The sequence below is a fragment of the Megalops cyprinoides genome, chromosome 3 (genome assembly GCF_013368585.1).
Source record: "Megalops cyprinoides isolate fMegCyp1 chromosome 3, fMegCyp1.pri, whole genome shotgun sequence".
In the NCBI taxonomy this organism is placed as follows: domain Eukaryota; kingdom Metazoa; phylum Chordata; class Actinopteri; order Elopiformes; family Megalopidae; genus Megalops; species Megalops cyprinoides.
In genome coordinates this window covers 29048380-29171364 of record NC_050585.1, presented here as the reverse complement: position 1 = coordinate 29171364, position 122985 = coordinate 29048380, and the positions used below count along the sequence as shown (strand labels likewise).

The following is a 122985-nucleotide window of genomic DNA, read 5'->3' as shown; positions in this document are numbered from 1 at the left end:
ACAATATATACTCTATATACTTTTACACACACCAAACAGGTTAAAAGGCAAAACAGTTCATAAGAGAATGTTCAGTAATATGCTATATAATTTTGCATACACTGCTGCCACATTGATTTTTCTCAACGATACACACAAAATTTCCACTACATCCAAAATTTCATTTGTCATTTAGCCTATGTTTGCAACACTATACAGTTAACTAAGCACAGCAATATGCAGTTTCCCTAAAATAACCAACTATCGTTAGTTTTGAGCCTAATTTACAATGACAATAAAAGTTCATGCAGTGATTCACTGATCACTAAATCATCAGTGTGGCATATGCCATTCACTGACTCCACCGTTTCAGTCAATACATGTACCATAAATATCAGTGAATCTGAGCAGTATCTGTGTAGCTATTAAAAAAAGCAACTACTTTATCTTGAGTAGAAAGGAGGACCTCAAAGGGTGGCATGCTACTGTACAACTGAGCATGTGACTTTGAAGCGAGTGTTTCAAAGAGAACTTATCCAACATGAATCTGGCTGCAGTGACAGGCAAGCCCTACGCTGGCCTGCGCAGTTTTGCGGAGGGCAACTGAGGCTGACAGTCTGCAGTGCTAACAAGAAACACAGAATGAGCCTCAAGGTAAACACCTCACAATTTCCAGCTTGTATGCTCGTGGAATTGAGATGTGGTAGAACCTCAGGCCCCAGGCCTCAAATTGGCAAGGATGCTTTCTGCAGTGAAGTTGGAAATACTAAACTTGACGAGGCCCAGATAGAGCAAGCGTAATATCAGGTGTCTCAAGAGTCAAAAGGCGGCATCTGTACCTCCAACTTGTATGCACTTTGCTGGATGCTGCTGCTTATTTGCAGCTGAAGGCTGGATAAAATAGCAGGCACCTCCTGTGAGTCACAGCTGAGAGAAACTGAAAATCCATGTCTCAGAGTGACAGTTCACCAAGCAGGAACGTAAAGCCATAAATCACTGGATCAACACAGGAATGGAAGACAGATTGTTGCCACACACAAACAAAGACACACACCCACATCCAATGGACTGAATGAGATATGGTGAGATAATTTAATAAAGACGTGTGTGCTGTGAATTTAAACATATGCAGAGCATCAAATATCAACACTGACGTTCAAATAACAAGTAATTCAGAAGCCCTATGGTTAAATGCCCTGTAAATGTTAAAACTCATGTTTGTTCTTGATGGAACCTATTCACTATTTTTTGTCTATCTGTCTGACTTGTTTTCAAACATTATTGCTTCAGTGAACTCACACTTCATGAGCTAAATTTCAACTGTGCCAGCTGTACTTCTGTCTGTTGCTAACATGCTGTGAAGCCTGCAAATATTTTCAGTAGGCCTTGCAAGAAATTTCCAAAATATGCTTAATTTGATCCCAAACAAGACATAAGAATGCTTCGCTTCATTAAAAATGTACCAGTGGCAGCATAAGTTTGCAGACCTTGAAGGACTGAAATGACATTACATTGCATAATCAGGGCTCAAAATGCCATCCGCAGAGCTGCAAAGTTTGGACCAATCTGACCGGGTGCAGATAAATATTCCATTGATGTGTGTTGATGTGTGATGTATACGCAAGATACATTTGAGCCTTGTCAAGAGACCAGCGCTTTTAAAATGATTGTATGTTTTTTTCATGTGTAGTGGAAGTAGTGTTTTCAGAAACAAGAAATAAGCACTTGGCAAAGACCCACTTCATTACCACAATATATTTACTTAAGTAACAAAAATGTAGTTTTTAATAATGGCCACTTTTTTATTTTTCTCTTTTCACCAAACTTTGGAGGTCGCCAGTTATATATTTACTATAAGCTCTGCTGTGTGATATTTCAGTTTTTTAGCTGATGTTATATAATACGTTATTTTTTCATTTAACTATGTAACATAAATCATTCTGAATTGAAATAAATTACTGACTTTGTAATTAAATGCAAATAAGACTTTCTAACAGAAAATATTTCAGTGCAGACAAAATCTCTGGTAAGTTCAGTTTTGGAGTGATATGCATCCAAGCAGACAGATGTAAAAACAAAACAAAACACTACTTTTAGCCCAAGCATGCACTCAATTTATTTTCAGCCTTTGCATCTGATTGTCAATGGATTACATGCCTTTATATGGTCCCTTTCATCCAAAGACCTCAAAAGTGTTTCACATTGAGGGCACAAAACTACCAACAGAAGCTGACAGCAGACTGTTTGTAATAGGAAGCACTGCACACAGTGTCACAGTGATCTTTCACACCAGCATGGCTAATTAGTATGGTTGCTATCACTATCAGTCATTTCTTTTCATTTACTTTAAACCCACATTCATACCTGGTTAGTTTAACAAGTACAGGTAACGATCCTATATATGCCAAAGTTTTGGATAACTTCAGATCCATTTCTCTCTAGAACAGGCTCAATCATCTTGTACCCAGAAACCACAAAACTACTGCTACTACTGCCCTTGATAAAGTCTTAAAAGTTAAGAAATGTTTCTAGCTAATTCAAAGAGAAGTCAATTTAGACTTTTAATAAGGCCTTTTAATAAGTAAATCAATTTTACCAGCAGGATGTCTCCTGTTCTGTTTTTATTACACAGATGGTACATGTTGAAATTACCTCACAGAGGAGGGAAAGGGCTTGGAAAAGAGCAAGAAAGTAGTAATATTCCTTGTCTGTACTGGTGTCACTGTAACCCGCAAAGTTGCTTGCATACATTAGGTGCCTCCACAAAACAGCCAGACCTCACATATCTGGATCTGGCAGACAAGGACATTTTTCAAGTTGAGTTTTAAAGCCAACCTGCTAGTCTGCACCACATTTTAAAGTTCAAAATGACAGTTGTTAATTAGGCTGTTTGTCGGCATTGGTATAACAGTGATTAAACAGACATGGCACTGAAGGTATTATTAATTTAATGCCTATTTATTTTTACAAAATGTACAATACATTACATCATTACATCACAAATTAAGGCATTTCATCTCACTTTTATTTCCAACAGCCACTCACATATAGTCATAGTACACTTCTGTGGACTTTCCATTCCTTTGAGATTTCTTGTTCAATTTTAAAGCATGATTTCGGAGCTGATTTAATCAGTATTTTGTGTAATGATATGGGATATGTTTTGTCTCATCCCATATCAATATGTATTAATGACTTGGTGAAAGCTGGGGCAATTCTGAAGAACTTCAATTTTGAGGATGACTTCCCTTAATAACATATTAGAAACCATGTAAAACTCCAAGATTTTAGGGAGGATTAGGCTACATGAACCTACAATCTGAAACCATGACTGTATTTGTATTTGTATTTGTATGTTTGGATTTAATCCCAACCTGATTAAATGGAAATCAGCAAAGAAGTCTGTGAGGGGAAGATACAAAACATCACTTTCACAGCATTTCACAGGATTTCATTACACAAATGATAAAGTATAACATCTTCTCTACCTATTCAAATGAAAACAAAAATCTGTCTTCCAAGCAACCTTAAAATTAAGTGTTATCTACTGTATTCCCATATACATACACACACACATATATATATATATATATATATATATAGATGTTTTACATATTTAAAAAATGCCTCTCCCACAAACTTCCACATACTTAAAATATTCTCTTAGACAGGAATATTCTCACAGACAAGAAAGTAAACTGAGAAAATTAATACACATTCAAGTGAGAACTGCTGTATACAGTACATGGACCACAGTTGTCTATGTATGTGTCAGTTTGGATTAAACAATGAAACACAAAATCTGATCATGAAGTACTACTAATGGGCTTTCTGGCTCTGACATTTCAGGGATACCTTCACATTGGGTAATGAAATGAATGGATATGCACTTTGAGGAAACCAAGAACTATATGCTAATTGCTCCAAAACTGAAAGGACACTTTTATAATGACAGAAGGGCATCTTGATTCTATAAGTGATTGTTAGATCTTAATATCAGAGTTTTCCACTGTTACAGTATACAACAGTGATCCAGTGTGTACTAATGTTTATTCTATAGTTCCTGTTCTGGTCTATTTTGGACCATCATCCCTTCTGCAGGAATTCTGGCATTATTTCTCCAGATGGGTAATTTGAAGTCAGGACTGTAATCAGATCCTGTGTGCACATGACTCAGCTCCTCAATCAAACGCTCCCAAATCAATGAATAAAAGAGGCTGATGAGAACAACTGATGAACATCTCCATCCTGCCACAATACCATTATCCTGGGTCATTGAACCTTTGCTTTTTTTTCCCCCTGCCTTTTCCCTGCACACAGAAGAACATGCGCGTCTTCTGCCTTCAGTTTCCAAGTTGACAGATGCTCCCAACCTTTCCTGTGGTCCGCTGAGGGGCAAAGAGGGAGCTCTGCGGTACACTCAGTCCATTCCAAAACAGAATTGAAGCTTTAAGAGTTTAAACCGAGGTGGTCCCGCTACGGAGACGGTGAAAAGGTGAGGATCATCCAGCCAATGACAAAATAAAATAGGAAGACTGGATACACCACCAGGGCCTTGCGATTTGGAGGCTGGCTATCTGCCAAGAATGCTGTAGAAGCTGGAGGAGAGAGACACAGACAGTGTTACCTGAACTGCATTAGAATGTTCACTCAAAGTGTTACCATGATAATAATGTAATGGGACTTCAAAGCATTTGAAAGCTGGTTATATTGCAAAGACTATTTTTTTTTTTTTTTTACAGAATCTGTATTTTGCATTGACCTCTACATTTATGAAGAACGGGATGGCAGCAGAACAGCATGAAAAGTAAACCACGTTCCGTTTCATTATTGTGCAACATCTCCACCAACTGGTCAAAGCATGGTACTGTCCAATGTCAAGCAAGATTTCGGATGTAACTGGTCCACGCAGGACACCACACACATCTATACCCACCCCCACACTCACACAAAGCGACCTCTTCTCCTACTAGGTTCTTATTACTGATATCACTTTTATTAGGTGATTAGGGGATAGTGTGTAACTATGTCTGCACCTGGTCTCATTATGAGAGTTTGATGCAGATCTACATGCTGTTAGTGTTTCAGGGCTCTGTTGTAAAGCCTTTGCCATAATCAGTTTCAGAAATGTTCTCTGCCAAGAACATGTAAAGAGCACCATGTAGAGGTCTCAGTTTGAGTGAGATTCTTCTACCTTAAGAGTATATTTATGGTTTATGTTTATGGCTCATTTGATTTTAAGCTTCATCACCATTATTACTTCTCCAGTTTTTCAGATAACAACTGACAATGACGTCCTTATGGAAAACACCTACTTCATTATCCATGGTACTAATGTTATAAATTATGGGCTATTTATAGGTTACATCAGAGAGTGAATGCTAGGGCCATAAAAGCTCCCATATGGTTTATAAAGCACTCTAACAGAGAAAAGGAAAGACAAAGTTATGGCTGTGTCATATCGTTACGATAATGACTTTATCAAATTGTGAGGCAAAACTTCCTACTGGGGACTAATGAGCTCACAGTGTAATTTGTGTGTGACGTCAGCTGCAGGTCTCAGCTCTGTCCACCAGGCTCCAGGTTTGTTTGCTCTCCGGGTCCAACCAGTATAAACAGGGTTCAACTCATACAATACCACAAATGGACAATTGTCTCGAAAATCGAGAAAAAAAAAAAAACAAAAGGGACTCATGACCAGTTACTTAAAACAGTTGACCGTAAATCAGTCTTATGTTTTTTTTTTTTCCTCATGAGTCCTTTTGCATTGATAATTACAAATACTTGTAAGATTAGAGCTGACCGTGGTGAGGCTCTGTCCAAAATCAAAACCATTTTGGATTGCTGGGATTGCCTTACCGAAGGTTGACCAGCCGAAGGAGGCGGTGACCACGATGAGCCGGACAACAAAACTGACCTTGCCGCTCCCCCCCAGCAGCACCAGTCTGCAGACGACCATGGCCACGGTCAGTGGCAGGATGCAGTACCCCAACACGCACAGGCTCTGGAAGAAGGAGCTGCAAGAGCACACCCAAGAGGTATTCATACACAGGGGGGGTCAGTTAATTGCGTTTGTCTTCTGCGAGCAGGGCTGGATCAGTCCAGCTCGATTTTCGTCCAATGCTAATCAACTGTGCAATAAAGAACGTGCGAGCCTGCAAACAGTCCACAGAGTGATTTCACAGGAGGGACTTATTTGATGGGAGATGCTCTCTCAGGAGATGAACTTGCCACTGTGTCACTAATTACATACTGCTTATGTGCTCTTCCCCTTTATGTTCCGGCGTAATTATTTCAGGCAGCTTGTATCTCAAGTGTTTTTCAGTGAATGGAAAGCTGCAGACCATGAAAAGCAGCAGACACCTGTACTCATGCGCGTGCTGGGTGATGTGCATGTCACCCGCAGACACTTACATGGTACCTCCCAGGAGTTTGGAGTTGAGAGTAATGATGACGGACCCGAACCAGATGATCACAAAGACCTCGGCAAACTGGGGGCCCCCGTCATCCTTGCTGTCTGCTGAGCCGCCTTGCAGCATTCTGAAACACAGGGAAGTGCCACTGATGTTAGTATGTGAACACAGTCAATACTCCCAATCCTCACGCTCTATGCCACTGCAGTCTCATTGTGGAAGCTGCTGTCATATCACACTTCCATGGTTTTGTACGTCACCCGCCAACTGGTTTGAAACGATACTGCCAATGGCTATAAATCTCTCCCATCTATTCTTGCTGTAAATAGATGATAACAGTGTTCCACTGTTTGATTAAAAATTCCCATTTGTCAATTTCACTTCAAACAACTGCAATCAGGGTAAATTCTCAGGATAAGTTTAAAGAGAACACGGAACGTGAAAACATGTGTTCAAAGTGTTTGAAGACAGCAAGAAGTTCATCACTAATCTACAGGACATAACGGTAAACAGTAAAACAGTACTGTTCATATACACAAACACCTGGCTACAGCAGTTTGTGGGTAGAGCAGCACAGGAACTGCATGCAGTTCTCCCCAGCATTAAAATCTTGTGTAAATGTTTTGTATTGTCAAAATTTCTAACATTAATGTTAAAATACTTTTAACATAACAAGTGAAACAAACCCTGCACACCAATCCACTAGGACTGGAGCACATTGTTAGAGGAACTTACTAGCTTTCATTTTATTCATTTCATTTATTTGTTTATTTGTTGCAACAGTGGCCCCGCTATGCCTCACCTGCTCTCTTGAACCAGCAGAGGGCAGAAATAATCTAAATAAATTTGGATGTATTCAACTATCCAGCCAGATTAGTTGACTAGTTAGTCACTGTAACAGAAAGACAGTGTACATTGTGCACCAAATTTTTGGGTACATTCAAATATTACAGATCAGATTCTGTCATTTTCTTGAAATAATGGGTAAAGCAAGATCTTCCCTGAATAAAAAAATGATACAATGATACAATGCTGAAAAACAGATGAGTGAGCTCTCACAATTAATCACCGGGTATCACACTGTTTCTGAACTGGTGATGGGGTTAACAGCTTTTTTCTTGCTTTATGTTTTTGTTCTGCCTATATGTAAAATGTTCAGTGATATGAGGAGTGCAAAGTTCAATTTACCACATGATGAAGATTATGATGAATAAAGTGTTATGTTTACTGCACAATAATGAAGGTTGCTTCAACATAATATTATCACTGTGTATCAGTTAAACATTTATTACAAACACAAGTCTTAAATACAGTCTCATTTTTTTCTCTGATATGGTGAGATCAATAGAAAGGATACCAAATAATTTGGACATGTATATACCAATGAGAAAATCAGGGTTATCGGAGTTAACCCAGCAGGTCCCCATTATGAAAACTAGAGTTGAAAAGAAGAATTTTGGGAATTTGCCATTTCAGTGCAGTCCACAAAACATTTCAAATGCCACATTTACATGCAAGACTACAATGAAAAATATAATTGAACAATCATAAATTCTAGCACAAAGATAGTGGCAAATGATTGAATAACATTAGGGCTTTAATGCATACAGGCATTAATCCTCTGAATGTTGTGCACTCATCTTAGTCATGGTGACCTGAGGGCAGCTGAGCAGATTAATGATGCAAAGATATCGGGTCGCCTCCTGCCCAAGTTCAAAATGAACCTTTTGTACAGATGTCCAATATTTGCAAATGTGACACCTGTACCTTCCCTGGCAACTTTGATAATTTTGTTCAGTCTAGTTTTATTCAAACCTATCAGAGTATCACTGCAGTGCTGATGTGCAGTTGTGCCAAGTCACTTTTATTCTGACCTCATTAAATGGCTGTTTCCATTGCACAAATTGTGGATGTGGGCATGCAAACATACATGCTTTCAGCACGCCTACTGTCTTAACACCTCTAGGAAAGTCATATTTAAGAAGTCAACAATAAAGAGTTAAATGTGAGAAACTTCAGCTTTCATTGAGCTTGTCACATTGTTTTTGAACACCTGCTCTTGAAAATTTACTTCTGTTGCTACAATGGAAACAGTCTCTGTGGATAAGGGCCATCAAGCTTTTTATTAAAAAATCAATTATCATTCATTTTGTTATTTTTATGTTAGTGCTAGTGTTTAAGCACAATTTCATGAACCTGAGCATTTTCTCTCTATGGGTCTGTTCATAGTGTATTAAAAAACAGCTAGACTTACACCATTCATAAACTTAAGTACAGAGCACTCTGAAGAAAAATGAATGTAATCATTCACAAACAAAATTAACATTATGGGTGACTGCACACAAAATAAAGGGACAAACACATACTGACATGATTTAAAGCACGCATTTTATAATTTATCAATTAGACTAAGTAAAGAAAAGCACTCTTTATGCTGCTGTGTACAAAAACAGACCACTTCAAAAGAATGAGTTATAAGTTAAAGGTCTTAAAATGTTCAGTCAAATTGAGGCCTGAGTTTGAAATTTATTGTCAATTAACCTGAACAGAATATTCAATGGATCCCATTTGAAAAATGTGCTCCCAGACTCCCAGAATGTTCATCAGGCCTTGTTCAAACCATCAGTACCACTGCATACCGTATCCAACCATGTGACAACATTTGTCCTTTGTATCTAACTACAAAAATACTATTGTTACACAAAAAAAGACATTAAAAAGGTGAGACTATAGATTATGCAGTTATAACCCACAAAAAATTAAGTAAAACATTTAAACTCTACACTGAACAAGATTTTTTGAACAAATGAACGATGCTTCAACACAGCTCAATAGTTTCTGATGAACTCAAATACACATCAAGTGAAAGACAGACCAGCTGCCACTACTACTGACTGAACCAACCAATGATATTACCTACTAACAATGTATAGGCATTATAACAATTTTACCAATCTGCATCTCTTCTCTGCACTGCAGTACAGACCTGACAATAAATAAATACAATATTGTAAAAGATACAATATGTTTTTCTCTTCTTTGTTGCACAATGAAAACTGCTGCTAACTCAAAGTGCCCCATCCTAAAACTTGATGAATTCATCATTCATTTCATCCTGTCACAATTCCATATGGATATACTTACAATGCCAGCGTCACACAGAGGAGAAGTGGGCCCCACAGATCCCCTGTAACATATGAAAAAGGATGCTTACCATCATGAGTGTACTTCATTTCAATATCCAGCACACATCTTTGCTATCAAGGTGTATCTTACCTTAAAAAAGGGTCATGGTTAACACTGTGCTTTTGCCGCACAGGCTGACAGGCTATCAGTTTAAAACACCTGGAGACGTGAAGAATCAGTGGGGCAACACTGCTATGCAGGTTTTCTGCAAATCGACTGTCATTTTTACCAATGATTGAAACACGATTCCTCCTCTGAACTTCAGAACAACTTCACCGGATCTTACTTCTATTAAGATAGAAAAGATAGGCTGACATGTTGGCCGAAATATACACTTGCTTCAGGGTTTTCCGGTTTTCCCTGAGCATGTGCAAGCCAATTGAAAATCCCCACAAAGGATAAACTTTGCTCACAATGAAAGCTAAACTTTGTCTGAAGAGGGAAAGAATGGTCCAGTGTGACATGGCGCACTACTGACCCCTGGCATAGCCATCTGGGTTTTGAAACCATTGGACGGTTTCAATTATATTGTGATTGAAGAGGAAGAGGATTCATCTTCAAGGCTTTTTTCTGCACTCACAGCAAAATGTACTACAGTCACAGGTGTTCATTTAGATAAGGCAGAGTAAAAATACAAGATTCACCAAAGTGCACTCACAGTCTCGGAGTAATGTGGAGCTTTTTTTCGGATACATCACATGAACAAACTTTTTCCCTACTGCTTTCAAATCCCTCAGCTGTGAACAAACAAACAAGTCAGACATTTAGGTTACTGAAGCTGCACAAGCTGCATGAAGATGAACTTTCTGTAGAAATCAGCATTAAGCATTCAGCTGTGTCTCCATCTACAATCAGACATAAAACAGCTAGGGAACAATCATGTTCCTGCAAATATATGGTCAGAAGGCTTAATTTCATTGAATTGCAGTTAAAACAAAGCATAAACAAAACCTCCAAGTAAAAGACAACAAGCACACAGTATCTAAAATCAACATTATTAATATACATGTATGTTTCATAAGCCTTACCACTGAAGTACAAAGATGCTTTTAGGATATTAGCAAATGTTGCCAAGTAATATTAACAATATTACACTTTATTTCTGTACACTGTTCAGTATGAATAACATGCAACACTGTCTGCTTTCAGAGGTAAAGAAAAATCAAGCTTCTGGAATGGGGGGACATGACCAATTCAAATCAAAATTTATGGTACTGAGACACAGACACCCAAATTATTATTTACCACAGTGTGTTTCAAATATTACCCTGACAAACAATCCACAGTTTTCCTTTTCTACATGATTACTGTTTTGGGAACAATCACATATTCATAGATACTGCATATTATGCAGACACTATGGAGGATATACTATGTAGGATAAATAACTATATATAGATTAGATATTGTATTTAATGCTATAGGAAATAATTGACATTCACATCTATATTAAAATGAAATTTTTAGAATAAACCTGAATTTGTTATAAATTACTACTTTTGGTTTGCACAGTTTTATGACTGGATAGCATTTCTAGGGTGGCTGCCAATCATAAAATGCATAGGTAGCCTGAGCATAGTTACTTATTCACAATGAAATCACAATGACACCATGATTCCATTGTTCTCAAAATCACAGTAACTAGATGTTTCACACTGACTTAATCCTTGCGAAAGTGTCTGCATCAATTTTTCCATCTACACTTGTGAAAGACTGCTATTGAATTATCTAAGTCTTGTGGGTCAAGAGCCACTCACTGCATTACCAAAACAAAATTAATGACATCTCCAATGACTTATTTATTTAGCCAATGAGTGCATAAAAGATTAATCAGCAAGCACCTCAGTGACGTTCCTCATTGTTCTGAGGGAGAGACTAAATTAATCTTTTAAATAATTTAAAAAGCAGCACCTTTTGACAGAATTCCCTCAGTGCTGCTCTCCACAACAGATGACAGACAGTAATGTAATTGCATTTGTTTTGTACAGAATGATATGGAATATGTATCTTAAATAAAAACAGGCTTGAGGGAGCAGTTGAAATGTGCATAAATAATTGCCACAAGCAATGAAGAGGCCTGAAAGAGAATAAAATTCATAATAAAAGTCATTTATTCAGGAAAATGTACTTTTATTATTTATTATTTTATTATACTTTTATTTATCATTGATTAAAACTGTTTAACCAATTTGCATACCTACTTACATTAGTGACCACTAACAAACTTTCATAAAGTATAACCAATATCTTACAATGGTGTCTTTGACAGGCTCATCCAGGGTAGAGTATTCATCGTCCTGAGTTGAAGAGCCAACTGGCACTGTGATCTCTCCCTCAACTGGAATGTCCTCTGAGATGGAAACATCTGAAAGCCCTGCGAACTTCAAACATTGACAAAGGTAGTTATGCTTTTAGCCCAACGAGAAATACTTCTTCTATTCCCACTGATGACCATAACAAAAGAAACGGCCTACAGGAAACTTTTGCAGCCAGACAGCTGGTTAAGTTCCATACTACATGTAGTCACACAAGGTAACACCACCGAAGTGTTGAAACGAGTGAAAGATTATCACAAATCAAATAAACTAACACGTTTCTTATGGATATGTCCTTCCTCTGAATTAAGATAACAAGGCTGCTAAAGTCTAAACGTCTAACAACCCAATACTAAACTCTTTATTTTTCAACTCAGTATGTATTCCTCCATCTCTACGAACCATTATTATCATGATGGTGATTTTGTTTGGATTTTGTTGTGTTCTTGCTTCGTTAGTGAGCCCCATTGTCATCTGGCTAGGTAAACAGCTGGCTATAGCTAGAATTTAACACTGAAATAAACATTTCATTGCCTAGGTAACTAGCATTTTTGTAGGTAGAAACTACAGTGTACACAGAGCTCGAAATAATTTTACAATAGACGGCTAGTTAGAGACTCTTAGGAGACTCTGAACTGACTTTTTAATGCAAAGTGCATGAGGTAGCTAGCCAGCTGTCAGATTATCGAGCTAGCAAGATAGCCAACCAGACAGCAAGACACTAAGCACGTTATGCTGAATTAAAACGCGTCCTGGCTGGCTAGCGAGTTATTGCCAACACATTATAACACAGTAACGCGTTAGCAAATCGCAATCGCTGGCAACAACAACTTGCTACACGTTTCACAGAGGCTTTGCTAGCCAATCCATTTATTGATGAATAACGTTATAAAAGTAATTTGCATTCTTACCATAGGTCTGACGCTTTCATCCACTTCCGCCATCTTTCCTCATCTAAGGTGACGTGGAGACGCTTTGGTAACTGTCATCAAAAGGCGACTGATAACGTTTCACAAAACGCATGTGGCTACATCAGTAATATACTTCTGTGGTCAGTGGTTAGGAACCCGTAATCAGTTGGGAGCAATAGCTGCTCAAATTCGTCAGTCTTAATAATGCCACAGTCTAATGAACAGCATGCTTTATCAACCTAAGTGATTTAAAGGTAAATGGATATGAGTGCTGGGTCCTGGCATGCATCACGCTCATGTTTTCAAGGATGGGAGTGTTACTGAGCCTTGATGTGACAGTAGGAAATACTGAGAAATGAACATTTCAGAAGATGCAGGAGAAGGGAGTATGGCTATCCGTGTATGGGACATCATTTAACGAAGAGCTTAGTCAACGTTAGGAACCTCTGGGTTCTCAGAACAGGATTCAACTGGACCAAAGGGCTACAACACTAAGGGTGCTTTCACACCCGCAGGCTTTAGTCGTTTCTTTCCAAATTTTGGTCTGTTTAGAAATAATGCCATGTGAAACCAAACCGAACCTACGTCATTATGCAACATTGTAACAATTTATTCCCTACTGCAGACCAGAGCAATCAAACTATAGGTCTGAAAATGCCCTAAATTTGTTTGTATCCTTTCATTTACATTTACATTTATTTATTTAGCAGACGCTTTTATCCAAAGCGACTTACAAAAGTGCATACAGTAGGTACAGCGACAGTACGGGGACAGGATGTGTACAGTTCCACAATGAGACAGTTCTCAGCTGAGAGCAAGGTCTGTTTGAGGACGCAGTACTATCAGATTTTTACAATTACAGCCTAAAGGGCAACTAGTACGATATACTTTCGAACGGCAAACTTCAACAACTTCAAACGGCACAATGAGCGTCAGGGTTAAGGCGGCAACAAGAGACAAAATTTAAAAGCACAATTTAAAAAGCACAGCAATTTACGACAGCACTGATGGGCGGGGGGGGGGGGGGGGGGGCAGCAATTGTGTGCTGGGTCAGTCCAGATAGAGTCTGAAGAGGTGCGTCTTCAGGCCCCGTCTGAAGGACTGGGGTGAAGGAGCTGTCCGTAGCGAGACCGGGAGTTCGTTCCACCACTGGGGAGCGATGTAGGCGAAACGCCGATGTCTGGCAGAACGAGCACCTCCTGCCTTGACTTTCCTTGTCTAACATAACATCTTGTCTAAGAGACCGTAACAAGTAGTGTTACAGAACCAATACTAACTGTCAAGAATTGAGGCCCTCAAAAATTTGTAATCACATGGTGAATGTAAGAAAAGGAAATACACAGGATCAATTAATGTAACACTTTAAACGTTTAAAAGAGAAGTGTGGGGTAGGTTGGTGTTGTAGTAAGTTACAATTACGGTACAGTTACAATTAATGTAACGAATTAAAAAAAAAAAAAAAACTAGACCCGATGCTTGGACGAAATCAAAAAATTGTATCTGCATTAGTTCTGAAAATCAAACTGTCTCACCTACTGTTGCATGTTTGTATATGAACAGTCCTTCAGAAAATAAAATGTAGGATGGATTGCAAAAGCCTACTACTAAAATTGACTTGACTGGGTAGGAAGTACGATGATGAGCTGGAATTCATCTTGGCAAATTAATCTTAAACAATTAATCTTACTTAGTATGTCATCTGTGTCATTTTCCCCCACCAATCATTGCAAGTCTGTTGGTATGCAGTTGGTGCAGCGCACAGACAATTGCTAAGGTGGGGAAGCAGCTATCAAGTTTCTTTGGTATACTCAAATGGGAAAGTATTTTAAAGCAGCCAGGGACTAAAAAGACTCAGGAAAAGCCATAGCACACCTCCTTTGGTCACTGATGGATTGGTGCTCCCTGCTGCATTCCTAGCTGGTCCCACTTTTTTGTGAGCTTCTGCACTGGTTTTCCCTACTCCGACCCTACTTCTGGCTGAGGCCCTGACATCTGGAGGCGATGTCAGGGCCCTCTTTAAGCAACTCAATGCTTCCTGGTAGAATTAATATCAAGATGGGAGAAAGTATATTTGCCCTGCTACCTCATTTTTCCTCACCATCACTACCAAATTTGTCAAAATATTTTGGAAAAAAAATGTTTTGCACATGTCCGTCTTTTAGCTAATGGGTTAATTCTCTTCATTACAATTGTACAGCATAAGATATAGACACAGAAATGGCAAACCCTCATATGGAAGGAAACGCTAAAACATGCTCATATAAAGAAAACATTTTGTTCAAAGCACTCAAAACTTTTGCTTCTTAACACTTGAAAGGCTCGGTACTGAGCTATACTTTGAGATCGACCCTCCCACAACTTTTAACCATTTACCCCTTTTTCAAGCAGTAGGAACAAAACTTGAAACAATAACTTATTTTTTAAAAAGTTCAAACAGAAGGAACCAACCTGAGAACACTACCAATTAATTAACAGGTGAGGCTAATTAACCAATGGCTGGTTTACACAGACAAAGATGATCACAAATTGTCAAGTAACCATGAAACAATTAACTGGTTAGATGTATTTGATGCAAAATGAACATATAAACATATAAACAATTAATAATTACACAATTAAAAGTTTTGGGGAAGAGGTGATGGTTCTTCATAATATTAGCCAGTTTCCTCAGAGGCATAACACAAACGACAGTCTGGTATTTAGCATTAAGAGAGAGAAATGAAGAAATTTAGAATCTTTCAGAATGATATGATATGTGATCAGGCTTTGGCAGGGTTTCTCCTCAGTTTGGCACAGCAAGAAGTTGTGCATGGCCTAGCACTCTGTGTACTGGGTACGGCCAGAGCTCTGGGATTGTTCTGAGTTGGATGGGACAAGACACAGCTGAATGCCTTGCTCTCTGTCGTCTTTGAACAGGAGGACCAGTTCTTTCTCCATTTGATACTTATCATTGGTCAGGCACAGAAGGAATTGTCTGGGTCTGGCTTACGTCAGAGGTCTTTCGATCCAGCTAAAATACCTTTAAATCTCTTAGTTCCTTACTGATAGTAGACTACTGCACAGAAGTTCACAGTCTCATTATGAGTCTTCCATCAAAAGCTATATTGAATTCTAGTACTTCATTCACCAGGCACCACTTCCTTGTTCAGGAGACAAAGGAAATGCTAATCATGTGGTAAGGGCTGAGTCCTTCAGTAGACAGTATATCATAATGTCTACAAACACTTTAAACATACAAAAGCACCAGGTTATGCAGATGTACAAAGGATTTATTCAATGTAAATTTGTAAAAACACTTGCAAAAACAGGTCTGCCAAGATTATTGCTATCAAAAGGAAGTTACACTAAACAATCCTTACCACATAACCTTATACAAAATAAATTATCATTATTCCAATCCAGATCTACACAGATCTACATTATTTAATGTGAAAGCTATACTTGCCTGTAATTTGTTTTTTGCTTTATTTTCCTGAAATGAACCATCCCTTCTGCCCTTTGAACTCTAAATTGACTGAGAATTTCAACCAAAGTCTGAGTGAAACTTGAGGGGTTAAACAGCCAGAACTCACACCGATGTTAATACAATTTGATAAGGAAACTCTATTAATATTTTGAGAAAAATGTTTAAACCAGTTGGAATGGCTATTCATTACAAGATATACAATGACGGACTCCCACATTATACAGGTGAGATGAGATCATTCCTGCCATGCCGAAGTTCATATGCTGCCACTACCTCCCCGTAAAAGACTTCTGTCCCATAGAACTGTTAATCATATTGAATTCATGAACTAGTGACAAAGGTGATCTTTGAGGTGGCACGCTAGCTGAAAATAAAAAGTAGTTATATTAAATTGGCAATAGCTGGCAAGTTAGTGATGTAACTACATAGACAACGAGTTAGCTAGTGAGCTCAAAACCATAAAATAAAGTACCTTAGCTAGTTTGCAAGTTGGTTAGCTAGCTAACTTACTGGCAGACTTGTGACCAGAGATCGTAGGACCCAACTGACATATAATGTCAAATGAGATAAGTCTTGTCTTTTTTATTACCTTTGGTAAGCTGACATACAAGGTAATGTTGTTAAATGAGGACTGACAGGATATGTATTTTTGAAGTGTTTATGCGACTGTTGTGGTTATCCTGCTAGACTACATGAGCATTATTAATAATCCTTTGAGTTCAACCTTATCTAACTGGATAACTAGCTTTTATGTTCAACCAAAATGGCAGTTGGCCAGTTGAAAGTGGATGGCAATCTATTTTCTGGCAAGGGCAGAGAGTGAGCTGGAACTGGCAGCAATAAACAGATGTGGCTATTGACTGAGTATGAAGAGAAACTAATAGCGAGAAGCTTAAATTTGAGTGCTTGATTCAATAATGTAATGTGGCAGGAATATTATGGTAGAAGCAGGAGAACAATCACAATAAATGTTATATCATGTGGATGCATTTCTTAAATTTTATTTAATGTCCAAATAAAATGTACAATTACTTAAAAAAACTAGATAAAGCAGTGCATTAAATAAAGGTTCTTTTCATTCTGAGACTGAGAGAGGCTGCTTTTCACTGGGAGGCACAAATATAACATTATCATTAACACAGACAGATTAAATGTACTGATATACATTGCTGTGTAAAACTCTTGCATTTTCATGCTCTGATGCAAATGGAAACTAAAACTTTGTTTGTGCATATTTTACCTTTTGCGCCTGTTCCCCTTTCATAACAGGTTTTCTTACTGCAAGACTGCAAGTTCCGTACTTTACACAGATGGACAAAGAGCCTTCTGCTAATTATACTGTGAATGACCAGTATGACCTGCTCATCCTTTATACAGCTCTTTTGGTCTTTCCGTACTGAGCTTGTCAATCACAGATGATGCCACTCTGTACTTGTTGATGATGCATTCAACACATACAATATTGTGAAAATTTACTGGTGGAAGCTGTTTTGCTCAGTGTTTTTCCTTCTTTACCTAGTAACGGTTCTTTGGCACCGGTCTTAGCCATATAAGAATATTAACTTAACCCAAAGCTTTGTCATTTCTGAAGGACGTTCTGCAAAGTAGTGTATATCCACTCATAGTGGGTCTTGGATGTAGAGGACAAAGCTGGTAATGCGGGAAAGAGTTCATAAAATAAACAATCATTATCTGGTGACAAAACCACTAAGTTAAAAATCCTGAATGCACGTTGCTGTTTATTCCTGCGAGCCGCTGCTTGCAGTTCACCTGGTATTCTCTGAGTTGTTGGTTGTGCTTTACTGCTCACATCAAAGGGGAATTTGTAAAGCTTTCAGTATGACCTTTTGCCCTGCAATGTTTATAACTCTATAGCTCTGTGTAACTGTGTATGTATGCATGTGTACATATTTCAAATATTTTGTGATAATGATAATTTATATCATTCATGTGTCTATCATTTACAGCATTCCAAATTACAAGGCAGCAAATGTTTTGCAAATAAAGCATACGGTATATTCAGATAGTAGAAACTTTACTGTGATGTCAGAAAACACGACATTAAAATGGGTGTGAAACGTGACAGACAGAGATGGTGCTCCGTTGTACCATCACAAAATTAACAAATAGGATGGTATGTTCGTCGTGCTGGGCTGTAAATTCACGCGTCCACTAGTCGCACTGTCACTTTAAGACAATGCGAAGGCTGTTCTAGTGGGAGGTTCGTTGCCTTGCCCAGCCTGTCTTTTCAGAATTTACTATACTGTATCCTAGAGCCAATAACAAGGAAATTACATGAAACTAAGGAATATATATACTTTTTATTCCAAAACGTTAAAAGAAGACATACACTTCACTGAAACTCTGCGTGTGTCCCAGAATTCCGTCCTGCTGGATGAAGTTGAAGAAAAGATCACCACGATGGTAGCTAGCTAAGCTAGCCATGCTACAGAAGTGGGAAAATGATTGGATTCATTTCTGGAAGCTAATCCGAACGTCCACCAACGTTACAATGCACCCAAGCGTTGACGATGTGTGAAACCTAAAATTGCTTCCTCGAAGTATTCCAGAAGAATTCACTTGAGCACATATATTTGTAAACAGGATCTGGACATTGTCTTAATCATCTGAAGACAACAGAGCTCTTCATCCAGTCAACGAAGGCGATTTGAAAGCGTGCCTTTTCCAAAAGACATGGGGCATCCTCCTTTGGAGTTCAGTGACTGTTATCTTGACAGCCCCGATTTTAGGGAGAGACTGAAATGTTATGAGCAAGAACTGGAAAGAACCAGCAAGTTTCTCAAAGATGTGATCAAAGACGGCCACAATGTAATTAATGCGATCAAAAGTAAGTACAACGTTCTATCATTAACTCGGCTTGGCACTTCATTTACAGGATGCAGTTCCTGCTGAAAACTCCCAACGCTCACTAGCCGAAATGTTGCGGCCTGGAGCATTGATTTAAAATATTCGTTTAACGTTATGTCTGTTAGAATTTCCAGGTATGCACGTTTGGATGTGAGTGATCCACAAAAATCAGTGTGTAACTCCTTCATAGTGTTGCTACATTAGTTGCGTTAGATGGCTCTTAATTTTGCGTGAATTTAAGATGATGCAGGGAGGCCCGTGTCATTCAGGACATAACGTTTGAGCAGATGGAGAGCATCCTTTGTTTTTGCCTGATTAATCGACCCGTACTTGACGTGCTGTGCTGGCCAAACGCCAAGGAAACAAGGAGTGCTACAGTTTCATTTAGCCGTAATGGCCCAGCTCAGTTTGACAGTGTCATTTTCGTACAATAACGTTACAGCAATTCTAATCCACGTATGTATTCCAAATGCGTTGAAGGATTTTTTTTCAACAGGGTCAGTGAGTTTTTGACTCCTTCACTGTGCTGCAGGAACCTCTTTGAATGTATTCTGCCAGACAGCAAAAAAAAAAAAAAAGGGAAATTTGAGAAAGGAAGAGAGTGCGCTTGGGCAAAGGGTTGTGGTTTAGAACTTCCGTCAGCATCTATTTAACTTGGGATTTTGTAACAACATAAAACTTTTACATGTTGAACTTTTTGATGGTTTAATATGATGAGCATGTTATTGTGCAAGGGAGGCACCAACGTGTCTAAATGTTAGAGAATAGGGTTGTTTCATGTACAGCACCAATTTTAGTAAAGATTAACTAATTTTCTCCATAGCGTAAATAATACATAAATATTTTACCCTGTGTGATTAGATGACTAAATAAATAAATAAATTTGGGATCAAGTTGCTACTCTCTTAAAGTGTGCTGGATGTCTCAAATGGATGAAAATTACAATCAGAGTTATGCACTTTTAAAACTTAAGTTAATTGACTAGTAGACCAGTGTGTTTCAAACTGCTTGCTTTATTGTCATAAACGTGAACACACTGGCATTTTGTGAGCTGTGGGCATCCTCAGTGGAGGATATTTCCTCCATTGCCATTTCCTATCACTGTCAGAGCTTTCCTTCTCATCTTGGCATGCTATTAGCCTGATAAGCATAATCACGCACAACACACATTCACAGTGTTTTTCCAGCAACTATTTGTTTTGTACAATATGACGAGATACAAATACTCAAAGGTGTCATTTTGGCAAGACAATTGTCAACTTCTATCACATTATGCTGAACAGGCTGATCAAGAAATGCACATAAAGGATTTATCACGCTTGAGCTGGTAAGTCTTAAGATTTACCCAATCTAGCTGCTTGCCTGCTTTTACTGGGTTGTTACTGTCTGTGTGAAATGTGTGTTGGAATCGTGCTGGGCCCTCTTGTGTATACCAGATTGGTTCTAGTTTCCCTGTAAGGGTGTGTTTGTCGCTGTTGATCCAAACCAATTCCTTTCAGAAGACATTTGAGCTCATGCTTTGTGCATCCTTTGTTTAATTGTTCTTAGCCAAGACACCACTGTTGTTTATCCATCAGCACTGCCTCTGAGTAGAACTGGTAGATCAGTTTGATCTACAGCTATATGGAGCAAAGTGGTTATACAAAGTAGGCCGAATGGAAAATAAATTATAGATTGGATTTTAGTGGTCACCAAAGATATAGGAAAACATTTGCAAACGTATTTTACAGGTTTCTAGGTTATATGTTGGAAACTTACTTCGCAGGATTCTATGAAGTGTTGTCCAAACCCTTCCAGCATTGAAGTGGTCTCTAATGTGGTGAAAAAAATTTAGATTATTTTTGGTGAAGCAAAAAACATAGTGTGAAGTTCTTATATGAATGGCAAAAAGGTTCTCTACCACAATGGGTAACTGGTTGTTTGTGTTTCTCCAAGAGAAAAACAAAATGAAACATGCAAGTACATTATAGAGCTACACTCTTTTTCAGATGCAGTAGCACTTTATAGTAGGTCACATGAATCACATTCATCATTAAATCTGTTGAGTGTAGACACAGACACCACGTTTTAAATCTTTTTCAGCCGTGTCAAGGGCTTTTTTAAGATGTGGATTTTAAAGTCATTTAGTGGTGTTTTGTTTCATGAAATGAGCAACTAGTGGGTATGTAATAAATCTTCTGATAGTGTGGTTGTGTGTTATTCTGGTTTGTACAACACAATTTGGCTTGTGTTTTTTTTCTTTCCTTTATTGCATGTTGACAAAGTTCTGATTGTAATGTCTGTTTTGGGGTGCATCTCATTTTATATTCAGGAGTTGGTACAACATGCACAATGCAATCAGAGATAATTTCCCAAGGGTTATAGTCCAGCATCCAGTGTCCAGTGGGAGCTGTTTATTGATATTTCTTTTTATTGCATTTGTTGATTAGAAGACAGTGAGTGCCATTCAATGCCATTTACTAATACATACTTTAGTACCCAGTGGCATTAATGATGAATGCTATTTCTGTGATTTCTGTCATGAAACAGACAATACACAGTCACGGGAATCTGTTGTTTCAGTAACTTGATGTTCTGAGCATAATCTATTTCTTATTTATAAAGAAGTGAATGTACCCTACAAGGACAAGACCTGCTGTAGTTATGTTGACATTGTTATGTGGTGACTTTTCTTGCTTTTAAATCTGTAAATCTTTCCAGGAAAACCCCAACGTCATGTCTTTCTCCATACGTTCTCTTTTGTATTTAACCTGGTGTAGATTTGTCATGTTTTGCCTGACAAAGAGCACTCTAATCAAGATGCATACAGCTGAAAGTACAAGTCAGAAAGAACTTGATAGTATAATGAATATTGTTTGTATTCTTTTTTTTCCTTACTTGATAGTATAGTGAATATTGTTTATATTCTTTTTTTTCCTTATTGAGTGTCATAAAAAGCTCTTAATCAGTAACCCGTTGTGGCTCAGAGACGCTGTTCAAACTACACATAATCAAAAGTGCCTTGTCAGCACAGGCAGTTTAAATAGCCATATTTCCACAGTCCTCCCAAGTATTTTTGTTCCTTTAAACCTAACAAGTGAAATGGTGAAACGATGATGTGATTGTCAGTGGCAATGTAGAAATATTTTCTCAGATTGTCTAAGTATTCACTGTAAGAATCTATGTAATTCTTGTTTCCCTCCTTCTGAAGTTGTTGTATCACTTCCTCTTACAGCTTTGCTTGGATACACATGATCTTGCAGTTTTCATTTAGAAGTCTTTTACTGACAAGTTTGTGTTGTTTGTTGTTAAGACAGCACATGATGAGGTTGTTCCTTTGTTTAGGAGGGAGGCAGCATTATCAATCATCCTTGAATCGTAAACATTCTTTTAAATTGAAGAGAAAGTTAATTACAAATCAGGCAATTGTAGCTGCCCCAGTACCTGTTTCTGCCTGCTGTTGAACAAAAGGTAATAGCAATATTAAAGGTGCCCAGTCTACAGACTGCCATTAAGAACAGGATCACCAGTTTAAGAATAAGGGTGAAATTGGCATGTAAGTCGTGTGGCTAATGATTTTGTGTTTTCTTCCAAAGTACTTTGTTTACAAGCATTGCTATATTTGCAGTTTTCTTTGGTATATTTTCAGTTCTCCTCTGCACTTTCCTGCTGACAAAACTTCCTGCTATCCTTCCTGTTTTTTTTATTATTTTCCAGCATAGCAGTTTTCATATGGTTGGAGCAGGAATTGCACTTTGCCAATCAGCAGTACTTACTTTGACATAGGGTATTTCGCATAGTTACTTTTGCTGAATTCAGTACAAGGGCTAAATAAAAAGAAATGACTTAAATAAAAAAGAATGACTTACCATTGATCCAACAATACACAACAGTTCATTCACAGGAAATTTAAGGACAGACTTGAACATATTAAAGAATGAATGATGGTCGTTAGGGTCCAAAATTCACGAGTGTCAAACAGGCTGTGGTGGCTATGTGGAAGGTACATTGTTTCCAGAGTACAATAAGCTTTCCCACAGAGATTATTTACATTAAGCCAATATTGAAGTATATCCTGGTTTATTTTTAAGGTGGGGTTGTTTTTCTTTTTTTTGCTACATCCATTGTGGGTTATTGAACACGAAACAAAACCCTCAGTAAAACAGCTTGGTTGTCCTTTTTTACAGGAGTGAAAACTGATACTGCCATACTGGTTACTTTGTCACCACTGTGTAGCAAATAGAACAGTGTGTGCAGAAAAGAGAGTGACACAATGAATGACCATTTAAGCACTATAATTTTGCACTTAGCTTTACACTGAAAATATTGCCCTGTCCAAAGGCTTGCCCAGTGCTTGGAAAAGAAGAGGTTGCTAAATATGAATAGAGAGCACTTAATTGTGAATTCATGTTTTAAATAAGGAATACCTTACCTTGAAAGCTATACATTTCTTTTGTACAGTTGTATTTAGAGTACATCTGTAGTTGTAAACATAGTATATCCATTGCATGTTGCAGTAAAACAGCTGCACCATTTGACCCTTATATCCCTGTCATATGTATGGAGCCCACACATTAAACATTTGCTAGAGGTGCTTGGTGAATGCTGGCCTCTTGCCTTGAAAAGAGAGGGAGTGAAGGGGGAGCAGTGCTTGGATTTGAAAAGCTTGCATAGACTTTCTTGCAGAGGCCTGCTGCACGGGATCTCTGTAGATTTGAACCAGATGTGCCGCACGTGACAACTGCGCTGATGCAGCGACCTTACAGGGAGGGGATTCCTCGCTCTCCTTCAGGATACCCTCCAGCAATCTGCAGCAAGGACAGGGCTAAATTTGGGGGAGTAACGGCTGGCCAGTTCTGGGGGAGCGCCAAGGCGAGTCCTCAACAAAGCCTGAACTGTGGAAACTGCAAACGCTGTTCACACACTGCACTCAGTTAACATTCACTCCAGTCAAGACGGAATTTGTGGCTTGTTTTGTTTATCTTAGTAAAGTAACACTAGCAGTCTGTTCTGCTTAACATAAAGTCTATTCTTTATTTTAATAATCCTTTGCTGTGAGTGCCTTTGTGAGCGCCAGGCTGAAAAGTTAAATGTAATTTTTGACTGTAGATGTTGACGAACGTTTGCAGTAGCAGTGATCCATACGAATTTCAGGCAGAGTCAGTGATTCAGTGTTCACTCCCTATTGGAGTGGCAGAGTAATTTTCCAGGACTGCTATTCCCTTTCACCAGCCACACAGTCTTTGTGGAGCCAAGGCAGTGACAGCTGTATAGTTGTGCGGGTAATTTATTGAATTTGGGATATTGCCAAATTAGTGTGCATCTCATCTGTGCCTTTGGAGGAGGTAATAAAGAAGGTGTTTCTGTCAGAGGTCTCGCATTTGGTGAGACTCTAAGAGGTCTTCGTGCTGTATGGATCGTTACCAGTCAGGTTTTTCATTTTGTCAGGTTGTGTCTGCGTAGGCTAACTGCCAGAAATGGTATGGGGGGGTTCCTGAGAGACTCAGTGGGCAAAGTGCTTCTCTTGAGCCCCACGGCCCAGTTGGAGTCCGGCCGTGTCATCTCTGACTGGGAGTCCATAGGTTTGTTCTGGCAGGGATATGGGTGAGTAGGTTGGCCAGGGCTTCCTTGACTCACTGCTATCAGGTACTCTGTGATTCGTCAGGTGCCCGTGAGTCAGACGGATGTCAGCATATTGCCTGTTTCCCAGTTAGCACCTACTTCACTCTGGTGCACTTGTAACACTCTACACTTGACTTGTAGTGTGGAAAATATCCATTTGCTGTATGTAAGTGTATTGGAGGATTGCACTTCAGAGGTTGTTGTGGTGAGATGTGATGATGTATTATTATAGTTGTACTTTCAAACTCTCGCATCCTTGAGTCATCAAGTGAATATGACTAATCAGGCTTCTGCAATGATCTTTCTGTGAAGCAGCATATTACTAGTGTTATGTAACATAATCTTCTTTGAACAAAAAATTGTCTTACATCACTTTGCATGTTCTTGCAGTGGAGGGAGTGTGATGTTTTCTCTTTGAAACCAAAGTAGCCACAAATATGGGAAATTTGAATCAATGCCTCCTCCAGGATTTTTTTTTTTTTTACAATCATTTAATACTTAATTATAGTTTATCCACATTGCTTTTGGTGGAGTTATCTCACACATAGCAAATTTCCATTTAATGGTCTCTAGGTTGTCGTTAACTTCTAGCCACTAAGTTGAAACATCACAATAACTGGATGTCAAAGACAAGTTCAAACTCAATTTGAGCAGAAAGGAGCACAGATGCCGTAATGGATGCTTTCGCTAATTCCCTGTTCGTTAGGGTATTTCACCCGTGAAATCATGGTACTGTATTTTCAAATGTCTGGTCTGGGATATTCTCAGCGAGCTCGCCCGCCTCTGTTGGTATAAGCCAAAGAGGACCGAACAGTATTGTCATTGTTAGACATCATGCTGTCGAGATTCCATTCCATAATGCATTTTTCCCCTTGTCAAGCTGTTATGCTGGAGACAATAGGTTTCATTGTGAGGGGGGGGGAAGCAGAGGGGATATGTCACATTTACTTCCATTTTGATCATTGCCGGGAGGCACTTGAAGATAAGGTTTAGTGATAGTTTTGTGCAATGCGATGTTGTTGAAATAATGGGTCTGGACTGAAAAAAACACAGCATAAGTGTCAGGGGTTTAGTATATATGGCGCAATCTGAATAGAGGAGAGAAGAAACACATTCACTTGTATACTTTTCAGACAGTATTTGGGGTTGTTCGTAAAACATTGGTGTCATCATAATATGTTATTGAAGGGAATGTCTGTCAGGGTGATTGGCTTTTTCCATTTATTTGACTGTAGCTGGTATCCTCTGTTTGGGAAGAAATAAGTAGGCTTATAAAAAACGATTATTCTGTGAAAAAAGGCTCAGGGTCTGAATACTGAAACTCAACTGGCTATATGACTGCCTGCAGTAGTATGAGTACAAGCATGGCTGGTTGTTGTGCACAGTCTGTCCCTCTGTCTGCTGAAAACAAAAGGATTTTTTCTGTTCTATTAAGTAGAAATGAATTACATTATTGTGAGTTAATTAAATTATTAGTACATTACATTTATGGGAACTTTTTAAAGCTTTATAGACTCAGTGTAGGCGAACTGGTTGCTAAGGAGTCAAGAGCAAGAAGCGAAACTGTGCAGCACTGTGAGAAGAGGGAAGGCTCTACTTGCTTGCGGTAATTGTAGGTGTTCTCAGAAAACTACCATTTCTGCTCATTCATGCTTTATTTTAATAAACGATCCTCTGTTGTAGCTTTATTCAGGCATTCCCTGGAATGCTTTTCATGGATTCTACAGCCAGAGTTGTGTCCGTGCATGCATTTGATTACATTTTTTTCTGTAGAACTCTGCTTGAACAGTCTGGTAGTGTATGTAAGACAAGGATTAAAGCCAAAAGTATTGTGTTTAATCATTCTCTGTCGCTACAATATGTGAAATCAGTATTTCTATGGCTTACCAAAGAAGAGATACTGTTTTATATCAGGGATTGTCAGAACAGATACAACATATATTATCTGATTGTCATGCTCTGCCTACATTATGACCGTATAGAACAGTCCGTCAATCCAAAATCTCATTTGTAGTAAATATATTTCTATAAAACCAGCCTGTTGCCTGTCACATGACCTGAAATATTCACCTTGTGTCTTGGTCAATAAATGATGCTGCAGTCCAATTAGCCACCTAGTTTTTTGAGAAAATCATAAATACCCATGCAAGTCCCAGGGTGCTGAGAGCTGATGAGAGGACCCTGGTTTACATACCCATGGCTATCTCTGGGTTGAGTTTGTTGCACCAATGTGGGCTCCCAGGCATTGTCATCAATTGTCATTTAATGATCAGGCAAGTGTAGGGCTCAGCCTGCGCTTAGCCTACCCAGCACTTGTACTGCCTGAGTTACCCAGGAGCCAGTCATTCCCTGACCTACACAGCCAAAGTGGGTGTTGGATTTTGTTGTATGAATGAATGTTTTTCAGAATCACAGAAACGGTGGTAATGGTACACCGAGTGGGGAATTTCTGTTTTCAACACAGAGGTGAATGAACATTGTGTGAAAAGGCTTAGAACCAAGATTTTGAACCTTAAGCCAATCGCTACCACCCTAATGTCTTGTAGTTTATCTTTTTGGTGGAAATGTCTTGTCTCACCTGGCTAGGGCCATGTTTTGGATTTTGTTTTTTCTCCTACTTTGGGACAACCAATTGTTACCAGACTAAAACATCATCTACACTTGCACAGGAGTACTGAAGCTCCCTGTAGCTGCCCGCATCATGTTCAAGGCCTTGATGCTTGCGTACAGGGTGACCAACAAAGCTGCACCTACCTACCTGCAACCCCATGTTCCCTCCCAACCACTACTCTCTGCCACTGAACGGCGCCTGGTGGTCCCGTCGTATTGCGATGTAAATTCACTATCCAGGACCTTCTCTGCCATTGTCCCCCGATGGTGGAATGAACTTCCATACTTCATCCATTGTGCTGAGTCACCCTCTCTCTTCAAGAAACATCCCTTCAAGGAACTTCTCATGACTCAATCTGTCTCCTACTAAACTATAAAATAAAATTATTTAAAAAAAAATGTGATCTAATGGTTTAACACTAGCTTTACCTGCTAGTTTATACCTTGCCTGGCCAACCTTTGAAACCTGGTCATGCAGTGCTTCTACTATTGTTGACTCTGTATGGTTTTTCGCTTGTGCTGTATTGTAAGTGACTTGTAAGTGACTTTGGATAAAAGCATCTGCCAAATGAGTAAATGTAAATGTAATGTAAATGAAGCGTGATAAATCTAATTTTATGATATACACACATGCAGCAAAAAGCTGTTTTTGTATTTCATTACATTCCTCACAGTACACCCCAGCAGAGCAACGGGTTGGCGAACTCCAAAGATGTCTTCTGAATAACCTGCAGGTGCCCTGCAAGTGACTAGAGGGTGCTAAAAGCGGTGGGACTAGGGAACCCATGCCAGCGTAACCCACCCTGCTTCGGCTGAGCAAAGGTGGTTGTGTCTGCAACTGCAGACTCTTGGGTGGCTAATGACACAGCCCGGTATTGAGCTTGTGAAGTCACAGGTTGTAGGTAGGGCTCAGCCCACACTCAGAAAACAATCGCCATGTGTCCAGGCTGAATTAAGCTTTCTTTAGAATAACCATCAATATAAGATGCAAATGACAGGTTGTCTCCTCAACTGATTGCTCAAAATAACTGTTAGGTAGATTCAGATTTAAAACTGCAGCTTAAAACGTCTGCACATACAGTAGGAGAACTCAGATGAAAGCACATGGAATGTTCCATAGCTAAGGATTATTGTAAAGCTTTGTCTCTTTCCAGGAAAGTCAGGCCTGATTATTGTCATGAGTTTGAAATAATTAGTTTGGCACGGGCCTCTTCCCTGGGATTCGGGGCAACAATGGAAATGTAATTAGACATTCAACAGGCAGCGGGAGCACACTGAGAGAGCAGTCTTAAAAGCCCCAGCTTTCCTAGAATTCCTGCGCTCCAAGCCCACTGCAGCTTCTCTATATTCAAGGCCTTGATTCTGTGCAGAAAGGTTTTGCGCTTCCTATACATATCTTTCTCTGTGCATAGGATTGTTTGAAGTTTAGTGCTATTGTGCTTTTAAAATGACTTCCCTCTTTCTGTTGTCCTAGCAACTGTGAGCTCAATCACACAACTATCCATTTAAGTAGACTTATCTCACATGCCCACTTCCTGTATGGTAAGCGATGAGATTACTGAATCACTATTCTGGGATGCACACATTTTAAGGCAACCATTTGTTGATGGGATGCTGAGTATCTGAGTGAAAGTTAAGGACCACTCTATGGCAAGCCAATGAAGCCACACTGTGGCAAGCTATCATTTCACACTGTCACCAGGCTGTATGACTGCTATTCTTATCTGATTGATAGGGCGTTTTATACATTTCACTTAAACAAATACAGTACATCCCAGCCATCACGGATATCTGTGCTTTGCAGAAGATTTACTATTTGAATTTCCCCAAATTCTGTTTGTAATGATATATCTCCTGAGTACGCAGGCTCAGTCATTAGAAACAATATATCAAAAGTGCAGAATGAAGGGTGCGTGTTCTTAGTCTCCCTCCTCTTGGTCAGATTGCATGGTAACAGCATCTCAGTGCTGGCTTGCGTTAACTGAGAGATTATAATTATGGCCTGGTGTCATGAAAGGGGCAGTTTGTTACTGGAGACAGCAAATGATCAAATGGCAACCCAAATGGTCATTGGGAGAGGACAAGTTCTCTCCTCTCTGCTCAGATCTACCAAACTCTGGGCACACAGGCTAGATAAGATCCACAGTCCTTCAGGATCTGATGATGTGCAACTTCTCTTTAATAGTCAATCGCTCAATATTCAGTTTACTATTCAGCCTGTAATGTGCATTATCGGAATATTGAGAGTCATTTGCCGTTAGTGATAGTTTAATACACGCACATTGAATGAGAGGTTTGTTTGTTCATTTGTTTTATGTTAACTTTGTTACACATGTGCTGAACTGAGGCCTAGTCTGTTGTGAAGCCAGGGCCTGTGAGGCCTGCAGGGATTTCACTGAGTGGCTGCAGCTGTAGTAAGCCCTGCAGACAGATCCACTGACCTACTCCTCGTTTATGTATTGTTATCGAGACAAAGTTTCTACAGTTTTTGTTCATAAACTGTAGCTTCACGAGACTGAAGCAGTTCATTTGGTTAAGTTCCTTTATGGTAATTTCAAAATGAGGCCTACTTTAGAATGGCCCTCTCAGATTTTGTAATGTGGAGATTCAAACATACAAGGTTTATATTGCATCATATTCTTTGAGACATGGTCAATATTAATGTTTAAAAGCTTTGACCATTAGTTGAGGCTTGACCAGAATATGGGCAATATCTCAAAAACTACACTGAAATAGCCCACCCTATTCTCATGCGGTAGAGTCTGCAGAGTTTCATATTTCATCTAATATGAAAGATGATATTTTTAAAATGTACATGATTAAAATTTGGTAATTTCCAATTTGTAATACCAGGGTTGAATTCTCGGATTGCCACAGATATTAACATACAGTATGTACTGATAGCTGCTAATTACTGTACGTTATCTTGGCTGTGACCAAGTAGAGGAGCCCTTTGTGTAAATGATTACAAACACTAATGTCTGTGTGTGCATATTTGTTTTCCCCAGACTACTCCCTTGCAGTTCAGAAGTTCTCCCAGACCCTCCATGTTTTCCAGTTTGACTTCATTGGGGACTCTCTGACTGATGATGAGATGAACATTGGTAAGTCCAGGGAGTGATTTACTGTGCTTACCCACAAATGTCAAGTGGATAAGTCATTGCTATTGATCTTGCTGTTGTTGTAATTCAATCACACGACAGACAGCATTTAAGTTTCACAGATGAAATATATTGTCCATTCAAATTTTGTCTCGATGAAGAAGTCAAGCTTGGGAGAAATAGTCAAATGTCATGGTTATTGATCTCTAAGCACAACAAAGCCTAACAAAATCCCAGCTTGTCTGGACAAGACCCAAGTGGAAAAAGGCATCATAAGTGGAAATAATTGTGTCCCTCTTTGGCGCAGAGGCAGCTGGACATGTTACAGTAAGTGTACTTTAACTTACTGTACTGTTGTTAAGTGCATTTGGCAGATTATACAGCTAAACAAACAAATGAAAATATGACATGTTCACTCATTGGTTTAAATCCTCATTTTCTGTCATTTAAGTCCTCGTTTTTGCTACTCTGAAATTATCTAGCCAGCTAAAGCTGTGAACCTGACCTTCACAAGCAGTAAGGAACATTTACAGTAAGCACCAATAGGAAAATCTCATAGGTTATTCTTTAATAATTCCTCCGCCGAAGACCTTCTTTTGCAAAATAACACAGTCATGTGGAAAGTGGATAGCTCTTTAGTCTACTCCACCAAGCTTCACTGCCATACAAAGTGCCCCTTGCTGAGTTTACAAGCTGTGCTCCACATATATTGACTCAAGGTCATAAATACAAAAGTGCAAGTGGTGTGAACATGACTTTAAAACATCTCATTGAATGTGAGCCCCTCTAAGCAACACCTTAGTTTATTTTCCTGCACTATTTCACTGTCTCAGTCGTTCCTGTCAACACACCCTTTCCTCTGGTTCCTAAATATGCTGTGCTGGTCCGGAAAGAAGGCCTTGCATGGCCTTGCTTGACACATGAGCAATATGGCCCACACATGTTTCAGCTGTGTATGTTGGAAACAAGAGACAAAAGGAAATATCCATAAGTTGGAAATGTGTTGGTATTTATCATGGCAATACTCCTTGCCCTTTTAACCCAGTTATTTTTACCAATTCTAAGAAAACATAAATCCACTGCAAAATGTGTAATCGTTTATTGGCTTGTTTTATCTAGAATTTCATCTGAGCTGAGTAATGTGGTGTATGAATATAACAGGAACATTTGTGGTTTTAGGGGGTGTTTTGTGACAGAGGAGGGAAAATATGCTATTAAAGTTTGTCCTTGTCAAGAGAGTGGTATTTTGGATTGTAGGAACTGACAGGAATGAAGTGTGATGGAATGTAAAAATTGTGACAGTCAGCCTGTTTTTGTAAACTACACTGATAGTTTTTAACATACAGATCACTGGTTATTATGCTGCTCAGCCTCCGCTTAGAACTAGGGAACTTCTCAAACACATCAGCTGGACACAGACAGCACCCCTTGTCATTGCACTCACAGCTTGTTATAAGTTAAATTGCCAAATATTTCAGACCTTTTGTCTGAAGTCTGTAGCTAACACCCTCTGTGAATGAAATCTTAGGTGTATTTCAACCAGTGTTTGTCTATGACAAATTAAAGTTCTAGTGACTGTTTGTGGTTAGACATACCAAGCATTTATAAATGATCCACACAAGGGCCATATATTTATCATGTGCTTCGCATGCCCAACTGAACTTTTTCCATGGGGCATCATTTTCAACAATCTAGGAGAACCATCTTTCAACCTGAATTTTACCCAAAACTTTTTTGTTTCAATTCCCTATTGAACATATTAAATATAACTTTAGTGCCCCCTTTCCTTAGGATAATTGGAATTTTCTCTTGTGTATACAAATTGTAAGTGGGGACTGAAAAAAGGTGAAATAATTTGAGCAACAAACATGTCACAAGCAAATCTACCATCTAGAGTTACAAGACAACACAGATGGATTTTATGTGAAAGGTTTAAACCTGCTTCCCTCTGATTCATGTTTATGGTACTGACGTAAGCCACTTAAAATTAAAGAGTATCTTTTATCGTTGCATTTATTGCCTCTGAATATGTTGCACCTGTGTCAAGAATTTTTTTTTTTAATGGAGGAACTAATGGCTTCCACTTTGCGCGAACATGTTTGTTTTGTTCCCAGCTGAGTCTTTCCGGGAGTTCGCTGGTCTGCTACAGGAAGTGGAGGACGACAGGATGATGCTGGTAAGCCTTTAAGAACTTGTCTGTGTTGGCCTGTCTGAACATCAGTGAAGCTTGGCATTCTGGAGCTTGAGTAGCTGTGTATCTGTCAGTCAGTCTGACAAGGGTGATCTCTGAATGATGTTGGACTGTTGCAGTTTGATTGTCATCTCCAAACCTTCATGAAGGTGGATATTATTCAGAAAGAGAAGCAGGTCTATAGAAAGCATTGCACAGAATGGTAGGTTGGGTACTGTACTTTGCCCTCATTCAGTTACCCAAATATCTTGAGCCTACATTGGTTGTTAGCAGTGTTATTCAAAATCTCATTTGTCTTTACACTGTACCACTGAGTGGCACAGAGCCACTTCCTCTTTATCGCTTTAACTCGCACTGTGACAGGGACAAATCTAGGTGACGTGTATGCGTGCATACAGGTTGTGACCTTTGCCCAGAAGGAGTCATCTTCATCTTCACAAACACTGTTCACAAATAATAGATAATGTCACACCTGATATTAGTGGCTGTAACTACTTACTAAAAAGAAAGCTGACACATGGCCTGATAATAAATGACAGGAAGAGCAGAGCATGTGACTTCATACCACCTTTGCCCAAGATTCCTCTTGACACTATCCCAACTGTCTCACAGACGTGCTGTGAATGTGTTCCACATTATCCCTGTATGTGCTTCGTGCGCTGGGTGTGGAAGTAGGTTGTAGATGTGTTTGTTTGGCATTATTTCCCAAAAAAGTGGTGTTGTAGACAGATATGAGGAGAGTCAGATTCAAAGTGACGTTTTAAACAGTGGTGTAAGGCCTCTGTTTGGGCTTCTTCAGGAGCCGTAATTCAAGCTCTTGTTACAGGAAGCTTCAGCTCATGGGCTGATGGCCCTCCTATTGTGGAAAATGTGCTGCTCTATAATTTGTCCCGATAAGAGCAGCTCACTGCATATGTGTTATCTTCAGTTTCACACCACTGTCATACTGGGCTGCTGTCCATGACGGCTGACTCACTGCTTCTCCTTCTGTTGGGGTGTGGCCTCCCTCACAGACTTCACAGCATTCAACTACTAGAACAACACCATCCCCTCCCTCTGCTGCTATAGCAATGGCATGACTGGCACTGAAAGCAGCAGGTCCTGTGTGACAGGTGGCCTGATGCGGCTGCAGGAGAAATATGGCTGCTAATCCCTGTGTAGGAGAGACTGCCGCCTGCTGGTGTGTCAAGGCCCAACGCCAGTTATCAAGACACAGGCCTCCCTTTGCCAAGGCAACCGCCTGAGACTTGCCTTGCTCACAGTTCACACGCGCTTTATTAGTTCCACTCAGCGGGCCTGTTTCGCTGCTATCCTTCCCCCTGAGCACCTGTCAAAATCCCCAGCAGTGTGGTTTTTTGAGCTGGAGTGGGTGGGGTTATCCGAATGAGTCAGTTTGGGATGTCTGAGGCCCGGGACATGGAAAAGAATAGCAAATGTGATGTTTCTCCTCTTGTGTCATCTCCGACTGCAGGTTCAAAATGCTTGCGATCTGCTGATCAAGCCGCTGGAGAAATTCCGCAAGGAGCAAATCGGAGTCACGAAAGTAAGTGTTGCTGTGGGTGGAGCGAGAGCACAGCTGCCTCTCTCTAAAACAGAATATCTCACACAGAAGCGTCAAAGGACACTGATGGGGAGCTTGGCTGCCCCATGGATAATGTTGTGCTGAACAGGTTACAGTAAATAATGCAAGCAGTTATCTCTTTTCTTATCTTTTCCAAAACTTCTCAGCTCCTTTCAGTCACACTTAACACACCTCCAACTCCAACTGCAACTATAGGAGGTAATAGAAAGAGGCACTTGACCTTATCTTGCACCATCATACATGACACCTTCCTGCTTTACAACAATTTTGACATTCCACGTCTATACTTATACCAGTAGAATTCAGATGAAGTAAACTGACTTGTTGGTAGTGTAGTAACAAATCACACAACTGGGAATACGAGTCTGTACAATGAGAGGATTGATTTTATCCTCTGATGTTTTGTTGTCAGCTTTGCTTGACTTCATCGTCGTGTCTATGTAATGTTACTTGGGAGCGGATGAATAGAGAGATGTAACAGAATATACTGTGACCTCTGTAGCATTGCAGCATTGGAATAGATGGCTAGATCCAGCTATTTGGATGGATAACTTTTTATCACTGTCATTTTAAAGCTGGTTACAGTTGACCATACCGAGAGCCCTGATCAAAAAGTTGTTGCTGACAAGTGAATTAAGACTGTTGGGAGCAAAAGGCAATGTACAGTTATTTTGTTGTCTTCTTTATGTTGTGCGGCCTGCTCACAAGTGAAAAAACCAACATGGTAACAGGAATCGCACCGTTAATGAAAAATATTCCAGTTTTATTCACTGAACATCAGTATTCCTGAATTGTTACTAGTGATAGGCACCATGTGCTTCATACATTGGTTAAGGATCCATCCTTTGAATTTTTTATGGAAATATAATCACCACAAATTTCCTTAGACTTTTATAAACGCAACACACAAAGATATTTGAGTATTTGCTTTAATTATTGTCTCTGAAAACATAACATAAATCCCTTTGTAGGAATCGTGTCATTTCTCATTTACACAGATACTCCAGTTTAAAATGCAGTGGAAAGAGGCGCATATTAAACATATTCCACCCTTTCAGTTTCTGTCCTGCTACAAGTGCAGTCAACAGATATGTTACTGTGGTGATGAAGCTATCCCACTTCCTGCTGCATACCCTGTGCTCTAGCATCCCCTCTGCAGTTTCCACTTGCTGTGGAAATGTGATTGGAAGCGTGCTGACTGGTAACTTCAGCACCCTCCTGTGGCAGGCAGTGCATTAGCTGTTCCTTAGTCAGCATAGGAGGGCCTATCATCTGTTGTTTTTGTTTATTTTTGTTTTTTGTATGTATATATACATACATATAAAATCTCAAACAAAGTTAACAGATAACACTCTCGCAAACTCCGTTTCAAGCTACATCTAGCATGATGGAATGACAACGTGGTCATATGGCTGCAACGTCAGCACAATGTTGACAGGATGTTCAGTGTTGCCAAGCCTCCCTTCCACAGACAGGAAGACAGGATGGTTGGAAGGATGAGAATGTAGCTCATCTAACATAAGTGGAAAAATCTGAAAATGGCCAGAGCAAGAAATCATCTGAAATGCGCTGTGGAAAAAAGGACACGTGGAAGCCCTCCGCTGGCCAGAAGCTCTGGTAGCATTCTTCAGGATGGCCAGCCAAATCTGCATGATTGTTTTATGACTCCGCACAATCGTTAGAATTCTTGGTGCACTTAATATGTTCCTTGTCAAACCCGACTGTTGAGAGTAGTTTTTCAGTGTAGTTTTGCAGTAGATCTATCAGCTTCAGTACGGTTTCTGTGGGTTAAAAATGTATTACAGGTTTACATTCTTTACCTATAAGTTAGCATGGCCTTGGCATGAGGCATGGCAACTGTTCTATTCCTTGCAGGAAAGAAGCTGCTTTCACTTTTGTGATGCATCACAGTAAGTGTGATGTTGTCACTGAGTGTCTTACACCAGTGGTGGTAGGATTAAACAGGAGTTAAACAAATAAAGCTATGCCCGGAAAACTGGGTTCTGTACAGTCTGGCTCCACTAGCGTAATACACAAAAGTGAGGCAGTGAGTACTGTACTTGACATAAATGTCCTGCTGTTGCAGTTCTTTCAGGCCCATTTAAAGGGAAAGCACACAGTGGAATGAAAATCAATGAAAATGAAAAAATGAAAATGTTTGGAAAATAAATAGGTCACAGACCGAGTGGGAGAGCACGTCTTTCATGGCTTCCTTGTGCCTGTCCACACTGCCCCCCCCCCACCCCCCCCCCCCCCCAACACACACACACAAACACACACACACACACACACACACACACACTCCCAACTCCGCTCCCTCGCCTGGGCGGCCATGGTCCCGGTCCAAGCGGCGCCAAGTGTGCTCTGCCAGCACTAATCAACTGCAGATCGTCTCTGCCGAGTCTCTGGAACAGTAAACCCTGGGACGTCCAACCTTGCTGGCAGGGCTGATCTGAACTGATCTGCAGGCACGGGGGGGGGGGGGGGGGGCTGTGTGGGGGAGAGTTGGATGTGAGACAGAGCAATAGAGTGCTCCCACGGGACCATGTCCTCGTATCTGAGCCTCGGCACCAAAGAGTACGAGAAACTGCTTCCACTCATCCCAGCTTGTTTCGCCAGATTCACCCCAGTAAATAAATGTTGAAACTCTTGAAACATCTTATTTACAGAAAGCTGGGGCACTGCAGCTCATTACTTGGTTCTTTCTAACCTGAGTTAAACACCAAAGAGACCCAGTGGGGAACCGGTGAAAAAATGCCTGCAAATTATAACAATTGTGTCATAAAACTGGATAAACCATAAACCACTTCAGTTTGCTGTTATTACTTGTCATGACTTCTGATGAAGGTTACCTAGGAATTGTTGCGCCCACCTGCAGCAACTTGTCTATAATTTCTTTCCATTATTTAAACTTGTATTTTTATTCCAGCCACTTCCATTTGAGGATTTCCATTTTTTGTTGTAAAATGAAGGCTTTCAGATCCTTTTCTTCACTGTGTTCTAAAGGGCTGAAAGGCCTCCAGGAGCAACAGTATGCATCGTCGCTCATGCATTTCTTACTTCTCACAAATAAATTCTCAGGATGTCTTTTTGCTCAGCGGATATATTGCAGGTATTTTGCTCTTTTCTTCCCTCTCTGGTTTTACAAGAAAACAACATGTGCCAGAACAGCGTTTTTCAGAGAGAAGGAAAATCAAGCATTGCATGTTACAGCTTTGCCTGAGAAATCCAAACTAGTACTTCAGTTTATGAGTCATTTGAATATACCAAAGTGCCTATAAAATTTACCAGGTGCATGCTGGATATTTAGATTTAGGTTGAGATTTAGCTATTAGATTTCTCCTCTGTTGCATTGACCTAAGCTAGAAAGTTTACAGAAAGTTTGTGTTTGTTGAGTTTTCCCAAGGTTCTGTTTTGTTCACTTACTCCTGAAAAGACTATCTTTGAGAACTATTTCTTCTAGGTTATTCCTATAAACCATTTTCTTTGGTTCATTTGCATTGAAAATGTTCAGCTGGTTTCACAAACGGTTTCTTGAGATCTTGCATTTTCATATGATAGGTTGCTTAACGTCTGGCTGCTGACCATTGGGGTGACAGTATAGAATAGTGGTAAGGAGCAGGGCCTGTAACAGAGAGGTTGCCAGTTCGATTCCCAACTGGGGCACTGCTGCTGTACGCTTGGGCAAGGTACTTAACTCACAATTGCCTCAGTAAACATCCAGCTGTATAAATGGATAACGTGTAAAAGTGCAAACTGTGTAAGTCACTTTTAGCATCTGCTAAATGACAGTAATTGAATGTAATGTAATGACCATTACTCCAATTTCCAGCAATTACTCCAAACATCTCGGATGTATAATGCAACACACAGGATACAATATGTTTAGTTTTAAAGAGCATTAGGGTGTGTTTATGCCTCAAGGTGTGTTCAGTTTTTGTTCAGTTTAGAATTCTGCAAGATGATCCGTGTTGTAAGATGTTTGTTCAATTTGAGACCACCTTGGGCTTTTACTTGATCCGTCTTATGTCCTCTGTTTTTTTGGCTGCCCTCCAAAAAAATATGTTTGCTAATGATGACTCTCATCACAAAGGATGGAAATGTGTGTTTCAGGAGAAGAAAAAGAGATTTGAGAAGGACAGTGAAAAATATTATTCTCAACTGGACAAACACTTGAACTTGTCTTCCAAGAAGAAGGAAACCCAGCTACAAGAGGTAGGTGGGAACAAGAGGACAAATTATGTCTTTATGACAAATATTATGACCTCATGTGTGATATTACAATCAAAACGGTTTCAGTAGGTGATGGAATGGATATCCCCTTGGGTACAGTAAAAGTTTGTTGTTGTTGAATCATCCAACAGCTCAGCTTGATGCTGAAAAACATCAACCACATGGTCTTGTGGGGATCTTCAATTCAGTATTTTAGTATCTGTTAACATGGATGTGGGTTACAGTTTATTTTTGGTTGCTGTTGTTTTCATTTGGTTGGATTGCACAATGTGTGTTTCTTTCCCCTGCCATCCGCCCAAAAGTCTGTGTGTTGTCCATTTGACCCCATGGCCAGGCGGATGTACAGCTGGACAAGGAGAGGCTGAACTTCTACGAGTCCTCAGTAGAGTACGTTTATCAGATCCAGCAGGTGCAGGACAGGAAGAAGTTCGATGTGGTGGAGCCTGTGAGTGCCTTGCTCCCCGAGTCTCTCTCCCATCCTGTTTATACTGTAGGTCCTCTTGGTGCTACAATATCCTCTAGCTGTGAGGTCTGCTTCACATCCTACCCATCGTGACCTCTTTCTGACAGAGAGGGAGCATTGTAATGCTGTGCTTTTAATGAACCAGGCTACAATCAGTATCACAAACACTGTGACTAAGCAGGAAACGACCACAGTTAACACCTGAATAAAGCCACTAACAGCAAATCTGGTGTTGACTTGAGGGAGGGTTTTAATGTGTCTATCTCAACAGCAGAACTGTTTATTGTTGGAAATTTATTTCAAAGAAACACCAGTTACTGGTTATTATGTATTATTGGAACTGTAGTATAGTGAGGAGACACAATTTAATTTATTAAAGTAAATACATTTTGACCTTTAAGTTTGCACTTGCAGTGTGTTTTTAGTCACACAAATTCACTGTTAATACAAAATGATGGCCAATAATAATCACAAGTCTCACTTTAATTGTAATCCTTTTCTTCTCTGGGACTGTAGGTATTGGCCTTCCTCCAGAGTATCCTGACACTGAACAACCTCACCTTTGAGATGACCCAGGACTTCATGCCATATAAGCAGGAGCTACAGCTGAGCCTGCAAAATGTGAGCCCCCAGCATCGATGGTTTGCTAATAAGACAATCAGGGAGGTCAAAAGGACTCCTCGCCCGTCTGACACAATGCCTATCGATTTCTGTAACCCCCTCCAGACAAGGAATCACTTTGAGAGCACACGCGAAGAGATGGAAGAGCTGATGAAGAGAATGAAGGACTCTCCTCAGATCTGTAAAATTCCCGGACAGCCGACCATCGAGGGCTACCTGTATTCTCAGGAAAAGTGTAAGCCCACAAACTCAGCCGATGTCCTGCCTATGCTGTGAGAAAACCCTGAACAATGATTGCACATCTGAAACAAGTGATTGCCACAGCAGTAATTGATATGAGTAATGTAATTCTAACTGTTAGGCAAATAATTTCACTAATTCAGAACTATAAATGAGTTTGCGGTAATGAAAATGTATAAGTTACACAGTAAAATATATTGCTTGACCTAGTATTGCATGAATGGTAGAAGCGTACAGTGACATGGTAAGTCTGTGTTATAGAAGACGTATCATAACTATGCATAATTTCAAGATAAACTGGAATATGTTATTGTGTTACCATCTGTTGTCTCATAGGGGCGTTGGGTGTTTCGTGGGTAAAGTACTATTGCAAATACTACAAAGAAAACAAACTGTTCATCATGGTTCCTGTTGAACAGAAACCTGCCACCAAACAGGTAGGTGGTCAGTAAGCAAGCATTAGTTTGAGTACACTTTGTTGGTGGTTTACTCTGTACTCCTTAATATCCACACTACATAGTACTTCCTGTTAGTTCACACCAAAGTGCAATTGAGGAGGCAATATAAAGTACACAAACTTTATATTACCTCTACAGTGTTCAATAGTGCTTGACATAAGCGTTCATATACATTTATTGCATATGCTTTTATTTACACAGACCCAGATACAGCGAGATCTGTAATTACACATGATGTTTATTTGTCATAAGTGATTCTGACAATTTATTAATTCTTATGGTAAGTGCTAGAGTTGAGGGTGACTCCTATTTCAATTCAGTCAGTTGAGGGAATGAATTGAAATTCAATTCAATCATAAATTGAAAAAAATGTCTTGACTGAAGTGAAGAATTGTCAGTCAATAAACTACATATCAACTTATTTCTTTAATGGACTGATATATAATTGAGCCCAACTCTGGTAAGTGCTATGAAGTGTACAGACTGGCAGTAAGGTAGTATTTTGCTGGGTACCCTACAATAAACTGCTGATGATGTGTGATGATTACATTTGGTGCCTGTATGATCATCATATGTACATAGAGAACCAACCAAACCATTCAGACAGCCTCAGAGAGCCACAATTGAAACAAAATGAAAATTCACAGCTGCACAAATATGACATGAGATGTTCTGCTTTCCCAGCAGGGCCCAACAGAGTTGAAGCTGAAGTCCTGCATTAGGCGCAAGTCAGAGTCTATAGACAAGCGTTTCTGCTTCGACATAGAAACGTATGAAAGGTGAGTCCGCTCACTGATGTCACAACGTTTGTGACATTTGTGTTTGCCACCTTGCCGGATAAATCGTAGCCGAGAGAACAGGTGGACCGCAAGGACATCCTATGTGGGTACAGAGCGGATTGTAACACAGGTTGACTTGGCAGCCACCTTTGCGTGCAGATGGCAGAGCCTCACAGTGAGTCGGAGACGGGAGGAAGAGAGCTCGACCCTCTCGGGTCAATCTCTGGGTGGCAGTGCGCACAGAGTTATGGCACAGTCTCTCTTCCCCGCCAGAGAGCAGTGTCTGCAAATACTCCCACAATGTGTGCATGCGCTGACCCCCGACGTCCTTGGAAACCCAGATATAGCATGTCAGTGCACTGCTTACATAAGTCCGATGGAATTTTATGGATGCATTGGTTTGGTTTGGAGAAGCTACCAGCTGCACGGTCCAAAAGGGGATTTTGCCCCTCAGAGCCAAGCGCACAAGCAGAAAGGAAGCAGTGGGGGGAAAATTCCATTGTTTGGCCAGTAACGGCAGCACTTGTTTGAACTGTGTCTGTAGGCCTGCACCTGTCACACTCCAGGCCCTCTCTGAGGCCAACAGGAAGCTGTGGATGGAGGCCATGGATGGGAAAGAACCTGTACGTTATACCTGTCTTGTTTCCTAACTCTCTACTGCCACTTCCTGGCTAAACAACACAGGCATTTTGTTTCTGGCACAGGATAAATTACGATCCCATTTCTCACGGATGCTGAAAAGGCCTCACTGTTAATGTGTTGTTCTTCCATCATCCGATTTGTTTAATTAATTGTAATGAATTGTAAGGTTGTCACATACAGTAGCAATTGCCATAGGCAGGCATTCACATTTTAGTTATATTGATATATGGTGCTGATGCACATAGAAAGAGTAAAAGTGGTGTTACACAATTGTGAGGAATATACAGCCATTTGTGGGGTTCCTTGGAAATTTAAGTAAAGGGCATGCATTGTGGTTTATGTGCCTCAAATGCCGTCATATTCCTATTGTTCTTGTGTGTTTCATTTGTCATAAACAGGTTTTGTCTTACATGTTGTTTTCATTCCAGATATATCATTCCCCAATTCAAAAGCAAGCTGAGAGTATGTATTGGTGCCTCTTTGTTGAATTGATATGAGCCAACATCAAAAGTGTGCTTGCGTTTCATGAACAAGTTAGCATGAGCTGTGAAAATAAATATTTACTGTGCATTTTTTACTGATTATTTTTCAGAACCTGTTGTTTTTAATGTATGTTTCAGGTGATCATCATATTTATTGTCATCCTGTTGTGGCTGGTGTTATTTTAAGATAAAGAGCATGTGGTTTTCTAAATTAATCTTTTCTTTTTTTGTCATGTGTGCTTGAATGAAATATTCTCTTTTTCCACAGTGGAGCTGAACGAAGTAGGATTCAAGTTTGTCCGGAAATGCATCAATTATGTTGAAAGTAAAGGTAAGCTTACCAACAATAAATGTTCATATATTTTATGTCTATTTCTGTTTATCTACTGACTTCTAAATTCCATGTTCTGAAATGTAGGTCTGCGTATTAACATAGCATGATATTGATTAACATGCCTGTGGTCTGGCTTTTGTCTGTCTTTAATCCAAATTTCTTGCAAATTTATTCTCAAGCTGCAAAGCAAAACATGTATATTGTTTCTTCGGCCTCCAGAGGGCATCACTGAGTAGGGTTTTACATTTCCAGCTAAAAGTCAATGCCTTAATCTTTTCTCAATGTGCCTTTTAAGCAGAGGCCAGGAATAAATAAAAACATGCCAGTGTCCTCTTTGAAGTTCAGGGAAAACCAGCTTTGGTGTGTGAATTGTTGTTTATAGTGTTGTTCTTCATCTTTCATTGATGCAGTTATTTAATTTTCTGCATTATCCTGTCTTTTAATATGAAGTAACACTTTTTTGACTAAATTAAGATGTAAAAACAAAGCTTTCCAGTCAGCATGAATTAGATGAATCTACCACATGTGGCATTTGGATACGTTTGAGTAAACGTATATAGGTCAGGTTTAGTTCTTGAAACAGTCTCTCAGGGTCTCTTTCACTCTCACACTCTCTCCTAGAATAAGTGGTGCAATATCCACTCTGTTTAACTTGGACAGCGTTGTTGAAGCTGCAGACTTAAAGTGCTTTGCTGAAAGTCCTTAGCACTAGTTAAATGTGCATTAGCATGGCACAATATGAGATGCGAGGTATAATATGAGCTTGTCCCCTTCATCTGGCTCACGGTGCCGTTAATCATTCATTTGTAATGGACAGATGGTTCTGAAGGCGCTGCTCCATCCCTGTTTCCTTTCCCTCCCCTCCACTCAGCGCCAGGGCTGTATATTTCCACTGCTCAGAACTTCTCAGGAGGAAACTTCCCCATTTTCTCTCTCTCTCTCTCTCTCTCTCTCTCTCTCTCTCTTTATCTGTCTCTGTTCCTCTCTCTCTTCCCCCCCCTCTCTCTCTCACTCTCTCACCGTCTTTCTGTTTCCAGGGCTCATGCAAGAAGGAGTCTACAGAACCGTTGGCAGCAACATCCAAGTACAAAAGCTTTTAAACGCCTTCTTTGGTGAGGAAATTACCCAGCCCACATCTGTCATTTCACTGCAAGCTTTGCTCTCAGAGAGCAGAAAAAAAGCAGCACATGCCTGAGACAGGAACTGAACGTGACTGAGATTCATAGTAGTGTGAGGTGGAAGTGCGCATATTACATTATGGGACTGGTATTATATTACATTTAGTGGCCTGATGATGCCATTCAGAAAGGCAGTGTTATTGAATTTGGAGGACTGATGTAGAATTTCAACTTTAAAATCGTGTTTTTTAATAAAAGTCAGTCATATGCTAATAGCTACGATATCGTCAGTGACCTGCCATTTAAGTGACAGAATATTAAATCAATTTCAAGTAATGTGGAGCATGTTTATTCTTAAATGACCAGTTACATAAAAGCTGGCATCAAATTCTGAGATAGTTTTACATTTGAATCCACTGGTAGCAGACAAAGAGGCAAGTCTTGGCAGGAGGTTCTGGCAACCTTGGCAGTTTAAATGTTGCATTTTATAAGTTACAAAGTACAGTGTAGCAAGGAACCATTTTTATTTTCACTTCTTTAGATGCATTATCTTGGAAACTAGGATCAGTAAACACAGAAAAGAAATAGTATCAGGGAAAAGAACAACGGTTTTGTGGCACCAGCTAGAAAGTAGTGCAATTCTCATTGTGTAGAGAATTTCTGTCAACAGATTCTTTTATGTCGAGATAATTCTTTGGTGTGCAAAGATAGTCTTAGCCTACTGGGTGGAGAGGGGAAGTCCCCTTCTCCCCTTCCCCCGCACCCATGCTCTGTCCATCATCAGACCCTACACACTGGCCAGGTCACTGCATTCTGCAACTTCAGGACGCCTGGCAGCGCTTCCCCTCCACAGTTGCATGTCCCCGTCGTGTCTTGCATCTCCCTGGCCCCTGTGTGCTGGAAGGAGATTCCCGTAGGGCTTGGGACAGCTGAGTACCCTGGCCAACTTCTGTCAGAGCCTGAAGACCCACCTCTTCAGACTGCACCTGGGCCCTGCTGCCCAAGCATAACTATCCCTCCCTTATTGGTGTAGTGTTCCTGTATGGTGTGTTGTACCGCACTTATGCATGACATCAGGCACATAGTAGTTATCACAGTGCTGCGTAAAGTGGTGACGCATGCCAGAACATGGTCACTTGGGCCCTATACTTACCATATTTGATGGCATTTTTATTAGATGTACTTTGTGCACCTGGTAGGTTGCTCTATATGGGAGTGTCTGCTAAATGACAAAATGTAAGTGTGGTGGGACCAAAATATATAAATGTGCTGGAGGAATTTAAAGAAGTCTGATAGGAGGGGTTTTTAAGATTTAAGAACAAACTGCTTGGTTTAAGAGCAAACTGGCTTCCCCTTTTTCATGTGTACTGTCATTATAATAATTTTGTGTGGAGTGGAGAGATCTAGCAAACACGTAAAATGGTGCTAAATATTTAATGACTGTTCTTCCCAGACAAAATAATGAAAAACAAAATGTAAACCCAAGGAGTTTACACATGAATAAAATGTTTCTTTTCCTCAAATAACCACGTGAATTAATTGTCATATTTTATGCATTCTCAATTTAAGATTCAAAATAGAGTAAAAAATGCCACTTACCAAAATAATGAATCCCAGATAATAAAAATCTCAACCAGCAAAAAACTGATGTGTGAGCGACCTTGACCAGAAAGGCGAAATTTTGTCTTTTAAAGTGTTGTTTTGAAGGTTGTTTGCAAGCACACAGCATAAAAAATTCAGACTGTGTGTGTTTGTTTCCCGTTCCTTTCACTCCCCATAGACCCTAAGTGCCCGGGGGATGTAGATTTCCGCAGCGGCGACTGGGACATTAAAACCATCACAAGCTCCATGAAATTCTACCTCAGGTGAGAGCGGACAATTGACTGTGCTGAAGAGGAGCTATCCTGTCAGATAGATTTAGATCTTCTCTGTAAATCTTACATCCAATGTTACAGGTTTAGAGGGATAGAAATATGATATTCCCTGTCCTTGAGGACAGTTAAAAAAAAAAAAAAAAAAAGGTGGTTGGGGCTGGAGGGACTTAAAAATACAGTCTCAGTAATGTTTTTGTCCTAAAATGGGGATTTTGTGAAGTAACAGGATAAAGAAAATGGTGCTAAGTTTGTCCAAGGCCAACGTGCACGAGAAAACGGTTGCCCCACCCCCACACGGCTGTTGCCCTGGACGGCTTTCAATGAAAAGACGCCCAGTCTGGCTAGTGGCCCAGCGTCAGTGCACCATGGGCTGTCTGGGAAAGTGGGAGTCTGCGGTGGGGGCTATCCTCCTCAAGGCCGGGCCCTTATCTCCACCAGAAAGAACATTTCTCTAATGCCTGAAGCCCCTTAAATCTATTGTTTGATTTGGTTGACATTTTAAGTTACAGAGAACTGTTCAAGTTGAATAGTCCTAATGGAAGAGATACCAAAAATCCTTTGAAAATGTAATTGTGCACTGTACAATTAAAGTTGGCCCCTCTTACCTGAAACATGATAGACTGCACTGGATCTGTACTGACATAGTTCCTGAATTAAAAATAGCTCAGGGAGTAAGGTTGTTTTGGGTGCTTTGGCAAGTTCACGGGGTTACCAGTTCTGAGGAGTTATGACATCAACTGTAAATAACTAGGTCCATTGTCTCATTATCTTAGTGGATTACAAAGCAGAAACAAAGGTGTATCCAGTTGTGCACTGTATTGAATTTCACAAAATGACACAAAATGGCAGCATTGAAGTTCACAGTGAAATTTTGTCCCAGTCTGTCCGAAGAGCTTTGTTTACACGATTGTTACCTGTTCTTTCACAGGAATCTTTCTGAACCTCTGATGACCTACAATCTCAACAGGGAACTCATCTTAGCTGCAAGTAAGATTCTTGCTTCCGTGCTATATGGTTTAATGACAGACTGATTCCAAGACACATATTTTTTGCTGTTGTTTGTCTTTTCAGCATTGTGCCATATTCAATTTTCCCTGTGGCTGCCGCTGGAAAGAGTATGCATTTGCACATGTGAAGCCTCGCTTCATATCATGGAAATGTCAGTCATATTGTGGCTCAGTTTCTAAAGTAGAGAACAGTGACACTCTATAACTTGAGCAGGAAATGCTGTGTTGTCAGCAAAAATAAATAAATAAAGCAAGGCTGCCGTTCCTCACAGCACCTTTTTGATGTATTGTTTTTTGTGTTCTCTCAAACAACTCCAAAAGGGAAAATTGTCCTTATGGTCTGTCCACACCCACCCTTTTTATTCAAGAAGCAATAAGAGTATTTGCGGTTTGGCTGAATTTGTAGTCCAAGTGGACTACCACATTTTTTTTTTACATGTGTGCAGGTGTTCCCATTTCCACCTGCTCCTGCTAAACCCATCAGCTAAGTCCATTCCTCAGTAAGTTCATTTATTGGATATTTGTATTCCGGTCAGTGAGTGTTCATACTCATGTTGACATCTGTCTACATTTGTGGAAAACCCAGTATTCCAATTCCATAGGTACGATACATGAGACACAAGCCACCATTCTTTTTATTTTAGAATCCAGAAGTCTGTTTGAATTGTTGAATTAATGCTGCTCTGTAAAGCTCTGCACTCAACATCTGCGTGGGCAGAAATGAAAACAAAGTGAATAATGGAAATATCTTAATGCCATCTCATTGAATGCTTTTAATAGTTTATTTCCCCTCATATGATTAATCATCCTAGCCTCTCAGATGTCCTGTTAAAGTCCCCCAATCCTGTTTCTAGGGTTACTCCTTTCCATGTGTTCTGTTTCTGGCTGCTCTCCATTCACAAAATCCGTATTGTAAGTGGAGTGTTGCTAGACGTCGTTCTGTGTTTCAACAACCGTCGATTACACACAAAAAAAAACACTCTGATATGTAATTACACAGCCAGAACATCCGTCTTTATAAAGATAAGCATATATCTCCCGGGAGTCTTATTGTGAGGCTGCGTGATGTGATTTTCATACTCTGCCAGGAGGTGGTACCACTGGCAGGTGTGACCTCTGGAATGTCTAGATTAAGCAAGGACTTAATGGTTACCTTTTAATCATACCCCATTATGCATAATGCTATTATGTCAAAATTAAGTTCTGAGGGATCAGTTTTCAACACAATACAACAGCTGAACAGGGGCATACAGGAGTGTCCCTTTTTCTTAATGTGGAGCTGTCACACCATCAGTCCCCTCACATGAACACATTATCAACTTCCAATGACTTTTTCTGTCGCAGGTCTTGCAGTGTATTACATTCTGTGAGAGCTTCGATGAAAAGTGCGCTTGCTTTTGAGATTTGGTTTTGGTAGAATTGCACTGTAATGGTATTTTCAGTATGGCATTGGTTTCTGTTTGTGGTAATGCTTGTCAAGGCCTGGTTTACATGTATTTCTCAGGTGGTAAACAGAAATGATAGTTACACAATGTTGGATGGATGTTTAATTTGTATTGTTTTTGAAGTAAAATCTTCGTTTATTCAGTGTGTTACATTTTGTACAATAAATATGTATTAAGTTTAAAAAGCCTTGAATTGGAATTTATACAAAGTAAAACAAATTACACTATTCCCTTGAATTGATACATTACAATGCAGTGCTTTGCAGTCTTTTTTGATGTGACATGTAAACTGGTTAATATGTCATAATGGTGCATTTAGTTCATTCCTCCTTAATGGAAACAAGAACAGATTTGATCAGAGGGCAGTCAGGGAGATTTGCAAAGATGCTGATTCCTGGTGACAGTTTTAACAGTTGCAACTTGTCTCCTGTGTCACAGAATCTGAGAATCTGGACTATCGACTGGGTGCCATTCATTCGCTCATCTACAAACTCCCGGAAAAGAATCGAGAAATGCTGGAACTGCTCATCCAACATCTGGTCAAGTAAGCCATAACCTGCCTCAACACGCCATCGCTGCCGTGTGCTGTCTGCTAGCAGGTTCTTCTCTGCATTTCCCTTTTGCATGGGAATTAGAAAGGATTGATGAGAGCGAATTTAGAGGCAAATGGAACTCGTGAATGGTTTTCATTTCGACATAGTCATCTCTCCTGACACAAAAGTGCTACGTCCGGGTTTTTTTCACATGCACCCAAAACAATGAAAGTGTTTACCCTTCACAGTAATAACACAAGAAAAACAATAAGCAAGCCAGCACCTTTTGGCTGAACTGTTACTGCTTAGCTGCAAATAAAGGCATTCAGAAGCATTAAAAAAGAGTGCAGCGTTGATGTATATGCCTTTTATTATTGATCTGAACCGTGCACGCTCATTGGCATGCACATACTGGAAACATACTGAAGGTGGGATGAAGTCAGGTAATCATTGAAAACAGTCTGAACTTCACAAATAGCATGTGTCTAACTGAATTTTTTAACAGTTAAAATAGTTTAAGAGCAGGTTTTTACACTGTATTTATTGCAGGTGTATGTATTATGGATAGTGCAGATTGTTACAGTAATATGTGATGTGGTGATTGATACGGTCTGTAATGTGTGTACTGTTGTTCCTGTGACTTCATTTGATGCACTTTTGTACTTTTTTTTTGCAAGTCACTCTAGATAAGTGTCTGCTAAGTGGAAAAAAGTGTAAATGTGACACTACATTACTCACAGTGGCTACCCAAGTGAACATGTGAATTTTGAAAATAGATTTTTAAAACACCCTTTAAAAAATGAAAGCTACGCATTTGCTGTGTCGTAAACAAAGGCTTGAGTAAGACAGGACTACAAGTGACTGCACCCCACCCCACAAGAGATTTTTCAAAATGTTTGCACCCCAAATCCTGTAAGAGTTTTTGATCATATAAAAATTGACACCACATCAAAATTAATTGAAGTTCATCTTTGGTCACATTGCTGGAAAATGCACGTCCAGTGTCTTCTTGGCAGAGGAGATATGCCCGTCAGGCATTCTGCTACAAATATGATCTGACTCTGCATTACAGCTTCACTGACTGTCCAGCTGCCTTTCATTCCAGACTCTTAATGAGGACAGTTTTATTGTGTGATCCGCAGACACTGTTTTAAATTAGTGTAATCTGCCCCGGACTTACGTCTCCATCTGCGTCCGCAGCGTTTGCAGCCACAGTGCAGAGAACCGGATGACCCCCTCCAATATGGCTGTCATCTTCGGGCCCACCCTGATGAGGGCAGAGGAGGAGACGGTGGCAGCCATGCTGGACATCAAGTTCCAGAACATAGTTGTGGAAATCCTCATTGAGGACCACAAGAAAGTGAGTCAATGAAGGAGTCGGTGAATGGTGAAAAATAGAAGAATGCTTCGCGCTCCTCCAATTCCCCCTTCCCTCATCCCATAGAGAAGGACTACATCTGCAAAGGCCTGTTTATACCTTGGCCACCAGCTTTATAAGATGGCAGGCAGTCATGTTCTGTCACCAGCTAATTTCTTCATAGTGTTCAAAGTGCTAAATAATAAAGATTATGGGACATAGTAAAAATTTAAGACAATTGAAATCTCATTTAATGTTTTTAAATGTTTCTGGTGCTGTTTTTGTTTTTTTTTTTGTTCTTAAGACCACAACCTTACACGTCATCTCTTTCGATGGCCTGGGTTTTTGCCATGTCCAAAAATAGCCCAATGTGCTGAATACAGCCTTTTATTGTGCAGGCTCCTGCACACAGCACTTTACTGTTTGGGATGAAACAGGGCTGATGTGTATTTCCACAAAAACACATCCAGCCCTTGCAGTTGTTCGGCGCTCCGGAATTTTCAGTAAAACATGGAAAAGAAAGCAGTTTACAGTCTTTAATTTTTCTAATTCTGTTGTTTGTGTTTTGTAGAAGAGTTTGTGTTTGTTTGAAGCTCACACAGCGGTGGTCTGGTTACAGATATTTAGTGCTGCGCCAGAGGAAAGCTCCACCCCTCCCCTCCCCCCTCCCCGAGTCAATCCCAGGAAGCGGCAGCCAATCACCATCTCGAAGCGCCCGCCCAGGCCTCGCCCAGCTATCAGTCACAGCCAGTTTGAGAACTCTGATGGTGAGCGTCTGGTATTCTCTTACTGTTCAGTCCTCTCATTGCCTCTGTTTGTGGCATGTTGAGGTTGAGGTTGTTCCAGACAATAACACCCTTTCTCATTCTGTAAGAGTGCATGACCAAAGATGACTTCAAACACAATGCGGTACTGCTGCCATTATTTTTGGTGGATGGTAGGTGGCAGCCCAGCCATTCACCACACAGATCTAAGCTTGTGTTAACTTTTGCAGCCAGCCGCTGATAAATTGTGCTGTCAGTGGGGCAACTTATTTCACTGACTTGTGACTTTTTGCCACAACATCTGAAATGTAAAATTCCTTAAAAAAGGCATTTGCAGGGAAGAATATGAGCACCTTTTTTGCTCTACCTAATTCTTTTGGCACTCCTTCTTTAGTGGTATATTGTCAAAGCAGCCACTATGCGTGGCTGCAAAAATAAAGTCATAATGGATTCAGTTTAGTTGATGGCCCTAAGTCTACCACTTAATGTTTTATTATTATTGTTTGAATTTGTTTTAAGCCCACCTCATCCGAAATTGCAAAGTTGGTAGAATGACAATAATGAAACTGAAGGTGTAGAAACATCTGTTCTGTTATCAGAACAACAGTGGAATAGTGAAAACTTAGGTTCCCCCCTTTTCATTTCAGAGGGTAAGATTTTGATTATTTATCAGCTGAAAAAGAAAGAAACAGATTCCAAAATCTGTGTAAAAATGCATCTGACAGGTGCATAGATCCAAGAAAAATGCCATGATTGCAGAAAAAAACACTGCCATATCAAGCAGAGATCACAGTCTGATAAAGCTAAATTCTCAAAAAAAATGTAGCCAAAATGTAAATTGTGAACTTGTGAGTAGGGGTCCATAGGATTCTGTCAGAATTACATGAAAGTAAGTGTGAATACTGTACCTATTTCAGGTTCAGATGTTATCCAATGTGCTGACTATTGCAGAGAGAATTGAGGTGGTGACCTTGCATCTGCAGGGAGAGTCTTATGGAGAGATTCCCCAAGATCCTTGGTTTTAACTCACTAAGTCTTTTTGCATGGGGATACAAGTTCACAGAGCAAAGGTTCAGAAAGTTACAGATTTTCCAGATTGTATCTAGCCCGCAACATCAGCCCAGTACTCTGCAGAATGTTTTCAGGGAAAACAGACTTGAGGGAAAGGTTTTTTTCAATGGAAGGTCCCCATGCAGGACCTCATGTAAAACAAGATGAGGCTCAAAATATGTGTTGAGTTCCTTCTTGGAAATGGATGAATATTATGTTTTTATGTTGAAATAAAGACACTTTCACAGAAGACTTCATGACCACCCTGTACAGTACAGTGTTGTATTGAGTTGCAGTTTAGAAATGAAAAAGCACATCTTGGCTTCACAGCCATTTCTGAACTCAGCCCAGTATCTTGCACTACTGAACTTGACATCAAGAATCAGGAGAAAAAAAAACAACTTGCATGTAGAAGAAGAATGGAATGAGATGGAATCAGTGCCTTACCTACACAGTTACACAGTCTCGACATGTCAGCACACTGTCAGCATTTATTCAGGTTTGTTTATTCTTCCCCGTTATTCTGTGCAAACTAGGAACATTTGATGAATAACAATGGAAAAGGCAGAGTTTCTGAGAGATTCACCAGATTCACCACATTTAAGGCCATTACAACCAACAGTTCAGGAAGGGATTCCATTAAGTGCCTTGTGCAACACAAACAATTGGTAAAATGGATAAAATTCAATAGCACATTTCAGCCACATTTTTGTGGATATCACCATTAAATGTGAAATGTGGGGCATGCTTCAAGCTTTATCTCTAGTCTACCTTCCTCTCTATCTATCCTACCTATCCCTATTTTCCATTAAAAAAACTACTCAACACTAGTTTAGCACTTAACTCAGTATTTTACTGACCTCTTTTAATACTTTTCAGTGACAATTCTTAGCATTGTGATGCACTTATTTGGAAGACGCCCTGGGTAAGAGAATCTGCTATGACGTACGACGTATGACGTAATGTAATGTAATGCTCCCAAGTGTCATATGTGTGTGTCATTGTCCATTCCAGTTGACACTGTGGTTGTCTCTTCAAGCCGAATTTGTTTAACATGGAGAAATATTCAAAGACATTCCAAAAATAGCTACAAAATCCATTTACAGTATGTATATGTCCCATAGATCTCTTCAAGCCTGCCATATTTTGTGAGTTTTCAGTAAACTGTATGGATCTTTCTATAATGACATAGTACATACTGTGACAATAGGGTACCTCACACCATTACATAATAATAATAATAATAATAATAAAGAGAGACTCCTTAGTAACTCAGTAGGGCAGCTAAGAGTTATGGCCAGGTATGCTCATCTCACCATTCTCAGGCATCCTGTGAGCAGTCAGGGACCTGTGAGTTGCTCAGATCATGTCAGCACAGTAGTCCCTATCCTCCAATGAGCACCCACACCACTGTGGTTTGCTGTGTGGCTTGCAGTGAGAAAAATAGCCGTTGGCTGCAAGTAGGTGTATCAGGGTTGCCTTTATCTTGTCAAGTTTCAGAATTCATTATCAAATAAAATATGTGTCCAATCTAAATATAAATACATGTTCTAGAGATGTGCCAAATTTTATTGAATATATTATCACTTAATATGCGAAATTGTCTTAATATGGATGATGTCGATGACACCACAATGTAAAAGAAGCTGTTCTGTTATTGATAAATGTCAAATGTGAAATACTGGCATAGGTAACATTTTTGTAGGCCATGCACATCTGAACTATGGGTGGAGAATATGTCTGTATTTTGCCATATGTCATTGACCGGATGTCTGATGTCCATCAGTGGACCACAGCGACGACGCTCTGAATGGCTGCAGGTCAGAGGGAACGGAAGCAGACAGTGAAGCCCCAACTAGCCCTGTTCCTCTGCAGCGGACAAAGCTGACCAATAGTGGACCATGGGCAAGCACCAGAGAGACATCACTGAAGCAGCCTCTGATGCCAAAGCCCTCCACTCGACTCGAGAGGCACTCAGACTCTGACGTTGCCAAACTGGTCGCTCGAATGCAAGATGGGGGACAGAGGCCAGACGCTTCGACGGCCAATGGAGAAGCAGGTGTGACCGTGAACAGAGCTTCCTCTTTTCAGAACAGGAAACCACCTCCCCGTGGGGTTGCCGTTGTCAAAGCAGGTAACAAAGCATGTTGTGCTCAGCATTTTGGAGTCTGGTCTGCTATGATCTGGGACACGATGCTCACAAAAATATATATAGGCTACTTGCAGTGGATACTGTTCTGTATAAAATCAGAAGGGTCCCTATATCAATGTCATATATATCAAACTTGTTTTTGTACACATTTGAATACTAGTGTTTATATACAGCATGTAGTATTATATGCATATTTTATTGAATATACTGTGAAATTGCATGTTTTATATGTTAAAGTTGTGTTGGGCTCCTGTAATCTTTCTATGTATTCCACCTAAACTAGAGTCTCAGCTGAGACAACAGCTTTTTTCCGTGAGTTTCTAGCACAGTGTCTGAGAGATTTCCATGTCATGCAGGAGAGAGTGATGGCGTGATCAAAGCGAGGTTGCCAACAGAGAAGCATGTCATCTGTAGGCCACCAATGAGGCCCCCCGACCCCCCGGTTCGGTCTCCAGCGCCTCAAAAACCCCCAAACATGGCCAGCAGCGAGGAGACCCCGGCATCTTAGTGAGTAAAACTGAGCTCAAAGGCTCTTCCAGCCAGGAGCGAAGACGCTCCGTTTGCTCCAATTAAAATCACAATCAGGCAAACAATTGAATATCTGCTGCTTGCCATGAGTTTGTTTTTTTTTTTGTCATCTGGGTCCAGCCTCCAGAGTTACTTTGTTAAATTTACAGTTTCTTTTGACTAGTCTGGTCGTCCTTTCAAATTGAACTATACTACACTAATTCTTGATGTCTGGACAAGGGCGTGTTGCCTGTCTATCTTGATTCATTCAGCTCTATGCACCAGTTTTTTAGTGTAACAGTGACATTCTTGCTGTAAAATGTTTTAGTCAGCTGTGCATAAAAGTACTCATATTTTATCAGGTAAATTTATGTTTTGGTAGTCATAGCTTTTTACGACAAATTGTTCCCACAAATTAAGAGGAAAATATGTTAGGATCACTTCACAATCACATACCAGAGATGTGATCCAATGAGTTTATCGTACCATCCATAGCTCCCTGTCTGGACTTGGTAGATATTCAGATACTAAAGTTTTGTGTGTGTTTGTAATAGATTCATTATAAAAAATATATAACAGTAATAGCCAGCACAACATCACATTACTACATAAGAGAAACTAAGCCAGGACTAATTGATGGGACACAGTGCGGTACCACTTTACACCAGACTATTGTAAATCTGATATTGCAGACTCATACACCTCCTTTGACCGACTGACCCTTTTAAGATGTACATTTTCATTGGTGTTTTACTTTCACCTGAATTCCTTTGGCTGCCCCCAGCCATTCCAGCACAGGCTGACTTTTGTCACTTGTCAGCATCTCATCTGTCTCTTCTGAAGTGAGTGGTTAACCTTGCGCCCTGTGAGGTTAGGTATTTTTTTAATCCTCCCACTGAAAAAGTCTGCTCTTGGGACAGTACTTCTAAAGCTTGGTTACCACAGTGAAGGCTCTGTTGTTTTCACAGCTTTAAATGTGTATCATTTTACTGAACAAGCACTACTTGTTAGCTCACACTGTCCCGGGGAAGCTTGACTCTAATGGCCCGGGCCGTGCTACCACACAGAGAGAACGTCTGGCATTCAGATGCTGTTCAGCAATTTCTCCACTCTCAGCATTAGCAGACATGAAGCAATGACTTAAAAGAAGAATAAGATACTTCTGCAGAGATGGGACATGATGCCACTGACAGATGAAAAGTTAATTATTGTCATGGTCATTACTTAAATTATCAATAAAGAAGCTTGGAAAACTATTTCTTCCCTTTCATTAGCAATGATAAAACTGCTATACTGTGTTGACTTTTAAAAAATTGGCAATATGCCAGAAATTAATGGAGTTATGTTAAAAGAAAACATTTCTGTTTACTATACTTTCACACAAGAATAAATAAGGTTAATTTCTTTGACAGTTTCCTCATTATAAGAAGAAATGCATAGCTCCCATTTTGTTCAATAGACTGTCCTTATTTTCAGTTTTCTCTAAAAATAGAAAAAAACATCTTGTATTGGAATGAATGGCAAACCACGAAAAAAGGATACTTTTTTAAATTCTTTAAATGACCTAGTAGTACCATAGTAGGCAAGTAACAATGGCCACACCAAAAGAACAATTATTTCCCCTCAACTGCTTTACAGTAAGAAAAACTTTGTGTCATTCAGTGCTTTATATGCAACCCCACATGGAATGCGTCTACTCTGCCAGGATTGTCTTCCTGCAGGTTATGGAGGGAACATCAAGTTTATGTCCCTTTGAACAAAGAGTTCTCTGCAGAAAGCTCGTACATTAAATTTACAGTCTCTTCATTAAATTTTCCGCCCTTGCACCTGGGGGAGTCAACTGGTCAAACTGAACTCAGAGGTGGGCAAATAAATTTGAGGTAATGTATCCTCTGTCTGAAGCCATCTAATGTGTTGTTATTGGACTGAGAGCCATTATAACGGACTTTGGCCAGCAGTAAGCTTCTTCATGCATCACCTATGGTCTGAAAGGCTTTCCTGTTTTTTTTTTCTTGTTTTCCCAGTGTTGCTTCTAAAGCCAAGTTTTTCGAGAACGCTTCAAGGCAAATCGGAAGGTACGTGATACCTCTCCCGCGTTTGAATCCCAGTTGCAAAAAGACATGCAAATGTGATGTGGCAATGAAATATGTATGCTGGCCTGTCACTAAACTGGTGTGGTCGTTCAGGATAAGACACAGTTCCAAGTGAAGTCCTCTTTTGCTATTTCTCATGTTGCAATGCAGAATCCATTTAAATTGTTGGCACCAGAAAATGAAACACAGATATTCCGCAGTATTTGGTGTGGTCTACATTTGGCAAGATGTGTGCACTTTTTATCGCACAAGGATGACATGCCTGCACAGGGTCATACATTTGGACAGTTATGAAACGTTTATTAAAGTTGTGCAGGTGTGGGCCAATACAATCTAGGATCTCTTGAATGACATTGGCAGGAGGGAATGATAAAATTTGAGAAGGTGATTTCCCCTGTCCTTGTAGAGCAGTGCGCTTTTCTTTCACCTGGGGCCAGACAGACCCTAGGTTTCATGCTTCTCTGAGATGAATGCGTGGTCTTTTACGATTGATCTTTGAGGAGAGCAAGGCTGAAAAGGATTTTCTTTGTACACATCAGATTACAAGGTCTGGCTGCTACCACCAAGGTTTCTTCCAGTTTGAGGTTAGAGCTTTCATTTGGCTGGAAGTATGCTTGAGCTAACTGAAGGCTAGGAGAAGATCATTATTCATTTCAGAGCAATCTTATTTTTTGGTCTGGGTGTCAGATCTTGAGAATTTCATTTAGTTGAAGTTATAAACAGTTATGGCAACACTTGGCACTATATGATGAGTAATTTAATCTTTGTGCCACATGCATTGTTGTACAGCTTCTTACTTTTTATTATGCTTAAAGTAATTTAACTAAAGCTATCACATTCCAGGAAGGTTGGATGCCATGTTAATTTCTTCCCACAGAAAAACATTTACATATCGACTTGAATATGTTTACCAAAATAGCTTGCCATCTAATTCCATGGAGAAAAGACAGCCTTTTTTAATGTTATCACATTTCTGTTTTACACGGAGGCATTGTGCTATTAATGACCACAGAAAAGATACGATGGACAGTAGCTATCTATTTGGTATAAAAACACTTACTGTACAAAACTCAATACATTTGTGTTTTTTTCCGTTAGGGCCTAATTATTAGGGCACAGCGGTGGATAACCCATTGGTACTGACACACTGTTTAGCAGAGTTTAAAGTAGATGTGATGGAGCGGCTTGAGTATCAGACAAAACAGAGCGGAAGAAAAATAATATGAGTTGTTTTGTCTAGATAAATGTGCCCTCTTCACCTGAAAAACGGTGATCCCAGGCCCAGTTGCAGTGCGTCCTTTGGAACACACCCAACAACAAACATTGCCAGTAGACAGAAATGAGCAGGCAGCATACCAGTCAAAGTTCTGATGTCACCTGTTGGACAAGTGTTGAAAGAATAAAAGGTGGTGGATGGGGGGAGGGGTGTCTGCAACACTTTGCAGTACTTGTGGCCACCTACTTGGCACCAGCAGTCCTTACAGCTCAAGGAAGATGAGTGCATTTGCTTTGACGCACATCACACAGGCAGATAATGTACACACTTGCCAAATACTACATACCCAGTCAAGCAGACAGTCAGTTACTTAGCTGAGGAGGAATCCCCGCCAAGCAACTGCCCGGCTGAAAGCCCGCAGCATTCTGCACTGCACTTGGCAACGAAGGAATTCTAAGCTCACTGGGCCCATCTCATTTACAGTCATGCTAGTTGCATGCTTGACTTTGGCCAGAGAACAGTATTAAGTACAATCAAACTGCACCAGAACGATTTTTATGCAGTGGAGAAAATGGCCTGTAAAACTAATGACCAGGAAACTCAGCACTGACATCCAGCCAGCTTGGAATAAAAATAGCTCCTTAAGATCAAGATACTAAATTACCTTCATCAAATCAGAAATGCAATCTGTCTTTGCATTGCCTGCTGGGACACTGAAAAGTAATAATACTGGTGGCAAGACAGTTTTGGCTGACTAAGCGAAGTTATTTCCCAATTCTTTCTTTTAGCATGTAACATACTTAAACTTTTACACTCTTTGAGCTATATAAATTACCTTGCATGACCATCATATATGGATTTATCTTGTGTGAGAAAAATGTGCCCATATACAAATATCTGAATGATTGGGATTGGCGCTCGGACCAGATTTCAGAATTTTTTCAAGAGCGGTACGGATTTAAGAAGTCAGCAAAAACATAAATAACTCAAGTGCATTCTTCAGAAGTAGTTGTGCACTCCCTTCCAAATATTATGCTACTCACTCAGAACTAAATAATTAGTTGTGCATGTAGCTTCAAATGAATGTTTTTGCTTTGTGGAATAAAAATGCAAGAAACTTTTAGCTGGTAATTAATGCTACTGCTATGAAATCCATTTGTACATTGCAGAATTTCCCTCATAGGTTGATTCATGCTTTTTAACTTAAAAGATGCGCTGTTCCTAATAGGTTTCTATCCATTCTCTTCTGTTGTTTGGCTTCTATATACAGAAGTACATTGTTCTTGATAGTCTTTTGTCTCACAGTGGTTTCATTTTTGACTTCCTTGTGTTTGGCAAAAATATTAGCCATTAAATGTTTTGAAGAATTTGTAGTAATGTTCCCATTTGTCATGAATAGTGTTAGCAGAGGTTGAAGTATGGAACTGGAACTGTTGGCCCTGTATTGTTGTCACAACAACAAAAGCAGGAACAGAAGGTAAACAACAAGGGGAGAGTGGCTGTGGCTTGGTCTCGTGAAAAGCTAATGTTAGCTAGCAGGCTGAAAGCCAAGCAGGTTAAAGATGCCAAAATTCATTCAAAATGCACATATATTAAAGGAGCCTACTGTACTTTAGATCCGTTGTAATGTACACAAACTAGAGCACTCTCAAGTACAGATTTTAGGACCATACACATCTGCACACCACGTAGCACTGCATGTTGTTGTACAGAGATAGCTATAACGTATGTGAAAGAAGATGAACTGTTCACTTTACTGTGAGTTACTTCCATAAAAATCATCTGTAAATGATAAATGGGTCTCTGATAAAGTGATTTGCTTGGAGAGCATGCTGCCAGCATGGTAAGGGTAAGAATGTTTCTCTTTCACTCCAACTACATTTGTACATATTGCTTACATGACATAAATGATGTCAATGTCTGGGCAGCCAACTTTACATGCTCAAAGCTGCCTTTGATTTCTACTAATCGTAGTTAAAGGACAACATCATCAGTAAAGAAAACATAATTGGCTGTATATACTTTCGCATATATAGCATAGAATCCCCTGAGTGCTTGTGGTAATCAGTTCAGTAGGTAATTGAAAAAAGGTATTGCTGCACGTTCAAAATTGTAATGATACTTTGATGAATTGCAGTTAAGCATTTCATAAGCACTTGCTGTTGTTATTTTGTTTTTGTCGAGGGTTTTTATTTTGTTTTGTTGGTTAAGAATGCATGAGCATATTTAACATAATGTTCTGTTTTCCCCTTGCAGTTCATCGACTTCACCTCCAGCACCTGCTTTGCTGAATATGAAAGAGGAGGTATGCTGTGGTTTGTTTTGTGTGTGGTTAAATTGTTTTCAGAAACTGGTGGGGAGGAGGGTAGTGTGCCAATGGAATAACTGCCGTTTGTGTTCCTGTACATCAAGATTGGGTTTGCTGTTTGAAGTATCCAGTTTGCTGGCAAGTTGTTTTTTATGTCCTCTTTGTTTCGGCTGCTCTTTCATTCATACCGTAGCAGGCAAAGTCATTCGAGATGACCAGCAGTTTGTGGTTTAACATAACAAAAAAACAGCAGTGTATTAAGAAAATCCGCTTGTATGCTCTCCACTGAACTGTTTGTGCATTTACAATGTCTCAAGCATACCTGTCTGACTTATTCCTTTTCAAGCATCACGTTAAACCATTTGTTCATCAAACAGAACACACAAGTGTGTTTGTTTTGTGTGGTGCAGTAAATGAGTGTAACCCTGGGTAATAGACTACAGTTACATTGTCTAAGTATATGTAAAATGCTACTTTCTTGTGCAAGTTATACATCAAAACAAATAATCTTTTTCAATGTTTCCTCTCAGACATCAAACTAAGGAGACCCTGGCAGTCACCTCTATGCCTGTTGCTGAAGTTTGGATACCAGGAATGAGAAAACGATGTTTGGGAGAGGAATTACTGTAGGCACTGAATGTATTACCCAACAAGTTATGTAAGATGTTCATGTATGTTTCAGCTCAGCAAACAGCAATGTAAAGAATGTCTCATCACCTTTCAGTGGGTTGATATGAAGAGAAAAGGATTGTTTGGTATGGCTGTTTTATCATTAATGGTTTTCCTCTCTTAACTTTTTTGTGATTTTAATGGGTGCTGAAGGATGCATACTCATACTCCTATTCCATACTACATACTCCTGTCAGATTTTTCACCATGTTTTGAGCCAAATGGGACCTTTAGCCCGGTGGAGGGATGATCCATTTTGGATCAAACCCTTGACCTATATGTAAAATTGTTTTGTGGGAGGAGTACATATATTGTGAGGGCTTCATGTTTCATCTTTATCTTGAGAAAAGATGACAAGAAAAAGAGACTGCGCAGTATTTACTCAACATTGTTTATTTATCATGAATATATTTCCAACATGGTAGTGTAGAGTCTACAGGAAGTGAAAGGCATCAGATATGAGAGTTGTTATATTTGCCCTCCTATGTTTTTATTAAGAGCATTCCTACGTATTTGGGATACTTTCATATGGGCAGATTAGGATCCACAAAATACAACAAAATGTAATTGCTGTACATGACGTAGTGTGCATACCTGAGGCAGGTGGCATGTACAAACCGAAAAAGGGATGTGGTCTGTTATGCAATGTGGGAGCACACGTATTTGAATTTCCTGTTTCCTCCTGACATGCTATTGTGTAATGCAGTAAGTAGCCATCCAATTCAGTTTTAATCCAAACTGAACAAAACAAACCAGAACATGTTTACGTTGTAGCTTTTGATTTGATTGCTAAGTGTTTTTTATTGTTCTATTGCAGCAGATTTTTTTGAGGTTTTCACTGGATTTAAATCTGTAACCTGTGTAGAATCTTATTTGTGTTCACGGATGAATGTTTTCCACTCATATTTGTTTTTAATGTGAATATGAAATGTGAAAAAGCAATACTGTGGTCAGCCAAATGTATTCTTTTTCTGTGAGCAGGATAAAAAGAGGGACTTTTAATTTCTTGAAAAGAATTATGGGAACAATTTATTTATTTGTTGCTGTCTATCATTAGATTAGGAATTTCATCTGAATCTTTATTAATAGATCAGTACTACTTAAATAGTACGCTCAGAGAACCCAGATGTTTAAACTATTATGGAGTATGTTCATATTCAGTTCACATTTTTAAGAACTCAGTTAGGCTGTTTCTTCAAGCGGACCATTCTTGCCCCCATTCTGTTGTCCCCATCTGTCCCCTCTGCCCACAATACTTCATATTGAATAGATTTTTCTGGAAACTACGTCTGTATTAATCTCTCCAGTACTTGATGTCCTTTCTAACTCATGTGTTTTTCAACTTTGTCATTTACATGTATCACTCTTGAATATAATACATTCTCAAGAGTTATGAACTGATTTGACTGTGTCATTTTTCTTAAAGTTTGCCTCACTCATAAATGCTGCTGTATGTAGACTTTATTACCACTACTTTATTACCAGCTAAAGGAGGCATTATGTCCAACTGCAATGGCTTTTTATGTAATTTATGCAAGAATTACATTTCTCCTGTTTTTACACATCAGTCACTAAAAGTCAAAGCTTAATATTATGTAAGAATTAAATAAATTGACTTCTGGCTTAAAGTTGCTTTCAAAGTTTGAAAGACGTACAGTATACAAGAATAAAATACATATGTGGACTTAGTGTCACTGAATCAAGTATCAGTGCTTCGAAGTGGTCAAAAATAACCCCAAGGCATTCTGTAGTCTGAACTACATTCGGTTCACACAATGAAATGCATGTACTTGTAGCTGTTTTTGTTGTACAGCTTCAAAAACTCATCTGTGATTAAGTCAATGAGACTCTTTCATCTTGTATTATATGTTATCAGTATGTAGATCCACATAACATTTACATTATGTATGCAATTATAGCTGTGAATATAAATAAAATTACAGGGAAAAACCCTGGTCAGCAATACTTTGTACTTTATAGTGAAGTGACAAGCATATTGTAGATCACCAACAATTGGCAAATTACACTCCACTGCAGCTAGGATGGAAATACCATGAGCTTCAGACACTGAAAGGCTGTGCAGCCTTTGCTGTTTGAGTGAAACACGCAGCCAATCGCACATCTGGCCATATTCTGTCATAGTAGCACCTGGTACGCACAAGGCTGTAATGACTTGCTTGATTCTTAAAAGCAGCATCTTTAATCATCATTGTCAGTATGGCAAAGATTATGTCCCAGTGTTTTTGATCAAAATATGTGGCTGATTTTTTTTTTGTCATGAGTTTTTGTAAATAAAGTGTGCTGTACATACAGCTGACAAAAGAATCATAGTTGATTTAAGGTGAAATGCATATTGGTTGCTTACTGGTATGGAACTTCATATGTACAAATATACACACATATTGGGTGTTGTACATTTGGGATTTGGGATTCAGGTTTCAGTGGGAAGCATGAAGCAGACCTGTCATTTGGCACTGACAGATTAGGTCTAAACAAAATAGCAGCACAGAACAACTGAAGTGTACACGGAACTTGCTAGGGAACATTTTGCTGCAGGTAGAGCAGTTAGATAAAGGGGAAGCAGATCAGAGTTTATGATTAAGAACTGATCTGTGTACAACTGAGGCATGAATCTTAATGCTTCAGTGTCATAATCCTAGAGTTTGTGGAGGTGTCTTTCACTCAGCAATTGATTTATCAGTTAGATTGCTGACATTTCAAAGTTATTTGGTGAGTTAATTTTAGAGAGCAATATAATATTTTTTATTAGCCTGCATAAAATAAATCCAAGGCCTGAGCACAATAATTGGAATTGGCAAAGATATATTAGACAAATGTTTTCCTTTACCCTTTTACAAACTCGAGTCTTACAAGAATGTGGCAATAATAATGAAAAGTAAACTTTCTGAAATGGTATAAATAGCAGTTTAATTTATGCTATTCATCTTATCCCAGGATCTGCTGTGAATTATAAAATCTGGGGAGGCAGTGTGATGGCCTTATTAAAAGCCGCATCTGAATTCTGCTATTGAAGATGTTCTTGCATGCTTTGAACCCCCCACCCCCACCATCCCCCCAAGGAGTTATGAACAAACCACTGTACGTTGACATATAAATGTTTGTGGAAATATTTACTTGTACTAAATGGTACTGAATATATCAACAAATTAAATACTTTTTACTCTCTATTTCATTCCTCATGTGGTACATTACTTTTTGGTAGACATCAGTTGCTGTCATGTTTCTAATATCACTTATTTTGAAAGAGAAAAATTTGTTAACTGCTGTCTAATCTTTTCTAACTTTTCATGGTTTGGTTTCTTTCCTCTTGGAATAGCTTATCTCAGTTTTTGATTATACTAAGGTTCTACTTGTTGAAGTTTGTCTGTATATGTTTCATGTGGTGTTGGGACAAATTGGACCTTAGACACTGCTTTTAACCTTGTCAGTGATGCATAAAGGTACAATCAAAGGATTTTCAAGTGGGGAAGTCTTTTCGTTCTACATCCTTAACAACTAGTCTTAGTCACATCTTAAGGCTGATTGGATAGGATTGTTGTCTAACCAGATGCATGTCTGGCAAAGGTGGAAGCCCTCTGGCACAACGGTATGCCTGTGTGCTGTGAAACAGGAGAAGAACACACAAAAAGAAAATACAGTTACAAGGATACAGTGATACAATCTACAGAGCTCAAAAGGTAACCATACAATGTATATTGTTGTTCCAGACCTTGTATATCAGAAAACCACAACAAGCATTTGCAGTCTTCACACATTGAAAGAAATTGAGCATCCATTGCTATTGGTCAAGTCTGCAGCTTATATTAAGCATGAGCGGTATGCATAAGTAATGGTTACCGTATCTATTTCCAAATTAGCAGTACCAATGTGTTCTCTCATTATGTCCCGTCATTGTCTTTTCCCATATTTTTTTTTGCAGCAACCTGAGCATCAGCATCCTCACCCCAGTGGAGGCTGCAGCAGACTCCAAAATTTTAGACTGTCTCAAGCTGTGAATTGTTCAGAATCAGAGAGCAAAAACTATATGACCAGAAGACCGAATTACTTGCTGCCATCAGTCCAGGCAGGCAGAGGTGAATTTCTTCAGTGGAAGCAGATGGAAATGCATCTATCAGAATACAACCTGAGGTCAGATGTCACTACATGCTGGCTTTAGCAGTTATGCATTTAGTTTAAGCAGAAAATGGTTTTAATAATAATACAAATTAATACTTATTTTCTCAGCTCATCCTTGACTATTTCATTGATACTGAAAATTGTGCAAAAATTCTGTTCAAATTCATGTTCAGTGAATCTAAACAGAATGTGGATATGACCATGGCAGTTAAATTATTTTTACGTATGCTGAAAGTGATATTTAAAATGTTAAATAATACAGTTGTTCCACAAATGATAATTCATCTAGTGAAAACCACTTAGAATTTTGTTTTTTGTGGCAGTATTTTTCCTCAACAAAAATATATCCTGATTCACACATTGAGTATGTGGTATGATTTCAGTATTTTAAAAACAGTGATATAATAATTCAGAACTAAAGATGAAGTGTTCAGGAATGTTCACCAACCTCCAGATTCTCAGGATAGTGGGAGAGAAGTTTCCACGTAGATGTCAGTCATCATGTCAACACATAGTAGCAGAGGTGGAGTGTTTTGTGTGGGAACGGATTTGAGGATTAAGAAGATCCCAGGTGCACTGTTGGTATCAGCAATTGGAACTCTGTATGCATCAGGCATTAAGTTTTATTTTGAAAAATAATCATTGCATAAATGTCATGGATAGTAGCGCTGCCAAAAAAAATCACTCAATAAAGAGTTGTTTTGTATCCGTCATATGGAGATTAATTCTCATCTTTCAGTCTCTGAAATGTTACAACACATTGCCAACACAAGCTGTAGAGGGCTATTTTTAATGGTCTTGTGCTTCCTTGTTTTTATGTGACCTCCCTAATGGCTCAGCTCTTCCTCTGTGGATCTGAGAGATTCTTCAGTTGTCAGGCTGCGAGTGTCTGAATAAGCAAATGCTTCATCTGAAATGGCAAAGGAACCAAAGGCCCCAGGAAAGGCATTCTTGGGCAGACCTCAGGAAACAGAAGTGGCTCAAATACTGAGAGTCTATTAATGGCAAATAGATAGTGATTGGGTGTTTGACTTTTAGTGTATGTTACTTTTGCAGAAAATGATATTCATTTTGCAGAGTCAGTAAGTTTTTTTTGCTCAAAACATCACATTCAACTCAACATGCAATTTCTTTTGCAGAATGAGTTCTTTGATTTTGCTGCAATTTCAATTTTGGGCATAAATGAGGAGTTATGCAAATGAGGACAACCAAACCTTGACTTATTTCCTGACCTTTTAGTCCAGACATTTTCAGTTCAAGAGCTGAAGGACCATGGAAAAAACAATTATCTGAATATACTGTTTTTCAGGTGGCGAGCTCTAAAACCATCGTGGGGAGGAACAGTCATAAACAGCAGGTAGGACCAGTCTACCTCAGATGCCGGAGTGTAGCAGACCAGACTAGTGTAACAAATGACCTAAGGTTAACTATGCAGTCCTGGACAGGCAGTTGTACGGCAGTTGTAACAATCCAAAGAGGATACCAGTTCTGTTGAATGCTGTTTTGCAAAATGCTGTAGCTGCTGATATGCATGAATTCTAAAGTAAATACTGAGCCACACCCAGGTTTAACCAAGCAGAGCATCCACAAAAAGGAGACTTGTTTAATTACAGACTGTTTAAAAATATTCAGATGATTGTTATTTATGTGATTCATGCCTCAACTCACTCATGTTCAAGCCGAATTTACACATACAACCACATCTTCCTTTTCATGTGAATCCATGGCAGCATGATTCATGAAAATGATCAGTAGACAGACACCAGCTCAACTTGATACTTACATTACCCTTGCCTGATCTAGGTCAGACATTCACAGTAGAAGAACCAGGATGCATCAACTAAGATGAAGTCATTGCAGCCTTGTACTTGTGTGGATCAAGCAGAAGTGCACACTGAATTTCAGAGACATAACGTTTCATCCAAACACAAAGCTGACAGTTGCGTTTGGATTCCCAACATTTTTTAAAGTACTGGCAGAGTAATTAATGTTCTTCATTTCAAAATATGTAATAAATATTGAAATGAATGTACCTCTCACTCTCACAAAACTCGCACAAGGGAAGCCACATATGACACCAACATAACCCACCAATTAAGTGGCCATGGGCTATCACCACAGATGAAAGATAACAATTCGCTTATATGGTCTTAGGTGCAGATGAAGTCAGTGACTTGTGTGCAGCTGTGGGTTATTTGCATGAGTGTGTGAGTGGTTATTCAGCTTGCTCTGACTCTGGTTTGGGGGAGGCACTCTGCGTTCTTTTTCATCAGTGCTGATTCTGCATTGGTGCAGCCTAGTTTTACTGTCTGTCCTTGCTTTGTGTTTTATGGGGAAACGCATTTTATTACAGTAATTATTTTAATTGATGGGATGGACACAAATACTAAAGGCTAGTTGAGAGTTTGAAGTCACATTTTTTAAGCAGCTGTATTTCAGTTACCTTTAATGCCAGCTGTACTTGCTGATTCATTTCATATGCATTTTAACCCATGTGTGAACAGTATATGGGTACTGTAATAAATTACTGTACAGCTACTTCACTGTTTTATCTCTCTATGTTGATGTTTTTATGTCATACAGAGCATGGGTGTTGCATTATGAGGGCATTGATAGCAGGTTGCAGCCACATTATATGAAGTTTCTCCTTGCAGTAATTTTTAGTACAGGATTTAGTATTGCTGATGGGCTTGTGGTGTTTATGTAAATTCATGTCCAAGTTTCCAAACTGAGGACAAATGGTAGGTTAAACTCTGATGATGTTTCCCAAAGGATGGTAAGTGATCATCAATTTCAAGTGTTTTAGTTTGTGAATATTTTGTCTTTCCACAATTTGAATATTGAAGTACATTAAGATATGTCAGTCAGATAACCCTATGTCACTAAAGGAAGGTTTTGTTTCCTGTGCTGAGTCCTGTTCCCTGATCAGTATGTACTTTTTCTAATAGACTAGATGGTAAAAGCTTTATTTTTTAGGTTATTATAATTGACATCTGACATTTAAGCATTTGTAATTCATTCAATCATTTCTAGAGCAACTGTATTATTATTTTTTACAATATAACTTTGGAGCTGTTGTACTTGGGTGAATGAAGGCATTTGGTTGGGCAGCACTTGAAGGTCATTGAGACAATATGATTAAATTTAGACATGGAATTTAATTCGTAGTGATGTAACCCATCAGGAATATTGGGATAATTGCCCATCTTCTGATAGTACTGGTTGCTGTTTTCACTATGATGTTTCAGTTCAGGTTGTGTAGTTCATAGAAACAGATATTTCAAAAGAGTTTATAGCGCTTAGACAGAGTTGGCATCCATGGCTGGAGTCTCGCTGAAGAGGTCGTAATCAGAAGCGTAGAGCAGGAGACTTTTTAAAATTCTTAAAATCTTTTACAATTGGAAAATTTTTAAGGATGTGGCTTCCTGTTTCACTGTGGCTATGTAAAATCCAATTGTTATCCATCGCCTTGCAGAAACACAAAGGACAAATGAAAAGAGAAAAATGATTGTTCACCCTCATAAATTGGGCAATATGTACAAATAAGGAAACATCCGAAGTTTGCTAAATTGCATTGGCACTTGAATTGGAACTACGTGGTATAGTCAGATGAGACAAAAATACTATACAGCTCTCTGGCCATGTGCACCACCAGTGGGTTTGGTGTTGAAAGAAGGCTGAGTAAGAACGGAAGATCCTCATACCTACTGTAAAATATGGTTGTGGATCTTTAATATTATGGGGCTGTTTTGCTTCCAATGGTCCAAGGGCCCTTGTTAAGGTCAACGACATCATGAATTCTACCAGGAACCAAGGCAGTTTAGACAAAATCCCAGCTGTTTCTAGCAAGAGGCTGAAATTTAGCCACAGATGGCCACAAATTTAGCTTCCAGCAAAACAATGACCCCAAGCACACATCAAAATCCTTAAAAAATGGCTACATGAACACAATATTTATATTTTGCATTAGCCATCTCAGTCTCTGCACTTGAACCCCAAAGAAAACGTGACTTGAATGAAATAAGACAATCTATGAATGCAAACGTATGGATATCAATGATTTTGAAAGATTCTGTACGGAATATTGGTCTAAAATCTTTCCCTATGTGTTCTCCAATCACATAAAAATTACAGAAGAAGGCTCAGGGCCATTATCCTTGCAAGGGGAGGCTACACAAAGTATTGGGAAAAGGGGTGCCAATAATTGTGACACACTTTCCAGTTGTTTTGGAAGTAAATTTCTCATTTGAGAAACATGTAATTTTGGTTGAGTCCATTGAATCTTTCATAAATTCAAATATATTCCACATGTTGGGAAAAATACAGTATAGCTCAGAACCTGTGTCATTCATTTTATATAACTTTTATGTTCATCTTTATCGAGGATGCCAATAATTTTGGAGGTGACTGTACCTGAAATATTGTATATAACATACAGTATACAGTATCATTTGCTGACAATGACTGGGATCATGCTTCTGGGGATAGGGGTGGGTAGGTTGGCCAGGATGGTCTCATAAGACCCCCCACCCCCATCCCCAAGCAGCTGCGAGTGGCTCAGATGATATCAGCAGAGTGTTGTGTATCATCCAATGAGCAACCACTCCTCATGCTGTATTACTTGTAGTATGAACATTTTTATTCTTTTGTAGTACTCTTGTTATTTTTCGGTGCCCTGCAGCATGGCAGTTGGTAATGGTTCAATTAAAATGGAAGCAGCTGTGTCTATAGCCTCTTTGAAGTTGTATTAGTAGTGATTTAATGCCATTTGTGGTGAGGCAGAAAAACAGTAATTGGTTTAATACTGATTTGTGAAATGCTCTGGGAGTAGAGGTAGGGAAAAACTGGTGGGTGTGAGTAAAAAGATGATGGAAACAGTGGTGGATGGTTGTAAAAAAAAAAGCCAAAAATGATGTTCTAGTTCTCCTGGAAATACATATATTTTAAAATGATTTAGCAAATAACATATATTTGGACCTAAAAATAAGAGTAGAAAAGGTTTAGGTGAATATAGGGAGATTCCTGAAAAAAGTGGCAGCCAACATAAAGTTAAAATTGGAATTTCAAGTGAGGTGGTGTAACAAGGTTGATTCTTAACTAACTGAGTCCGCAGCAGTCACCACTTTAGAAAATGTCCCAGGGACATTCACGCCAACTCCCCAAAATATCCTGCCCGATGCCAACTCATTTTGAATACAGCATAGATGTAAATCCCAATTATGCCTATGGGTAAGCCCCTCTTCAAGCATTAACAGAAAAGTCTTAATTAATTGTCAATAATTTGATTTATATATTTAAAAAGTTATACATTATCATGGTGCTCCTTCAGCATGGTTGGACCTTTGTTTTAATCTTTCCGTTATGCTTTTCCAGTAACACTACAAGTCATGGATTTTGTTTGACAATGTTTAATACAGTGCAAAGGACACAGCGCCAATAGCTTAAACTAAACTCTTTAGTATACAAAGAAACAGCTCATACAAGCCAAAGATGGATAATCAATTTACAGATCTGAAACATTTTGCTTTAAACATTAAAACATTTTGTAAAAAGATAATCCATAAACCTACACAGGTTAGGTAACAATATTTCTTTAGTTTGCCAGAATTTCCTCCCATATTTTAAAAAGCAGTCCCAGAATTGGCAAACCAAAAAAACTGGTAAACAAACAATTCAAAATGAAATGTCAGTACAACAGTAGGCAGTAAAAATATTAGCTATTGATTGTTTGTGTATGTGTCAAAGTCAGTTTCAGTCTTCCACGACAGAAATAAAAATGCATCAGTTACAGGTATACAAAGTAATGGTATCATTTACACAAAATCAGTTGAGTATAATTAATAAATACGAGCAGCTCCATTTAGCTCTTTTTAATGATTCTCAGGATGAAACTTACTGTACATCAGGTGTTGAATACCAGCATTTCCCTTTTATGAATTTTAGTTTTGAAATTATGTCAATTTAAAATGTTTTTTTTTTTCATTTTTATATCTTCAAATGCTTTATGATAACAGGTATTCATTTCCACTAGTAGGGAAAAATCAAAGCAAAGTACCTGATAAAAAAATATTATGTTGCCTTGTAAAGCTGCTTAAAGATGTAGCTGATTATTTACCTTTGGGATCCATTCATTCAAGCATGAGTTCAAAAGAAATAACAGTACCTCAGTAAAAATTGTTTTAAGGCAGTACAGGCAGTCCTCATTGAATGATAGTCAGGCTTCTCCTCAATCCATGATAACCACATTTGTAATAATAACATAATTAATTGTCTACAAAACAAGAAAAACAAACAAAAAAAAATACAATGAGAAAGAACATGAGCAAGCACTGAAAGCCACAAAAAAGTAAAAAGTCTGAGAAGTTTTTTTTCCATCCTTTGGGTGCAGGGGTCTTTTTTATAGCTAGTTGTGTTGTCTTTAATTCATCAATGGGTTGTTTTTTTTCAGTAACTCATCACAGGGAACTACAGTAGATGAGTTTATTTTAGCCTTTGAATAGGTGTGTTATTTTGGTCAACATTTATCTTAATAAACTCCTTTCCACACATTTGCACCTTTGCTGTGTCCTGTCATTCCTTAACTGGTCCTAAGTGTATCACAATAATGAATATTTACACTGTAGATAATTTCTATGTTTATTTAATTGTTGAAATATTCATAAAATGGGGACTGCCTGTATGACACAAATAATGCCATCATTTTCCATGTTATTCCTGTTTTAACAAAAAGTAATGATGCCTCTCATATCTGTTACTATAGCTTATTACTGATTTATCATTATTACTATTGTATGTCTGCTTTATTGTTAAATTGAATCAACCCTTTGTCAGACTTCACTTACAAATGTGAGCACTTGTTTAGCTATTTATCTTCACTGACTCATTTCTCAATACATACACTTTCCTCAATGCAGCAATAATAGATTTCAACCTGTTGCATACACATATTCCAAAAGTGCATGGTAGTAACTCTCAAACATTGTGTTACATTGAGTATGATAGAATATTGATATTGTATAATTAAATTTCCATTTTTGAGATGTGCAGTTTATAATCTGAAATTTGAGAGCAGTTTGTATGCCAAGAATCTGTTCAGATAAACCTGTTATTGCATCTTTCAAAATGTATAGCACATATAAAGGTACCTCCAAAGGTTACATACAAAGGTAACTATTACCTTTGTAACCTGAGGTACATTTGAAGTTGAATTAGCACTGAATTTGAAAATAGCTCTTTAATATAGGAAACAACCTATGCCACAATGTAATTTATATCTGACAGCAGAAGCTGTCATGATAAAACAAATTTAGATCTTGAATCTTAGATATGATATTCAAGATAGTAATTTTCAGTTGGACTGCAAATATGTTGTTGTTTATGAAAACAATATCTATATTTCCCACATAAACAGGAATCACCATTTTACGTTTATAGCATATAACCCAATGTACTGTTTTCATTGTATTATAAACATATACCCATTAATTGGCAATGTTCCTGTTTTCCTCTAAGATTAATCCCATTCCTGTGAAGTTCTGAGGCCTTTGCTGATACCTTACATCTTTTAGGAGCACCTTAACTTCCATATCCACTTAACTCACATTTAAGAAATGGGTTCTGCAAATTATGCTTCATTTAATGATAAAAGCTGTCAAATACTTGGTGTTTATTTTTCTTTGTAAAATGTATGTAACATAAGCATGAAAATTTCATTTAGGTCATAAATATTCAAATTAAATGGTTATGCTGTTGTTGTAAGTGGGAAAGCAACTGCAAATAATTGCACAGTGCTCATGAATGTCAACTGCAAAGTTTATTCTGACAACCTATTGTTACAATGGCCTATTCAGAGTGTCAGGGTGATTTTCTGGAGCTTCATTACGCTATACTTTGCTCTTCCATGCACTCTAAAGCCCTCCTTGTTTATTAGAAAGTCCACCAAGCTAAACCTACAACAGTATGTTCCTAATATGATACAAAGGCATTCAGCTCCTCTATCACAGATAACTAGATGTCAGCTCATAATTGTTAGGATTAGTTAAAAAAAAAAATACAGACAGGAGGACAAGGCAGCATTACTTTTTTTTACAACATATACAACATATTTCAGTTGTGCAAATGTAATGCAGCCTTAATTATCATAAAGGTTTTTATTTTTCAGTTCACCTTGCTTGAATTTGAATTGACCCCAAAGTTTAGCACCGACTGCCACCTTCACCTGCAGCACTAATTTTACTGCAGTTAACAGGAACATTTGGATTTTATAAGAGGGCTCGACTGTATTCATGATATTGAGCAAGCTTAATAAAATGACTGAACAACAATGACAAACACATTATACAAACATCTTGTAAGCAGGCATTTACTTTTTATCTTTTTCAAAAACAGTGCACATTCTGTGTAGCCAAGCGGCTTTAATATTTATCTATGAATGTGAATGAATGGTTCTATAAAAGCATTTATTGCTGGTGCAGAGAGAAGAATTAGCCTATTTGGCACATTGATGCAAATTATGAATATTTTCTTCAGCAGGAGAAAAATGTTGTGCACTCCACAAAATATGTACAAGAACATAAATATGTAGCTGCAGCAATGTGTAATATCTGATAAAATGTAAGCTACCTTTCGGCAGACATTTTAAGTATTTGATTCCCAAAAGCACACAATTTAAAAAGATTTCATAGAAAAGATGTTGGAAAAGTTTTTTTTTTTTAATTTACAAAAAATATGACTAAATTCAGGTAATGGTAAGTGGCCTGTTTATTTAATTGCTGTATGACCATATACGAACAAGAAACATATCTATCCGGGTTGCTGATTGTACTGCACTTGCACAATTTACATTTATTGGAAACTTTCATAAACATTGAGTTGTTTGTTTACATGTTGTTTACATGCAGATCTCTCGGCAAAGAAAGAGACATTAAAATATCTACAAAATATATGGTCCATACACTTTTGCTTGCCAGTACTTAAATGTGTGGATGAAAATGTGTTCAATGCAAAAAATTAATAACCTTAAATATGACCTCTTGCAGTCAAACTTGAGTGACTATGAGGCCTTAGCAGTTTGAGTTGTATGGATGACTTTGTGGCCAAGATTAATTATTTAAACAATCTGGTATTTTGTTGCTCAATGTTCATGTATTTCAGATGGTCCCTCTACAGATTTTTTCCTCTTTACCAATATTTTAATTTGAAATCAATCAACACGCAAAGTACTTGTTTATATCATGTGCAGACTTAAGTACTTTTCATGTCCACTTCTACTGCAAAGAAATTATATAATTTTACTTGTAGAGGAAAATACACTAGATTTCTTTTGTACCATTGAATCAGAAATGTTCAGTACAATTCCACACTAAGGTATCAATACCAACTATAGTATTCATTGCCTAGAAAACTTATAAAGACAGTTGTGTTTGTACAGCATGTATATTCTGAAGTATATACTTGTATGGACTCTATACACAGACTGATACAGCAATATTGAGGTCCTACGCAGATAGAAGTGTGATTTTTGAAGGAAATAAGGTGTATATCTGTATCATGTGATGAGTAAAGCAGCATACATACCCAGACAATAGATACGCCCTTAACAAAATATCAAACATAAATGTATGCATAGATACGTATACCTGTGATTGATCTTGTAAACCTTAGTTAATGCAAAGATTGTACTTCTGTGTTCCTTAGATTTTATTTTATGCTCAGTCTTGGGCGTATTTCCTTGGGAAAATCAAGTAAGGATTTTGGAAATACAGAAGTGTTCTACACCAGATCACACTTTTTTACTCTTAGGATTGATGCTGAAACTAAGCCTATTTGATGAAATGATCGCAATTATGTTTGACAAGCAGCTAAACTACTGTAATAGTGTAATGGTTTTGAATGGTACACTGAGATATTCAAAAAAATATTCACTGAGAAATTACACTATAGAGCTTTGCTTGTGATGTGCAGAGCCAGCAGGGTATGGGTAGCTAACTCAGGACTGCAGGAATTTCTGTTAGTTATGGAACAGGATTGGTTTAGCCATGCCAGCAAGTATCCTTGGCACATGCACAGAGATTATCTCTGACATCATCTCAGGAAAGTTGACCTTTGTGGGAAGGGACTGGGCCTTAACAAAAAGGTCAAATGTAAACTGGTGAAGCTTCTTCACAATCTATAATTGGGGAGAGAGATAGATAGAGAGAGAGAGACAAGGAGAAAAATGTCAAACGTGGCTTCAGTAATGTGTGCACATAAGTGTAAGGATTCTCAACAGCTCTGCAGTCTAGGTATCCAGGTTCACTTTGATCTTTGAGCTGGAGGTGATTCAGTCAAAGCTCAAAGTTGATTTGGCCTAAATTTGTAATAAAAACTTAAAGGCAGTTGTTCATGTTTTATTTTCAAAGCCACAGGTGCATGTATTGCATTAAATCAATTTTGAAGTTGGAAGCAGATGCATGTGCATATCTCTGTGCAATGTTAACGCTGACCATTTTTCAAACTTTCATTGGTAATTTTATGCATTTGGATGCTCACCGGCTGGAGGGAATCCATGAGTCGGGTGAGTTGAGAGAACCTCTGTGAAGAGTTGGTCTTTCTCTCATAGTTAATGAGACGATTCAATTCACCAATGTAGGTCATCCGCAATTCATCAAAATACTTCTGATTTTTGAGACCCTCCACTGGGACTGCATTGAATCAGATGAAGATGATGTTGCCAGTTGTTGCCATCAGTTTATTACATGGTTCATTAACATTAGCACCACTTGGTTATTTAGCACATCTACTTATTCAATGACATTAATGGACACATGAACAGGAATGTTACAAGATAAACATCAAATGCACTAATTTGTCTCATAATAAATCAATATCTACCCAATTAGTGCATGAACTAAAAATAAAACGTACTTTTTGTAATATTATTCAAATGGTTAGTTTCTTCACTTTTAATACTGTATAATCAACACCATTAGTATCAGAAATAATGTTCTGCTCAATATACTGTTAAATACTCAGTTAAATATTTTCCAGAAGCTTTTACTGAACTGAAATGATCAGAACCCCGCTAAGCAGAACTGCTGTAAAATTCATAGCCTTTTCCCCTGCATAATAATTCTGCTTCCTTTTTTACACAAAGCCATATTAAACGACCACTATCGCTGCCACCTATGAAAAACACTTATTGTCATTATTTTGTTGAGGAGGACTACAGTATCAGAGTTCTCAGTGTGAGTTGAGTGACTGACAGGAAGATATATTTTTTTGTAAAAAAGTCATAAATATTAAAACCCTGCTTTAAATGGCCTGGTAAACTATTTCCTGAAGCAGTACTTTTTTTGATGACTTTTAGCAAGCTTGCTCCTCACATCTGGCACTACTCACTGATGCTGAAGAGGAGGAGCGCTTTCATGAAAAGAAACTCATCCTGAGTGACCTGGAGCAGGACAAACTCCTGGGAGAGGTGCCTCATCCGGATGCAGTGCTCGTACATGCTGGAGATACGCATCCGCCGGCTGCAGAGACGCAGAGACGCAGAGAGAGAGAGAGAGAGAGAGAGAGAGAGAGAGAGAGAGAGAGAGAGAGAGAGAGAGAGAGAGAGAGAGAGAGAGAGAGAGAGAGAGAGAGAGAGAGAGAGAGAGAGAGAGAGAGAGAGAGAGAGAGAGAGAGAGAGAGACACACACACCAAGGGTCAGACACAGGGCCTATCATTCACAGTCTCTATTATCGCAGCGAGCGTTTACAGCTCAATCTTCACAATCTCGGCGTACCCAACAGTTTAGCAGGTGGAAATGGGCCATAAGTATGCAGGTGGTGCCATGACAGACACACTTCTGTGCCTACCTCTCTTCATTACACTGGCGGCCACCTTTGTCTCTTATTTGGTTATTTACTTCCAAATATTGCACAGAATCGTAATGCAACCACTGAACTGTTGTTTGCACGGTGGGGGGGGGCGGATTACAGGAATGTATTACAATCACCGCAAACTGACATCTGTTGCAATAATATCTGTGAATCTTCATGCACTTTAGTTAACTAGTTGTCAATTTTTTTGACTTGAGTTTTCATCAGGCATTCTTAGAAAACTCCTTCTATCCGGTGAAAGTGAATACATGATGACAAATGCAGCTACATGTCTCCATTTGGAGTCCTGAGGCTTGTGCTATTTCACTGGAGGCTGGAGGCTGCAGGCTACAACATACAAAATAAAAACTCTGAGCCTGGTTCCTGGGTCTGGAATGCATAAAATCCTCCTTGTATATGCCAGGTCTCCTCCTCACATTGTTACAATATCATGGTATTATGCATTCCTGAGATGGCAAAACACACTTTCTGTCAACTTTATCCATCAGCAGCTGAAACTAATTAGTTAACAGCAAGCAAATGGCAAGCAAAATATGACTTTAATTCCTTGTTGGCATATACATTCAGTTGAAAGGTTGGTTCTCTTTCAATGCTGAAACTATTTCTATCCACCTAGATAGCTATGAATAAATTCGGTAGTGTGCTGCACTGCATAGCTAAACATAGTGTGCATTCAGTACTTGGTTTATTGGTGCATTGTGATAAATGGCCCCAAATTATTTGTGTGTGGTGAATCCAGGTGTTGGTGAAAAACAGTGAAATAAAAATTTATAAAGTTGACAGAAGTAAAGAATGTAAGTGACACATGCATACAAGTATTATACAATCCTAGTTCATTAATCTATGCATCAATTGCTTTACTTTTATCTATACACCAACAGTTACATACCCACAATGCTACATTCAGTAATGCTTGGCAATACAGTTTTTTCTTCATTTTTTCCATTATCATTGGAAGTATTATGGCACAAAACACATTAAAATACTACACAGGGCACTACAGTCGACATTCTATGTCTACCGAGGATTACGTTATTTGAGTTCAAAAAGAAAGTTGGACATTTCACAAATACACTTACTCATTGAAAACAAGGTCAGGAGCAAAGTACAGCATTCTGGCATTCACGTTTTTGTAGGACCTCCATCCCATCGCAAACACCATAACTCCCATCCAGGCATGCTGGATGACGGTCATTTGGTCATCCACATGCAAATTCCGAAAACCTGCAGAAACACGCACACATTTTTTGTAAATAACTTTTACTACTGAGTCTGTCATTACTTTCTCATGAATTATTCCCTTGCCAGGCAATCAAAGGCTCTAAAAATATGACCATACTTACTGTACTATTATATCTGGGCCTGAGTGCATTTTTAGTAAATTCTGTTGCTTTGTTTAACATCATCCAAAGCCTTGAAAGAACTGCTGCATACCAACTTCCTCTCCCCAAACCAAACAAAAACAGATGTTATTCTTCTGATCCAAAAAATTATACACGAAACAGAGAACTGGGCAGGGCCAGTTTCAATGTAAAAAAAAAAAAAAGATTGAATCTGATGAAATTAGTCGTTTATTCTGTGCCTAACCAAAAACTTTCCCTTTTGCATTTGTTCAACTTATGACAAATAAATAAATAAATACATACATACATAAATTCTTTTAAGTTTGGTTTTGTGTAATGACTCCAATCCATTGTGAAAGTGGGCCAAGTTTTTTCAGCACTAAATTCTGCCCTTGCTTTCCATTTTGGTAGCATAGTTTAAAGGGCCACTTATTCAAGTTATCCTTCATCAAATTCATACATAACACAACTTAATTACGTGAAATGATAAGCAACATGTTGTAATGAAGAACACAGCACCACCTATTCCTCATTGGTAGTTAAGGGCAAACATTGAGTTTTCACTGAAATAGAACACGACAACAATGGAATTCAGCATTAGCTGACAGGGTGGCATATTTTATTCAATGGTACCTTTCAGCTTTTTCCCGGAAATTTACCTGGCAGCCCCTTGGCCCATTTGACAACTCTGACCAGCTGCCTCTCTCCCAGTTCATTCAGGCTGGTCAGGAGAGTGGCAGCCGAGTCAGGCTGACCGTGGTCATAGCCGGCATTGACCACCTCTGGCTCAATGGACTCCAGGATGTTGAGGAACTCCAGCTGAGTGGGGAAGCTGAGGCTAGATTTTGGAGAGATGCACTGGATGGCATCGATTGGCCCCTGGACAGGAGGGTCTTCTAGAGGCTTAAACTGTCCAATCTTCTTCAGCTTGCGCGCTTCAGTGTGAATCAGGGAAAAAAAAGCCAACGTCAAAGAGAAGGAAACAATTTCCAGCTGAATTCTTTAAATTTATTCTGAACACTACACACCACAATTATTACAATATTAAACTATCCAGTTCCAAATAATGACAAAGCGAGAGGTCTCCATACAATAGATCAGAATGCCAGAAATAATACATCTCGCTGCAATAGATCAGAATGTCAGAAATAATACATCTTGCTGCTATAGATCAGAATGCCACAAATAACAGATCTCTGTATAATAGATCAGAATGCCGCAAAATTTACGCAGTGGCAATCCAGGGCTCATTTCAAAAAAGTTGCCATCTGCAAGCTGGTAAAAAATGCAAACTGCGTACATTTCCCAAAGCACTTTACAGGCTGCCAGGTGCGTGTTTGCATTTCAGAAACTTGTGAGGATTCAAATCAGTTACACTGTAGTCTTTTAACAATACTACAGGGCTGAATATCCCTGATACATGTCATAAGCTAAAATTCTGAACAAAAGTGCTTCACCAATATTGCAGTAAAGATAAAAAGTTAAAGAACTTCAAATATGAAAAATGAAATACAAAGGATGTAGAATACCCCTAGAACTTATTCAGTTGAATGTACCATCCCTGTACCTTACCAGTCATTGTTGGCTAATTTGCTTAGTAGCAAGTATTGGGTCTGTTTGAGCAACAATCACTAGGCAGGATGCCACTAATGCATCAGGATGTATGCAGAAGAAGCAGATAGACACATTACAACTGTCATTATTTTATGACTCAACCATCCATTTTAAACATCTGGTTTAATCATGAGAGAAACACTGCCTTTCAATAATCACCACCTTCACTAAATCTTGCAAATAATCCAATTTATACACACTTAATAATCTGACTATGAATAAGTGGGCTTGCATTCAAACGCAGACCATAACTTTACATTCATTTCAATTAATTTCATAATAATTGCAATGAATGAGTCATTTCAACAACACAACTTGAATGTAAACATAAATAGAATAACATTATATCATCGTGCTGATGATAAATAGTGGTCAAAACACTGGTCAAAATCAAACTCAGAACAACCTCTGTAAACGTTCAAATGGCTTCTCTCCTTTTTCAGTAACACTTTACAGAAGAAGGGAGTTCAAAAAAGCTGGTAGGCAATTGTGCTCCATCAACATTATTCATTTTATTTAAGATGCATTTTTACACAAATTACCATTCAATATCTGTTCTGAAATGTGAAATGCTTAATTCCAACTAAACTGCTGCTGAGAAAGGCTGATGCCTACTCTCTGCTAATACACATATTCAGATTGTCAACCTTACACATGCTCCAAAAGCATAAATTTGACCCAAAAATCAATATGGTTCATCTCATGGGCCAAGGAAAAAAGTAGTTGACGTGCAGAGATGAAACCAGCAAGCCATGCTGCCCTGCACTGTAATCAGGTCAAATGATAATAAGGCAGGCAGACTCCATTTTTCAGCTGAGGCACAGCTTCACAATAATTTCTCCACTCATCACAGCAACACAGGCTATAAAAAAATCAACTAAGAAATTTATCAGAATATGACTTTTCAAGCTGTGTAATGGTATGCAATACCTGAGGGCTGCCGGGTCATTCACCATTACACATCCAAACCACACAATTTAAAAAAAGACTGTAATCTGGCTCAAGTCATATTGACCCAGCTTTTAGTCTGAACTCAGCTCATTTCTGCAATGTTCACCAGACATTTCAATGCTATTACATGACGCAAATAAAAACTATTAGATCTAATCACACACAGCACTGCTGTGCTCCTACCTCCCATAGAGACCTTAACTACAGCTCACAGCTACTTATACAGAATAATTACAGACCCATTTGCTTACAGTGAGGATGAATGCAAGACACTATGAAAGCTGTAATGCCATGAGTCTTTTGAATGTCCATTTCAGATCATTTCATCTTCGTTTGCCCCTTGCCTGGCCAACCACTGAAACCTAGCCATGCAGTGCTTCTAATATTGTTAACTCCCTATGGTTTTTGTTTGTGTGGTACACTAGCTCACTTGTAAGTCGCTTTGGATAAAAGTGTCTGCCAAATAAATAAATGTATAATTGTATGTATAAGTTCACTGAAGCTGGGGAAAAGTGAGGCTTGTATAAGCCCAGCCGGTACAACACCGACAGTGTCCACATCCTCAAATAGTAATTGCAATTGAAGCATCCCCTATCCAGTCACAAGCACTGGCCTCTTCCTCTTGTCTATTTTGGAGCTGAGGAGCAAGTTGAAGATGAAGTGAAGATGAAGTGTGATCTTTTTTCTACCTACCTTCAATCTACCAAACCTGCAGTTACATTTTTAGAATGGGTTTGCTTAGATTGAGGTTCCTAAGGTATCATCTTTGGGCAATTCTTGGAAAATTACATTTGCTACTTGCACAAATTAAACTGAACACTGCAACCAATGTAGCTTCAAAAAAAAAAAAAAAAAAATGTTGTTGTACAGTGTCTACCCATGACATCAGCTGGTCCTATTAAGAGCATACACTAATGACCCTACACTCAAAATTTTACATTAAGTGTAAGCACAGGTTTTGTGGGGGTCAAGTGTTTTGCACTACATTGAGAAATTGTTGATAAATGTTGTCAAAAGTGTCATTGCTATCTTTATATCATGCTCATATTTGGAGCACAAGACCCCAAACATTTTTCATGACTTGTGAAAAAGTGAATGAGATTTGTAGTTATACATGCAGGCGTCACAATTACACTGGCTCATCCAAATTATTTTTACGGTTGACATAAAAACTCAGAACCTTCTAAAATCTAAGGCTGTTTTCACACGTTTTGCTGGTCCGAACTCGAGTTCGATTATTCCCCCCTCCCCCTGCCCCCGCTGGTCTCCTTTCACATTACATTTTTTGGTTACGAGCCCTGGTCCGTTTGCATCGTTAACACGTAAGGAACGTGCAGGTTTTATTTATCAATGTCGCTAGGCAACAACGCAAAAGGGAGGTTTACTTCCTCGATTTAGATCGGATAGCTTTCACACCAAATGTGAACCACACTGGAGTTCAGGTGAACCGTACCCCAGACCCCCGTTTTCTGGAGGACTCAGGTACGGTCCCTTGGTGCGCACCCGAGTTCGGAAAATAGCTTTCACATCAACAAAACGAACCGAACTAACGGCTCAAGCAGACTCGGGTCCGCACCAAAAACTCTAGTGTGAAAGCACCCTAAAAAGTCTTCTAAAAAGTGTTCAATATACTCTCTGGGTTTTAAAGACATTTGACCCAAATAAATTACAAAAACAAAAATGTTCAAGCACCTGTTTTTGGCCCCCTAACAGAATTTTGTTGTGAGTGTTGATTACTAACAACCCTGCTGCTCCAAAGGTTTATTACATGCTATAAGTACATGCTCCTTAATCGAACAGACACATGTGAACTATAAGTCCCCACTCAGCCAAATATGAAAATCACAGAACGTTTAACTTCAAGGATCAGAGGTTTTAACTGTCTAATGTTATGTGAATTTAGTTTAAACACAAAAAAAATACATTCCGTCAAAACTAAAAAGCAAAACAAACAACCAAAAAGATCATGGGTATGACCTTCACAGAAAGAGCTTATCTTTAAAATATCCTGGTCATGGAAATTATTGTGTGGTTTATTTTTTGCCTGTTTTGTTGATGTGCTGTTTAAAACCAATGTGACTTGTGACTTCAAAACCGTTGCTTGTGACACTGCTTGTTTTATTTTAAAAGCATTGTGGATTTCGTTGGGAGTGACTGGCTCCCGCAGCCTTCACCTCATGGCAGCGGTCCAAGAGTGGACAATATTGAGGCTCAACTGTTTCATTTCAGAATTGGAAACTGGATTAAAATATGACACTGAAAGCATGCTAAAATGTGAACACTAAAAATACCACATTATCCACACACAGCATGACTCGGGTTAGAAATGCATTATGGGACGAGCTGGATGAAGGCATAAATCATCTCACTGTTTCCTGTCGTAAAACTGTCTGCCAGCAAGAAGGTTTTTTTCCCCCCCATTTTCAGTGCCTAGTCAAGAAAAACAGAATTTTGTTTTAGTTTAGAAGCAATCCAAAAGACAATCTGAACACGTAGTTGAGCTACAAATATATTTGCTCTTGCTGAGACACACTGACAGCTGCCTACTATTAACAATTTACTGTATCACAGATGAAGAGCCTATGAGAACAGTAACCGAAGGAGACTGCACCGCCTTATGCTTTCACTTTGTAAAATGCTGGACAGTGTATTCATTTTACTACTGTGTTTTTCTTTTCTTTTATTTTCTGGCAGCAAGACAAGTGTCTCTTCACTTCCCAGAGTGGGAGTTTTCATTTTCCGCTGCAAGCAGACCTGTGGCTTGTGACACCCACCACTTACATGTAGAACTTTGTAAATTCCCTGTCGCTGAACTGTCGCCTTCTGACACATTGGTCTCCTGTGCAAATGGGTTTGAGTCAAATAATTATATACTGTTAAACAGCTGCCATATACTGAAAAACAGTCTGTACTCAAGCTACAGTCACAATTCTGAACACCTAACACCTTTGTATGTGCTATGCTTAAAGCGCCATAAAACGACCCCACCCACAAAACTCTGTTGACAGAGGTCCCGAGTAGCTGAGTCAGGCAGGCGCTCATCTTCAGTACTGGCTCTGAGTGCATGCCCAAGTTCGATCACAGCCATGTCACCAGCTGACAATGACCAGGAGCCCACACCAACAGAACAAACTGGCTCCATTCTACCAGGATAGGAGTGGACAGATCCACGAGTTGCTCAAACAACATCAGCAGAGCAACACCTATCCTGCTATGAGCACGAATGCAGGAGATGTAACCATCAGACGAGCTATTCCAAAAAATGGTTGCATAAGAAAACCTATTTTTTAATGCTTTATGAAGAGAATGACCTTTTTTTACAAATGAACAACTTGGCATGTTTGGACCCTGATAGTGTAGGGCAGGAATGTATTCTTTGTGTATAAAGCTAATTCTGTCACATAGTGTATATGTCAATCCGTTTTATGTATGAAGTTTTATTTTTAGTTAGTACATCAGCAGGATACCTTAGTAAAAACAGAGGTACAGATGTAATTATGGTTTCAGATGTCTATGAATTCTGAGTACAAAAAGTGAAGTAAGTAATTGTTGGAAACTGCAGTATTTAGGAGTTAAGGAAATGCATTGAAAACTCAGTATCAGATGTCAAAAGCACACATGCTGGCACTAGCCAAATAGCAAATATTATTTTATGCTGTGTGCTGTTGTGTGTGTTGTGGTTAGCTAGTTAGGCAGCAGACCATGAACAGGAGCCCACAGTGGCAGTACAAACTGTCTTTGTTCCACAGGGGTAGGGGTGGGGTTGCAAGTAGGTTTTCCTCATCTTTCCACTACCAGGCACCCTTGTCAGGTCTCTATGAGCTGCTCAGATGATAGTGGATGTCAGTAGAATTGTGCCTATCCTCCAATTGGTGCTTACTTCAGTGTATTGCACTATGGGACTTGTAGTATAAAAAAAAATAGCCATTGGCTGCATGCTTGTCCATTGAGGTTGCATTTGTCTTGCCTCAGCATTCCTGTGTAACTGCAGAGGTTACTGCAGTGAGACAATGGATGACAGCTCAGCTGGCTCGCTTTTGGCCCCATGTAGCCAAGCAATTGATGCTGGGGATTATGAGGCATAAACTGTTATCCTTCTAGCTTCCGTTTGCAGTCATGGGAAAACAAGTCACACTTATTCAAGTCCCAAGTGAGTTTCAGGTCCTAACTTACAAGTCTGGAGTCAGGTCCTGAGTCACCAAAGGAGAGTGTGAAGTAAAATCCCCAACATTCTGGTCAAGTCAATATAAAAGGCACCAGACTCAATACTTAAATCTAAAAATAAATTTAAGGTTTCAGTCTTGAGTCTCAATGGTAGTCTTTCACCAATTGCAATGTAACAGTTAAATCCAAGTTCATGTTATGTTACAATATATTCATTAAAATATGGCCCAAACTGCCCAACAGTTCCCCTCTTTCAAATTCATTCACTCTTTATGGTTTTCCCATTCTGAAAGCCATTATGATAAAGACCTTTGAAGGTACTGTCCAGGGTTTCCACATGCAAAAATGTCTGCTGGTGTCCAAGATGGACATTTAAATTTCAGTCCTACTGGTAAAGGCAGCAAGTTAGCAGGCACACTCCACTAAATGCAATGTTGTTCCGTTTAACCTTTCAAATGGCACTTTTTCTAGCACTGTGTCAATCCTGGTCTTGAACACTGACAAAATGATAACCTGTAAGCATTATTAACACTACTGAAAAATGTTCTGTTCAAAGCAATATTTTCATCACAAAGAATATATCTGGGATACCTCTTTCATTTTCAATTCTCACTGAAATTATTCAATGAACCACACTGTTGGAAGTGCACATTTACCATGGTCTGTAATTGTGCATAAACCACATTTAAAAAAAAACACCTAGCTACTTTGCAGAATAATATGGAGAGCTGAGGGCTGAGGCTTGCCAAATGTTTGGATGATGTGATGATCTGATACTTGACTGCTGTAGGGCTGACACACAAAGATGTCCTAAAATGGACATCATGGGCCTGGGAATAACCTACTAAAAGTCACATTTAATGCCTCAACATGCTTTATCCCCTTTTTTTGGACTCAGATCATCTTACCGTCACAATCTCTGCACTTGTGCAGGGATGCTGGAACAAGATGAAGGCCTCCACTACACTAACACGCAGCCAACCGCTGTTTACCGCACTAGTTGCATAGTGAAATGGGCACTATTTGAAGGATAGGCACAACTCTACTGACATTATCTGGGCAATTGACCCCTGACAAATTACAGGGCACCTGACAGCAAACAGATGAAGAAACCCTGGCTGGCCTACTCATCCCCACTCTGAGTGGAACAAAGTCAATTTTTTCCACAGCTATGGGTTCTCAGTCATTGTTGGCAGATGACAGTTGCTTTTGAAACTGGGGCGGTGGGCCTCAACCTTCAATCAGTCAAGTGCCTTGCCAACTGTGCCACTCAGAAGCACCTGCCATTTTAAATTTCTGAGAATATAATTTCTGTAGCCACTAAAACAGATAAGTTCACAACATACCAAAAAGTTCTTTATGCTAAAACTCTGAAATTGCTTCTGAAATTATCATCATGCAAAAGACCCCAATCAGCATCAATCAACAAAATCGATGAGTCTACTTGGTTTTATCAAATGAAATAATTCTTTCTCAAAATGCCACACTTTTGGTCTTGACCTTTGACCCAAACCAGGACAAAAGGTTCAGCTTTTACAGCATTTACTGACAGAGGTCAGACCCCCTTACACTTACTGTTTGATAGCGGAGATGAAAGTCAATTAATTTATACCTTAAATGGTAACGAAAAGGTATAACAAGGAGTTATTGACATTTTAACAATGTAATATCTGTCTTTCTTGTATAAGCTGGGAATGGAATACACCTTTGAAAAGGGTCTCATCTCCATAATACTCAATACGCAATATTATTTTTTACATGCCAAACAAAGCTGATTGAAGGCCTTCTCCAACAACACATCATCAAGGATGTATTTTTGCATCTTAGCTGAAAATATAGTCTTTTTGCCAACCATTTTGCTGTAATTGCCTTATTTATCAGCATTTAAGTCAAAAAGACTTTATGATCATATTTAAATGACAGTTTCAGCCATGACAGTTTACCAAATGAGTTATTGGAGCAAAAAGCTACCTGGAAGGCAGTACTTAAATAATACAGCTTTCTGTCTAAGGCCTCTTCACACTTCTAATAAACATTAACATTATGATAATTTTTCATTTTCACTCCATTTAGCTTCAAATAGGTATAATTAATTATGACTTAATTACTGGGATAAAAAGTGATTTGACTGAGCTGTAACTGCATCTTACAATGAGTTTTTCTAGAATTCCAAATATATTGTATTATTCCATAGCTTGACCCTTCTCTCTAGAGCATGTGTATAATCCTATATGTCAAGACACAACTAGTGCTAATTATGTCTAACCTGACTAAAAAATAATGTTTTTCATACATACATGTGAACTACATGCGGAGCTCCATTTTCTCCCCAGCTTGATAATATCAGTTTATAGCCAATGAAGCACTATACTGAGGTTTTCAGTTTGAACACCTGTGCAGGTATAGATGAGAATCAGATTTTAAATGCTTTAATCTGATTTGAACTCACCGTAAGTTCTCCCTTCACTGGCACTTATTTTAAGTGTGCTCACCAGCAGAACCATGAGGTCACAGAGGCCTCCAGCATGAGGATTATCCATACTGTATTTTCAAGGGCTACAAATCAACTTAAGCACCTCTCTGGCTTTGGCTGAGGGATACAATACAATCTATTATGCCTCCATTTGAATAATTCATTGCATGAATTGATTATGCAGTACACAAATGCATGACGTGTGTTGACGTGCATGAAGTTTGGCTTGGTGGTCATACTTTTATGAGCGCAGGTCTGGAATAAGCAGTGCAGCCACATCTAGGATATTCATAGCAGCAGCTGTTTTTATCCCTTCATATCTTAATCCAAAAAAATACCTTTGAAATTTACACACACCCAGACTTTGGAATGTCTAAGAACATAGACAGGTTTACCTCTTAATTTCCCATATCTTATGGTCATTTGCCATTTTTGTCATTTTTCAAACATTCTGAGGATATCATAATTGCCTGTGAACAGTACATTTTGACCGCTGGGAAATGTAGTAATTTGACCCTGGCAACTGTTTCTATATTTACGAGGCTAAACATGAATCATTAATTACACAAGACCATTTTGTCCAGCCAATGAGTTCGCTGCCTCTGCTCAGTTGTTGCCCATAGACAATCTTCATTATCAAACCTATTCTTACAACACACAACACACACAAACCGTGAATATGGAGGTACGTGGCACAAAAAACAACTATTAAGGACTGGAACCACTAAGTTTTATTTCATGAAGCATACATAGGTAATAATGCGAAGTAATGCACTATCCACAGGCACAGGTGTAGCTGGTATTATTGTGCAAGGTCCTTCCTGACTCTTGCAGTACACTCCCCATGAGAAATATGCAAATATATTATCTTGGCACTAATTGCGTAACACATAGTAAAGAGGTCAGGTCGCTCTGCCCCGCTCAGACACACCCCAATGAGCTGCTGCCAGGATAAATACATCGAAGTTCTTACTTGATTTTTCTCTGCAGCACACCCAATAACAAATTGGAATTTACAACAAAAGGGGTGGCCTGCCATTTGCCACTGCTTTTTAGTACAAATATAAAACCGAGGTTATATCCGAAAGCAATGGAAACTTTTTTTTTAATTGATATACTGTTGACTTTTCAGAGGTCATGTACCTTCAGAGCATGCACCACCTGTTCCCAGCTCCTCTTCAAGTAATAGCTGACCCACTACATTTACTGAATGCTTTTATAGCTGTTGTGATGTACAGTAATTGGGTTCACTAAGTTTACACAATGAGTACAATGCGTACTTGTTTTTCGGGCAATGGTTGATGCACTATACATAACAAGGTTTTCCAAATAGGACAGAGAATGGAGGACATTTGTATGTTTTTACATACAAATGTCTTGTATGTAAAAATGTCTTGTATGTAAAAACATACAAGACATTTTACTGAAAATTAATTCATAATACACATGTAGAAAACCACAGCTATTGACTTCAAGACTACAAAAAATACTTTTAGCATATATTTTATCCCTTAGCATGTCCTTTGTCTCCCTCTCCCAAAGACATATGCACACATAAGCATAAAAATATATGCATAAACATATACTACTATTGCTCTCAAAAGTTTTGTCTGTGTTCATATGTGAACTTCCATTTTATAAAAAACACATTTTTAGCTGGACAAACTTTGGTTGGTTTGAACCCAGCACTATGATGAGAATACAGTCAAGTAAATGTGAAGAGCAGCCTTGGCGGACCTTTTTAATCTGGAAGCATTTTAGTCATAAAGAACGATTGGTATTTTTACAGCAAAACAGGAATTAGAGGGGATTTAAAAATATGATAGTCATGTGTCATTCATTTTTTCCTCTTAAATTGATTTATATGTTTTCTTGTCTTGTGTTCCTACATATGGACATCAGTGTGGTATAATGGTAAGGAGCAGGACTAAAGGTAACTAAAGGCTGGCCAGTTCGATTTCACACTGGGCCATTGCTGTTGTATCCTTGGGCAAGGTACTTAACCTAGAATTGCCTCAATAAATACCCAGTTTTATAAATGCATCAAACTGTAACGTATGTACATCACTCTGGATAAGAGAGTCTGATAAATTACAAGAATGTAATGTAATGATAGGGCATTAACACTGAATGACTGTTTCAAAGCCTGTCTTCAATAGTAATAACTGGGACTACCTTGATGCAATACAGCAGATAGCAGCTGAGGTAGTAAGAGCTTTTTGTTTTGATGCGTTCAAGTTGCCATGAAATATGAGCAATAGGACATGAAATGTATTTTCTAATGTTTCATAACAGGGGTAAGCCCCCTCTTCATTTACTGCAGAATGAAGGATGCTTTGCATGTAAATTACAGTGGAAACTAGAGTAAACCACTCCTGTATGAAAAACTCTTCTGCCAAAATGAAAAGTAAGCTTTGCTCTTAACAGCAGTTTCCTTTTCCATATAATCTGAAGCCAAAACTGGAACATTAATTCAATTTTCACAAGTCATCTTATCTTCAGTAATATCAATTGTTTACTGAATTTACTGAACTGCAGTAATCCTGCAGTTCCCTCTACATTACTGTATTCCAGCTGTGTGCTACTGACAGTGACTATTAAGGTGTGCTAACGCTTACAGCAACTGGCAAACGGAGGATCTGTAACTGTGTCTGTCTGACTGCCTAGCTTTCAGACTCTGGTATGGTAGTAGGATGGTAACTAGCTAGCTACTAGCCCTTGAAATCATTAGAAGCCAATTAGCTAGCTACAAGGATGGGTAGTTAGCTCACACAGCTGCTCTACAATGAATATTTTTTTCTTTTTGCTCCAGTAACCAAAAATGCAAAACAGCCCAAAACACAAGAGACCTCCTGATACATCTGACAACAGATAGGGTTTTTTCTCAGCATAAGATCCACCTTTTTTACACCTAATATAAAGCTGAGGGGCATATCCAGAAGTCTCTCTCAGTTTCACCGAAACATTTCTTCTAAGGAGCATGCCAAATTCAAGTTTCCTCTTTTTGTGGTTTGCCTTCAGAAGAGACTTCTTCCTTGCAGCCTCGCCAGGAATGCAACATTCATGCAGGCACTGTCAATGGTACTTTGTCAATGATACTTTGCTCCCTGAAGATACCAGTTTGTTTTAGAGACAGAGCTCCAGCTGTTGCCTTTGGAGTTACCGATGCTTCCCAAACCACAGCCTTACAGCCCTTGGCGGCAACAGACACTCATGTCCTCTTGCTATTAGTGTTGCCACTGTACAAATAGCCTGAATATTACTATTATATTACTTTTTATCAATACTGAAAGTGGTAGATTCAGTTGTTTGTGAATTCTAACTGTGAATCTCCTAATGTGTGGGTGCCGTTTACCATTTATCTGCAGTCTTCAAAGAAGTTGCTGATCTTAACGATGATGCATGCTTTTTTTTCTCTGTGTTACTTCCACCTGTACTCCAGAAAAACAGGAACACTTCTGTGGACTATGAGGACCTCTGTATGTAATTCTACAAGTGTGAACTGAGCTTCCAAAAAGTAGAATGCTAGTGTAGAGATGTTTTTGTTAGATTTTATCTAAAAGATTACATAAAGTTGTGAATAAATGTGATCATAGTGTTTTCCTATGCTACTGAGATCATTGTAAGCAAAATGTAAGCAAAAACAATATATAAAAAAACATTTGTTTGTGTTATATCGTATTATGGTTCCACTATATATAAGATCCAGCTTTAATCATCTGTCTCAAAAGCCAATGTTTCTGTGTCATATGGAAGATGAATCACCTGCTGCATCTTAATCCAATCAGACATATCCATGAATTTTTTACAACTACTGCTAATTAAAGTGAGTGTGGGAGTGGGTGTGACAGGTAGCAGGGATTCCGCTACGATTTTTTCTTGTCGGTCCAGTGTCTGGAAAGAATTTATTTTATCGGACAAATCTGAAATTTGCCGGTCACGTTTCAGTAACAGTTACAAAGCAAATATAATGTACACCTAGGTTGACGAGAGAATGACAATGACTTCAAAACAGTTTGACTATTTAATGAACAGTAACAATTAAGCAAAATGAACAGTAACAATTGAGCAAAACATTAGCATTAGCCTAAAATGTAGGCTATTACGAAACATCTGTAACCTCTAACATCTGCAGCCTGTTTAAAAAAAAAGGTTGGCCTACATGCCATCAAATGTAGCCTACAGGCTACCTGGTAACATTTTATTTTCTTCTTTTATTCATTGCGGCAAAGTCCTCTGCTGCCAACTTGAAATCAAACGTGTCCAATGTGTCTTTGCAGCTTGCAATGCGCATAAGCTACGTCACTCTCTCCTCCTCTAGAGGACTTCGCAGCACCATCTTAATTTGATTCTGCAGAGAGAAGCCCCTTTCTGCTGGCACACTTGGCATGGGCAGAACACACTTACTGCTACACTTACACTTACTGCTATCTTTGAGGAAAAACTTTTCAAGGTTGGATTGTTTCACCATAGCTAGCTGTGTGCTATGGATAGGCTAAGGCAACTGATAAATGCCTTCAAAGTTGAACAGTAGTGGGCCTAGTAGCAAATATCGCACAATAAAAGAATGCACCCTTTTGGGGAAAAAAAGTACTGTAGGCTGTTAATAGGCTGTTTTGCTGTCAAAGCACATATGTCCTTTTTAAGAATAGCCTTCGTTATAGCTACGTTTTGTAAGAGCATTATTACAGCACATTTTGACCGGCAAGTTTTTAATTTATCATTTATTTATTTGTAAATTTTACCAGGCCAAAACCAGTAATTACCGGATAATGGAAACCCTGACAGGTAGAGGTCTTGCTGTGTATGTGTGGTTTATTTGTCTAAATTAAATTGGTTTGTTACTTGTTACTTACATGCTCGGTGACAAATCGATTTCTTCATCTGGATCAGGAATTGCTGAGATCTCTGATGAATTATTTAGGCTATCTATGACTCCAAGGAGGAAATAATTCAATACACTTCAATAATAATTCAACAATGTTCCTAACAGCAAAAGAGCTATGTCTCAAAGATACAGCTTATAAGAGCTGCATAACCCTTGATTCCTGTTGATAAGCGCATAGCTGTAATCACTGTCATGCCCCAACACATACAATTTCCCCCAGGCTTGGAGAGAATGTGTTCAATGTTCTCTTTAATTAGCCATATTTCCTTGAGTGAAAGCTTTTCTGATATTTCTGAAGTCAGTGTAATTACTCTTAACTGTTCCTGCAATCTTCCTGACACATCACATTTAATTCAAGCTTTGATTACTGGGTATCTTCAATGTACAAAGTCTATCCTGTCATTGCCTAACCTCTAGTTTCCTAACCTCTCTTTCTCCTTCACACAACAGGCCAAAAAAGGAAGATGACCTAAAAGGAAGATAAAAGACAAGGATATTTTGCCTGTCTTCATTTTAAAAATGGCCTTTATTATTCTTTGTAAACAGCATAGTATACCTGACTGAATAGAGATGCCTTACCCATATTTTGATTTTGTAAGGTTATTAAGGGACATTAGGGAAATGCCTAAGAGAAGTGAAATGATGTTCTCCATACTGTGTAACCAGCAGCCTAATTCCAATATGAATGTATCATGTTTTTGTATAGCAAAATTAAGCAAAGTACTATGTGTAAAGTACTATGTTTCTTACACAACATTTTACACAACTGTGATTACAGAGCTCATAATATTGTGACTTTTGCCAAAGTACAATGCCATTATATTGAATCTAGAACCATGACCACATTAAATGAGTACCCTCATTTTGCAGGACAGCAGCAAAACAAATGGAGTTTTGAAAATTGTAGACAATTAGGCAACCGCGCAGTTGTAAGTAACGAGCTTTATTGAAGTTTGAAGTTTATTTCAAACTGCAAAGTGCAGTCAGCAACTGTAAAACTGATTAAACATGAATGCCTTCTCATTTAGTGACTTAGAGTCAAAGCGCATGAGGGAGAACAGGCAACTGCCTTTACTGCAATTGAAGTCAACTGCAGCATCTAAACCTCTCATGAAAACACCTGTCCAAAATAGCGGTCAATAACGTAATAAAAAAAGGAGCAGGGTGCACGCTCAAAGGGTCCTGCTGCTCTGCCATCATTTTCATTATTGCTTAATAAGCTGAATGAGAGGTGAGGTGCCTTTTCAGTGACAATCACCACATTATGGTGCATTTTCCCCTTCTGCCCATCTTCCGGCCGGTGTTGAATTATGAGAATTTTGCCTTCTTTAATTCGGGTGTCTCATGTCACCTTCGAGATGCCCCGAACAATTTTCACCGTTAGCAGAATGAGAAAATTGAGGAGCACGAAAATTGAACACAGGACTAAAATTAGTCCACTACTATTCCAGTCTGAGAGGCCTAATCTGACAAGCCTCTCTGAGGTGATTGTGAGAAGAGTGAATGGAACAGGGTCTAAATTATCCCAGAGCACAGTTGGTGGCTTGATTAGCTGCTGCATGGCCATTGTGCTGCTGAAATCGAAGGCAAGGGTAGAAATCCAGAGATGGGAATAGGACATTCGTACAGAATGAGCACTTTGCCTGAAGTAGCCAATTTTTCTGAAATTTTTTTCTTATAAAATTGTAACCTGCAAGGTGGCTTACCTTATATATCACTACGAAAAAGAAACATTTTTTTCCCCCTGGATGGGCATCTGAAAGTTTGCACGCTGTATGTCAGAATATCCAACATTCAAACATAGACGCTCTACAGATCATGCTAAAAGAATTTTAAAAAATATACATTTTTCAGAACAAACTAGTACCAGGAGCACTATCCCTGCATAGAGATGTACAAGACCACCAAAGCTAGCCCCACAATGAAAAGAGACAGGTATGTATCAAAGAGAAAGAGAGGTCGGTATGTCATATAAAAAAGATTACAGATGGATCAGTTTTAGCAATTTTGAGTAGAACTGGAGGCAGTACTTTTTCTGTCAACAAAAATGAATGCTCCACCATTTTTTCTTTCAAATCGAGGTACCACTACAAGCTGAATTTAAAGTATTCACTGGATAAAGATTACTATGTTTTACTCGAGTGGTTTTATACCTCTGCGCCTGAAGCAAAGAATTCTGATCATTGTGGTTGTTCTCAAAAAGAGCTACTTTTTCATTGCTATTTGTTTTTAATTGTCTAAATCATGACATGTCCCATATTTAGACAATAAAAAATTGAAATTAGCAGAGGATGCTTGAAAATAATCAAGGATTCATCTCAATTAAATGTTTGTTACGGTTAGTACTGCTATTGTACAACTTTTTTGGAGGTATATTTTCCCCAGACATAATTCATCTCCCTAATAAGTCCCTTTTAAATCAGGGCTGATCCATTGACAAATATTAGGTTGCTACATTTTGCTATTGAAAAAATTTCATTGTTTCTTAACAAGGCCCTAACCAAGCACTCATTCACCATGCTCTGGAAAAGGACTTGATTGTCCTGCATGGGAGTTAAACATATTTAAAACATTCTCTAAATAAGTAGAAAAAAACAAATGTCTAATAATTAGTAATATCATCTTTCCAAACTAAGTGTAATGTGCTTTATTCACTTTGTGCAACACAAGTTTATTGTTGTTTTCATTATCTATTAACTAGAAGTACAGATCTAGTGGACAGACATTAGCAGTTATAGTTTTTGGTTGTGCGCCCAATGACAGCACAAATGTTTCCCACAATGGCACAACATTTTAAGGATAGCACGATTCAGTATCTGTGTATTTACTTGCCTGACCCCTCTGAATGCACTTTTTCTTTCTCTCTCGTGTCTACCAATTGAATACAAATGTAAGGGTAAATGTAACTGTTTTACATTTTGGTTGTACTCACCTTTTCAGGAAGTATTATTGCTTTCAATTTTTTAACACCTTAATATGGCCATCAAGACTTTTACGACTTTTTACCTCCAAGGGTCATTCCAACTTCAAAGCATTTCTTCAGACGGCAAGATGGACAGTTCTTCCTTCTCAGCTTATCAATGGTGCAGTCATTTCTGCTGGCACATAGGTATTTCTGTTTTCCTATAAACACAACCACATTAAAGAATTTGACTCAATGCGGACATACAAACTCTTGGTCAGAGTTAAAATGTGCAGCAAAACCAAAAAGGGAAATCAATTAGAGAGGGAAAGACCACAAACAACCTTCAACTTCTGCTATTGGTGTGCTATCCTGATCACCAAGGGAATCCAAATGTTTTCTGATCCCTCATCCCCAATTTGATGAGGAACTGCTCATAAGGCACCATCTGAGACCTCCATCCACGCTTTTTATTAATGATTAGACTATGCAATTTTACTAATAATTTGTCAAGACACACAAGGAGCCTAAGCACAACTAGGCTAGCTCCCATCCCTAACTCTAACCCTAACCCTAACGTTAAAATGGGGTATGCATACATGCCTATGTGTATATGTGTTTCCAAAACCATAGCTTAATTAATACAATTTATGTGTGTGAAATCAAGCAGATAATATACTGTCAACAGGAATAATAAAAATGTCATAATAGTGACTCAATGGCATGCACATCATTTCAACGCTTAGCTAATAAGCACGACGAGTTGAATTAAAGTTCATGTCCAAAGTATCCTTACTATGTCTGAAACTGTCTGTAGTAGCCAACCTGTTTGAAGATGTTACAATCTGTGGTTACATGCGTCCCTGGGGGCTCACCTTCAGCGGCTCTCTTGAAGAACACCTTGCAGCTGCCACATGTGAGAGCCCCATAGTGGCACCCAGACGCCTCATCCGCACAGATCAAGCAGGTTCTCTGGGGCGGAAAGAAGAACTCCATGGGGAACATGTGCTCCCGGCCACCATCAATCCTTCAACCATAGAACAGAAAGAACATCTCATTCAACAGGACAGAACCTCTCACTCCACATATGTTAAATAACGGTTGGCTTTGTTAATCTGTCTTTCTTACAATGTCCTGCTGATCTACCGGCTTCATAACCCTGCACAAACTCTGCCCTTGTGACAATTCACTTTATTTATGGAATTACTGAGTCATGTTATGTCCATTCGAAGCTTTGTGCATGCCCCGTAGTGTTTGTGGAAGAAGCCCTTACAAATAATTAGGCTCACTTTATACAACATGAAAATGTTACTGTGCGACAAACTTTTAAAATTACCATGGTATTTTATGCATTATATAAAACATATCAGCTGCTGGGCTTTTTTGAATGTGATTATGTCATACAGGTACAGTAGAATAAGACATTTCTACCAGTGTTCGGCCTATTCCTCAGCAACAGTTTAGAAACACATAAACCTTAAACTGACTATCTGGGCAATGGTTCGGTCAAGTTTCCATGGCGAGTGTAGATGAAAACAAACCCCAGCTGGCAATGCCACTTGGTTTCATGAGAAGATTAGAGAGCAGGGCCACCGCAACATGCAAATTGGCCAAGGCCATACCTGATATGTCAAATATTAGTAAGACATTTGTGCTCATTTCATTTCTGTGCAAAACAGCAAAATATTTGAGGGTACAGGGGTTAATTAATGAAAAAAAAAAAACAACACAGACGTAAAGTATAATGCAAAGGTGTGTGAACACAAGCCAGAAAATAATTTCTGCAGTATTTTTCCTCATAATTTTTGAACAGACAATGCCCTTCTATAGAAATCTGTGGGTAAAATGTCACATTGGTTCTGCAAACAGATTTGCCAACATTGTATTTTGAGTGCCTCTATGTCAACTGCTGTATCACTGAGGCATTCTGTTTGTGGAGTATACGGTGTATATGAATGGTGTCTGAACCCTAACAGGCATAGCTGAATTGAGGGAAATAAATGTAAAAGCTAGCCTAAATAAGTTAGCTATACGTCCCTTTCAATACATTCAACATTCTTTGCTAACTGAACTACTGGCTGTTGTTCATTTACAGATGTTAATGTAGAAGATCAAATGTTACAAACCAGGAAGGAATGTCATTGCTATCTAAGAATGCTAACTAGATAGCTTACCTCAGAGTTTCTTACAGTCATCTTATACCTCAGTATAAGATATATAAGACTGTTTGCAGTTCATACAGTGTGTCTTTCACCAAAAAATCAAGACTTTAGCTGCCAATTGATACTATTACTGCTGACAGATGATAGTTCCCCTTCTTTACTGTTATGGTCTGATTACTCTACCCTATGCCTATCATGCACAATTGTATTTGTACTATTTTGCAACAGCTTGTTGACAAGAAAAAACATCCCTTGCTGCCAGCACCAGTGTTCCTGGTGTCCAGGGGCCAGGGTGTACAGTGACTCCAGTTTTATGGCATTGATTGATGACGCAGTCCCGGATTAGATAACAGGTCAGGGATTGATTAACAGGCAACGGTGCTCTACCACCAGCTCAGCAGCTCAGCGCGTAACTGTGTACAGCAATGAGGAAATGTGGGATGAGCCTGCTCACATGACCTGCCCATGCGGCCTGGCCAACAGACCCACTAAGAATCTGTGCCACAAAGTTCTGGCTCACTGCGCCCAGCAACATCTCAAAAACATTCGCAAAGCCTGGTGCTGTAATGCGGCCTGCCTCCCATCTCAGCAAGCGTAAACATCGCATCACATACTAAATGGAAGGGCATAAATTATGATGTTCTAACGTTCCTGGAAGACAGACGTCAATGGAGCCGTACATTTGTGCCACCCTTAATGCACACAATTAATTACTTAATTTGAGTTGGACTTACATCATTATGAGTAATCCACAATAATGTTCATTGAAGGACTATGTCCTATTAATTAATGCTCTGCATAAAAGCCATTACAACTTAGAACCGGATAAACTCTTGTGAAATCAGTGCTATTTTCTGGTTGATAAGCAAAGAGCACTGTCATATCAAGGCACACCACTTACACATGCTGTTCCTTTGCTAAAATATTCTCTTTCAAGGGTTTACAGGGAACCAAACCATCAGCAACTCGCAGGTTGTGGATTTACAGGACTCAATAAACCAATTATGAAAATAATACTTTATCCATTTAAACAACCTACTACACCTGAATTACTTTCCTAATCAACAAGAAATAGCCTTCACAGAAGAATAGAGGGAAAGGCTTTACCATTACAATATCCCATCTGTACAAATTTATACAAGCAGCTCTGAGAACAATGCAGATTATATAAATGCAACCCTGAGAGTGACTTGTACATCACTCAGAACTGAAAGGACTCAGAAAAGCACAGATGAAAGCAAAATGAAGATTCTGGATGGGAAAAGTGTTCAGTGTCACTGGGGCAAGGGAGGGGCTCTACAGCTACGAGAACAGTGCGACTGAACACTTTGTACAGACACAACTGTACCTCGGTGACCCACTATTTAGACGTCAAGGTTTTTGTGCAGAAAAAGACAAGGACGACATCTGTAACCAAGTTTAACAATTTTCCAACTACTCTAAAGACACCGTGGTTTCTTGGTAGGGCTGGGCAATATGGACCAAAAATCACATCTCGGTATTTTTAGGCTGAATGGCGATACACGATATACACTCACTGAGCACTTTATTAGGAACACTATACTAATACTGGGGAGGGCCTCCCTTTGCTCTAAAAACCTCAACCAAAGCCTCAATTCTTCGTGGCATGGGTTCCACAAGATGTTGGAAACATTCCTTTGAGATTCTGGTCCATGTTGTCATGATTGCATCATGCAATTTCTGCAGATTTGTCAGCTGCACATTCATGCTGTGAATCTCCCATTCTACCACATCCCAAAGGTGTTCTATTGGATTCAGATCCACAGGAAGGCCACTGAAGAACATGTTCATGAAACCAGTTTGACACCACTTTTGCTTTGTGACATGGTGCATTATCATGCTGGAAGTAGCCATTAGAAGATGGTTAAATTGTGGCAATGAAGGGATGCACATGGTCAGGAACAATATTCAAATAGGCTGTGGCATTCAAGCGATGATTGATTGGTATTAACAGGCCCAAAGTGTGCCAAGAAAACATTCCCCACATCATTACACAACCACCACCAGCCTGGACTGTTGACACAAGGCAGGTTGGGTCGTGCTGCTGGCGCCAAATTCTGACCCTACCATCTGTGTGCCTCAGCAGAAATCGAGATTCATCAGGCCAGGCTACGTTTTTCCAGTCATCAACTGTCCAGTTTTGATGAGCCTATGCTCACTGCAGCCTCAGCTTTCTGTTCTTAGCTGACAGAAGTGGAACCCTATGTGGTCTTCTGCTGTTGTAGCCCATCCACCTCAAAGTTCAACGTGTTGTGCATTCTGAGATGCTTTTCTGCTCACCACAATTGTACAGAGTGGTTATCTGAGTTAATGTAACCTTTCTGTCAGCTCAAACCAGTCTGGCCATTCTCAGTTGACCTCTCTCATAAACAATGCGTTTCCGTCTGCGGAACTGACGCTCACTGGATGTTTTTTTGTTTTTGGCACCATTGTGAGTAAACTCTAAAGACTGTTGTGCATGAAAATCCCAGAAGATCAGCAGTTACAGTAATACTCAAACCAGCCTGTCTGGCACCAACAATCACGTCACAGTCGAAATCACTGAGATCACATTTTTTCCCCCATTCTGATGGTTGATGTGAACATTAACTGAAGCTCCTGACCCATATCTGCATGATTTTATGCATTGCACTGCTGCCACACGATTGGCTGATTAGATAATTTCATGAATAAGTAGGTGTATAGGTGTTCCTAATAAAGTGCTCAGTGACTGTATCGCAGTATTTTCTATGAAGTGGGCTAAATGTTCAGTTGTAAGTCAAACCCACATGTGAGATGTCACAAGCACTTTAAAACAGACTTTGATCAAAATAAAATGCAAAGACAGGGTTTCCTTTCCCGTTTCAAAATATACAGCTGCAAAACATGTAAATGAGAAATTATATCGGCAGTGTGGAAGCCAGGAGCCAGAAATGCCCATAAGTAACAAGCGACAAGGGCTCCTGTGTCGTCCGCGTGACTGTAGGGTAACCCTACCCCCTACAGCACATGGACGACACAGGAGCCCTTGTCACTTGTCGCTTATGGGCATTCCTGGTGGCGATTTACAGCGACAAAGAGACAAGTGGCCGTTTTAGCAAACATCATGACATTAGATTATGATCATTTAGCAGATGCTCTTATCCAGAATGACTTACATACTGTATAGTATGTAGTAAGTGTATCCATTTATACAGCTGGATATTTACTGACGCAATTGTGGGTTAAGTACCTTGGCCAAGGGCACAACAGCAGTGCCCCAGCAGGGATATAAACCAGCAACCTTATCTATGAGCCCTGCTCCTTACCACTATACCACACTGTTGTATGTGTAGAATCTGTAATATTATTATTGTGTTTCTCTAAAATAAAAGAAAAAGAAAAGGTTGTTGTTCTAATAATCACTCAGAGGATAAAACCCTCTCCTTGTTTAATCTTATACTTTTCCAGTGATAATCTAAGGGTGGAACACCTTTCTGGGTCCAAAATGCCATAGTTCTATAGTGGCAGAAAAAAGAACAGATGCCTACCAGTCTAGCAACTTTAAACATGATTGCTGGTGATATTATTCTAAGAAGCAATTTAGGCGATGTAGGTTCAGGTGATTCGGGTGACTGTGTTCAATTTTGTAAACCTTACTACACAACATGGGATCTTCATTTAAATGTATAATGGTGCCAGGCATATGTGGTACAAATGAAACTGATAAAATCAAACTCAAGCCTTTGGAAAAGCCAGCAATAACTAAACCATATTTTACCAAAAAATCTCAAAATAACAAATCGAAAACAACTAATCAGCTAACTCCCCCCTAAAAAAAATTATTTTCAATCTCTTTCTCAGTACAGTCCATATATCTGATATACAGTCCATATATCTGAAGCAACATCATGGAGACCCTGTAGCAAAGGGTGAGAGCAGTCACCCCACCTGGCCTCGAACCCAGGTCTACAGGGGTACCAACCATGCGACTTTGACCACAATGCCAAAGAGCCGCCTTGGTGTTGTGGTCAAAGTCGCATGGTTGGTACCCCGTAGACCCGGGTTCGAGGCCGGGTGGGGTGACTGCTCTTGCCCTTCGCTACAAATGGTGTCAATGGTGGGATGGCTTGCCGCGAGGCCATTGGAGGCGTGCCCAGTGTGTGAGCCATATGAGGGACCCCCAGGTTCGGTTGACCCCGGTGTGAGGAACCCCAGAGATGGGTGAAGCACTAGTGAGTGGGGCACCCTGGGATGGGAGAAGTATGGAAAGGGAATGCGAGAGGAACGCCATGGTGCATGAAGCACATGGGCGTGCTTCCCGAAGGGGAGGGCAGTGTGACGGAGTGCCGTCACCATGGTTGAGTATGCGCTCTGACTGCCATACCAAAGAGCCTGGCTCTTTGGTGTTGCAGTCAAAGTCGCATGGTTGGTACCCTATAGACCCGGGTTTGAGGCCGGGTGGGGTGACTGCTCTTGCCCTTTGCTTCAGACCCAAAGACCCTATAAACACATGGAGTTTTAGTAAATGTTTATGATTTTTTAATTTACATCTTTGATATGAATATAACATTGCCAACGGGGTACCACATCACCATCTACACTGTCAGCATTCATTGGCATTATAGAGTGCTGCTGTAACAGCAGTAATAATACACATCTGTAATAGATTTCTTCCCTGAGATTTACTTTCTTTAGTTAATCAAAGTGACAATATCCTGATTTCATATTAACATTTATGATACAGTCAATGTCCTTACTGTTGCACCTAACCTATTGGGATCAGTGTGGATTCTCCAAAATAATTACTGAAATTCGGTAATAAACAAACCTGGCTGAGTTTGGCCCTAAAGCCATAAAGTTTCCAAGCATTGAAAATCTGCCAGCTTCATGCCTATGCCATAGCCAGACACCAGCCTATCCATGTGACTTTTGAGAAGAGTGTAGCCATTTCTCAAATTAAAAAGACCACAACAGGGAATTAATTACACAGTGCACAATCCAAACAACACTGGTCAACATTTCAAAAACTGACAACAGGGAAATCCCTTTGCTTCTCTTAATTGCTCAATACACAATAAAAACAAGTTCCAGACAGAAAAACACAATGCATTACTGTACCTTGTTTACCATCTAATAACAATGTGGTAATGAGCCATGGGGCACGGGATCTACCATGGGGATGGGATCTAGCAATCTGACTAAGAAGCCCCTTCTTATGAGGAAAGAGGCCTCATAATAACTCTAGGGTCAAGGCCCCCATGCCCTTATGTAACAGATGATGAAAGTGTACAATGAGGTACGCCAATATACTATATCAAACTGGGTATGCACTCAAAATTGGTTGGAGAATGGTGGGACAAATGCTACTCATGCAGATAAACTAAACGCGCCATCATTAAGGGAAAACATAATGTGGCCACACACTAATGACATGTGTCACTGTAAACACTGGTATATGACAATGCAGCCTATCCATGTCACGACTCAGCATCACTCAAAGAGTGCAGCTGCAAAACTGCATTCTGCTCTGACAGAAGGCTAGTCTTTAAATTTCACTGCTCCACGCATAACTGCACCATCATAAGCTCGGAACAAACATCCTAAAATAATATTACATCTGCTCCTGTCATTTTCTGCAATAAAAAAACACTGGAACAAAAACAAAAAACCCTGTTACTGTAACAGGGTGTATGTATTTCTTGTCCCACTTACAGTTTCCAAAACACCTGTTAACAAGTATTTGATAAGTGAAGAATAACAGAGGAGTAATTCAGACTCATTCTGAAAACTCAGTGAGTTGCTTTAAATGTGCAAACAGGCAAAAGTCATGGCATAAGGCTGGCAGAAAAAGGTAAGGAGCATGTTAAAGACAGACGTTAGGTTCTTCTTGCTGGAAAACAAATTCCTTGCTTCAACTTCAAACAGAGTATACCTGCCATTGAAGCAGGCTGGCATCTTAATTGAACTGTGCCCACAAATATTTTAACCCGTCAAAGCATCACAAATCATGCTTGCAGGCTTCAGAACAGCTTCTGCATAATCTAGAAAAGAGCAATTCAAGCAGGTCTCTTGCTGAATAAACTTATTTCAACTGAAATATCAGACATGAGCTAATGTTTGAGGAGTGATTTCATGAGTTAGTAAGAACTATTTATTCTAAGATATATGGTATATGATACACATCCTTCGGTTTGAATTTTCTGAAATTCACAAAAAAAGCTAATCACTTTACTACTAGCAACATTACAATGCAGTCTGACTGTGAAGTAGTTGCTGTAAATGTAATTTAAACAGTTTGCCTTAGAGACCCAATCATTATGAAGATTTTGCAAAACAGGTTTCATGCAGTCATGTTTGTATTATTTTTTGTTGCAGTGTACCATAATTCTAAACAAAGGTCTTGACTCATATCTGCCATATTTTTAATGGAATGAAATAAAAAAAGGTATTCAACAGTTTCTATGCCTGGTAACTTGTAGGGCAAGACACTGGTGTGCCATTTTCCACATATGCTGTAATCTATTGCAAACTACTGCAAACTTGCTAGTTTTGAGTTTCACAAAGTGTCTTTGCTTGCTGAAGTCAAGGCTAACCATGTCGGCTATCTCTCCCACAGCCAAAATATACATTTTTTTGTCTTCACTCTTTGTATCATAGAGTTTACTACAGTAGCAGTGTCTCTCTGAAGTTTACACGTTTGTAACTGAAATATTAAAGTGCATTTTTCCCCTTCTGTAGCCCTATTTTAGAAGCTCTAACTGTATGTACATTAGGCCCATCTCACCGCAGCAACCTCTGAAATTGTGCAGAAGTGCTGAAGCGAGAAGAATGCAATCCTCTGATATACTCCCTAGCAGCTATTTTTCTCACTGTAATTCACACAGCGCACTGTACTGGAGTGGGTGCTCATTGAAGGACAGCTGCTATTCCACTGATGTCATCCATGCAACTCGCAGGCGCCTGACCAATCACAGGGTGCCTGAGAGAGGTGATGTGAGGAAGCCCTGACTGACCTTTCTACATCTACCCTGGTGGAACAAAGCCAGTCTGGCTTGAGTGAAAATACCAAAGCAAGCATTTCTTTCTTTCGGCACAATGCACCATACTCAGCCATTCATCAAAATTATACATACTGTTGATGTTTGGTTTCTTAATTGCACTTTTCTACTGAAAACAACTGGACAGGAGTAAATGATAAGTATTTGTTGTATCTTATCAACCCGGCAAATTTATTTTGTTTGTTCCATTCTTCCTTATTTTCACTGAATCCACAATAATCCAAAACCACAAAGCCATGTCAGCGTTTGCACTTATTGAATATAAGCCTAACACTGATATTACTATAGTATGTTATATTAGAGTAGTATATTTTATATTGTTGAACAGTATTATTTATACTGGATTTCTGGGCAATATGGACAATTCCAGCAAACCTGATGCTGGAGAGAAATACCTGGTAATCAAGAATATAAAAAATTGCACTATGGTATGAATAGAAATATTTAATATTCAATGAGGCCCTTTTAGTAATCAGCTTATACCCTCTTATACATCATTACGCCGTACCATTTAGTTTCTGTAGTTGTGTTTCACTAAGTAGTTACACAGTGAAAAGCAAAAGCAATCTCAATAAGGCAAAAAATATTTAATAATGTGGCAAACAATACCAAGTACACACGCATAACCTATCATGAATAAATCAATTCAAACTGAATTAATTTCCATTTTAAATGAACACAAAATGGCAAGATTTATTTTAGATAATCTTCACAACAAAGGACTGTCATACCCCTTAAACACCCAACAATTATTATACTGAAATGATGGGCTAACAGTGGAATTAATAGCTGGACTTAAGCTGATTTCAAATCATAACAACAACTTGCACAGAGCTCCAAGAAATATGGTTTCACAAGCTACATTAGTGAATAGTAAGTGACACCAAACAGTTATTTTATACTTGCAGCAAAATGAGTGATTGTGCCAAAAGGCTACGCCTGAAATTTTCCATGCAGACCTAAGGCTTAACAGAAGATATCTTGTGCAGAGCTATTATAAATTTTACATTCTGAAGAAAAAAGGATGTTAAAAAATCCAAGCAGACAATATTTTACATAATAGTTTACATGCACAAACAACAGTGTTTTTTAAAAGATCATCACAGGAAATGGCATTCTCATACAGTCATACACACAAATAGAAAGACGTATATGTATACCAACATGTATGTACAAAAAATAAAACTTTTCGATTTACTTAAAAACACCAAGCCATTTGTTAGCAGTTATCAATCAAACTCATCAAGTAAAGAGAGAAAATCAGATGCATAAAATAACTAGCTGTATAACTTGTTGGACTGATTTAGGCACCTGCATGTGTGATAGTAGCCAACTAACACAGATAATTTCAGTGTTTTATAGCACACAATAGCCAAATTATAACATAAAGCCAAATTCCAAACATGTAGCTAGCATAATAAATTGAATCTGTGACACTAAAAAGCAATGTTCATTCTTCAATGGAAATTGCTGGCCATAATAAATATTAAAATATTCACACATTAAATTTCACTTGGGAGTCATGTTGAACCAGATTCTTCAACGGCCCTGAGGTATATCCACCAAACTTGTCCAAGACTGTCGGATTCAGTGCTAGTTAGGGCAGTTTACCTAATTCCCCTGTCAAGTGTTTCAAGTTAACATGCTGCAACATCTCTTGTTTCGGAAGGTACAAGTACTTGATAAAAAGAATGGCTTTCAAATATGGGGAATGTGAATAGCATTGAATCATACAATGACTCACACATTCCTCATTAATGGTCTGTGTAGATTAACTCAAAGTAAGGTTTTGCACCACAGCAACCCTATTTGACAATCTACCAGGCCACTTTCAGTAGGACAGCAGAAAGGTAAATACATCAGGTTCATAAATTCCAGTTCCATAAACCAGGATAAAATTGTTTACCATCAAATTCTTTTTGCTTTTTTTTATTTATAAATCCCTCCTTTTTCACTTTTAGCCATTTTCTCATCTGAAATCCAGACTGTCTGTAATAAATCAATTAATAGCTGCACTTTTATGAATTCTACAAAATGCAGATTGTTGTACAGCAAATACTGCCAGTGTTCTGCTCATTGTGGGGGGTATTCTCCCAATCACGTGTAAGTCCTTTTTTGCGCGCCTCCAGTTACACGCATTTCTGTTACACGTATTCTCCCCTACGCACTCCGATCACACCCACAGTGCTTAACCTCAGAATGAAGGAGGGCTCATGAAAGAGGCGTGATTTATTTAAGATAGAAGTAGACTGAGTCACAACCTCGTTTGTTGTGGTTGTCAGGAAACATGGAATGAGGACTTAAGCATTTACCATGTGAATGCCACTGAAATCCATTCAAACCACAAACAGACTCTGATTTTGAAAATAAATGGAAAGAGAGAGCTATATTACGAATCGGCTCAAAGGAAAGCATTTGTTTCTATGTATGACATAAACCCAAAAAATAAAGTAAATATGCCAAACAACACATGTGCTGGGCCTATGTCTAAAGACATGTTTGATGTGTGGAGATTCATTAACCCTTTCAAACGTAAGTTGTTTTTATGCTATGTAGCGCGCATGTTAGGCTACGTTACATGGATCATTATGTTTTCATTAGCGTTATTAAGCTTCTCATAGTTTTCAGTTAGCATTTGCTATATTTTTTAAATGTTAAATCGCTGTTTCATCAAAGCTAAAATTAGCTAGAATTTTTCCAATCTAGTTTTCTAATCACACCGGTTTTATCTTACGCACTAAACAGCTAATCACACTGTTGTGACCATACGCGCAAATGGGTTAATAAAAAACGCGCTATTGAGGAAAAGGTGCAACAAAATGCATATTCCAATGCATATTCCATATTCTATGCTTGAACTCATGCTGAGCAGCCTGTTATTAAAAATTCATTAGTAATCACTCATCATGGCTCTTCCAAAGTACTCTCTATTAGCTAAATTGATTAATGAATGGGTAACGCTCTTTATACTCATCTTAATTGATATTTCTGTTTTACTCTAATTGAAGTAATTATTTACCAGGTTTGTTCACAATACCATGTGATGTAAAACGTTTTTTTTTCTGTTTAACAATATAATATAGAGTTACAAGAAATGTTATTGTAGTTTAAAAATAATGACACACAAATATCATAAATTTTGAACTTTATTTGTATATGTATAATAATGTTAAAAATAGGCCTACCGCCAACTTAAAAGGCAATATGGCGTTTAGCCAGGTAGTGGTGCTGGACTTACTACAGCTCTCAGAAGCGCGTAGCTGAAAAGTGTGTAAGTCAAGGGCAGAATACGCGTAAATAGTGTTTAAATAAGAAACGCCCAGATTTTTGGGTTGCTCCGCCCGAAGCGTATAACTGCCTTCATGGCGCGCAAATCATAGACTTAAATCAAGGGGAGAATATGTGTAGGCTGAAAAATGCGTAGCTGCGCGCTTTTTTTGACTTATGCGCATGGGAGAATACACCCCACGTGTTTGCAAGTGCAACTACTAGTGGTCAGTAATGGCAATGACAAATAAAATGACTGCTGTGACAATAATATTTCCAGATTAATTTTTATTATTTACTTATATACACTTACATGATTGGCCCTTTCCCTTCCCCTGTAAGTATTTGAATACTAAAATGACTTGAAATTCACACTCCTAGTCTCTATCGGTAAACCTGATTCATTACCTCTCTATGAGCAGAAGACTACTGGTATATCAATCTGCCACCACGTGGTATACCTAAATATACCTGTCTTCTGACAGTTGTGGGCCTTCAGTGAATTCACTGAAGGGTATGACAGTTTACCACTGCAGTAGGTAAGGAAGTATGGAATATGGTATTAAAATATGGAATAACCCCCAAACTAATGGAGCTCCTCATTTTAATGGTTGGGAGCACTCTATGAAAAAATAGAGAACCTAAGAAACTGCTATCTTAAAAGAAATAAAAATTTGGACTACAGTTAAAAATTGAAGAACATATATATAAGTTAAAAATATATAACTGTCTTTGCAAGAATTTGCCATGCTTTCAGTGAACCAACTAGGAGGTGTGAGAAGCGATGGTACAATGTAATCTTTAATTGCTGCTTGCCACTCTCAAATGCAACCAGCTTTTATGAACATAGCCCCTAGACTTATATTCTTGGAAATTCTTAGTTTGAGATTGCACTTAAGTCTTGAAATACATTTTCACTTAAAATGTGTACCTCTGAGTATATTTATAGAGGTGCTGTGTGCAACCTACAATAAAGAATTGGGACAAGCTCTCAAACAAAAGACAAAGTGTGCCTTATGTTGCTAGAAAGGCCATGTGATGACCCTGAATACACATATAAATTAAATTCCAAATTTATCCTTTTTCCTTTTCTATCCATATTATCTTTTTGACAGGATTTATTTATGTTTGCCACAATGAAAAGCTAATTAGATGTGAGGTGCAGCATAATGAGAATGTCCCCAAACTTTATACATTTCATATTTTTCACAAATTTCAGAATTTTTCTATCCCAACTGCTCAGGTCAACAGATAAATAAAACCATATGTTAACGCATAACCAAAGGGATATAGATTGTGAATAGCATAAAGTAAGCAAACTGTGCCATCTACATAACCGTTTTGTAAAATCAGTTACATGAATCTTAATCTTTAGCTATGGACAATATCAGCTGAGCCAATATTACGACAGCTACATGTTTGCTAAAAGACATGTGGTCACCACTGTGGTCACTACTACTACAAAATACCTACCCAGTCTAATCAGTTTATTCTTAAGGTTACAGACCTCAAAGACATTCTGCACTGGAGAAAAATTGCAAGCCTGAAATATGACCACCTGTTTGCACAAATCTGCAATTCATTCCTAATGAATGTCCCAAATTTGAGATGAATGAGTGAATGTTGTAAAACATTACTGTCATGATAAAATGAATTTGAAAGCCACCATGCTCATGGCTTACAATCCATGGTGACATAAATGTTTTTCAGACATACGTGGATCCAGTTTAGCATGCCATACTGGAAGCTGAGCCAACAGTTGAAGTAATATGAAAAGTCATGCAAAAATACAAGTGTATATTAGGTGTTCCTATAGGCATGGACAGGTAACAACAGCAATTCCAAGCAGCTTGCACACATATGGAATTCATGCTTGGCCAATGTGTCAAACAAGAGAAGAACAAATGAATGAACATGTTAAAAGTTACTGATATTCGTGGAGAACAAGTCTGAGAGCCACAGTGGTCTGGGATGAAGAGCAATGAAAAGTATTGTATGTATATGTGTGCCAGATCTGAGTCAGGTAAAAGATTTGCATGGAAGAAAAACAGGAAAAAATATGTTTAAAGAAGAAAAGAAGGACTTTTGAAGTCCTAGTAAGCAGATCAACACCATTAAAATGTCCAGTTCTTGACCTCCCATTTATATTCCTCCAGACATGGCTGAGTTGCCATTAACTTTAGGAAACCAAAACTGCTGCCAGAGATACCTTTCGTACAGCCAGACAGACATCTGTAACTGCATTCAAATGCAGTTTCTTTCGTGCAATCCGCTCGCCAAAATACTTCCTACTGTTACTTGTATTTTTCACCTTCCCCAGAAAAGAAAAATATATGGAAATATGGAGGTGGATCATCGGTTTTTACTTTCAAAGGCAACAATAATAAGGTTTTCAGAGAAGATATCCTCAAATCCAGCCACAAGAAAAACCATAAATATCATACATCAAAAGAAAGAGTGCAAAAAGAAACATACCCATATTACAGATGCACAGGTGTAATGGTGAAGAAGTATTACTTATGAAACTGTGGGACAGATATTTATGACATCAACAGCAATGCAAAAAAGCCTATAATCATGGACGTAATCATAGAAGATGAATCATACAATATCTATTCTTACATTCTCGCAACAACAAATACTACATGTTCCATCTTCACAAATTCTACAAAAGGTTGCTGAATAGAACACAGAATATACAGTATTCATCATTTAAAATATAAAGTCTTCAAATTTGTAAGCAAATTGAAAGATGGAAAAACAGCTTTACCAAACCATTTTATTGGTTTAGCCAAAATATAATATTTTCATCATTATATCATTTGGAGGAATTTTCAGGTTATTATTTTATTTGACTGCATTTTGAAGCTTTCAGAACATTTTTTTTCTACATTACTTTCTGTGCCCGTGTTAATACAATGTGGACATGATGTTAAAATAACTGAACAATACATATTGATTTTTATTGAGTATTTTTCTCTCTTCAGTATATTGTATTATATATTTACATATAATACATTATTATATATTTCTGTCTTCAATTATGTGTATCTATAATCAGCAAATAGGCTCCAGCACAATATCTCATATGAACCATGAAAAGTGAAGATAGTCTTGACCTTATTCCCCTTTATCCTGCAAACTCAATTGGTTTCAGTGAATATATTGTCTATTCATGTCCTGCTTTGAAAAACAGCTCTAGACACAGTTATCACAATGATAATTGATCACAGCTGATTCAAAAAAATATCACAGACACTCCTAAATGGCTATGCATTTAGCATTCAAATGCAAATTTAAGGACAGTTACAACATCAGGCACAGAGAAAGAACATGGCAAGTTTCTTGTATGCCACTTCTAATGTTACTAGTACTCCACAAAAAGTCACAGGTAAAACTGTGCCTATTCAATTCCTCTGATTCAGCATACATTGTTAGTTTTGCAGTTAGTTTGTTTAGTTTTAGTATTCTTCCTGAAAGTAGCCTCTAAAAAGATATTAAATGTCAAAGGAAGGAATGAAAATGGGAAAAGGTTCATATATGTGGGTGTACATTCTGTTGAAACATTTGTATCTGAAGTAAGATCATGATTCATTCATTCATTCATTTTCTTTGATATGTTTATTTTAGAAATAGGACTGCATTTGTCGTATGAATATCTTGCATTTGACATTTCCATTAGATTGCATTTATTACGCATTCTTGACCTTACAATCAACTTGAACTTGTCCTTCCGAATGCTAATTGTAAAAACTGTTAGTGGTGAAGTTCTCAATAACATGTAACAATGTAACAATACAGAGAATATATTGTAAATTGGTATAATCCCTACACCCCATACAATTGTCTTTACACAAATCACATCACATCACTGAGCCTTATCTTTGAGCCTTATCTTTCCTGTATACACTTTATACTTTAGGGCAAAACAAATGAGATTAAACATTGACACTGCTGTCATCGCTATCTTCTATAGAGCAAGAGTTGAAATCCAAGCATAATCCTAACATTTGCAAAAAAATTACTCAACAATCCCAAAGCTAAGAAAATGCCTCCTCCCTTTCAAACTGGTCTGCAGAGAGAGTTCTCAGATTTATTCTTGACTTCATTCTGCACACTGTACTTTGAAGGGGAAGTCTTTTTATCTTTGAAACAGACTCATCTTCTAAAGGGCACAACATTGCAATCTTGAAGCACTGCAACTTGCTAGTGTTTGGAAAGCAATCAAATTAATAATCTGGGTTGTCTTGGCTGCAAAGTCCCTGTGAGCATTGTTTCTGCATAAATAAGATCCTGTTGCTGACTTGCAAGTAAACAGGAGGGTTTGTAGGTGCGTGCTCCTAGCAAGTGTGCATTTCCTCTAGGAATTCCAAACTTAATTTCCATTCTGTTTTTAAACCTTGCTGTTTTAGTTGCTCCAGTAACAGAAGTCTCACACATACAGGCTTTCCCGTGAGTTCATTTGAATCAGACTCAATATGAAAATCTTTGGCTCCACTGTATGTTTCTGTTACATTTAAGAAAAAGATAAAACATCAATACATTTCACAAGTAAACTTCCTCATATGTGCACCTTATTTTAGATACTAAAATATATTAAGCGCACAAATACACAAGCGTACAAATAACTTGTTGCAGTTAATTATGGGATGCATCCTTTCTCAGAGGTTTTAAGTTACTGTTGTCTAAAGGGCAGTGTTTGGTACTATTAAAAATTATTTCAATTCACAGCTTAATTTTTCAGACTGAAGAGAATGGAGGTTCTGTCTAGGACTCCTAATTTTAATAAGATTTTCTCTGATCTCTTTAAATGCAATCCAATTTATATAAAGGATCAGGATTACATTGTATCATGAATTACAAACCTTGTCACGTGCTATGGTTGTTGGGGCAGCCTGTTTTGTTTTGAAGTGTTCAGTGATCTCTGGTCCTTAGGGTCTTAAATTCAACTACACGGTGTGTCAGTGCAATTTTTCAGTCAACGGGTTATACAATTTTAAATCACCTTAAATAAAGGTACCTGCTAAGCTATTTCATTTTATAAAATATGACTACTACTACTGTTATTATTATTGTTGTTATTGTAATAATAATACTAATACTACTAATAATAATAACCTGACACTTTTAGGTAGATTATAATTATTGATTACAGTTCAGTGGACTATGGTTGAAAGTAGTTTTGCGGGTTTACTCACATAATCCTTAGAAATAAGCGTTAGTAGCCTACGTTCTGCTTACAAATACATAAAAATAATAAATTCCATTGTGTTACGGCAGCATGTGGTGCTTTTTCAAGAAAATAAATTTGTGCTCATGTTTAAAGAATATTAGGACTAAAATGTAACAATGAAGGCTGACAGGGTTCTTACCTGATATTAGCGTAAGGTACATCCAGCCAATCAGTGACTTCATTTTTCGTGCAAGGGTAATTGGTGTAAGGCATCTTGCCGAGCATCACACCTGGGAACCACTGCTCCGAAGCAGATCGATCCCTCGGGACAACTGCACCACCTCTTCCATATTCAAATGGTTCCACAACAAACGAATTATTTTGTCCGGTACAGTATGGATGAATAGCGTGACGAGAGGGTGCATATTGTGTGTTGCCATTTTCATTATACTTGTACTGAAGTCCCCATGGATCAGTAGGTTCAGTCTTTACGTTCTCTGACTTTATCTTCACGCTATACCGTGCTAAACTGTTGACATACATCTGTTCTATGTTCTCATCCACTTCGTTGGTATGTGCCGAAGTTTTGTTGAAGGCGTGGGACCTTATGTTGTCCCGATCCTCTGACACTGGATTGGTATGACTGTATTGTGTCAGGTTAGCTGGCAACAGCTGGTTAAACTGACAGAAAGCGGAGCGCGCTTCATCCATATTCAGGCAACTCTCGGGCTCCTTAGAAGTTAGGTTATCAATCCCCACATTCAGTCGAGTCTCTTGTCCGTCCCCGTTTGAATATATAGAGCTGAGCTGTTGTAAAGGTGCAACCTCATTCGCCAAGTCTTTTACGTAGGTACTTTTAAACATTCCAGCATACTTATCATTTTGTAGCGGTCGTCCATCATGAACAGTGGAGCATTTGTAGTCTGCCAGCTGGACATTTGCTCCAGTTGCAGGGCATTCCAAAAAAGGCACTTCAAACCTATAGTTTTCTTGACTTCGGTCACTTGCGAGAGATGAAGTATGGTTGGGTCCAGGATCATTCATCTCGTTTGAATCCATGTTTAAACCCAGAGAGACGGAAACGGCTTTGCACAGCTCTCTTGCCGTTTCTGAGATGGTGGTGCTTGCAGGCTCAGCGCGACTGTTCGAAACACAAGCGTCACTGTTTGGATTTATCTCCCGTCTCTGAAGGGGCACAGTTGGTAGCGAGGATTGTCGTTCCGAGTAACAGTCGGACAAGTCGGACAGAAAGGGGTCGTATGCATTTTCATCTGCATTGTCTGGCTCCAGCACACAAGAGAAGCTTTCGCTACCCAATGAGCTTTTTGCAGTACGGATACGTCTGGCTTCAGCCTCAGGCTGCATCGGAAAATTAGCACTGTCAGCTTCCTGCACTCCGATGTCCGAATTACGAGACGTCCCATGACATTGTCCTTTGGCGTTACGGGGTGTCTGTCTGTTCGATTGGCGCATCTCCCAAGGGTGTATATCCTGTAAGAAACTGTACTTTGAACTTGAAAAGTCCAAGCTCTCGGGGCCAGCGCTGTTACTCTGAAATGCAACTCGCACGTTATGAAAAACGTTTTGGTAAGGTCCACGAAAAACGGCGTTTGGGGAGTCGCAAACTCCTCCTAATCCAACCGGAGTCTCCATAGTCCAAAGTTAGCGTCCCTCTTTACACCGATAGGCCGTATGAACCGAGGTTTTTTAAATGTAAACGCACCAGTATAAGTCGATTTGCAGAGACCTTTCGGAAACGCAGGCTATATTTACCTTGTCAATGAATAAAAAGACTTAGAACTTCCAAAAATGTTCTACTAAATAGAAAAAACGAAACAAGCAAGCAGGGAATACCAGCAATTATTTATCGATTAGTTTAACCTACGCTATTAATAAAACATGACGATTTAGTTTGTAAAATCCAATGGCAAGTAATAACTAATATTGTGAAGAATATGTAGTGAATTTACGTAGTTCAGTACTTAAGAGAATTATGAGTGAAAAGTAATAATTATAGCCAAATCTTAAATTATAGCAGTATAAATTAAAAAGGCCAGAGTTGCGCTCTACATCAGCAAGAGCGAAAATAAGTTACCCAGTTTGTTCTCTTCCGTCAAAAGGCTTTAAGATGTTGTTTTTCTTCGCCTTGAAAATGTGGAGTGATAAGACACATTCAGTTTCAACGTCTCCTATTACTAAGTATTTTCACATTAACGCTGCTTTTGACTCCCCCTTTCTAAACTTTCTACTGTAGAAAGGTTCAGCATTTACGTCAATGTCGTGTCTGTATCTTCCACCAACTCTTCACTCTAATGTAGTGTCGAAGCGCTGAATTTTAGCAACGTTTTTTTCTCGGCCTGCAGCACGTCTGCTTTGGAACAAAGCTCTCTTCCAAAGACCTTGAGCGTCTTTTGCAGTGTGCTTGGCATGTAGCCCTTGTGACTAAATATTAAATTCCCTGGGTTGTGGCCAATGCGCAGAATCAATCTAAGTAAGTTTGGAAATACAACAAGGAGGAGGCCGGCCCATCTAAATCTTTATTACACACACACACACACACATATATATATATATATATATATATATATATATATATATATATATATATATATATATATATATATATATATAATATACTCGATGGTGCGGTGCAGAAAGGTTTTGTGTTACTGGATTAAACAATCTCAGTTACACTAGCGTCGTTGGTGTGCTGCATAGTGTAAAGTTTAATTCGTTATTAGTTATTACAACCATGTTCTTAATGCCTTCAAACTAAACGATATACTGGTTAGATATGACAAGTCAATCAGGTTATATGGCACAAGCGATTACAACTGCTATATAGGGTAGCCCTATACACCTGTAAAGTACGTTGGCCTATATATCCCTGTCCTTTAGCCGAAATACATGCAAGCGGGACATATTAAAGTAATTCTTATATTATTAATTTTCTTTATTTCTACTTTTTTCAGTTGACATCAACGACAATACTTTCTTTTTGCATATCCCCCATTTGCTCTACTGAGTTTGTGGATTACCAAATGTAAATCCGTTGTACATCCCTGCAGTTGGGTCGGAGCGCAGGGGCGTAACGATTGTAATCCTCCCAGACATCCACACGCCAACCGCGACTACTTTTCACACTTCAAGTCCCACAATGCACCAGAAAACAAACGGATAACGTCGGATATACTCTGCTATTTTGACACGCATTTTACGCAATTACGTCAAACACAGAGGAGGAAATCAGTGGAATCAGAACGCTCGTAATGCTGATGCAGGTAAGTACAAGCACTGTTCAAAATGGAGAGATTGCACGTTACATGAGTCTGCATGAAGTGATGTTTGATGTGAAAAGATGAATACTGTTGATCCTACAATCTTCCAGTTTTGGAATGTAATGTGAACGATACAGTTTAAGTATCACATTGTTTATTAAGGAAACCAGTTGGCTAGCTATATAATTTAGCGAAGGACACAAGTCTTTGTTGAAAAAAAAAAATAAACATTTTCTAACTCTTGACAAATGGCACTTGTGGCAATTGTGATTGGTTACATTCAAATTAACCTTCAAATCTAACTTCAAAGCGTGTTTGAGAGTGCCTGTTCAAATTAAATTAAATTAAAACGTCCTGAATGCTCTCAATTCACCAGTCACCAGTTTTATGATTGTATGTCAGACTTTTGAGAGCTCTTTCGTATTCCTGCTGTTAAAAGAATTAAAAGTTGATTATGATATACTCAAATTAATCATCCAAGCGTATAGTTTTGGAAAAAATATGTATGCAATATGAAAAGAAATTGACGATAACTTGCTCCTTTTTATCTGGTGTTGATGAACCCAAACGCCTGTCAGGTGTGCCCACTGGGAAGGCGTGGCGTGAGCTGAGGAAGGGGTGGAGCCACCGGTGGGGGAAGTACCCGCCCTTCATTCACCACTCCCCTTGTTTCACACAATACTGCATCTCTGTCATCAGTTGTTAGACAATTTACTGTGGTGGCTTCATGGGGTGAAACAAATGGTCATTCATTTTTATAAACAGTTCATAACAGGACCATCTTCTTCCATGATTGGTAGAGTGTGACATAAAATGGTTTAAATGTTCTCAGACAGGGTGGTTAAGCCCTGCACTGTGAGCACAGGCTGAGCTCTACAGCCCAGGAGCCCACAGCGGCAGAACAAATTAACATTGTTCCACCAGAGGTAGGGGTGGGTAGCTTGTTTCACTGCTCTCAGGCACCCTGTGACTTGTCAGGTACCTTCAGGTTTCTCAGATGATGTCATCAAAGTAGTGCCTATCTATTGATATGTGCCCACTCTGCTGTACTGCGCTATGTGACTAGCAGTGTGACAAATGGCCATTGGCTGTGTGAGAAGATATCAGAGGATAGCATTTGTCTTTTCTGCACAAGTGCATGAAATTTCCCTCCCTTTTCATTATGCTATGTTTGGCTTTAATTAAGCATGAACTAGTGAAACCACTTAAATCAAGAGATCAACTAGCCAACATTGAGTAACCTAGTGCTTTATGGACATTTATAGCCTAAAAGCTTACAAAACATTGGTATTGGCCCCAAAACCCCTTTTATAGCTCTTTATTTAGAAAGACATTTTTGTATTTTAAGTAAACATTAAAATTAAATAAAATTATAAAAGAATGTTTGCATGAGAAGTACAGTAAAAGTATAGACAAAATAAACAAAGCCTGCATTGTAAAGACACACTAGATTCAGAAGATGAACAAGAACCATGGTGCAAGAAGACATCTTTTTTCCTATTTCTTTTCATTGAGCCAAATTAAGACAAAATAGTCTAAGAACATTTCTCAGACCTGAGTCTTTCACTGTGTTGAGTAGCCTGAAATCACTTGCAATCCACCTAGCAATGGCTACAGATGACTTGTTAGATGTAGCTTGACTCATAGGCATGCAACAATTTCCACATTTTAAGATTATACTCTAAGCTTGTAAGTGGTAACTCAGACTCAATGTATTTCTGATACTAAAATTCCACTAGACATAAACTACAGATTACTTTTCTGTTATAAACTGAGCCATCTGGAAGTCTTTTGTAACAAAAAGGGCCATTAAAATTTCAGTTTCTATTTATCTCCATCACAATCTCTGTAGCGAGGATATAGCCAACAATCCTTGGCAATTGATTTTTTTTTAAACCAACTATGGGTGTGCAAGGGTGAAAATAATTCTTTTTCTTCTGCAGTGTCAGTTTCCCTTATGAAGCAAATGTTTGTTTCTGCTATTGCCTTTGGAATGGAGCAGTGCATGCACATCATGTTGTTACAAATAAAAGGTTTAGTTTAATGTTAGGGTGCACCATGTGGTGATGTGGTGGCATTTGTTTTAATAACGCCCAAATTTGCCTCCTGTAATTTCATGGAATGCTTAATATGCACCTAACAATGAAGTGCCAATTAAATGAAACTTTGATTCTTAACTTCCATAACGTAATGTGCATGACTCAAGTCTCTTGAAGGCCTAGCCTGTGCTTCAGTACACGCAGACTCATCTTCCCTTGCATAGTTCAGAAAATACATACAACCTCTCACTTTCTGTATGATTTTGCATCTAGTAATAATGAATATTCTCAATCCAGTCTGGTTTAATGGTTTGTTCTGCTCATGTTTGTTGTGTTTATTTTGCTTTCTGTGGTGCTTTTACACCAAAAATAATTTTAAAAATATTATTCATGATGCAAAGTGGAGGTAATGTTTCAAATCTAATTGTTCCCTTAGGAACTAATTAATTTTATTTTTTTCATTGATTTAATTTACTCATGCAACTTCCTTTAAGAATTCTAAAGACATTGCATGATATTCTAACATTAACATATCCAGCATACACATAAGGCAAAGTAAACTGAATTCTGGTTGTCAAACCAACAGTATGTAGGATGCCCTGACTCTGAAAATGTTATACACTGGCATAAAGATTGAAATGAAAACCTTCATAATTTCAGTAATATCTGGTAGTATACATGCCCATTTTTGCCACTGTGTGCACAAGAACTGTGTATCTTGACCTGGATTTTTTTGTTTTCACATCCACCCCAAAGTGATATGATACATTATGATATAACTTTATTTATCCCCTTAAGGTACTCAGCAGAGATGGGCTCTCTGGGCTTCGGGGCTCCAGGGATGCATCAAACCATATAGAGACATATTGGCAATAGGACAGACTTGACAAGAATGTGACTAAAAAGGGACTAAAATCTGGTAGTGCATATAGTTGATGAGGCCAATAAATATAAATAATAGAGGATAAAACATACAGTATGCAAAGACATAAAGTGTGAACAGAAGGCTTCAGAATCAATGCCACATCCACAACCAGGTGAATCTCATCAGGCCCAGATGTGGATATGCCCCTATTACTGGTACATTTGAGGCAGCATAGAAAGTAAACACGAAGCCAGAGCTGAGGAAACTACACCAGACTTTTTTTGCTTATTAGGCCATTCAAACAGTTTAACCAGTGGCACAGAAATGAAGACTGACTCAACTGAACACCAAAATAGTTTCCTTGACACTAAGCCATAGGAAAATGTGAACTTTTAGAATAGCAACCCAGCTATCCCTATTTTTAGTTGTTAGAATTTAAACCTGACCACCTCCAAGGTTTACAACCTTCTTATATATAATTTGGAAGATTACTTTCAACCATTTGTTTTTAGCAAGGATCAGAAACAGCATTATTTATCATATAACCTCCCACATATTTTCAGATGAGAGGTCATGTGATGAATGAGGACCAATTCAATAAAGATATACAATCAAATATATGTCATATCTGAGGGAAACACCAGATATGGTGAAGTAGACATATTAATGGCAGGTATGGCAAGTGAAAGTAATGTTATATAGGAAGTGGTTATTATGCACATAATGGTATAAAATGCTTTCCATTTGTTTTAAATGAGTAATATCAAATAAGATGTTGATCATGTTGCTTGATTTTCATTGAAATGTTTTTTTTCCCCTTTGGAAGTTGTAGTGAGTTCAACTTTAATGAAAGAATAATTCTCATTCAGTTCAGGTGGGCAATGTTCCTGTGGCGCTGTGTCTTAGGTAAAATGCTTACGTTAGTGCCATATTCTGTTCAGTAATCAACAGTGAATCCTTTGTATACTCCCTAATTGGACTTTTAGAGGGAATATATGAAACCAAAATAAGCTCAGTTACAACTTTTTTTTCCAAATAAAATGTTTTAGTGTGCATTTTAATGAACTTTAGTGATGTGTTGATAGTCCATTGTCTTTCAAGAGAATAACATTGAACAACTACAGGAAAAAATACTAGAAAAAAGGAGATGCCAGACTCAAATATCTAACAAGCCTGTCTGGGTCAAACCCTCTAATGAGAAAGAACCTTGAAAAGGCACACTGTGCCTGAAGTGATTTTATCCAAGGCAGTCTGTAGACTTAGCAAGGTTGTTTCTCCCATGCTAATTACGTCAAAAGGAGACAGATGGTAAATTCTTTAACAATGGGTTTTCTGGTAAAACCTATAGATAAAGTGTGACCTCAAATGAAATGCATGTCTAAATTATACATCTGATGGCTTTTTTTTCTGTGGTGTCATGCGAATGCAAACCTGCAGATGTCCCACATGTCATTTCAGGGTGAAGGTGATGCTAGCAGAATCTTGTCCAACGTGTTCTCACTGTATGACATGATAATGTCTTGCATGTTGTCATTTGACACTAATTGAATCTTTCCTAAAGGACTGAATTCACTTCATGACAATGATTATGATATCGATTGGATTCCAGATTGTGCAACATGTGCTTTTAAAGCAGACAAGTGCGACTCACTGACATCAGACTGGAGTTTGAAATAATAGTGCCAGCTTCACATTCAGGCAGTAGTCATTTTACATTGTCTTGTGTGTCACTGTGAAGTAAGGGTCGACCGATATGGTTTTTTCAAGGCAGATACGATAATGATTATTTGTGACAAAAAGAGGACGATGGCCGATATTTGAATGCTTGTAATATGTTTTTTTTTTTTCGGTGTGAAAAGAAATAGGCTGTGGCAACATTGACTTAATTACAAACCTTCTTTACTAAGTCATATGTTTTTAGGCATAAAGTTAAATAAAGAGTAAAGAGATCAAATGATAATTCTTTCTCAAAGATAAAAACTCAAAGACAAACAAAAAATTGCCATAACTAAAATGACCACATTTGGCATTACAGATTATGTGAGGGTCACATTTGAGCTGCAGTGTGTGCGAGGGTGTGCACGTTCGAATGAGACGGTGTAGGAGAGAGAGACAGGGCCTACTAAAAGGGGGCTAATATTGACGTTGTGGGTAAATTTCTCTATGGTTATCTTAGTTTGGCTACGCAACAGATGGCTGTCGCTATTTCAAAAGCATTCAATTATGGGATGAATGATGGCAATCATTGCGTAAGAAATAAAGTGAATTGATACATCAGTTAAGCTGCATTTTCATTACAAACTATGAAATGTCAAACCTTAAAACTAGCCTGTGCGTCCACGCTTTTTCTGAAGCTGCGGGGAGATTCTAGGAGCCCATTTGCTCTTAAGTCATTTATGTGAAAAATGGACAGCTCATACAAAAGTACGGTACCATGTGGAAGGACTGTGATAAAGTTAGCGAAAATACTGTGACGTGTAAACAGTATGCTGCAATTTTTTATTTTAACAACTCGACTTCTATGATGATGATCAGGCCAAATGAAGAAACATCAAAGCGGAAAACGGGTATTTTCAGCTTTGCTGCGAGGTTCCGACATACAGTGCAACCCAGCTGAAGTTTAATTTTGTGAACGGTTGCTGAATTGTTGACTGTAATTCAGAAGCGCTGTGCTTTAGGGTAAATTTCTTTGAATGTTTCATTTGAAAGAATAAATATACATTATTATTTGTTAAATGTGCAGTGTCAAACTGTTGCAACTTATAGCATAAGTGCACCAATTAGTTATTGCAAGTCCTTATTTCTTTTATATTCCAAGCTTGTTTTTTTATCTTAGGCGTAGGCTGCTTATACTGTTTCAAAAAGGTCCAATTAGCCTAGTGCAATTTGGTTAACGGCATGGTTTGAGCACAATGCCTCAATTCAATGCTTTCCTGCTTGCCTTATCTAACTGTGATTTCTGGTGTGCAACTGAAATGCTTTGCAGCCAGTCAGAAGTAGCTAGTTTGAGAATCTGCACCTCCAAATCCAACATCTCTAGGGTATCTCCCAAGAGAAAAGTGGAGTACCTCCTTCAGGTGAGGGGATAGCAGGTGGCTCGGCTGATGGCTTGTTTGAAAGGGATGGCATTACTGAAGGCACCGTGCAACGGTTGTAGTTTGGGAATATTCAAACTATGCTTCAGGTTCACTAGCTACTTTCACACCTTCAGTTATGCTAGTGAACTTTTGGTAACCCCCTGATGAGATTAGGATGAGACCACACGAACACGTGGTGGAAATGAGATTTGTCCTGAGGGGTTAGAAGCTTACTCTCCATTAGAGGGTGGTCCATTATAGGACCCGCAAAGTACAGTCAGGATTCCTCTGGATCATGAGGACCAGTTGAGGGTGGTCTGGGTGTCTGGATGTTGTTCAGATGAGGTAGAATAAACTCTACATGGACAATTCACTAAGATTTTCACACTAAAAAGCAAAATGGTGAATGTGTGTACGTGCAAGTGTTTGTGCGTCCATATGAGCGTGCCTGTGTGTGCATGCGCTAAACTGTTAAGCATTTACAACAGTACAGTAAAAGGTACCAGCCTATGTGGAAATATAAGCATGTATGAAAACAGGTGACATGTATAAACAAAGCCCACAACATGTTTGTTTCCTGAAATTTGACTCACAATTTATGCATATGGACACCTTTAACACAAAGTCACAGTATGCGGTAAATCTTACAAAACCAAATTCTCCAAAACTGCTTTGTCACAATCTAGTTCTGAAAATTTATTAACAGTGCACTGTTTTTTTGTGGCTTTTCTTCCATCCAGTATTTGCTGTGAGTCTCTGGACAGAGGAGACTTGTTGGGGCTGAAATTATTGTCATTGGCATTCTCTTTTAATATGAGACCTAACCCACATCCAGAAAAACTGCTGCCAGCCCAGCAGCCCAATGTGTTTCACTAGCCACTGTCATCTTCTATTTGACTGACAAGTAACTATTAAGGTTTTAAATAACTTCCCAGGATTTACCATGCACCAACTACAGCCTACTGTGTGTTATTTTGATTCTCATATTCTCGTTCTCGTATTCAAATTTACATTGTGAGGAGCAGAAAATTATATTCCACAACAAATCACTTAGCTGTAGCTTATTTTGTAAACCCCTTTTATACTCAAAAATGCATTTTATAATGGCTTCATAATGATCTTAAACCCTGTATGGCATTTACCATTATCCAGGGGTAGAGCAAACAGTTAATGTTGTATTTG

General features: G+C 38.8%; 3 protein-coding genes across 4 annotated transcripts; 1 reads left to right on the top strand and 2 right to left on the bottom strand.

The window, feature by feature from the left end:
• Nucleotides 1-3610: 3610 nt before the first annotated feature.
• LOC118775471 (protein YIPF6) lies at nucleotides 3611-12839 on the bottom strand. Its single transcript, XM_036525411.1, has 7 exons — nucleotides 12805-12839; nucleotides 11831-11959; nucleotides 10237-10315; nucleotides 9537-9579; nucleotides 6394-6519; nucleotides 5839-5996; nucleotides 3611-4577 (listed from the first exon to the last, which is right to left on the bottom strand). The coding sequence occupies exons 1-7, from the start codon at nucleotides 12835-12837 to the stop codon at nucleotides 4456-4458; spliced, it is 690 nt and encodes a 229-aa protein (XP_036381304.1). The 5' UTR covers nucleotides 12838-12839; the 3' UTR covers nucleotides 3611-4455.
• A 5618-nt stretch (nucleotides 12840-18457) lies between these two features.
• LOC118774666 (oligophrenin-1-like) lies at nucleotides 18458-61839 on the top strand. Of its 2 annotated transcripts, none has more exons than XM_036524064.1 (24): nucleotides 18458-19118; nucleotides 30358-30453; nucleotides 32565-32626; nucleotides 34113-34184; nucleotides 38337-38438; nucleotides 38791-38901; nucleotides 39436-39540; nucleotides 39646-39775; nucleotides 40117-40217; nucleotides 40926-41017; nucleotides 41562-41640; nucleotides 42088-42121; nucleotides 42410-42472; nucleotides 43513-43587; nucleotides 45374-45458; nucleotides 46396-46454; nucleotides 48358-48463; nucleotides 49653-49812; nucleotides 50429-50576; nucleotides 53410-53757; nucleotides 54132-54282; nucleotides 56307-56357; nucleotides 59848-59896; nucleotides 60430-61839. In XM_036524064.1, the coding sequence occupies exons 1-24, from the start codon at nucleotides 18965-18967 to the stop codon at nucleotides 60439-60441; spliced, it is 2445 nt and encodes an 814-aa protein (XP_036379957.1). In that variant the 5' UTR covers nucleotides 18458-18964; the 3' UTR covers nucleotides 60442-61839. The 2 variants fall into 2 exon arrangements, with proteins under 2 accessions (XP_036379957.1, XP_036379956.1); XM_036524063.1 differs by having other exon boundaries at nucleotides 40923-41017.
• Nucleotides 61840-72762: 10923 nt separating this feature from the next.
• ar (androgen receptor) lies at nucleotides 72763-114413 on the bottom strand. The gene is made up of 8 exons (XM_036522957.1): nucleotides 112744-114413; nucleotides 95778-95929; nucleotides 95007-95123; nucleotides 78570-78845; nucleotides 77647-77791; nucleotides 76085-76215; nucleotides 75236-75387; nucleotides 72763-74873 (listed from the first exon to the last, which is right to left on the bottom strand). The coding sequence occupies exons 1-8, from the start codon at nucleotides 114195-114197 to the stop codon at nucleotides 74715-74717; spliced, it is 2586 nt and encodes an 861-aa protein (XP_036378850.1). The 5' UTR covers nucleotides 114198-114413; the 3' UTR covers nucleotides 72763-74714.
• Nucleotides 114414-122985: the final 8572 nt, after the last annotated feature.

Coding starts and splice junctions, on each gene's coding strand:
- LOC118775471 (XM_036525411.1), bottom strand. CDS start 12,837: ATGGCGGAAGTGGATGAAAGCGTCAGACCTATG. Junction 11,960..12,804: donor ATGAAAGCGTCAGACCTATG/GTAAGAATGCAA, acceptor CAATGTTTGAAG/TTCGCAGGGCTTTCAGATGT. Junction 9,580..10,236: donor CTCCACATTACTCCGAGACT/GTGAGTGCACTT, acceptor CATATGTTACAG/GGGATCTGTGGGGCCCACTT.
- LOC118774666 (XM_036524063.1), top strand. CDS start 18,965: ATGGGGCATCCTCCTTTGGAGTTCAGTGACTGTTATCTTGACAGCCCC. Junction 42,122..42,409: donor AATTCAAAAGCAAGCTGAGA/GTATGTATTGGT, acceptor CTTTTTCCACAG/TGGAGCTGAACGAAGTAGGA. Junction 50,577..53,409: donor CCAGTTTGAGAACTCTGATG/GTGAGCGTCTGG, acceptor GATGTCCATCAG/TGGACCACAGCGACGACGCT.
- ar (XM_036522957.1), bottom strand. CDS start 114,197: ATGGAGACTCCGGTTGGATTAGGAGGAGTTTGCGACTCCCCAAACGCC. Junction 95,930..112,743: donor GTACCTTACGCTAATATCAG/GTAAGAACCCTG, acceptor CTATGGTTGAAG/GATTGATGGTGGCCGGGAGC. Junction 78,846..95,006: donor AGTTGGAATGACCCTTGGAG/GTAAAAAGTCGT, acceptor TTCACACTGAAG/CGCGCAAGCTGAAGAAGATT.